Source organism: Balaenoptera musculus, chromosome 16 (genome assembly GCF_009873245.2).
Source record: "Balaenoptera musculus isolate JJ_BM4_2016_0621 chromosome 16, mBalMus1.pri.v3, whole genome shotgun sequence".
Lineage (NCBI taxonomy): Eukaryota > Metazoa > Chordata > Mammalia > Artiodactyla > Balaenopteridae > Balaenoptera > Balaenoptera musculus.
Genome location: NC_045800.1, coordinates 83,575,217 through 83,691,827, shown reverse-complemented (window position 1 = coordinate 83,691,827; position 116,611 = coordinate 83,575,217). Strand labels below are relative to the sequence as shown.

At 46.6% G+C, this 116,611-nt stretch overlaps 2 protein-coding genes and 1 long non-coding RNA gene across 7 annotated transcripts in view; 1 reads left to right on the top strand and 2 right to left on the bottom strand.

Annotated features, from left to right (window-relative positions):
* Positions 1 to 31,637: 31,637 nt before the first annotated feature.
* On the bottom strand, positions 31,638 to 66,750 carry C16H1orf198 (chromosome 16 C1orf198 homolog). Of its 2 annotated transcripts, XM_036828516.1 has the most exons (4): positions 66,390 to 66,750; positions 53,958 to 54,008; positions 38,074 to 38,592; positions 31,638 to 34,504 (listed from the first exon to the last, which is right to left on the bottom strand). In XM_036828516.1, exons 1-4 carry the CDS (start codon positions 66,720 to 66,722, stop codon positions 34,448 to 34,450), a joined length of 960 nt encoding a protein of 319 aa, XP_036684411.1. In that variant the 5' UTR covers positions 66,723 to 66,750; the 3' UTR covers positions 31,638 to 34,447. The 2 variants fall into 2 exon arrangements, with proteins under 2 accessions (XP_036684411.1, XP_036684412.1); XM_036828517.1 differs by lacking the exon at positions 53,958 to 54,008.
* A 226-nt stretch (positions 66,751 to 66,976) lies between these two features.
* LOC118882787 lies at positions 66,977 to 75,833 on the top strand. 4 transcript variants are annotated; one of them, XR_005016861.1, is made up of 5 exons: positions 66,977 to 67,326; positions 67,569 to 67,697; positions 69,310 to 69,401; positions 69,550 to 69,643; positions 75,674 to 75,833. It is a non-coding gene; the product is annotated as an uncharacterized LOC118882787 (long non-coding RNA). The 4 variants fall into 4 exon arrangements; XR_005016859.1 differs by having other exon boundaries at positions 67,569 to 67,802; XR_005016860.1 differs by having other exon boundaries at positions 66,977 to 67,376; positions 67,569 to 67,802.
* Positions 75,834 to 97,002: 21,169 nt separating this feature from the next.
* TTC13 (tetratricopeptide repeat domain 13) overlaps positions 97,003 to 116,611 on the bottom strand; it is a 53,377-nt gene continuing 33,768 nt past the window's right edge. Inside the window, exons 13-23 of the mRNA XM_036828086.1 lie at positions 114,213 to 114,343; positions 113,110 to 113,242; positions 112,410 to 112,502; positions 110,073 to 110,156; positions 109,139 to 109,223; positions 105,133 to 105,242; positions 102,691 to 102,826; positions 101,654 to 101,733; positions 99,634 to 99,712; positions 99,414 to 99,493; positions 97,003 to 97,909 (exon numbers count right to left, since the gene is read on the bottom strand). Coding sequence (XP_036683981.1) covers positions 97,795 to 97,909; positions 99,414 to 99,493; positions 99,634 to 99,712; positions 101,654 to 101,733; positions 102,691 to 102,826; positions 105,133 to 105,242; positions 109,139 to 109,223; positions 110,073 to 110,156; positions 112,410 to 112,502; positions 113,110 to 113,242; positions 114,213 to 114,343 — 1,126 coding nt within the window. The 3' untranslated portion in view covers positions 97,003 to 97,794. The remainder of the gene's footprint in view (positions 97,910 to 99,413; positions 99,494 to 99,633; positions 99,713 to 101,653; positions 101,734 to 102,690; positions 102,827 to 105,132; positions 105,243 to 109,138; positions 109,224 to 110,072; positions 110,157 to 112,409; positions 112,503 to 113,109; positions 113,243 to 114,212; positions 114,344 to 116,611) is intronic.

Here is a 116,611-nt window from a genome sequence, read left to right as displayed (position 1 = left end):
GCACACGGGCTCAGCAGTTGTGGCACACGGACTTAGTTGCTCCGCGGCATGTGGGATCTTCCCAGACCAGAGCTCCAACCCGTGTCCCCTGCATTGGCAGGTGGATTCTTAACCACTGTGCCACCAAGGAAGTCCCCCCAGTGTTTATAAAACCACTTTATGTTGTTCTTATTATATATATTACAAAGAGTTTAAGTGATAAAAATATGAGGAATGAGGTTGAAAAGATCGTCCCAAATATCATCATCCAGATAAAAATTTTTTTTACTTTATTTTATTGTGGTAAAATATATGTAATGTAAAATTTACTATTTTAACCATTTTGAAGTATACAGTTCAGTGGCATTAAGTACACTCCTCAGTGTTGTGCAACCATATCTATCCATTTCCAGAACTGTTTCATAATCTCAACAGAAGTTCTGGACTCACTGAACAATCACTCCCCATTTTCCTCTACTCCCAGCCCCTGGAAACTTCTGTTCTACTTTATGTCTTTGTGAACTTGCCTATTCTAGATACCTCAACCACGTGAAATAATACAATTTTTGTCTGTTTCTGTCTGGCTTATTTTACTTAGCATTATGTTTTCAAGGTTCATTCAAGTTGTAGCATGTGACAGAACTTCATTCCTTTTCATGGCTAATAATATTCCCTTGATTGTATATACTACATTTTGTTTATCCATGTATCTGTTGATAGATATTTGGGTTGTTTCCATCTTTTGGCTATTGTAAATAATGATGCTATGAGCATGGATGTACAAATATCTGATTGAATCTCTGTTTTCAATTCTTTCGCATATATACCTAGGATTAAAATTGTTGGATCTTATGGTAATTCTTTGCTTAATTTTTTGAGGAAGAGCCAAACTGTTTTCCCCTGCAGCTGCACCATTTTACATCCCCACTGGCAATGCCCAAGGGTTCCAATTTCTCCACATCTTCACTAACACTTGCAATTTTCCTTTTTAAAAAAATAATAATCATCATAGTTGATACGAAGTGGTATCTCACTGTAGTTTTGATTTGCATTTCTTTAATGACTAATGATGTTGAGAATCTTTTTTTTTTAATTAATTAATTTATTTATGGCTGTGTTGAGTCTATGTTGCTGCACGCGGTGCGCAGGCTTCTCATTGCGGTGGCTTCTCTTGTTGCAGAGCACGGGCTCTAGGCGCTCGGGCTTCAGAAGTTGTGGTGCAGGGGCTTAGTTGCTCCGTGGCATGTGGGATCTTCCCAGACCAGGGCTCAAACCTGTGTCCCCTGCATTAACAGGCGGATTCTTAACCACTGTGCCGCCAGGGAAGCCCTGTTGAACATCTTTTTTGTTTGTTTGTTTTTTAAGTTAAGTTTCTCTATCATTCTTTTTTTTTTTTTAATTTTATTTATTTATTTATTTATTTTTGGCTGTGTTGGGTCTTCGTTTCTGTGCGAGGGCTTTCTCTAGTTGCGGCAAGCGGGGGCCACTCTTCATCGCGGTGCGCGGGCCTCTCACTATCGTGGCCTCTCTTGTTGCGGAGCACAGGCTCCAGACGCGCAGGCTCAGTAGTTGTGGCTCACAGGCCTAGTTGCTCCGCGGCATGTGGGATCTTCCCAGACCAGGGCTCGAACCCGTGTCCCCTGCATTAGCAGGCAGATTCTCAACCACTGCGCCACCAGGGAAGCCCTGAACATCTTTTAATGTTGCATATCTTCTTTGCAGAACTGTCTGTTCAAATCCTTTGCCCATTTTGAACTGGATTGTTTGGTTTTCGTTGTTGAGTTGGAGGAGCTTTTATTCTGGATGTTAATCCTTCATTAAATATATGATTTGCAAATATATTCTCCCATTCCATGCCTTGTCTTTTCCTTCTCTTGACAGTGTCCTTTGATACACAAAAGTTTTAAATTTTGATAAAGTCTTATTTATCTGTTTTTTCTTTTTTTGCCTAAGCTCTTGGTGTCATAACCAAGGAATAAATGCCAAAATAAGTGTCATGAAGATTGTCCGCTATGTTTTCTTCTAGGAGTTTTGTAGTTTTAGCCATTAAGTTTAGGTCTTTGATCTGTTTTGCATCAATTTTTATGTATAGTACAAGGTAAAGGTCCAACTTCATTCGTCTACATGTGGATATCCAGTTTTCCCAGCACTATTTGTAGAAAAGACTGTTCTTTCTCTCACTGAATGGTCTTAGCATTCTTGTCAAAAATCAATTGACCATATACGTGACGGTTTATTTCTGGACTCTCTATTCTGTACCATTGATATATGTTTGTCCTTATGTCAGTGTCACACTGTTTGATTACTGTAGCTTTGTAGTTCATTTTGAAATCAGGAAGTCTGAGTCCTATAGCTTTGTTCTTCTTTCTCACAATTGTTTTGGCTATTGCCCTTGAGATTCCATATAAATTTTAGGATGGGTTTTTCTATATCTGCAAAAAAATGCCAGTAATAAGATTGTGTTGAATCTCTAGATTGCTTTGGAATTGACACCTTAATTATGCCTTCCAATTAATAAACACAGAATATCTTTCCAATTTTGTCTTCTTTCATTCCTTTCAGCAATGTCATTTTAGTTTTCAGTGTACAAGTTTTTGCCTCTGTTAAATTTATTCCTTTTTATTCTTTTTAATACTATTATAAATGGAATTGTTTTCATTTCTTTTTTGGATTGTTCATTGCTAGTGTATAGAAATGCAACAGAATTTTGTGTGTTGATTTTCATTGTGTCTTGCAATTTTGCTGAATTCTTTTATTAGTTTAACAGGGTTTTGTGGAGTCTTTATTTTCTATGTACAAGATCATGGCATCTGCAAACAGAGATAATTTTACTTTTTCCTTTCCAATTTGCCTTTTATTTCTTTTTCTTGCCTAATTGCTCTGGCTAGAATTTCCAGTACTATGTTGAATAGAGTTAGTGAAAGTAGGTATTTTGTCTTTTTCCTGATCTTAAGGGACAAGTTTGGTCTTTCACTATTGAATATGATGTCAGCTGTGGATTTTTCATATATGGTTTTATCCTATTGAGGACGTTCCCTTCTATTCCTAGTTTGTCGAATGTTTTTATCATGAAATTGAGCTGAATTTTGTCATATGCTTTTGCTGCAACTGAGATTATCACATGGGTTTTTTTCCTTCATTCTTTTTTTTTTTTTTTTTTTGGCCACGTTGCGCAGCTTGTGAGATCTCGGTTCTCCCACCAGGGATTGAACCTGGGCCACAGCAATGAGAGCTCCAAATCCTAACCATTAGACCACCAGGGAACTCCCTCCTTTATTCTATTAATGTGGGGTGTTACATTAATTGGTTTTCATTTGTTGAACCATACTTGCACTCCAGGAGTAAATCCCACTTGGCCATAAAAAATAATTCTTTTAAGATGCTGCTGAATTCAATTTGCTAGTATTTTGTTGAAGATTTTTGCGTCAATAGCCATCTGGGATATTGATTTGTAGTTTTCTTACAGTGTGTTTGTCTGGCTTTTGTATCAGGGTCACACTGGCCTCATAGAATGAGTTAGAAGTGTTTCCTCCCTTCAATTTTTTAGAAGAGTTAGAGAAGGATTAGGACATTCTTTAAATGTTTGGTAGAATTTACCAGTGAAGCCATCTACTTCTGGGCTTTCCATTTGTTGAGATTTTTGATTACTGATTTAATTTCCTTACTAACTAGAGTTCTTTTCAGATTTTCTATTTCTTCATGAGTCAGCTTTGATAGCTAGTGCAGTTCTAGGAATTTGTTCATTTTATACAGGTTATCCAATTTGTTGCCATACAATTATTCATTGTATTCCTCTTATGGTCCTTTTTATTTCTGTGAAATTGATTTTAATGTCTGTGCTTTCATTTCTGATTCTAGTAAGTTGAGTCTTGCAATATTTCTGATGAGGAAGCTATTGTCATCTTTATTTTTGTTCCTTTGTATATAATGTGCCCTTTTTTTCTGGCTTCTTTTAAGATTTTTCTCTTTCTTACTGGTAGCAAGCAATGTAATTATGATTGATGTGCCTTTCTAGCTTCTTTGTGTTTTTTGTGCTTAGTGTCCATTGAGCTTTTTAAGTCTGTGAGTTCATAGCTTTCTCTAAATTTGGAGAGTTTTCAGTCATTTTAAAAAATATTTTTGTTTCCCCATCTGCCTTCTGCGTTGGACACTTCCAGGCCACTTGAAGTCATTCCATAGGTTACATGCTCTATTTTATTTCAGTCTTTTTTTCTCTCTGTGTTTCATTGGGATAATTTCTTTTGCTACATCTTCAAGTTTACTAATTTTTTCTTAAATGCCTACTCTGCTGTTAATCCCATCCTGTGTTTTTTTTGGTTTTTTTGGTTTTTTTAAAATCTAAGCCATTGTGGTTTTCATATCTAGAGGTTCAGTTTGGGTTTTTGTTTTTTTTTATATATATTCCATGTCTCTACTTAACATTTGCAAGTCTTCTTCTAGCTTCTTGAGAATATGGAATCAGTTATAATGACAGTGTTTATGTGTTTGTTTACTAATTCTATTGTCTGTGTCAGTGCTGGTTCAGTTTCAGCTGATTGATTTTCTTTTCCCTCGTTATGGTTTGTGTTTTCTTGTTTCGTCACATGACTGGTAATTTTTGATTGATCACCAAACACTGTGACTTTTACCTTGGTTGCTGGATATTTTTGTATTCCTATAAATATTCTTGAGCTTTGTTCAGGAACACAGTTATTCAAAATAAGTTTGATCCTTCTGAGTCTTGCTTTTAAGCTTTTTTAGGTGGGACAAAAGCAGCATTTAATCTGGGGTTAATTTTCCACACTACTGGGCTCATCCAGAAAAATCCAGGATAACCTGCTTTTTTTTAATTCTAATGTAGGACTGAATAATTAAAGGATTTTATGGATACAACTACTGAATAAGAACTTGCCCACCCAGTAATTGTAAAACAAAATACAGACAATTTCCTTATAGTGGAAATTGTCTTATCTTAATTGTCTTATCTAATACATAGATAAATTTTCCAATAAAACAATATTGGGTTGGCCCAAAAGTTCGTTTGAATTTGTCCATAAGATGGTATGAAAAACCCGAACGAACTTTTTGGCCAACCCAATGCAATCAGGATAACCTGCCTTTTTTAAGGTCTGTAACCTTAATTACATTTACAAAATCCTTTTTTCCAGGTCACATAGTATAACCAGAGTTCTCCGGGATTTGAGCATAAACATCTTTGAGGGGCTGTTATTAGGCATAACACAGTTCCCCTTCTAGCGCCCCCTCCCCCAAACGCATGCCTGTTCCACACAAAAGATACAGGAGCCTATGAGCCTTCCCCTGCTGCTGCACCATCCAAAACACCGCAACGACTGGCAGTGCCAAAAAGGTGCTGCCTTCGTGCAGGTTTCCAGAGTCCAGACCAGCCTGACTTCTGCTCCAGCATCACCCCACTCTTGCTGCTTTACAACTGCCAGCAGCCACTGCACGGTCAAAACCAGAAATAGAAGGGTCTCCCTTCCTTCTGAGTTCTGTTCTTCCCCCAGAGCCTCTCTCCTATTGGCAGCAGTCACCTTGCCCAGCGGCGTGCAGTCTGGAAAGAGTGAGGCTAGCTGTCCTGGCTGCACTTCCCCCGCCTGCCCTCTCGAGGTCTGATCAGTGGAATCAATGCCCAAAGAGCAATAGCCGGGGGTGAACAGAGACCCAGATGTATCCATCAGTGGGCATCGCTAAACTCTGATTGCAGGGGGGGAGGCGCGCGGGTCACGTGGGTCTGAAGAGGGTGCTCTTTGGCTTGGCTCTGCCAGGGCTGGGTAGACAGCAATCTGGCGGCCCTTCTGCTGCTGCTGCTTCTGTGGGAAGGCCCTGCAGCTGGGGTGGCGCTCACAGAAACAGCAAGTGGACAGGAAACAGACAGGAAAGAGTGAGGCCCCCTCTTCCTCCTCACGTCTCGCAGCTTCTGTCTCCCGACTGGCAGAGCCCAACAGGGAGGAGCTGACAAAGCAGAAGTGGGTTTTGCAGGGAACCAGCCTCATGTCACAGAGCAAGCTATGAAGGGTGAGTGTGGAGCTGAAAGTAAGACCTAATGACGGGCCTACTTTGGACATGGGTGATGCTGAAAGTGCATGGAAGATGCACGTGACCCCTCAGTACAGTGACCCTGCAGACACCAGCCTGAACATGTCAGACTCTGAGTCATCCTATAGCCACTCTTCCAGGGAAGAGAGAGGCTGAGGACACAGGGAGGGCAGAATATCCCTCTCTCGCATGCCTCCATGTGGGGAGAGAGCGTGGACATCCCTCACCCCCAGCCACGGCCGCAGCATGAAAGGAGAGGCAGTGCCCTTGCCCCGTGGCACTTGGCCGAGGGGTGGTAACACAAGGACCTCTCCAACCCTGAGAAAGTAAAGCTGCATGAGTATGGGCTGTCTAGAGGTAACTTGAACAAAGCGTGTTTTTAGTGAAAACACAAAAATTGGATTTTACTTTCCCATAGAATAGTACACATGCCTGCAATAGCTAATTTTGATGATGAAATTCTTACTAAGAGAATTTCTTATAATACAGTCATTATAGGAAAAACCAGAGACAATGTAAGTTTTATACCCATACAGGGTACAGAATAAATCTTTCTAAAGAATATATAACTCAAATAGTCAATCATCTTAGACATTTTTTCTAAGTAAAGTTTTCTCTGAATTAATTCTTGCCTTTTTTCCACCAACATCAGAAGGTACTTATAGAACTGTACAGCACAAAGAGTGAGACCTAATGTCAACTATGGGCTTTAGTTAAAAATACTCTGTCAATATTGGTTCATCAGTTGTGTAATAAGGAAGAGCCTTTGTGTTCTATTACAGGTTCATCACTAAAGGGATGTTGCCTATAAGCTTAAATTATACACAATGGCTCATCTCTGGGAACCCTGCCTCCCAGGTAAGGAGCGTTAAGCTAAAATACCTTTGTGTAGCTCACAGGAAACATCCCAACCAGGCCCACCTGTGAATGGCTGCAGGAAGGAAGAAATGAACACATTCTGGCTGGAACCAGGACTTTAACCCCTCCCCTTTTAGTATAAAAAAAGCCTGAATTCTAACTTGGGGAAGATGGTTCTTTGGGACACGAGTCCCCCATCTTCTCGGTCTGCTGGCTTTCTGAATAAAGTCCCTAGTCCTTGTCCCAGCAACTCGTCTATTTATTGACCTGTCGTGCTTCAAGCAGTACGAGCTTGGACACGGTAACAGTTGTAACAAATGTACCACCCTAACGCAAGACGTTGATTATAGGGAAAGGGGGGCAGGAGGGGTACATGGGAGTTCTTGTACCTTCTCCTCAATTTTCCTGTAAGCCTAAAGTTGCTCTAAAAATTAAAGTCTATCTAAAAACTCAGAAGGTGAAAGAACACCTTAATCAGGCAACTCAAGAGAATACTTGCTGCAGGGGGTGGAGGGAGTAGGGGAGTTGGGGGAAGGTGAAAAATATCTTTCCTGGGGAGATTTAGGGCCAGTTTCTGAGGAACGGAGTCAAGGGGATTTGGTTAATTAATAATTTCTCTCATTTTCTAAAATTTATTTATTTGGCTGCATCAGGTCTTAGTTGCGGCACGTGGGATTTTCACTGAGGCATGAGGGATCTTCGTTGTGGCGCTCGGGCTCCTCTCTAGTAGCGGCGTGTGGGTTTTCTCTCTCTAGTTGTGGCGCGAGGGCTCCAGAGCGCGTGGGCTCTGTAGTTTGTAGCACGTGGGCTCTCGCTTTGAGGCACCCGAGCTCAGTAGTTGTGGCGCGCGGGCTTAGTTGCCCTGCGGCGTGTGGGATCTTAGTTCCCTGACCAGGGATCGAACCCACGTCCCCTGCATGGGAAGGCGGATTCTTTACCACTGGACCACCAGGGAAGCCCCTCTCATGTTTATAAAAGTTTACTTGCAACTCTTTTCCTATTGCTTTCAAAATTGAAATCCATTTCCTTAAAAATTGCCACCACTCTTTTCTTATCATGGCATCTTGGTCAGGATTCTCCAAAAAGCTCTTGCTTTGTTTGTGAAGGCAAGCAGGGTCATCACTGGGTAGTTCCTGAGACTAGGGGACCATCGGCCCTCAGACTTCCTTTGCTCGACCTGGCTAGGTATTTGCACTTCAGCAAGAACTTCACTTGATTTGCAAACCTTTAGAAATCAAGACCCAGGCGGAGTAGTTTTTTTCCGTTTGCATTTGTTACGAAAATCTGAGAGAGGCTTTGAGATGCTGATGAGTGGTTTGAATGTGGGAAAAGGTGACAGGGTGTGGGTGGTCAGGGCGTGGGGAGGAGAGGTTGTTCTAGACTCCACCATCAGCGACTGGACGGCGAGAGCCAGAGTGGGCAGCAGGGACAAGGGAAGGCATGTGAATCAAGATGAGAGAGAGCACTTCCCTGGTGGACCAGTGGTTAAGACTCTGCGCTTCCAATGCGGGGGGCGAGGCGGGGGCACGGGTTCGATCTGATAATGGAACGGAATATTTATAAATGGAATATTTTCTGCCACAGCAATAAACAAAGGCTGTCACAGTCATCTACTATTGCAACCCTCCAACGCGAGCCAGTGGGCCGGAGGAAACTCAGGGCTGAAAAGAATACCTGCCACCTAGCAGCCGTCAGACTGCAGCCCCTCCCTGCGGTGGGCCCTGAGGAAACTCAGGATGTGAAAACACAGGATGCTGGCCCCAGAGAGCTGAGGTGCACATCAAAGGAATGATTTCAGGGAACCCAGACTCTTGCATCTGCCCATGCACAGAAAGGCGCCAAATTCCTTAGCTTGAGATATCTGGTTTTCTTTAATCAACAATAATCTTTTGACATTCAGACTACCTGCCCTTTTGTTGCAAAACTTCTATATATCCTGGCTCCCCGCTCACCTCCTCGGAGCAGTTTCTCAGAGCTCTCTGAAAGCTGTCTCCCAGGCTGCAGTCCTCATTTTGGCCCAAATAAAACTTAACTCGCAACTCTCAAGTTGTGCATTTTTTTCAAGTCAACAGATCCCTGGTCGGGCAACTAAGATCCCACATGCTGCGCGGCATGGACGAAAAGTATATTAAACAAACAAACAAACAAACCAATTCTCAATTTTTAAAAAATAAATTTAAAAAAATAAAGTGAAGGAAAAGATACCTATGGGAGTGGGGGGGCAAGGGGAGAAACCTGACAGAGGGCCAAGGACCTGGCAACCAGAGCTGAGCAGGTGTGGGCGAAGGGACGGGAGGATGTGGCTGGAGGCATCTGCACCAGAGGAGTTATACCCTTGCCCACCATCAGCAACGTCAGGTCACAGGAGAAACGGTCCTGCAAACATGAGGCCCTCGACTGACATCAGGGCTGATCACCCACCCTGGGTCAGGGGACCCCAGACATCAGGACACCAGCATTGTCTCTTCAAGATCTTGACACAATCTTTCGAAATGAGGGAGATGAGAACACCCACCCAGGGTCTGAGATGCCCACGTGGCATCAATTTGTGGGGAGAATCAATTTCCCACATCCTGCCCTGTGTGGCTCAGCCAGGCCAGGCCGGGCTGAGGGAGAGGTGCATCACTGAGGCGAGATGGCTCAGGACATGGGGCTCGGGAGGCTGACTTCACCAGAAGAGGCCTTCTGGCCCCTCTTGTCCGGGGAAACCCTGCCTTCCTTCCTCTGGGAGAGCCGGTGCCATCTGGCTGGGGAGGGGGCCCAGCACCAGGTAGAGGATTAACCACGAGGCCCTCCGGTAGAAAATGGAACTCCCCACCTCTCCTGCCAAAAGGCTACTCAAACTGGCAGGCCTGTTTTCAAAGGGTCTAGGAGCTGGGCGGGATAAAGCGAAATGTGCATGGAAAACGAGCTGTCCAGTAGCGTGAATCCCAAGGAGGAGCAGGTCCAGGGGAGCACAGCCGCAGCCGGGGGCTGAGGGCTGGCTTGGCTAGATTTCCAGAAACAGCCTGTGTGAAGCCGGCCAAGGAAAACCTTTTCTCCCCAAAGCCTGGGGAAGCTCACACATCGAAGCATTTTCCCCTGGAGATTCAAGTATTTCTGATCCAGTGTTGAGGCCTGGCCGGGGTCTTCCCCTCAAAAGCGCTGGAGGTGTGGGACCGGGGGTCCGAGGAGTAAAAGGGCAGCTCAGAGATGGTTGTGCACCTCATCCAGTGAGTGAGGCTGAATTCCCCAGACCCCAAACTGCCTCTGTTTATGAATTTCTACCCTGTTCTAAAGAAAACCAGTTTTGTAGAGAAAACTGACAACACTTTTTATGCATCTAGAAACTGGGGCAGCTTAGGGGGCTGTGAAGTACCACAGAAGGCATCTTCTTCCTCCAGCGATGGCCCTGGGGCCCCAGGCGACAGCCGCCCTCCGATGTGGTACAAAAGCCACACTAGATCACATCCAGCAAATAGGATGATGGAGATGGGGCTGGGCCAGCAGTCTGTCCCAGGAGACGCCCCAGAGAGCTTGTGGATGAGGAAAGAAAGGAAATGGTTCTAATAGGAGCATCTGCATCTAATTACTCGGGAAGAACACAGTACTTTGGAGAGCGCATTTTCTTCCTCAGGGCAGGGCAAAATATAAATGCGATCCAACAGCCTGTTCCACCCCAGCTTTCTCTCAGAGTCACAGCCTCTGGGTCAGATTCAGACAATGTCTCTATCACTGTTGGAAACCTGTCGACAGGACTGAGAGGTCTATAATTTAGAAATCGAGAAGGTCTGAGATGGAAAGGACCCCAGAGATCACCCTGAAGAGTGGTACTTTTTTTTCCGGGTCGGAGATCTTTGAGAATCTGAAAAAAGAGTTCCTGGCCGTTTCTCCTGGGAGGTGCACACATCCTTCTAGAGAGTTCTCCCATCCTCCGATGCCTCTCTATGTGCAGTAGGTTAGAGCCCCTGCCCCCTGTTTCCCTGAAGTCGTAGATGGAGAGGGGTGGCCCGGCTGGTTATTTCCAGAGCAGGACTGCAGCCCGGGCAATCTTTTCTTGCTCACACCACTGCCATCCTCCCAGCAGGTCTTCCTCGGAGACTGGAAGCCTCCCTGGCTCTGGGGTGAGCTCAGCCTCATCCACCTCATCAGCCGGCCGCCCGCTATGGGGAAGGAAGGACACCCCCTGGGACCCAGTGCTGGGCTGTATTAAACATCTAGCTGTGTTTCTGCTTTGTGTTTGCTACACAAGATAAATATTGATACAGTGAAAGTGTGAGCAATAATCGAAGCTAGAGAAAATAGATGTCACAACATTTCAGGGTGAGAAAAAGCTTCAGGGAGCTGATTTCAGGTGGCTTTCATGACGGGCTCACTAATAATGATGGTGTTACCTCATAATGATGGAGTCCAAGCTCGCTCTGCTTGCCACACAACAGGCCAGTAAATCGGGAGATGAGGTGTTGAGGCAGGGAATACGAGTTTGTTTGCAAAGCCAGCAGACTGATAAGATGGCAGACTAGTGTCTCTAAAGAACCATCTTATCGGGGTCTGGATACCAGTTTGTTTTATATCACAGAGACGGGGAGGAGACGAGGAAGTAAAGTAAAAAGGCCATACATTTTGCTAATATCCCCTGTAATGGCCAGCCTCGGGGAAGGGGTGTGTTAATTTCTTCTTTCTTGCAGCCGTCCACAGGTGGACAGGGTCCGGATGTTTCCCTGAACAAAGGCACTTTGGTTTAGCATTTAGGCAGAGGGGCAGGGTTCCCCGAAGCAGGCCACTGTGTACAGACAGTACCCTTTTAGTGAACAAAAGCAGCGGAAAGCAAAGGTTAAAGTAAAAGAAACAGATCCAACATGGAGTCCGATTTGGCTCTTCCCTGTAAAATATTCACTGTGGACAGGCCCTGCTGACTGTGCTTTACATTTTTACTTATTTCGTCCTCACAGAACTATTATTTTACCTGTAGTGCAGATGAGGAACCTGGAGAACAGAAAAGTTCAGTAACACGTCCTATGTGGTCTCCTCACAAGAAGGCACTTAGAAACAGTAACTCTCTGCTGTAGGTCATGGGAGCAAATCTGACTGTGGCCCTGGCAGGGGAGATAAAGGAGGACATGAGAGGATTTTGGTGAGTGGTCTGGTTCTAGAAAGCGGGTCATTCATGGAACAGCAGGGTCTCCTAAACGGCAGTGCAGGGACTAGTGTCCCATGGGACTTGGGGTGCTGGCAGTGAGGTTGAGAAGTTGTAGAGCCCTTCGGCTCCCCCCACCCTGCCTCAGCACCGGCTAGGGTGAGCGTACAGGCTGATACAAGGTGAGCGATTCTAGAAGAAATCGCTGTTCTGCCTGCCACAGTGTTCCGGAGCTGCGCCGTCTCCCTCAGTGCATGAGCACAGAAGCAGCCCCCAAGTAGGAGGGGGGCCAGGGCCTGGGGGAGCAGAGCGGGTGTGAAGCCTGGAAGGCAGACAGAGTCCACTGGGGCCAATGCTGGGCACCCGCCAGGCCCACAGCCCAGGCTGCTGGGCTCCTCACCACTTTCCCTGTCTCCCCCACCCCAGCCCCGGCCCCCGCTGGGCACAGAGCCTGGGGCAGGGCTGGACAGGCCGGGGCGGGAGGGTGGGAGCCGGCACATCTCGGGCACTTCGGTGCAGCCCAGAGAAGGCACCTGCCTCCCCTCAGTGGAGGCACCCTTTGGAAGGTGGGAAGATGGCACTGCAGGGGCACCAGTCCCACCTCCAGGAGCTTGCCCAGCCAGGTGGCAGCAGGAGGAAGCAGAGGAAAGGCTCATCGGAGCTGCCTGCAAACGGGAACAAAGTCACAAAATGGCATCATGCCCTCTGAGGGGCTAGGCGTCACCTTGGAGGTGGTGGCCAGGAGAGGGGACAGGAAGACAGCTAGCCGTTTGGAAGGCATTTTAGGCACCAAGAGGGGAGCCTCCGTCTCCTCCTCTCCTTCCTTCACCGCCTCGCTGCGTCGTCACGTGACTGCCACTAGGCTGGCGCCGCCCTGGGAACGTTCACCACCCGCCAGGCGTTACGTTAACCGTGCTTCTCGCCAACCCTCTCAGCAACCCCGTGAGGTCCGTGCAACCTCTTAAAAAAGGTCATGTAACCTCCCAGGGCATGCAGCTGGGAAGGAATCTCAGTCTGCGTGACTCCAAAGTCCATTCTTAGCCCCTCTACCCACCAATGCATCCTGACCTGGGGCTCCCCAAACTGAGACCCGAGGTGGGGTCCAGCAGGGCCCCCCAGTAAGTGAAGGTGAGAGACACCAGTGGGGTCAATCTTGTGCTCCAGAAGAAAGGAAAGCTGGATGTGGAGTGGGCAAATCCTGTACCCAAGTTCGCTGGGGCTCAGGTCTCGGATTCAGGGCCCCCAGGCTGGTGAGTCCCCATGTATCTCCTCCGCCCCACCCTGAGCCCTCAGGGATGCTTTTAAAAGCTGTATTTTAGAGGATGTGGCTGCAGCCTGGGTTGCTCCACCCTGCTGTCCAACAACAATCAAAACCACAGGATGCCCTGACAAGGCATAGGGGAGGGATTCTCCCGGCCCGACACTGGCACTCCCACCAGATGTGGGGCGAGGCTGGGGGCGGCACCAGGCCTGAAGCAGTCTCACCCAAGGAAAGCACCAGTGGTTCTCCAGCACAGACAATGTGTCCAGCCTCATGCATGGACCACGAGTGTCACGGCCACTCATCTGTGCGGCCGCCCTTGGCCAGCAGCTCCACTTCCTCCTGCCACGTTCAGCCTCCTCACCTCACCTCCCTTGCTCTCCATGCCCCTGGACACTGCTTTTGCTCTGCCGTTGTCTGGTTGGGTGCCATTGAACAGAACACTCAATCTCTCTTTTCCTCTATTTCTTCAACTGGAAAATGGAAAGAATGGTCACCATCTTCCTGGGGGAGCAGGGGTGGGGTGAAGGAGTCATTAGAAAGAGTGGTCTGGTAAAGATTCAAAACCCACTCGTTATTTGCAAGAAAAGCTGCTGCACAGAGAATCTCCTTGACCCAGGACACATTTTGTACAATTCTTTGAGGTCAGTTTTGTTTATTTTCCTGACTCCCCATCCCAAAAGGTCGGGGTAAGCCAACAGGCAGAACTGCCCCTTGCAGGGGTCCTCTCCGCTCAAATTAATCTGACAACGCATTGGCCCAGCAGGTTGGGAGGGAGTGTGTAGCCTTGAGGCTCATGGTGGACTCCCTGCAGGAGAGAGGAAAGGGAGCTTGCCCAGCAGGGACAGGTGTCACCCCCCGAGTAGAAAAGCCTTCTCATCCCCTTATGAGGTTGATGACATCTATGCTACAATGTCTGCTCTTGTACACTGTCTGGTCCGAGCTTTCCAAGAACCATGGGGGCCTGCCAGAGATCCCATTTTACAGAGAAGGAAACAGACTTGATTGAAGTCACAGGCATCATAAGCGGGACGAGATCTCAGCCTTCCGTCTACATGATTCATGAGAATCCAGTGCATACCTCAGTCCTACACAGAGCTGCTGCACAAATCAAATGGAAGGGTGCCTGGGAAGGCCCTCTGGAGGGGACGAAGTGCTGCACTATGCTGCCTACTAGGAATATAAAGTGAGCCACCATATCATTTTTTCTAAATTTTGTAACTGGAAGTTTGTACCTTTCGACCACACCCACCCATTTCTGCCCCTCCCCCAACCCTTGCTTCTGGCAACCACCAATCTGTTCTCTGTATCTATGAGTTCTGTTTTGTTTTTAGATTTCACATATAAGTGAAATCATACAGTGCTTGTCTTTCTCTTGTCTGACATTTCAGTAAGCACAATGCCCCCAAGGTTCATCCATGTTGTCACAAAAGGTAGATTTCCTTCTTTTTATGACTTAGTTGTGTTCCATTGTATATATATCCATTCGTCTGTTGATGGACACTTGTATTGCTTCCATATCTTGTCTATTGTAAATAATACTGCAATGAATGTAGGGGTGCATATATCTTTTCAAGTTAGTGTTTTCATTTTCTTCAGATAAATATCCAGAAGTGAAATTGCTGGTCATATGGTAGTTCTATTTTTTTTTTTAAGATTTTCTTTTTGATGTGGACCATTTTTTAAATCTTTTATTGAATCTGTTACAATATTGCTTCTGTTTTATGTTTTGGTTTTTTGGCCACAAGGCATGTGGGATCTTAGCTCCCTGACCGGGGATCAAACCTACACCCCCTGCATTGGAAGGCGAACTCTTAACCCCTGGACAGCCAGGGAAGTCCTTGGTAGTTCTATTCTTAATTTTTGGAGGAACCTCCATACTGTTTTCCATAGTGGCTACACGAATTTACACTCCCACCAACAGTGTACAAGTGTTCCCTTTCCTCCACATCCTCACCAACACTTGTTATTTCTTATCTTTTTGATGAGAGCTAATCTGAGGTGTGAGGTGATATCTCCAGGTGGTTTTGATTTACATTTCCCTGATGATGAGTGATGTTGAGCACCTTTTCACGTGCCTGTTGGTTATTTGTAACTCTTAGGAAATTTTTAAATTTTCTGTTAACTACATCTAAAAGTATAAAAAGAAAGGGATTTTAATATATTTTATTTAACCCTGTATATCTATAATATTATTTCAACATGTAATCAATATAGCAAGATTATCAGTGAAATATTTTACCTTCCTCTTTCATACTAAGTCTTTGAAATCCAGTGTTGTATCTTGCATTTCCAGCACATCTCAATTAGCACTTGCCCCATTTCAAGGGGTCAGTAGCCACATGTGGCCAGGACTGCTCTATAGGACAGCTCAGCATTATCCAATAGCGGTACAAGTAGCTTCTGTAGACCTTTCTAATCTGGGACAGCTATGAGCTTAAATAAGGCCAGCTCGGAGGACTTGCAGGACTCCTTAGGCTCAGAGAAGGTGAGAAACCAAAACAACCCAGCACTGACACTAGCCAGTGGACTCCAACCTTGATTTTTCCACCAGAAAATTTTTCACAACAAAGATCTGATGTAAACCTCACCATAGAAAAGAGATCAAATTAGAGCTCTCCAGATGAAGGGGGCAGACCAGCCACCAAACTTCTCCGAGTTGTCCCCCAAAGCAGGCCCTCAACGTTTTAAGACCTGTACTCAGAAAACTGTAAGATACTGATGAAAGAACTCAAAGATGACACAAACAGATGGAGAGATATATCATGTTCTTGGATTGGAAGAATCAGTAGTATCAAAATGACTATACTACCCAAAGTAATCTACAGATTCAATGCAATCCGTATCAAATTACCAATGGCATTTTTCACAGAACTAGAACAAAAAATTTTACAATTTGTGTGGAAACACAAAAGACCCCAAGTAGCCAAAGCAATCTTGAGAATGAAAAACGGAGCTGGAGGAATCAGAATCCCTGACTTCAAACTATACTACAAAGCTACAGTAATCAAAACAGTATGGTGCTGACACAAAACCAGAAATATAGATCAATGGAACAGGATAGAAAGTCCAGAGATAAACCCATGTATCTATGGTCACCTAATCTATGACAAAGGAGGCAAGAATATACCATGGAGAAAAAACAGTCTCTTCAATAAGTGGTGCTGGGAAAACTGGGCAGGTACATGTAAAAGAATGGAATTAGAACATTCTCTAACACCATAAACAAAAATAAACTCAAAATGGATTAAAGACCTAAGTGTAAGGCCGGATACTATAAAACTCTTACAGGAAAACATAGGGAGAACACTCTTTGACATTAATTGCAGCAAGATGTTTTTTGATCTACCTCCTAGAGTAATGAAAATAAAAACAAAAATGAACAAATGGGACCTAATTAAATTTAAAAGCTGTTGTACAGCAAAGGGAACCATAAACAAAACAAAAATACAACCAACAGAATGGGAGACATATTTGCAAACAAAGAGACCGACCAAGGATTAATCTCCAAAATATAGAAACAGTTCATGCGCCTCAATATCAAAAAAACATAAGCAACCCAATCAAAAAATGGGTGGAAGATCTAAATAGACATTTCTCCAAAGAAGACATACAGATGTCCAAAAGCACATGAAAAAGTGTTCAACATCACTAATTATTAGAGAAATGCAAATCAAAACTACAATGAGGTATCACCTCACACCTGTCAGAATGGTCATCATCAAAAAATCTAGAAACAATAAATGCTGGAGAGGGTGTGGAGAAAAGGGAACCCTCCTAAACTGTTGGTGGGAATGTAAATTGGTACAGCCAGTATGGAGAACAGTATGGAGGTTCCTTAAAAAACTAAAAATAGAGCTACCATATGATCCAGCAATCCCACTCCTGGGCATATATCCAGAGAAAACCATAATTTGAAAAGATACATGCACCACAATGTTCATTGCAGCACTATTTACAATAGCCAGGACATGTAAGCAACTTAAATGTCCATTGACAGATGAATGGATAAAGAAGATGTGGTACATATATACAATGGAATATTACTCAGCCATAAAAAAGAACGAAATAATGCTATTTGCAGCGACATGGATGGACCTAGAGATTGTCATACTGAGTGAAGTAAGTCAGACAAAAGGACAAATATCATATGATATCGCTTATATGTGGAATATAAAAAAAATGATACAAATGAACTTATTTACAAAACAGAAATAGAATCACAAATGTAGAAAACCAACTTATGGTTACCAAGGGGGAAAAGGGGGAAGGGATAAATTGGGAGATTGGGATTGACATATACATGCTACTATACATAAAATAGATTAACTAATAAGAACCTACTATATAGCACAGGGAACTCTGCTCAATACCCTGTAATGGCCTATATGGGAAAAGAATCTAAAAAGAGTGGATATATGTATATGTATAACTGAATCACTTTGCTGTACACCTGAAATGAACACAACATTGTAAGTCAACTATACTCCAATAAATATTAATTTAAAAAAAAAGAATTCAATTATCACAGATTGAAAAATACCAATGGACCCCAGCCCCCTATGCCACCCCAGCGTGGTGGTGACTTAGGGGCAGAACCACATAACTCTCCAACCTCTCCTCCATCAGCTTGAGGGCTTGGGGTGTAGTGTTGACGACCGCCACTGAGGGTCCAGGGCTTTGCAAACCTGCACTTATGGGGCCTCACAACTCTGTAAAAGTGTGATGATTGTGCTCATTTTGCAGAGAGGAAACTGAGGCTTAGAGAGGAAAGTTACCTGTTTCAGGTCACAGAACTCGAAAGTGGAGGTGGGCCCTGACATCGACCTGTCCCATAGATTTCCCACTAGACCGCTGTGTCAGCCCCAGACAGCCCTCACGGTTAGAGCCCAAATGCAGGTCAGGCCATGGCTCCCAATAGGACATTAAGATTTTTGAATCTGAAAAAACACATGCTTCATAGGCTCTGTCATCCAGGCTTTGAAATAAATACATTTGCTCTGTAGTATCTAAAGCATTATACAATTTTAAAGTTTTTTTTTAAATTTATTATTTATTTATTTTTTTAATTTTTGGCTCCGTCGGGTCTTAGTTGCTGCACGTGGGCTCTTCATTGTGGCACAGGGGCTTCTCCCTAGTTGTGGCGTGAGGGTTTTCTCTTCTCTAGTTGTGGCACACAGGCTCCAGGGCGCGTGCGCTCTGTAGTTTGCAGCACACGGGCTCTAGTAGAGGCACACGAGCTCAGTAGTTGTGGCACGTGGGCTTAGTTGCCCCGTGGCATGTGGGCTCTTAGTTCCCCGACCAGAGATCGAACCCCCATCCCCTAGCCTTGTAAGGTGGATCCTTTACCACTGGACCACCAGGGAAGTTCCCTTAAAATATTATTCTAAAATGTCTCATATGGACAGATATAGTTTATGAGGGACATAATTTAAATGCATCTACAGCTTAACACTATGTTATGAAGGAGTGTGGATTCATCTAACATTTACTGAGTGACTATTTTGTGCCAGAAATTTCAAAAATGTTATACCATGCTGATGCTAATTTGGAGAGAAAGGTAATGAAGCTCAGAGAGGGGAAGTAGCAGACAGTGTCTGAAAGCCAGGAAAAGAGATGGTCAGGCCAGCCACTCCTGCTGCTGTACTTTTGTTTTTTTAATATTTATTTATTTATTTATTATTTTGGACGCGCCAGGTCTTAGCTGCGGCATTCGGGATCTTTAGTGGCGGCATGCATGCGGGATCTAGTTCCCCTACCAGGGATCGAACCCAGGGCCCCTGCAATGGGAGCACGGAGTCTTACCCACTGGGCCACCAGGGAAGTCCCCTGCTGTACTTTTTTTTTTTTTCCCCAATAAATTTATTTATTTATTTATTTATTTGGCTGCGTTGGGTCTTCGTTGCTGTGAGCGGGCTTTCTCTAGTTGTGGCGAGCAGGGGCTACTCGTCGTTGCGGTGCTCGGGCTTCTCACTGCGGTGGCTTCTCTTGCTGGGGAGCATGGGCTCTAGGCGCTAAGGCTTCAGTGGTTGTGGCACATGGGCTCAGTAGTTGTGATTCACGGGCTCTAGAGCGTGGGCTCTGTAGTTGTGGTGCATGGGCTTAGCTGCTCCATGTCATGTGGGATCTTCCCAGACCAGGGCTCGAACCTGTGTCCCCTGCATTGGCAGGCAGATTCTTAACCACTGCACCACCAGGAATTCCCCTGCTGTATGTTTTGAAGGTGACTTTTCCTCCTATGCTGGGCTGCTTGTCCATGAGAGGAGATGCTGTTTTCCCCTCCCAGAGATGGCGTTCTTTAGACACATGTCCTCCTCTCCCAGTGACAGGCAACGCCACAGCGTATCTCCGTTGTGGGTGCTCAGAGATTCACCCCAAATGGGAATGGCAGCGCAAGACACCAAGGGCCACTGGAGGACAAGGGAACAACAGCTTTTATTTAAAAAAAAAAATCAAGAACATTATTCATGTAAAACTGGGTGTTAAACTGACCAAACTAATTTTTCACTCTACACCAAATAAGCATATGAAAAGAAGGACCAGTGTGTAGCTCAGGAAAATGGGCTCTTTGTAGCTTCTGTGCTCTAAGGAAAGAAAGGACACAAAGGTTTTGGGAGTCACAGCTCAGTGAATTTGATGTTATACAAGAGGAAGCATAAAGATGTTTCAGAGTAAATAGATTTCCCTTTCAGGACACCACTGCTTTGTTGAGTTTGAAGGATAGTATGACCTCTGCAAAATAATCACGCATGTGCTTGGAACTCAGGTGAATGGGGGCTTGAATACCAGTTTGGTCACTTACTAGCTGAGTCACCTCGGAGAAGTTACTTGGCACCTCAGTTTCATGGTCTGTAAAATGGGATTAATAATAATACTAACTTCACTTGTAGTATGGTAAGGATTAAATGACATAAAAATAAAACACCCAGTATACCAGTTGGCTGGCATATGTTAAGTGTTTAATAAATGATAACTTTTATTATATTTATTCAAACGTACCAGAGAGCTCTTGCTGTCTCGACCACAAATGAGGAGACCACCCCACTGCCACAGGGAAAATAACATCTTGCCCCCCACAGCTGTTCCATCTGAGAAGGGGGCAGGTAAAAAGTAACACAGAAGGTGAAATCCTGCTTCTTTCGTGGTGCCTTCCCCGCCTGCTTGCTCCACACCCCTGCTCTCTGATCCATTACCCTCCCTTAAGTCCTGGCAGTTGGTAAATTGCAGTGACTTTTTCAACTGCAGCTCACTCTAACTCCCCAGCGACACTTCCGGGGGCAGCAGTGACGCCTTTATACTTCTTCGTGTCTCCCCCATGTCCCAGCTCTGGAGCGGTGCACACCCTCTGGACTTACCATCTTGGCATGGAGGACGGACGCTGGGCAACACGGGAGGGGCTCTCTTTAGTTCCCACCCCCAGAGCTCTCACCAGCCTCCAGCAACCCTGGCAGTAGGCTTTATCGTCATCCCAGGGTTCCTCGTTCCCCTACAGCCCAGGGGGCCACCATCAGTCATCTCAGTGATGGAGAGAGAATGAAGGCAAGTGCTCTACAGACGGCCAAGGACCTCCAAAGGTAGGGCAGCTGTGTGCCTATCTATTTATCATCACTAAGTGAAGAACACAGTACAAGTAGTCAGTGGGTGCTACTCCACAAGGCATTATCTGCTGGGCAAGGTTTCTTTGGGTTGATTTTTTTTTAATTTATTTTAATTTTTAAATTGAAATATAGTTGTACAATAGTATATAAGTTACAGGTGTACAATATAGCGATTCATAATTTTGAAAGGTTATACTCCATTTATAGTTATTATAAAATATTGGCTATGTTCCCTGTGTTGTGCAATACATCCTTGTAGTTTATTTTATACACAAGAGTTTGTATCTCTTAATCCCCTACCCCTATACTGCCCCTCCGAATCCCTCTTCCCACTGGTAACCATTAGTTTGTTCTCTATATCTGTGAGTTGTTGCTTTTTTTGTTTTGTTTGCTATATGTATTATATTATATTCACTTTTGCTGCTGACACTTTGATATTAGCTCAATGAGACCTGTGCATTAGACTTCTAACCTACAAAGTGTAAGATAATGAATTTAAAGCACCAAGTTTGTAGTAATTTTTTATAGCATCAATGGAAAACCTATACATATCCTCAGCCAATTCACAAGCCTCACCCCATGCAGATGCCCACTCCAGGGGTGACGATTGGGAATGCGATGAGAGATGGGCATGGTCCCTGAATGGGGTACAAACAAGGAACTGTGTATGTTCTTTATCAACAATAAACTGTGGTTTTCATTGTCATACAGACATTTTTATGCAGCTATGTCCAAATAGCCACTTCAAAATAAGAGTCCCACCATCAAATTGGCTATACAAGAAAGCTGGTTAAAATCAGCTCCTTCGGAATATCTGGCTTAATAAACCAGCCTATTCAACATTCAATTTAACTGAAATATAAGGAGGAAGGGTCTTGATAGGCCACCTCATCCGTCACCATGCCTTCAAGTGGATCCAAACCAGACCAGTTTGGTGCCTGGGGCCCACCCCTGCCTGACACTACCACTTTAACTACCAAGACTTTTCTTTCAGTTTACAAGGTCCATTCAGCTGGGACCAGCTTTTGAGAAGTTACAAAAAATTCAGCTGCCATTATGGGCTCTAGAATCAGCTTCCTTTTTCATGTTCCCTTTTGGTCTCTTGGGGAAAGTACTGGGGGCAGAGTCTGCATAAGGCAAGCCCCGTGGAGGTCTCTAGGGAAGCATGACTGCAAGTGGATGTAAAGAAAATTACCCCCTGTGAGCTAAGTAAAATAACCCATCCCAACGAGCACTGCAGTTCAAGGTGAGTGAGGGGATTGGAAAACATTCAAGGAAGTGTTAAATTGCAAAGTACCTGTAATTGTTTCCTAAATGGTCTCCCGCTAAACAGCTCCAGCCCTACACCAGCCATTCTCCGTATAGTTGCTGGAGTGATCTGTCCTCACTATCCTGCTGAAGGGACAGACCAATTGAGGAGCTGCAAGGACCAGAGTAATAGCCCCTGAGGTTATGAAACTGGGCACGTCTTTCTGTCCCCTGGCCACGTGGATTCAGGGTTGATTGTAGACAGCTGGCCAAAGCTGGATCGCTTTCTTTCTCTCTCCTCTCCTCTCTTCTCTCTCTCTCCCTAGAATTTGCTAACTGGAGCAGAGACACACAAGCTGGAAGGTGCTTGGAGCCCGGTCAGCTTTTGCCACCTCCTAGAGAATGACCACGCAGACCACTGCAGCCTTAACCACAGGCTAAGACTTTTCCGACCCAACCTCCTCTGCTTCCCTCTTTCCTCTGCAGAGGTTGGAGCTGCATTGCAGGCCAGTGGCTCTCCCAGCCTCCTCCACCAACTCCCCGTCATTTTTCCTCACAGCTGTGTCCCCCGATACATCTCTTGCACGTCTCAGACGCCACGATCTCGGCATCTGCTTTTCCGAGGACGGAAACACACATCTCTAGAATGCCCCACATTCTAGATTAGTCGGTTTGCTTTTTTGTGGGCCCATCAATCTTGTTTCTCTACCATCTCGTTTTTCCTGTTAATGGAGGAGAACTGTAGAGGCTTGTCTGCATTCAGATTTAATCTTTTTTTCTTTCTGGCAAGACTACTTCCTAGGTGGTGCTGTGTACCTCCTCTCGTATCCTAGAGAGGAGTCCTCATGGCAGAGGCCCACAGGGATTGCTGGTTCCGCGCTGTGCCCAGGCCAACTTGTTCAGCTCTCCCTATGATACAGTGGTGGGTTCGCCCAGAATCCTTCTAATACACGCAATTACTATTTTCTTCTATATTTTCTTCTAGATATTTTAAACTTTTAATTTTTCTGTTTCTGTTTATGATCCATTTGAAGTTAATTTTTGTATATGGTGTGAGGTAAGGGTCAAAATCATTTCTTTTCCCCAAATGGATATTCTTCCAGAACCATTTGTTGAAAAGTCTATTCTTTCCTCATTGAATTATTTTTTTTTTTTGTTACTTTTGCTGTTTTTTTTTTTTAAAGAAATTCACGTTCTTTTATTTATTTATTTATTTATTTATTTATGACTGTGTTGAGTCTTCGTTTCTGTGCGAGGGCTTTCTCTAGTTGCGGCAAGTGGGGACCACTCTTCATCGTGGTGCGCGGGCCTCTCACCATCGCGGCCTCTCTTGTTGCGGAGCACAGGCTCCAGATGCGCAGGCTCAGTAATTGTGGCTCACGGGCCCAGTCGCTCCGTGGCATGTGGGATCTTCCCAGACCAGGGCTCGAACCCGTGTCCCCTGCATTGGCAGGCAGATTCTCAACCACTGCGCCACCAGGGAAGCCCTCATTGAATTATTTTGGCATATTTGTCAAAAAAATTCAACTCTCTATGTCTGGGGCTGTTTGGGGATTTACCATTCCATAATTGTCCTTATGTCAATACCACACTACCTTGATTACTCTGGCTTTATAATAAGTCTTCAAATCAGGCTAAGTCCTTCAACTTTGTTCTTCTTCTCAAAACTGTTTTGCCTATTTTAGGTCATTTGAATTTGCATATACATTTTAGAATCAACTTGTTGATTTCTACAAAAAAAACTGTTAAGATTTTATTTGGTTGGCATTGAATCTATAGATCAATTTGGAAAGAATTAATATCTTAACAATATTGAGTCTTCCAAAGCATGAACATCATGTATTCTCCATGTATTTAGCTGTTTTTAAATTTCAGCAATGCTTTATAGTTTTTAGAATATACATAGTACAAATATTGTGTTATAATGTCATGGTTTTTGATAATCTTGTAAATGCCATTAAATTTTTTAATTTTCCATATTATTGCTAGTATATAGAAATACAATTGATTTTTTTATATTAACGTTCTGTTCTGTAACATTTCTAAATTTGCATATTATTTCTATGGATTCTTTAGGCATCCACATGTATATCAAATGTGTATAATCATGTCAACTGCAAATAAAGAGAGCTTTCTTTTTTTTTAATTTTATGACATTAATTTCTATCTCTTGCTTTATTAAGCTGTCTAGGTAGGACTGCCAACTCAATGCTGAGTAGAAGTGGTGAGAGAGGAGATCCTTGCTTATTCCTAATCTGAAAGGAAAAGGATTCAGTCTTTTGCCATTAAATATGACATTAGATGTAGAATTTTCAAAGATGCCCCTTATCAGGTTGAGGAAGTCCCTGCTTATTTCAAGCCTGCTGAGAATTTTTATCATGATTGGGTGTTGGATTTTGCCTAATACTTTTCTTGCATCTATTGAGACTATCAACTGGCTTTTCTCCTTAATTCTGCTAATATGGTAAATTACATTAACTGAATTTCAAATGCTAAACAAATTTTGTGTATCAGTCAGTGTTCTCCAGAGGAACAGAACCAATAGGGAACATATATATATGTGAATGACTGATTTTAAGGACTTGGCTCACATGATTGTGGGGCCTGGCGAGTCCAAAATCTGAAGGGCAGACTCAGGCAGGACTTGAACTTCTTCTCTGTGAAACCTCAGTTTTTGCTCTTAAGGCCTTTCAAGTGATTGGATGAGGCCCACAAATATTATCAAGGGAATCTCCTATAAAGTCAACTGATTGTAGATGTTAATCACATCTATAAAATACCTCACAGCATACTTAGTGTTTGATTATATCACTGGGTGGTATCTATAGCCTAGTCAAATTGACTACCATACCTTGAATTCCTGGCATAAACCCCACTTGGTCATGATACATTATTATTTTAAAATACTACCAGATTTGTTTTCCCAATATTATGTTAGATATTTTTGCATCTGTGTTCATGATATGAATATTGATCTACAGGTTTTTGCTTTTTTTTTCTTTATTGTTTTGTAATGTCTTTGTCTGATTTTGATGCCAGGGTAATGTTGACCTCATAACATGAGATGGGTAGAATTCTTCCTTTTTCTATTTTAAAAAGTTTGTGTAAGATTGGTATTATTACGTATTTTAGTAGAACTCACCAGTGAAATCATATGAACCTAGAGTTTTTTGGGAGGAAGATTTCAAATGAAGATAAATTTCTTTGTAGGGAAATTCAGGGTTTGTATTTCTTTTGAATCATTTTTAATAGGTTGTAACTTTCAGTGAAGTGGTCCATTCCATCTAACTTATACTATTTGGAATAAAATTGTTTATAATAATCTTTTATTATCATTTAAACATCTGAAGTATCTGTAGTTATGTCCCTATTTCATTCCTGATATTAGTAATTTGTGTCTCTTTGTGTGTGTGCATGTAAATGATATATCTTTGTTTTTCATTCGCCTAGCTAGCAATTTATCAATTTTATTGATCTTTTCAAAGTTCTAACTTTTAAAAAATCATCTATTTTACTATTTTTGGCCCATTTTCTGTTTAATTGATTTACACTCTTTATTATTTCCTTCCTTCTGCTTAATTTGTTCTTCTAGTTTCTTATGGTGGAAGTTTAGATAATTGGTTTTTCAGACCAATTTTCTTCTTTTCTAATATAAGCATTTAAAGCTGTAAATTTCCCTCTAAACACTGCTTTAGTTGCCTATCACTAATTTTGATATGCTGCACTTTCAGTTCAAAATATTTTCTAATTTTTTTTGTGATTACTTTTTTGACCAATGGGTTATTTTCAAATGTAATATTTAATATTTAAATACATTAGGATCTTCCATGTATCTTCCAGTTGTTAATCTCTGATTTAATTACTTTACAATCAGAGGTCATAGTCTGGAAGGCAGCTGTCCTCAACACTACACCACCAATGCTGGTATGAGAGACCATACTCTGGATGATTTCAATTCTTCTCATTTTACTGGGACTTATTGTATGGCCCAACACATATTGTATCTTGGTGAATTTTTCACGTACACTTGAAAAAATTGTGTATTCTGTGGTTGTTATATATGTGTCTCTGTGTGTATGTGTATATGTTTTAATTTTGCCTTTGGTTCTGAAGGATTTTGTTATTGTTGTATATTAACTTCTAGCTTGATAGTCCTATTTTTCTTTTTAGCAGTTTAAAAGATGTGGTTCCATTTACTTCAAGCTTGCATATTTTGGGATGATAATTCTGTAGTAATTCTTTCTATTCCCCTGTCTGTACTTAATATGTCTCTTTTTCTCTGACTGTTTTGTAGTTTTTCTCTTTATTACTGATTTTCAGCCATTTGCAGCATGGTTTGGGGTGTCTCTGTGTGTATACTTGTCCTACTTGGGATTCATTATATTCTTGTATCTGTGCATCTATAGTTTTTATTGAATTGGGGGAAATTTGGCCATTATTTCTTCAAATATTTTTTTCCATCCCTCCCTCTCTTTCTGCCCTTTGGGATTTTGATTACTGGATCAGTTAATATTTTCCCACATGACACTGAGGCTCTGTTCATTTTTTTCCCTAATCTTTTTGCTTCACTTTGGATAGATTCTAGTGCTACCTTCACATTCACTTATCTCTGCAGTGTGTCATTTAATTTTAATCTACTTTGATGAACTTTTAAGATATTGTTTTATCTCTGTAAGTTCCCTTTCTCTCTTCTTCACATTTTACTTTACATCCCTGAGCATATGGACCATATTTATAATAGCTGTTTTAAAATTCCTATCTGCCAATTCTATCTATTCTGTCATATCTAGGTTGGTCTATTTTCTCCTGTTTAAGTCACATTTCTCTGCTCATTTGTATGTCTAGTAATTTTTGATTGGGTGCTGAACATTGTGATTTTTATGTTTAATGCTGGATTTTGTAGTATTCCTGTAAAGCATGTTGGACATATTCTGGCAGGCAGCAAAGTTATTTGTGAATTGGTTTGATCTTTTCATGTCTTGTTTTAAAACTATTTTAGGGCAGACCTAGAGTACGCTTTGTTTTTAGACTAATTTAACCCCACTTCTAGTGCATGGCCCTTCTACAATCTCTGATGTGAGGCCACATATTCAACATGGTCTGCACCCTTACTGGAGAGAACTTGAATGATTCCTGGCCTTGTGTGAACTCTAAGAATTGCTTATCTTACAGCTGCCTGATAACTGGAGGTTATTCTTTCTTGGAAGTTGTTCTTGCCCAGCACATTAAGAGTTCACCAACACATGTACAGATTTGTTTTGGGCCAAAGACTTAAGGAGTTCCTATGCAGAGTTCCTTTCTGGAACTCTGCCCTTTTAATTCTAGTCCACTTTGCCTCCCCAACTCCAAATTCATTCTCTTCACCTCAGGAAGACTGCCAGTCTCTGTTTGGATTGTCCCCTTCCTGTGCTGCCCTCTAGAAATTGTCTCCAACATACTCAAGGGGAATCCTAGGCACTTATCTGGAGCTCTTTCTCTACACAATTCCCCCCTGCAAATTCCAACTATCTTTTTCATCCTCGAACTCATTCTCCTCAGCTCAGTGAGACTCCTTGCAACACAGCAAAATGCCTCAAGTCAGAAAACCAAGATTATAAGACTTTTACTTCACTTGTTTCCCTTCTCTCGAGATCAGAGTCTTGCATTGACTGTTGTCCAAAGGCTATACAAGTTGCTGTTACATATATTTTCTCCAGTTTTCTAGTTGTTTATAACAAGAGGGTTGAGTCTAGTCCTGATTACTCTATCATTGCCAGAAGCAGAAATCTTGTTTACTTTTAACAATTTCCAACTATGAAATTGTGTGGTCATATGCATAGCCCACCTCCTCTACTAGAATGTAAGCTGCGTGAGGGTAGCAACTCTGTCTGTATTATACACTATGAAATTCCCAGTGCCTAGCGCCAGGCTGCAACCCAGTAAGAACTATGAAGAAAATATATATTATTGCAATCCTGGAGCTAGATGTTGACATGAATCCGTGGAGGGAGGCAAGATGCGGGGATGGAGGGAGAGCAATGGGGCACATGGCACAGAGAGAACGCCCAGGGCCCATGTGGTTGCCAGACTTGCATTTGGACCTCATTTCCAGTCTGGGCTGTCCCTGTGACACATGCTTTCCATGCTTGGACTTGGACACTTTCACAATAAAAGATTGGCAGTAAATGCTTCAAGATGCCAGTATTGTGTTAAAGCAGTAGACTATGTTTTCTACACTTTCTGTAGTGTAGTTAGAACATTTAGAATAATTTTTAAAGATCCTTGCACATACTACTGTGTATAATTTTACTGCAGATTCTTAGCTGGGGTAAACTTCAGGTTGCTGTGGTAAAGGCACTGGCCAACTGATGAAATCATCTTCTCCTCTGCAAAGGGCCCTGCCCAGTCTCACACAGCCTGTGTCATCTCTGTTCCCTAAGGCCCAGGGCATCAGGTGTCACTAATTCCCACCCCCACTCTCCTCCCAATCTGCTTAGTTGCCCCACCAGCTATTAGAGAAGTGCCTGGATTGATTCAGGGTTTAGAGATGTTGGCTGATGTGCAACTGCAGAGTCACACAAATTAAAAGCAAGCAGAGCCAAGCCACAAAAGATCTAACCAGTGCTGGCCAAGGGCCACCTCTGACCTAACACACCAATTAAACAAAAGAGTGTCTCACATCCTGCCTGATGTGAGAGATCAGTAACAGACCTAGATGACAAAAGACGGCAAACTTGTTTGCCAAAAGGCGTCTACTGAAACATGACCACCACCGGTCCACTCCAGAGCTCTCTGTTATATTTCTTCCCTGCTACCCTTATTTCCACCTCTGTTCCTCCCACAGGCAATCATTCCACTGTTAAATGTCTTATTTTGTGTGCATGTTTCTAATTTATGCAAAAGGGATTATTCTGTATCCCATTGTTCTTGCTTTTTCTCAGTAGTTTAGTTGTTCAGATCCACCCACGTTGCCATGTGCACATCCAATATGCTGCTTTTAGTAATGATCCATGGTGTGGGTCCATCACATTTCATCAAACCATCTTCCCAATGATAGCAGCTACCTAGCCTCCAACTCCCAGAAACAGTGCTGCAGTGAGCAGCCCTGTACATAGTCCCTTAAGTACCTGTGTGGGAATTTCCATAAGACATGTCCTGGAGGGGAACTGCAGGGTCCCAGGACATACGAACACTTAGTTTAGCAAAATAGCACCAGATTACTCCTGACACATGGCTGTACAGCTCTATCCCAGGGTTTCTCAGCCTTAGCACTATTGACATTTTGGACCAGATTATCCTTTGTTCTGGGGCTGTCCTGTGCACTGTAGGATGTTTGGGAGGATCTCTGGCCTCCACCCCCTAGAGACGAAACGGCATACTCTCCCTCAGTTGCGGGGACAAAAAAAAAAAGTCTCCCAACACTACCAAAGGTCCCCAAGAGGGGCAAAATCACCCCCAGTTGAAAACCAGTGCTCTATCCCCTTTCTGCAACACTTGGCATTATCCAGCTAATTTTTTCTCTGATTACCAATTATTTTAAGCACCTCCTCATATGCTTGACAGTTTTTAAGGATTTTCTGTAATGTTAATTCTGTTAAGGTTGCTGGTCTCTTTTTGTTGATTTGCAGGAGTGCCCTCTGTATTCTTGACATTTGTCCTTTATTGGAGTTGACATAGCAAGTATCTTCTCCCATCCTTTCCACTAATTAACTCTGTCCACAGTGCACTTCACTCACAGAAATCCTAAATTTTCATCTATGAGAGTCATCAGTATTTTGCTGTATGGTTTGTCCTTTGGAACTTTTATTAAAGAAGTCCTTCCTGGCCCTAGGTCACAAGATATTTCCCTCTATTAGCTTTACACATTTACCTTTTATAATTTGGTCTTGAATCCATATGGAGCCCAACCTTCTATGTGGAATTGTGTAGGAAAACACTTTTGTATCTCCTACAGTGAATCCGCCTTTCCCCTGCCAATTTGTGATGCCACTTTGATTGTAAACTAAGTCTCCTTATATGTGTGGGTTTGTCCCCAAGCTCTGCATTGATCTAATAATCTAGTCCTGAACCAATACCCATAAACGTGTTTTCATAACTGACAGGCAAGGCCCCCCTCATTCTTCAGTGAACTATTATTTTTCCACCTAAAATTTAGTGTAAATTTATCAAATTTACCAAAATATCCAACCGCCATTTTTGTTGAGGTTGCACTAACTTTATGAAATGATTTGAGGAAAATGAACATTTTTATGATATTAAGTTATCCCACCTAGGATTATTCAGCTTTTCTTCTATATCTTCTATTTCCTTTCTTTTATAGTTTTCATTAAAGACGTCTTTGTATACTTGTTGAAGTTGATTCCTGGGTACTTTATACTTTTGACTGCCATTATGGGTTGATTTCTTTTTATTTATGCTTCTAGCTGGTATTGCTGCTCTTGATTTTTGTTATGTTAATCTTACATTCAGAATTGCTCACTTGCTTTCTGCCTGAGCTTGGGTGGGGTTCAGAATCACTGATTCCCTCCTGGGGTGCCCCTCTCTTTGGGATCAAGGCACCCAGAAGGCTGATAAGTTCATTAGAAGATTGCATAGAAGCAGAGGATCAGACCAAAGAAATTTCTAGAAGAGCCCCACGAATACCCCCAACCCAAGACCGAGAGCATTCTCGTCCCCCAGATTCAACATCTTCCCTCCGGGTTGCAAAGTGTTGAATACACCCAGATATATCTTGTGTCTATGCTGATAGGTCCCTCTTGCATAGAAACACATTTTTCCTTTGGTAGCTATGTTGGTACCACATATTGAGCTACCATAAAAGTTGCCAAACCTATGGGCTTGGGAGCTACTTTGTCAAGTAACTCCCAAGGAGTCACTTTCCTCTCATAACATGTGCACACAGTGACCCAGTGCTTGCTGGCCCACAAACTTCATCAAATCACCCTAGCCCGAAGAGGCAGCAAGTACAATCACTTGCTCACCCAGAAATCTGTGCTCCCCAAGGCAGCAAGGCCCCACCGTGCACGATAACTCAGGAGAAGTCTGACAGCCTGAAACCCCATTTTCTTGAGGGGATATTAGTTTTAAAAATTGATATCTAAAACTTCTCATCAATCTACAGCTGGTACCTTACCACCGGCACCTTAATGAACAGAATAGATTGATGGGCCATGCTTAAATTTGCATGTCTTCCAAGAAAAATCAGGTTCAACCACATTGGAGGTGAAAGCATTCGGGGAGATTGCACCTGTTCTTCTGAGTCAGTCACCTGATGCAATCAGCTGGCCCTGGAAAGACATGCCGTGCTTTCCATGTCACCGGAAGGCTGTATGAGAGCTCTCCGGGGTAAAGCCCACCGCTTCTGCTAGGGGCCTGTACACCTCGGCTACTGCTTCCCACCAGCATGCAGGGGGCCCAAGGCAGGACTGTGCAAAGTGGGCTTGCTGAAGGGGTTCAAGCTGGCTTTCACTAGTACGAGTCCTTTTCTCCTCCTCTGTGTTCAACAGCAATCATCCTAGCAGGCTTCCTGACCCCAGCAGAGGTCCCAAATAGACACGTCGAGCAAATTTTAAATGGCTTTATTAAAGGCTGTTAATATAAAATACAACCAAGTTATGAGTAGTCAGTAAGAAGTTTTCATTTTTGAAAACATATATCAAAGAAAGGGAGGCTGCTGTGACACCCACGGGGTGGGTGCGGCTGGGTGCCACACCCTGCTGTTCCCAGAGCGGGTGGCACTCCCAAACCCAGAGGGCAGGGGCGGCGGGGGGCAGGGGAGGGGTCCCAGGTGAAAGAACTGAGACTGGTCTCTAGCCTCCTGGTGGAGATTTTCCAATGACGGTCACCCAAAGCAAGACACTGAATCCTTGTGCTGAACCCCAGGGGCAGACAACAGGGCGGCCAGAGGGAGGGGATGCAAAACCACATCAGGCTTCAACTGAAAAGTGTGCGTTTTAAAAATCATAACTATAAACTTCTGGTTTTAGAAACGTCCTCTTGATACATGGCAAAAAAGGGGGCAAAATGTATAAGAGTTTAATTTTTCCTTTACTTGGACACACTAAACATAGATTCCCAGGAGGACAGTGAAAGGAATCATCTTTGCATAGGCTGCCCAGGGTTAAGAGGAGAATCTGCAGGGTCAGGCAGGATGGAGACCCATGAGCACGTGTCCTCCAGGCCTTCACCTCTCCCTCTCACGCTTCTGTACTTCCGAAAGCAAAGCAAAGCAACACAACTTTAGAACTCCCTCTAGGATTTCCCCAGTTGTGGTTTTACATTTAATCTCAGGAGGCTGTACCTCTATGAAACTTTAAACACTGTTACGGATAACTGAATACCATTGGGTACTGGACCCCACATGGTGTTAAAGAAGGTGGAAGCTCTCAATAGTCCCCGTGCCCCTCAGTTCCCAGGGGATGGCAATTCCCAGAACCTGAAGGGAATACTGGGTCTTATGAGAAAGTGGAAAAGAAATCAGAGTCATCTCCCAAAAGAACAGACAGATCACCTTGGGCTAACGGTCCCAGGATGCAGATCTTTCTTCCCTGCTACACCAACACCAAGGAATGCAAACTCCCTTCTAGACATCTTTTTTTCTTACGGGGACCCTGCTGGCAAGCATGGGTTCTAAGGTCACTGCCCTCAAAGCTGGAAGTGAGGGCAGGTGTCGAGCCCGGCTCCGAGGCTCAGCGGCTGACCTGCAGGGCTGGCACCTGGCCATGTGTTTCCAGCTGGGATTTCGTTTTCCCCTCATCGCCGTGCTAGGAATCTTTTTTCCTCTTGACTGTTTCAACTATACTTAAACAGTACAGAAGGAACATGTATTCACCACAATACTGTCAGTCACCAAAGGAGGAAGGTCAAATGCAAGACCCCAAGGGGCCAAATGAGGTTTAGGGACAGAATGCAATTGGCAGAAACCAAACCAAAAGTTGGCTAGGCCACAGCTTTGGCAGAAACTTTCCTGGAAAAAACAGGTCGCCATGTGCTTTACCTTGGAGCCAGATAAAATATTCTAAAAATCATTCCAGAAGGTCTTATGAAACAGAAAGGCATCTTAAAAAGACACACTTTGATACTGAAACTAGGTGCTCGTTGGCAGGACTCGCAGGGATTAAGGCGTCAGGTGAGGAGAACACAGTGAGAGGCAACGTGGAGACCACGCTCGGGCACGTACTGCAGGCTCGCGCCACCCGGGGCCGCTGGGTAGCGGCTCCCCACCCACCCTATCCCGCCCCGTCCTCCTGGGCAGCCTCGGAGCTGCCCTAACGCCCCTCCCCAGCAGCAGGGACCACAGGTCAAGCGGGCAGCCGAGTCCACCTCCAGGAGATGCTGTTGCCATGACCACGAAGGTCTCCAGGGGGCGCCGCTCGGGCCACGCAGAAACTCGACTCCGCTTCTGCTGGCGGTCAGGGTCGAGGGAGGGTCCACTGTGACGCAGCTTGACCAGTCCTTGGGATGAAGGACAACCAGTGCCCCTGCCAGCTTCACGCTGGAAGGTCCTAACACGACTAATCAGAAGAGGCTGGTCTGCCAGCAACGCCCGCAGGTGCCCAGGACAGGAAACACCCAACAGGTCACACAAGTAGCAAAGAACTTCCAAAGGGAAACTGGTACAAACCCAAGAAAAGTGGTAGCCCTATAACTGCTACATCTAGGTACAAAATAATGTAAAGTTAATACAAAACTTTTAAACATGCAACTCGTTAATAAACAATGATGAATAGTTTGAATAAGTACCACGGCAGCTTAAAGACGACCTCCACCATGTGCCGACAATCTGTTTCCTGGAAATGACGTGAGAATGAAGGGTGGCACATGACGCAGAAGTGTGGCTTCAGCAAGGGAAGCCTGGACAGCTGGGGCGTGGGGTTCTCCCGCCACGTGGGGCAGGTCTCCCCATGGGCACAGCCAGCACCCAGCACCATTATTGCTGAGGATAGCCACCCACTGAAAGGAGCCCCGGGCATTTGTAAAAGGGAGGGGATACAGGAGAGGAGATGGAAATCACTTCATGATTTTTGTGACAGGGTTGAGAAAAATCTTTCTCTGAGGAGGGGGAAAATTGGGTGGAGCTAGAACAGAACTTTTATTGACAAGGTTTACTGAATTCCTAAGAGTTTTTAAAAATTCCAAATGTAAAACTTCTGTTAATCAAATCATTGAAAATAGCACAGGTATCTGGTCTTAGCAAAAAGGGGAAAATCTGGAAAGCTGGACAAGGCAATATTTACCAGTTTCCAAACGGTTAAGAAAAGAGTGTACAGAAACTAGCAAAAGACACAGGGGAACGCTGCCCTTCTTCTTCTCCTTCACCACACCACTTTGGAAAACATTTGGGGATTATTGGTTTGTTCTGTCCAACACATTTTACCAATTGTCCAGAAAATCAAATCCTGTCTTCAAGATGACATTACTTGAGCTGACCTGTAGAAGGGACAAAAACACCAAAATAAGGTATGAGGCTAAGTTAGCATAATCTAAAAACAGCATCTCATTTAAAATGACCCAAATGAAATAGTCTGCTTCCGTCTCAGAGGCTCCCTGACCTCAATTTGCTTCAGTGCTGGGAACCAGGAAATTAAATAAAGCTCAATGCAAGCCACACTTGGCCAGGATCTAACACGTACCCCTCTCCGTCCCCAGGCATGTCTGAGGGCAGCCTGTGGAACCTACCCACAGAGAAAAGGAGAAGAACGTAGCTTTTCTACTTTCGAATGATAGGCGTGTTTAAATTTAGTCACTGTGGAGTGAGAGAACAAGTTACAAGTTTCACATGCGCCTAATATGAAACACACACGCACACTGACAGACGGAACAAAGTACAATAAATTACCAAGTTGAGGGAGAGAAAAATATGGAGAAAGGATGTAAAGTTTATTCTTTTCAGATGATGCGGAGGGTTCTGGAGTGATCTTCCCTAACCCAGGGCCATTCTTCAGGTCACAGACTGCCCACTTACAAGACATGGGGTTGGCTTAAAGGGCCGTCTGCGAGCACACGCCGCTGATTCAGACACATTTGCACAGGCTTCCGCCAGCTGCCTGAGTGAAGAGGCCCGTCTCCCGGGTCTAACACGAGTGCGTGTCTCCCCGGTGGCTGCAGTCTTCCCGAGCGAGGGAGCCTTGACCCTGTGCTCTCCACACACCGGCAAACAGAAGGTGCCGACGCGGAGGCCACGGGGCTGAGCGGCTCCCTCCGAAGCACGTCCCAGGCCCAGTTTTGCCGCCTCTCAGACTGAGCCGGAGCTCGAAAAGCCAAAGGCGCTCAGGCACACGTTCCTTTTTTCTGGTTTCCTACCAGCGTCTTACGTGCAGCAGCACTTCACGCTGTGCTGTGCCTCAGAAATCTGTTCTTTCAAAGGGTTTCAGGTGCTCTGTCCTACGCACCGCCCCCAAGCCCACACACGCGCTTTCCTGCGTCTCTTTACAACGAAGACCCTCACGTAGCTTATACAGATGCTTCCTTCGGAGGAAGACCCCACTGCAGAGTGTCGGAGAGAGAGCACCAGGCAGGAAGATTAGGGAGGAGATGGCGCCAGGCACCAGAGCGGCAAGGGAGGGGCCCAAAGTGCTGGCCTAAGATGGCGAGAGACCCTGAAAGGAGGGACAGGCTGGAAAGTTGATGTGGAGACGATGGAAGGCAGAACCCCTCCCGTCCCAGGGCTCCCCTTCTTCGGGAGGACAACTGACTAGATCTTCTGCCTAGAGAGGCGTGGACATGCCTGGAACCCCAATCCAGGAAACACCCAGAGGACGACCACAGCTCAACAACAAAACCCACAGCCAGGGGCTCCCCTGGTGGCACAGTGGTTAAGAATCCGCCTGCCAGTGCAGGGGACACGGGTTTGATCCCTGGTCCAGGAGGATCCCTCATGCCACAGAGCAACTAAGCCCGTGCACCACAACTGCTGAGCCTGCACTCTAGAGCCCGCGAGCCACAACTACTGAGCCTGCGTGCTGCAACTACTGAAGCCCTCGCGCTCTGCAACGAGAAGCCACCGCAATGAGAAGTCCGCGCACCACAACGAAGGGTAGCCCCTGCTCGCAGCAACTAGAGAAAGCCTGCGGGCAGCAACGAAGACCCAACGCAGCCAAAAAAAACCAAAAACCCACAGCCGATTATAACTGGGCAAGGGATTTGAACAGCTATTTCCCCAAAGAAGATATACAAATGGCCACTGAGCACACGAAAGGATATTCAACCTCACCAATCATTAGAGACATGCAAATCAAAACCACAGTGATAGATAGCATTCACACCCATTAGGATGGCTGTTATCAAAAAAGAAACAAGAAAAAAGGAAATGAGCGTTGGTGATGACGTGGAGAAGTTGGGACCCTGTGCACTTTTGCTGGGATGTAAGACAGTATAGCCTTTGCTGGAAAACAGCACGGCAGCTCCTCAAAAATTAAACATAGTACTACCACAGGATCCAGCAATGCTCCTTCTGGGCATATACCCAAAAGAATTGAAAGCAGGGACTCGAACAGTTGTTTGTACACCCAAGTTCATAGCAGCATTAGTCACAATAGCCAAGAGGCAGAAACAACCCAAGTATCCATCGACAGATGAGTAAAATGTGGTGTACTTATACAATGGAATATTATTCAAAGGTCGTACACACGCTACAGCATGGATGAACACACAGTACAGCATGCATGAACCTTGAGGAGAGTACGCTCAGTGAAATAAGCCAGTCATTAAAGGACAAATACTGTACGAGGTCCCTAGAGAAGTCGAATCCATGGAGACAGAAGGTAGAATGGTGGGGACTTCCCTGGTGGCGCAGTGGTTAAGAATCCGCCTGCCAATGCAGGGGACACGGGTTCAAGCCCTGGTCCGGGAAGATCCCACATGCCGCAGAGCAGCTAAGCCTGTGCGCCACAACTACTGAGCCTGTGCTCTAGAGCCCATGAGCCACAACTACTGAGCCCACGTGCCGCAACTACTGAAGCCCGCGCGCCTAGAGCTCGTGCTCTGCAACAAGAGAAGCCACTGCAATGAGAAGCCCGCACAGCGCAATGAAGAGTAGCCCCCGCTCGCTGCAACTAGAGAAAGCCCGCGTGCAGCAACGAAGACCCAACGCAGCCAAAAATAAATTAAATAAATAAATTTATTTTAAAAAAAACAAAAAAAAACACAGCCTCCCTCTGAAATACACCTACCTATTATATTTATTTATTTTGGTTTTGGGTGAGCCTTAACCAAACATTTTCTCTTCCCTTTGCTGAGTTTTCTCAAGCAACGCAGACCAGCTGGTAAAGACAACAGTTGGTGCTCCACAAAACCGGGAAAACATGCAGAAGCCACCCACGCTGCCTATTCTCTGGTAGGGCCCTTTCTTCACGACACACTGCACCTCAGCCAGTGAACCTCTCACATCTTTCGTTTCCTTTCCCTCCGTTCCCAGAAAGAAGTCCTTTCTTTAGGACTCCTCCCTGGACACCTAACCCTGTTTTGCTTGGAAATGAGAAGCGGCCCATCATTCCTGAAGCAAGTCTCCCATGGTCCCCAAACAAGCACAGCTTCTCTCCTGGCAGAGGCTTGGGGTCCCAGCCACTTCCCCCATGTCCCTCAGGACATCTGCGGGTCCCTCCCTCACCGACACTGCAGCCCAGCCTCCCAGGCCGCCGCGTGGAGCCGGCATCCAAATCCCACCCACACTGCCGCCTTCCCCCTCGAGTCCTGTGCTCACTGCCCCCTGCGTCCCTTCCGTCCCTGCCCTCACACAACTGCGGAAGGGCAGTGGGCATCTGGGACACAGCCACGCGACAGGCAAACAGGTCACGGCACCAGACGGCTTCACAGAACGCGTCCCCTGCCTGTGCGTTGGTCGCCGAGCTGAGTGACAACCCAGCAGACCTGAACCCAGAAGTCCTCCGAGGGATGGCAGAGGAAGGAGAAAATGGGGGCATCTGTGGTCCGCCCACCCACGTGAGGTGGCCCTGGTCACTCGGGAGGAAGGAGCCCCTGGCCAGAAGCAAGGCACCCACCTGTACAGGCACGGGTTCCGAGAACAGGGCACCCTCCGTGTCCCCCACGGGCTCGGAGGTGGCGGCGGCGGCTTCGCTCAGCGGGCTGGTGCAGGCCTGGGCGGGCTGGGGTCTCTCTCGCTCCACGCTGATGCTGGGCAGGACCCACTGCTCCTGGCGGAGGCTGCTGGACTTTTCCACCTTGGCCTCCCTGGCCTTCGGGGCGGGCTCCGGCCGGTAACAGACAGGCAAGACCTTTTCCCCTTTCTCCATAGACTTGATCTGGCTGGGGGTCAGGGACTGGAACTCGGCCTCAGGGCCCTCCCCCCGGGACCGCTCCGCATTGATCTTCCAGAAGGACGCTTCCTCCTCCTTCCGGGCGGCAGGACCCAGAGCATCCAGGCTGGAGGACTTGCTGCCCTGGGACGGTCGGAGGGCCTGCGAGCCCTGAGGAGCTTTGGACGGTGGCCTGGGCTCGGTGGCAGTGCTGCAGCTCGGTTCTTGGATGGATAAGGAGGAGACGCTGAACTCCATCTGACTCTAGCGGGATGCGGGGAGGGAGGGGAAAAAGAGAGCAACACATTCGGTCAACGGGACAGGTGTGCCAGCCCACACGTGCCCCCAGTAGCAACAGCGCGCCTGTCGTCCACTTGCCGGCACTGTTTGTCCTCAGTGGTTGTTTTCAGGACCGCCATCACAGCCCCGAAACACGGCACAGGCTTTGAGAGCTGTCACATCCTGTCACACTGGAGGCTACGAACAGCTCAGACTCCTGAATCTGACTGACGACTAAGGCCTCTGCTTGGTGGGCAGATCACCCACCCGCCTCTTCAGGAGGGATGCCCGCCCCTTCCTGAGGAGGGTGACTGCCCCCCTGGGGGTGACAAGGAAGGGTGCACAGTCAGCATGACAGCACTGCAGTGAGGGTCAAAACCCAGAACCAAGTCCCCACCTCACGGGCCTCTGCCTTCCTGAGCGACGGCAGCCAGCAAGGGTGAAAGAAAAACCAACAGCCAGACCCTGCTTCCCTGGACTAAACCAAGAAAGTCAAGGGCAGGCCTGTGTGCTTCCCTGGACTAAACCAAGAAAGTCAAGGGCAGGCCTGTGTGCGGCTGCAAAGATGTGACCTCCCTCCCACGCCTCCATCCCGCCTTCCGCCCGCACGCCCGCTGCACACTGCATGTTTGTGTGCCCCAAAATCACATGTTGAAGGCCTAACTCCCGAAGTTAGTATTTGGAGGCAGGGCCTTTCGGAGGTTTAGGTGAGGTCATGAGGGTGGAGCCCCCAGGACAGGATTAGTGCCCTGAGAGATGCTCTCTTTCTCCACCATGTAAGGACACAGTGAGAAGGCAGCCGTCTGCAAATCAAGAAGAGGGTTTCCCCAGGCCCAACCCTGCTGGCACCGTGATCTCGGACTCCCGGCCCCAGAACTGTGAGAAGCAGACGTCTGTTACTGGACGCCCCCAGTCTGTGGTATCTGTCACAGCTGCCCGAGCTGACAAGACAGTCTTCCTCTCCCGTGATCTCCTTGGCGCTACCCTGCTGCTCTCAGCTGGTCCTGGCCCCGTTAGGTGGGGAACCCCCGAGGGCAGGGCAGGGTCCACACCCCACATCCAGGTGCCCCTGAAACACTTTCCTTGATCTGATGCTGCTAACCACTGTGACCTCTAAAGGTGGTGGGGCTGAGCTGTCCTGACCGACAGACCACCGAGTGGACACCTGACGCCTCTTTGCAGTGGACCACCCTGGAGGGTGGCGTCCCCAAGCCCTGCAGAGTGAGCAATCTGCCGCCTCAGGCATTTCTCAGATCAAACTGGAACATTCCTCTCTTCCTCTCCACTTCTGCTCCCTCATACACTCCCTTCCTCTTCTTTTTAAAATAAAAGTATGAAAACTACATACTAAAATTTGGGGAATTAGAAAAAAATCATTCATAACCTTTCCCTCTTCCCATAATCTCCATTAGTTTGTGTATTTTCGTGTACTCTTTCTCAGATACGTATTTTACGACGTTGCAGTTCTGTTATGCATATAATTTTGGGTATTGCTTTTTCACTTAACCAGAAGCATCATCAGTGGTGTTATGTGGTCTTTGTAGTCATTAGTTTTAATGGGCACAAGATATTTCATTGAGTGGCTGTCCCACCATCTACTTTCCCATTTTCTTTTTATCAGTTTGCTGCTTTTAATTTCTGTTGTTATAATTAAGGCTGTCAGAACATCTTCATGCATACAGCTCTCCCCCATTTGGAGTTCATTTCTGCAGACAGATTTCCAGAAGTGAAGTACCAAACTACAACAGGTTTAAACCTTTCTTTTATTATGGTTTTGGGTGCATACCAAATTTGTTTGCCAGGGGCTGCCCCGATTTCTAATGCCGCCAGCTATATATCAGAGTAGCAATTGCAGCCACTGCTTCCGTGTTGTCACTGAGTATAATTTAAAACTGTGCTAACATGGTTCTCTATTACTTTAATGCATACGCCTTCACTTCTCTCTGGCTGAGATTTTTCCTAAAAGCCCAGATTCTGATGGCCACAGGTCTCTCCTCAAGATGATGAGGCCACAAGGAACTCCAGCTCCAAACACAAGCACAGGCTGCCTTGAAGCTCAGGGTTATAAGAAATAGAACCCAAGAAAAAACATCAAAGCCCATTCAGAGCCTCAGAGCATAGTGCAGCAACAGGTGTGCAGAGGGCAAAGCGGAGAGACCTGCACAGAGGGTCTGTGCAGACCGGCACTCCCCAGACTGAGATGCTTGTCTGCTCGCCCTCTGGAGCGGATGGGGGCTGGGTGCTGAGGCTCAGACTCGGGGGTCAGACCCTGGGAAGAGGACTGGGCCTTCATCAGAAAACAAGAAAAATCTCAAGTAAACAACCTAACCTATCACCTAAAAGGATTAGAAAAAGAAGAACAAAAACCTAAAGTCAGCAGAAGGAAGGAAATAATAAATATCAGGGAGGAAATAAATAAAACAGAGGTTAAAAAAACAATAGAAAAAATCAACAAAACCAAGAGCTGGTTCTTTGAAAGGGTAAACAAAATTGACAAACCTCTAGCCAGGCTCACCAAGAAGAAAAGAGAGAGAACCCAAATAAAATAAGAAATGAAAAAGGAGAAATCTCAACTGATACTGCAGAAATACAAAAAACCATAAGAGAATACTATGAACAATTACATGCCAACAAATTTGACAACCTAGAAGAAATGGACAACTTTCTGGAAACTTGCAGACCAAATTGAGTCAAGAAGAAATAGATAATTTGAACAGACTGATCACTAGAAGTGAAGTAGAATCTGTAATAAAAAAAAAATTCCTACAATAAAAAAAAAAAAAAAATTCCTACAAACAAAAGTCCAGGACCAGACGGCTTCACAGGTGAATTCTACCAAACATACAAAGAATTCATACTGATTCTTCTCAAACTCTTCCAAAAGACTGAAGAGGAGGGAACACTCCCAAAGACATTCTACTAAGCCACCATCACCCTGATACCAAAACCAGACAAAGACACCACTAAAAAAGAAAATTATAGGCCAATATATGTCATGAATATAGATGCAAAAATTCTCATCAAAATATTAGCAAACCGAATCCAAGAACACATAAAAAAGATCACACACCACAAATGAGTGGGATTCATCCCAGGTTCACAAGGATGGTTCAACATACACAAATCAATCAATGCACACCACATTAAAAAAAGAAAAGTCCAAAACCACATGATCATCTCAATAGATGCAGAAAAAGCATTTGACAAAATTCAACATCCATTCATGATTAAAAACTCTTACCAAAGGGGGAATAGAAGGAACATATCTCAACATAATAAAAGCCATTTATGACAAACCCACAGCCAATACAATACTCAATGGTGAAAAGCTGAAAGCCTTCCCACTAAAATCTGGAACAAGACAAGGATGTCCACTCTCTCCACTTCTCTTTAACATAGTATTGGAAGTCCTAGCCACAGCAATCAGACAAGAAAAAGAAATAAAAGGTATCCAAGTTGGAAGGGAAGAAGTAAAATTGTCACTATATGCAGATGACATGATACTATATAGAGAAAACCCTAAGGACTTCACACAAAAACTACTAGATCTAATAATGCAGCAAAGTAGCAGGATACAAGATTAACATTCAGAAATCAGTTGCATTCCTTTACACTAACAGTGAAATATCAGAAAGGGAATTAAAAAAAAAAAAGAAAACCTTTTAAAATTACACCAAAAAAAAAAAAAAACCTAGGAATAAACCTGACCAAGGAGGTGATTTATACACTGAGAACTATAAAACATTAATAAAGGAAATAAAAGAGGATTCAAAGAAATGGAAATATATCCCATGCTCTTGGATTGGAAGAATGAACATTGCTAAAATGGCAATACTACCCAAAGCAATTTACAGATTTAATGCGACCCTTATCAAGTTACCCATGACATTTTTCACAGAACTAGAACAAATAATCCAAAAATGTATATGGAACCATAAAAGACCCAGAATTGCTAGAGCAATCCTGAGGAAAAAAAAAACAAGGCAGGAGGCATAACTCTCCTAGACTTCAGACAATATTACAAAGCTACAGTAATCAAAACCGTGTGGTATCGGTACAAAAACAGGCATACGAATCAATGGAACAGAACAGAGAGCCCAGAAATAAACCCACACACCTACAGTCAATTAATCTTCAACAAAGGAGGCAAGATTATAAAATGGGAAAAAGACAGTCTCTTCAGCAAGTGGTGTTGGGAAAGTTGGACAGCCGCATGTAAATCAATGACGTTAGAACACACCCTCACACCATACACAAAAATAAACTCAAAATGGCTTAAAGACTTAAACATAAGACAAGACACCATAAAACTCCTAGAAGAGAACACAGGCAAAACATTCTCTGACATAAATCGTACCAATGTTTCCTTAGGTCGGTCTCCCAAGGCAATAGAAATAAAAAAAAAAATAAACAAATAGGACCTAATCAAACTTAAAAGCTTTTGCGCAGCAAAGAAAACCATTAAAAAACCCAAAAAGGCAACCTACAGAATGGGAGAAAATATTTGCAAATGATGCGACTGACAAGGGCTTAATCTCCAAAATATACAAACAACTCATACAACTCAACAACAAAAAACAAATAACCCAATCCAAAAATGGGCAGAAGACCTTAACAGACATTTCTCCAAAGAAGACATATAGGTGGCCAGTAGGCACATGAAAAGATGCTCAACATCACTAATTATTAGAGAAATGCAAATCAGAACTACAATGCAGTACCACCTCACACCAGTCAGAATGGCCATCACTAAAAACAAATGCTGGAGACCATGTGGAGAAAAGGGAACCCTCCTACACTGTTGGTGAGAATGTAAGTTGGTCCAGCCACTACGGAAAACAGTATGGAGGTTCCTCAGAAAACTAAAAATAGAATTACCATATGATCCAGCAATCCCACTCCTGGGAATACACCTGGACAAAACTATAATTCAAAAAGAAACATGCACCCCTATGTTCACAGAAGCACTGTTCACAATAGCCAAAACATGGAAACAACCTAAATGTCCATCGACAGATGAATGGATAAAGATGTGGTACATATAAACAATGGAATACTACTCAGCCATAAAAAAAGAATGAAAAAATGCCATTTGCAGCAACATGGATGCAACTAGAGATTATTATACTAATTGAAGTAAGTCAGAAAGAGAAAGACAAATATCATATGATATCACTTATATGTGGAATCTAAAGTATGGCACAGATGAACCTACCTACAAAACAGAAACAGACTCACAGACATAGAGAACAGACTTGTGGTTGCCAGGCGGGAGGGGGGAGGGAGAGGGATAGACTGGGAGTTTGGGGTTAGCAGATGTAAACTATTACATACAGGATGGATAAACAACAAGGTCCTACTGTATAGCACAGGGAATTATATTGAATATCCTGTGATAAACCATAATGGAAAAGAATATAAAAAAAGAATGTATGTATGTGTATAACTGAGTCACTGCTGTACAGCAGAGAGTGGCACAACATTGTAAATTAACTATACTTCAATAAAAAAAAAATTTTTTTTTAATCTGGACATTAAAAAAAAAAAACCATCAAAGCTCAGGTGCTGGGGCTCAGAACAAATGCAGACTCTGAGCGCATCCAGGGCACCAGGCACAGTTTTCTTTGTTGTTGGGCTTTTCTTCTAAAAAGTTTTTATTCTACAACGGAGAAAATGGAGGTCTGGAGCAAATGAGTGAGTTGTCCTAGGTCACTAGTCCATTAAGAGCAGCTGGGATTTCAATCTGGGGCAAGTGATTCCGAGGCCTGCAGCTGTGCTGGGCATCACACCACATCTAAAAAGCCAGTGGCCGCCAGGGACGATGCCCATGTGTCCATGTGAACACCAGCAATCCCCACATGTGGCAGGATTTCTGTATGTCAGTGACCTAATCTGATTCTTAAAGGGCTCTTTCTGAGTGAATCATTCTCAATACTCTGCATATTTCCAAACTCCACGGTAAAATACAGGGAGAATGTGGGCACAGAGATGATGAGTTCTTTAAATAAGCAAAGTGCTAGAAATAGCTTGGAAGTGGGGACTGAGCCTGAGAGAACAGAGCTGAGATTGATCTGGAAATTGCAGGGTAAAGAAAGCACTTAAAACTGAGCGGTTCGTCAAACACTAGGCTCTTTTAGGATCAGCCATGTCTCCAGTGGGGAGAGAAGCTCCTGGAAAGCTGGGCTGAACATGAGTGTAGGCACAGGGCAGCACCGGGCCAAGCCAAGGACGCTGGGGAGAGAAGTCAGCCGCAGTGGTTCCAGGACTGCTTCAGGCCCTCGACCAGGGCACCGAGCAGCACTTAGCTGGAGTGACAACCTGCAACAGAACCACGGAGGCTTTCGGGGCTCCTTGGGCCACCGGAGCCCTCGTGAGAGCCCCTCGGGGAGGGTGACGTCTTGGTAGAAGAGAGGGCCAGGCTGACGGGGGTGGCTACTTGGTTTGGGGCGCTCTGGGGTGGAAATGGGGAAAACAAGAACTTACAGAAGAAAAAAACGTTCTCATGTATCAGCTTCTAAGCCTTTTTGCCCAGGCATTTGTTGCTTTCCATTCTGCAAATAAAATATGACTACAACCCCCTTTTAAGAAACGGTCCTCCTTGATCAGCTGCACTGGTGAGGGTCTTTCTTTCCCACTCCTCGCCCCTAAGGGCAAAGGTTTGTGGTTTGTCTTTAAGACACATGCCTGTTGGGAAGGGGCGGACAAAGAAAGAAGAAGAGGGGCAAAGGGTCCTTTTTCCTGACCAGAGTTCATGTTACTTGGCTCCAAGACCCCAGAACGCCAGCGAAACTGGGCCAGGACATGGTGAAGAGGGGCCCCTGGTCATTTTCAAAGACACGCTGTTTGTCCAGGTCACACAGAAGTGGCTCCTGCACTGCAGCTCCCTCTGTGCTTTAGGAGAGGTTTCATTGCTCTTTGCTCGGTGACTCCACCCTCCCCGGGCCGCCCCCTTCCCTCCCAGACCAGGGCTCAGCCCGGTGCCTCTGGTCCCTCCCGTGCTTTCTCCCGGGAGGTCCCCTAGGCCCCAGGTCCCCTTTAGAGGGACCTCCTGCTCACCGGCCCAAAGCCACAGCTACCTTCTTCCCTGAACCTGCTCCTCTCAGTAAAGGGCAAACCCACCAACGACCCAACCTGAACCTGGACTCTTTTCTTCTCTAGTAAAAACGGAGTATTCTTACTCCCTGGGCTGTTGTTTTAGAACCAGGCCCGGCACATAGTAAGTGCTCAGTAAAAGCAGGCTACTGGGCTCTGCTCCTGTTCTGCTTGGTCAGAGGCATCTAAGCTCCCCAGGGGGTCAGCAGTATTCCCACTGGATCCCCTCCGGGCGCTGGTCCCTCCCCGCCTTCCTCTGGTCACCAGGGGCGTGGTGCCCGTGGCTGGGACACGCGGGCCGTGTCTGCATCCGGAAGCAAGCGCGACTCTGAAGCCCCATCCCGGCCCAGTGTCTGGCGTGGAATCTGAGCTGAGACACTCCCCACAGGGATCTAGTGCAGCCACCGTGTTGTCCCTGGACCCCCCAGAGCCTGTGCTTGTGACCGGGTCTCTGACCTCACCTTCCCCCGCGGCCCTGAGGCTATGCAAGGGGACCCTCGGACCCCGGAGCAGATCAGCGTGCAGGAGGGGACAGCCCTGCCTCGCGACCTGACAGGCCAGAGGGGGGGACTGCGTCTGGAGCCTGTGATGAACGCCAGAAAGTCAGGAAGTTCCCATGCAGTCTTCTGATTTCTGGAAAAAGTCAGTTTTTCCAGGTGTGGACAAAGCGCTCTCGGGAGCCCCGTCCCCTGCGCCGAGCTGGGCCCAGCAACAGGATGACGTTCCACGTGAAGAGCAGCCCCCGGCTCGGACAGCAAGTCGGAGGGGGATTCAAGCCCGCGGTCTTACACGAGATGGCTGAGATGGAAGAGCGCGGGCTACTCAGGAAGCCCCCTCCCCTCCTGCCAGTGACGCTGACGGCGCTACCCTCTGCGTCCCAGGCGCCCCGGTTGGAGCCCCAGGGCTGTGCACTGAGCCAGGCCTGGGCGTCAGTCTCCCCATGTGGGGAACTGGGTCTTCGCCGGCCACGTCCGTTCTAAATACAGAAAGACCACAACTGGGCCCAGTGTCTATTTTTACGTCCCACTCACTGGAGAGGAATGTGTAATACTTCAGTAAAGGAGGGTGCAGGCGGCCAAAACTAACTGTTTGGCTTGGCGGCCTCTGGCAGACCTAAATTGTTGAAATGAAGGCTGCAGAAACATTGTCAGAAAACATAATAGCTTACTGGAGCAAATCCTAATAAATTCACAAACCATTTAACTTTTATCCTCCTCCACCTCCCCCGCCAAAGGAGGAAAAGGAAGAAGAAGAGGGGAAGATACGAACAATTTTTAGAATCTCAAAATCAGTAGGATGACAATCTGGTGGGGAAGAGACAGCACGGCCTAGACACTGAGACTGGGGGTGTCAGAGCCGCCAGGCCAGCGGGGCACGGGGGACAGGGTCTGGGGACCACCTGCCCCTAACCCCGAGGCCCCAGGGGCTAGAGAACACTCCTGTATTTTCACCAGGGAGCCGGGCGGACAATGGACATTGCCCAGCTGTTGGGCCCCATGGCAACGAGCCTGGGGACAACCCAACAGACACGCAACAGACAGTGGGTGTGAGGGAGCCTGCGGTTATAAGGCCAAGGGAAGGACAGGAACCTCTGCCCTCCAGGTGCTTGTCGTCTCACAGGGACAAGACGCACCGACAAAGAACACCACCAGTGACATTAATGTGTGGCCGTCTAGCACAGAGCTTCTCAGAGGGGACACAGAAGGGGGACAGTTGCAGACACTGCGGCAAGGGGTGAAGCGCACGGCCCTGGGCTGGGACATCTAGCTCACACCCCTCACTCTGGGCCTCCGTTTCCTCATCTGTCAAAGGGCGCGTTGCAGGGATTAGCCGGAGAAATGCCAAGGTGCTCAGCACAGATCAGGGGCCCGTGGGAGCTGCCCAGCTGTCACAAGAGCTGGGAGAACCACCGGAACGGAATCTGCTGCGGGTCTGGGGGGCAGGTGGGACCTGCACGGGTGGCTGGGGGCCGGGGGCTGGGCAAGGCGCCGAGGCAGGCGAGATCGGTGCCACGGGGCAGGGCTGCAGGGCTGGAGAAGAGACCGGCGGGAAGGACCCTTGGGGCCAGAGCAGCGGGCTGGGCCCTGGGCCGAGGAGCTGACAGGTCACTGCACCTACAAAAGCCAGGACAGGTCCAGAGCAGGGGGCCACAGGCCTGCTCTGGATCTCAGGAAGGTGAGTTACAGACAGCATGGGGGAGGGGGAGGGGGAGGGAGACTTCACTGCTGGGCAGAGACGGGGTCTCCGTGAGGGCCCCAAGCAGGAGTGACGCTGTGATGGGAGCCAGGCGTGGCTCCACGGCCCTGCGCTTCGCAGAAACTTTTGGCTGGCAGTGAGGAGGGACAGCCAGCCAGAGCCGTAACGGGGAACCCAGGGAACCCTCCATGTACGGACATCCTGACGGAACACGCTTCTGTCCCGCCTGGGCAAGAGATGCCTGTTAGCCACAGACAGACCCAAGCTCCAACCTCTCTTCATCGATTCAACCCGCCTGCCCGTGACCGCCGCCCCTGAGCCCCGGCACCCCGGCCCACGGCGGGGGCAGCGACACTGACCTCCTGGGTGAAAGCATTTGACGTGCCTGCAGATGCCTGGCGTGGACCTCAGCCCGTGGAGATGCGCTTGCTCCCAGGCGCTTACTTCTCCTCCTGAGGAGGGGCTGAGGGGCCTCCCTACTCCAGGAGTGGTCTGTGGTCCCTCGGAGATCAAGGAGCTGATCCCCACCCAGCTTACTTACGATCCCCAAATAGGCAGCCGAAATTCGGGTGAAGGACTCGGGTAGACAGGAAGGGAAAACCCAGACAGCCTGGGGGGAGGCAAGCACGGCGGGCGTGGCGTCCCCAGAGTCCAGCCACCCGTCGCTAGGGCCTGACCTGCCCCTGCAGGAGTCTCCCGTAAACCCCCAGCCCAGAGGGGCGGCAGGGCGAAGAGTCCTCTCCTCCCGACTCCCCTCTCTGGAGCGTTCCAAGTGCTGAGTGTTTTCCTCGTGGAACCTCAGGAGCAGGAGAGAGGAATCCGCCGTGGGGCCCTGCAGGCGCCCGTGCCCCCAGCACACCTGCCAAGCGGACGGACGAGGGGAAAGGTGACGACCAAGGGCACTTCGCCCGGCCGGGACAGGCACTTCTGCCCAGAGCCTCTCTTCCGTGGGGAAGGGGTCAGAGCAACAGAGGCATCGGGCCTGGCATGGCCTCGGCAGGAGGCGACCCAGGAGGGGAGGGCAGGCTGGAAGACCGAGCAGGGTCCGAGGAAATGGGCAGTGCGTGCCCGGCACCGAGGCCTCTCCTGGTCAGAGCTGCCTTTCAGGGACAGACGGCACCAGCTCGCCCACCCTCGGCAGGTCTCTGCAGGGGTCCGTGGCCACGGGCTGGCCCGAAGGAAGGAGCCCAGACAGAGGTGCAAAAATTGGGAAGAAATCCCACATCCCTGAGATTCTCGGCTCTGTGCCCGACAACCATCACCTTGGGTCAGGCTGACCCTGGCCTCAGCTGAGCGACTGGTGACTGAGAAGTCAGAGCTGAGGAAGAGCTGGGCACTTAGTTGGCTATCATTAAATGTCTGCAGAAGTGGGGACCTCCCCGGTGGTCCAGTGGCTAAGACTCCGCGCTTCCAGTGCAGGGGGTGTGGGTTCGATCCCTGGTCAGGGAACTAAGATCCCACATGCCGTGCAGCACGGCCCAAAAAAAGGAAAAAAAAAAAAAAGTCTGCTGAAGTGAACGGCTGCAGAAGGCATGAGACCGCATCTACCAACGCGTACGTAAATACGTGTCATGTGAATGAAGGAGAATGATCCTGTGGCTAAAGCGGTCCTCCTGCGTGAGCTCCGCCCCCAGGCGCGGTCATCCCCACGCTGGGCTCTTCGCCGAGAGCGAGTGTTTACTCACCTCTGAGCCTTAAGCATAATGTCTGACCCAGAGTGGAAGGCTAATCAATGTCCGCCGGATTTTTGAAAAAAATCAGTGAATGATGTCATAGAGACAGGAAGTAGAAGGGTGGTTGCCAGGGGTTGGGGGAGGGGGAAAGGGGGGTTTTGGCTTAAAAGGAACAGAGTTTCAGTTTGGGAAGATGATAAAGTTCTGGAGATGGATGGTGCTGACGGCTGCACAACAGTGTGAATGCACTTAAGGCCGCCGAACTGCACACTTACAAATGGCTAAGATGGTACATTTTATGGGATGTGTATTTTACCACAATTTAAAACTCAAAAAAAACCCATCAGTGGATGATAGACAATCAAATGAAATGACCCGCTGTCGGGGCTGTCAGAGCGTGGAGTCTTTGATTCGAAATGGCACAAATTCTCCGCAACTGTCCATCAGGAGCTGCGATCCATGTCCTCACACCCCAAATCCGGGCTGGACTGTGCCTCGATTTGACCAGCAGAACAGAGCAGAGGGGATACTTCGGTTCCCAAGCCTCAGCCTCGGAAGACCCTGTCGGCTTCCACTCTCACCCGAGGGAACTCTTCCACCAACACGTAGCTCGCTGGACACATGTGGCCCCAACCGGACACGGAAGAGAGGGTACCCCAGAGCAACCAGCTCCCATCGGCCATCAGATGACTCGTGAGCGGTCCCGGGCGAGGCCCACAGAAGAACAGGCTGGGCCCTGCCCAGACCACTGGCCCCCAGAAGCAGGAGCAAAGAAATGGTTGCTTCAAGCCGCGAAGGAGTGAGGTGCCTGCCATGCATCAAAGACGTCAAATGACAAAGAGCCTCCAGCCTTGCAGCTGGAGGTCAGGGCCACCCTGCCCTGGCTAACCCACCTCCTGCATGCAGCTCTCCAAAGAAGTTCTCATCCGTCTTTCAGTCCTGAGGAAGAGCATGACAATGAAGAGAGGTGGGCACTCGCGCTTCAGCTGGGGAGAGGCGAGGGGTGGAACTCCGACTCTTGATGACAGAGCAGGCGTAAGGCCCTTTGCTCTCTGGAACGCTCTCTATTTTGCCTCTACAAAGTTCTGACTTTAAATCACGTAAGTGTGATTTTGAGAGCGCAAATTGAAAGGTGAGGACACAGCCCACCTGTTCATGAAATAGGCTGCTTCTCTCATTGAAAGGGAACGTGAAATGAATTGGGAAATCAGGTTTGACATAAATACACTACCATGTGTAAAACAGATAGCTAGTGGGAACCTGCTGTATAGCACGGGAGGCTCAGCTCGGTGCTCTGTGATGACCTAGATGGGTGGGATGGGGGGGTGGGAGGGAGGTCCAAGAGGGAGGGGATACAGGTATACATATAGCGGGTTCACTTCATTGTACAGCAGAAACTAACACAACATTGTAATGTAACTATACTCCAACGGAAAAAAAAATGAAACTGAGAACTCTTGAGCCACAAAGACTATACCTTTTACTAAAAAAAAAAAAAACAAAAAAAAAAACCCAAGTTAATTAAAATGAGCAACACATATTGACTTAACTTTATCAAGCCTTCTCAATTTCTGCAGGTTCCTAAGGGACCTGGATGGTATCTGTGGACAATTAACTCCAGCACGAGCGTGACCCGTGCTGGACTGCGTCAGCACACCTTGTTCTAGAGACCTTTTCCCGGCACCTGTTCCCACACTGAGCCTCTTTCTCAGCAGCCGCCCCAGGCGCCGCCCCATCCTTGCCCCAGAATGTCATCTGCATCAAGGTAATAACAGATGAAACATCCCATCCCACAGACGGCTGACTCAGGAACATTTAACAAGGTAAGTTCTTACGAGAGTAGATATCCTCGTGGGGGGCACGATGGACTTAGGGCTCGGGGCATTTTAACTAATTCGACTTCTCTGTCTTCATCACTGAGACATCATCGAACACAGGGCCCAGTCCAGTAACATCTGTGCTGCCTTCTGGGCCACTGTCCGCGAGGCTGTCCACTCCCCCCTGCAGACTACCCATCTGCCTAGGATTACAGTAAGGCCCCTACATACGAACGAGTTGTATGTAGGTACCCAACTAACACAGTGGGTTATCTAGGACTGTACTGTAACAGGTTTAAAATAGCTTTCGCACAAATAACATAAAAAACAAACAAAAAATAAAGAAAACATTTTTAATCTTACAGTACAGTCCGTTGAAAAGCACAGTAGTGCAGTACAACAGCTGTCACACAGGGGCTGGCATCAAAGAGTTACTGACTGGAGTGGGGGGAGAGGAGGTGGGAGATGGTAGAGCTGAAGGATCGTTACCAATAGGAGACGGAGGGCAAGCTGCAATTTCACTCACGCCTGACGTTGATGGAACGCACGTTCGCATCTTTGAAAGTTTGCAACTTGAAGGTTCGTATGTAGGGGACTTAACTGTAGTGCTTCTCAGTTACCCATCTGGGGAACCCATGTAAAAGGAATATTGATGGCCCTGGCTGATCGTCGATGTGGTGAGGTACTTTCTACCCACCTCCAACTCCCTTTGCCCTGTCACTGGACGAGGCATTTACGGGTGGGTCTCGGAGCTCGGAAGCTGCAATCCCAGGCTTCTCCTCACTCTCCCTGGCTGCCTCCCAGCTACCCTCACTGCTTCAGCCACCCCTTAACCAGTGCCCCGATCCTGAAGGAGACTCCAATTCCAGGCACAACGTCGTCGCTCACCCTGCCCTCTGCGCAGACCTAGGTTATTAATCTGCCACGGAAATAAAAAAAAAAAAAATCACGCACGCAGGATGCAGGTATTTGCATCTTTATTTTTAGGATGTTTAGGACCTGACGTTCTGGATCCCTGAAGGCAGGGGTCTGTGCTTGCGGGATGAGCGTGGTCATCTGCGTTAATCCCACATATTGGCAAAAGCCACCTCTCAACTCTCACGTAAGAGTCACCTCAACTTTCACAGGCTTCCTCATCCTAGGGCAGCTCGCGTCACTTGGGGCAATCAATCAGCGAACCAACCGTGCCGCCTGTGGGCAACACCACCGGCTGTCCTGACCCATCTGAGCCCTCGTCAAATCCCTCATTTTAAGACACAGACCCCCACGTGAGGGCCTCGCAGGTGGCTTGCAGACCCCCCCCACTGCCGCATCCCGCTCTGACCCACCCTCCCTACAGCCCCCTGGACCCCGCTTCTACCGGGATGAGCAACTGTAGGCACAAGTGAAAAACCAAGAAACAAGCCCCTTCAAGTGTCAAGGCTTGAAAGCCCTGATCCAACCTCAAGCCTAAGCCCTATTGCAGGTACACAGCCGTCCTGGTCACCCCCATTAGGGAAAGGACCCTCCAACACACAGCAGAGAATGTTGTAGAATTCAGAGAATCCTGGTCTTCTTCCTTCTTTTCCTTGGGTTTGAGACACCTGCCTTTTGGTCATTTTGCGCTACTTACTAATGCACCTGTACTGGGACAACTAGGGAGAATGGGGAAATGGATAAACCCAGCTAAGCTTGATACTCTTTTTTTTTTTTTTTTTTTAAGAAATTCACGTTCTTTTATTTATTTATTTATTTATTTATGACTGTGTTGAGTCTTCGTTTCTGTGCGAGGGCTTTCTCTAGTTGCGGCAAGTGGGGGCCACTCTTCATCGCGGTGCGCGGGCCTCTCACCATCGCAGCCTCTCTTGTTGTGGAGCACAGGCTCCAGACGCGCAGGCTCAGTAATTGTGGCTCATGGGCCCAGTTGCTCCGTGGCATGTGGGATCTTCCCAGACCAGGGCTCGAACCCGTGTCCCCTGCATTGGCAGGCAGATTCTCAACCACTGCGCCACCAGGGAAGCCCAAGCTTGATACTCTTAAGCAACTTTGGCAACAGTAACACTAACAGCAATAAACGAATGACTGGGGACCAGCATCAGGGATCCAGGCTGGGTTGCACATCTGTATCCACTGGCTCGTCCAGCTTCAAAGGGTACAAAGGGCACTCTTCCCCTCCTCCCTTCCTCCCTCAGGACTCTGCCTTTGAGGTGACTCTTGCAGGCAGTTCTGATGCGTCTGCAGCCTTGTCTCCGCATCCACCCACCTTCCTGTCTCGGCTGCCCTTCTGATTTCACTTTAATAAAAGCAGCTCTTAACCACCCCGCCCCACTGCTTTCCCAGGACAGGGGAGCCCCGGGCAGAGGGCACCCCGCCCGCCCGCCGACCGTGCCCAGCGCGCCGACCGCCACGCTTCCATCCATCACCAAGCCCAACGCAGCGCAGGCCCCGCCCCTCCGCCTCTCCTCTCCCACCGGCAGGGGGCGCATCACCCGCAGCCCGCGGCCTTCGGAGCCCACCAAGGGCCGAACGGAAAATACCTAAGGACGCCACGCTTTTTAAGAAGACAAACAAATCTAAATTTAACCCAACTTACCCTCGTTTCCCAGGAGAAAGGGGCAGAGTGTTCATCTTGCCAAGTTATGTCCTGAAATAAAAATTCAAGAATAAATCTGAAATCCAGACCCAAAGGGACCCCGCGCAGACAACCACCCGAGGCCATGGGGGAACCAAACTTCAGCAAGAAGAATCCCAAGTCCTGGCTCAAAACCAGCCTGAAGTTGTCGCGCTCTGCAGAGAATGTGCTGACCTTCTGGGTCTGGCTCCCCCCTCACTTTGCTGGCCGTGGCTGCCAGGCACGCCCGTCCCCTGCCAAACAGACATTGGATGAATGCCTGGGAGCCCCAGGACGGACTCGATGACAGGGAGGCTGGGGAGAAAGGAAACAGGGCTTCCGGGCTCAGGTCTCAGCCCTGCCAGCGACTAGCCACGCGGCCAGGGGAAGATGACTTAGCCTTTCGAGCCTCGGTTTTCTCATCTGCAAAAGGAGAACTGCGCTTCCCCTGCGGGGCTGTTGTGAGGATAAAATGAGGTAACAGAGGAAAAGAAGGTCGGGTGATCATCTGCCAGTCAACACCCGTACTGTCTGAGCATCCTTCCCCCATCCCCCTAAGTGCCTGCCAGAGATCTGAAAGGCAGCGATCAGCCTATCAATGAAGAAAACGCCAACTGAATGCAACTGCCTAATTACAGTGAAAACTCTGAAATCCCTCTGACCCTCACAGGCAGAACAGGAGAGAAGGAGCCCTTCAAAACAGTCACTGAGAATCTGACCTTGGATCCACTGACCTGAACAAAGGTTTGTAAGATCGCCTTTCCTAGGCCACCCCTCCAACCCGCCAGCTGTATTCCTATACTAGCAAACGTCTCATGTGTGCCCAGCTTCTGCTGGGGAATCATATTTTCTGAACCAAAAACTGGGACATCCTGGGCGATACAGACTGAAAATGGGATAAAATATTTTGAATTGAGACTGTCCTCGCATAAAGCACCCCAGGTACATGATGTCTTCGCGCCCAGAGGCACTCCCTAGCCCCAGAGCTAGGTTACCTGGCTCCCCTCCCCTTCCTCCAGGAGGGGGACCAGTTCTGCAGAGGGTCCACTTCCTTCAGTACCGACTCCATCCCCAGCCTTGGCCTCTAAGCTATGTCTCCTATCACTCCTGGCTGTCAGGCAAAACTTTAAAAATGAGAGGGAACGTGGGCCACTACGCTCCCATTGGGAATCTCAGTTAAGTCCAAGTGTACTCCTCAACTTACAAACTGTGTCCCTCCAAAAGTAGAAAGGTGAGTTAACAAGTCTCGGCTGAGGGGGCTCCTGCATCCAGGTCTCTGTGTGTGTGGTCAGGGCGTGGGAGAAGAGCGCAGTTGAGCTCAATGACCTGAAAGTCCTTAAAATTCTGTGATCTCAGGACCCTCTAAGTTCCTCTCAGAAGCAATAAAACAAGAAGGACTTTGTTTTCACATGGGAAAAATAAAGGAGGCTGATGGAATGTATGTTCCCTTTGTTCTAGATTTGGACCTGTGGAAAAAGGGCAAAGGGAAACCAACTGGTAAATGTGCTCCCTCTATGGGGAGGCGGGGTGGGGGGGTGGACAGCCCAGTGGCCACCTCAGGGGACAGAGGAGGCATGTGGAGATTCAATGGGCAGGCAGAGGCAGAGAAGGGAGCAGGGCCACTGGCCAAAAGCAGGACACGCCGGAGCTGGACACCCCTTCTCATGTGATACGATCGATCCTCTGAATATTAATTATGCAGCTTGAGTCCCTTTGAAATCTGCAAAGAACACAGTAGGAAGGTTTTTGGCTTTGGAAGATGAATGAGTGCAAGACTCTGAGGAACAAAGATGTAGCCTGGAGCTTGGTGAGCCAGCAGGCTCCAGTGGCTGCAGCCCAGATCGGCTGAAATTCCAAGGGGGCCGCAGACAGAGGGGGGTGCACTGTGATTTCTCCCCAGCTTGGTGTCAAGTCAATAATCTTTTGTTTGCTCCAGCAAGAAACGGAGTCAAGGGGCAAATTCCTTACATTTCTGCAGTTCTGAGCTCATAAAAAAAATAATCGTAAAGCACTTAACAAAAATAAACATGCCAAACAAACATGTGATTGAAGCTCTGATGTCAGCCACTGGCTGCACACGCCAGCCACAAAGAGCGTTGGGGACAAGCACAGGCTTTCCAGGCAGTTGGATGCAAAACGGCATCAGGATTGCAAAGTTCTAGACATGGATAGTGGTGATGGCTGTACAACACTGTGCTTGTACTAACCGTACACCTAAAAATGGTTAGCACGGTCAATTTTATGTTATGAATATGGTACCACAATAAAAAAATCTGAAAAGGCTATATGTATGATATGATTCCAACTCTATGACATTCCGGAAAAGGTAAAACTATGGAGACAATAAAGAGATCAGTGGGTACCAGGGTTGAACAGAAGAAGGGCTGACTAGGCAGAGCACAGAGGATTTTCAGGACGGTGAAATACTCCGTACCATACTGTCACGATGGATGCTTTTCTCAAAACCCATAGAATGGACCACAGCAAGGGTCAACCCCAGTGGAAACTATGGACGTTGGGCAACAATGCTGTGTAGGTTCATCCACTGTAACAAATCTTCCACTCTGGTGGGCGTGTTGGTAGTAGCAGAGGGTACACACGTGTGACAGTAGGCGGTAGGTCAGAAATCTGTACTTTCTACTCACTTTTGCTGGGAACCTAAGACTGCTCCAAAAATTAAAATCTATTCTTCAAAAAAGTGTCCCCTCCCCCCCCCCAAAAAAAAACCTGACACAGGTAACAAATGCTAAAAACATCATTTCCTAATTACTTTAGTCCCTCTTGCTATTATCTGTGCTCTTGAGGTTACTTACATCTGTTGCCCCTGCAAGATGGAAAGTGCATCTATAACACCACACAGCGGGGTCACTGCACCTCCCCGACCGGCTCTGATGCAGTGAGCTACCTGGGGGCTTGGACAGTCCCTGGGGGAGCATCTCCATGGCAACCAGCAGGCGCTCCACATCAGGGCTGCCCCCCTCACTGCCCTGGAGCCAGATGTTAAACATTTCCCAACACCACAGCTGCACCAATATCAAACACACTGAAATTCACTATATTCTACACTAAATGTAATTGTTACTCTTAAATTTTTTAAGGATTTTGGTAATTTTGCTTTGGAAATTATTTGGTGACAAGTAACTCATCTGTAATTGGTTGATTCCTCTGTAAAAGTCAGGACTGCTCCAAAATTATTCTAAAATGAAAAATTCTGGGCTTAGAATTCATTTCAAACGTGAAATGTTATAAATATTAGCCTTTCCTCTTCATGAAGTTGGAGACTAACGGGCCATTTATTCTTTCATAACTTTCTTTCCAATTTTGGGGCTGGTGAATTTCATCGCGTCCCAAGCGTGTGAGGTGCACAGCACCTGTAAGTGGCACTGCCCACAGCGGGTGTCCCTTAGTGCGGCCACAGGTCAGCCTGAGCAAGTGGAGCCAGGAGCACGGGCGTCACAGAGCAGCTCTGAGCTCCCCCTACACAGAGCCAGGCCACCAGCAGCCCGCAGACGGGAGCGGCACCTTTCCTGCAACTGTCAAAAGAACTGCTTCTGAGACCCCTGCAGCGCTCTGAAAGTCTCGCTTCCACTCTGGGCCTCTCTGAGGGACAGACTGGGGATCATTCTGCAACCTGAACAAACTGTACCTTCCTGCAGATGCCCTCTCTCTGGCACACCTGTCCCAGGTAGCCAGAGGGGATGACCACCTCCTGGGTCCTTACTGGTCTTGGGTCCACGCCGGCACCATTCACAGGCACCAGACTCAAGACTCTCTGAAGAGCACCCCTAGCCTAGAGGTTCTAGGTCTGGCTGTAAATCAGAATCATTTAGGGGCTTCCCGGGTGGCGCAGTGGTTAAGAATCCGCCTGCCAATGCAGGGGACACGGGTTCGAGCCCTGGTCCGGGAAGATCCCACATGCCACGGAGCAACTAAGCCTGTGCACCACAACTACTGAGCCTGCGCTCTAGAGCCCGCGAGCCACAACTACTGAGCCCATGTGCCACAACTACTGAGCCTGCGAGCCACAACTACTGAGTCCGTGTGCCACAACTACTGAAGCCCATGCACCTAGAGCCTGTGCTCCGCAACAAGAGAAGCCACCACAATGAGAAGCCCGCGCACCGCAACAAAGAGTAGCCCCCGGTCGCCACAACTAGAGAAAGCCCGTGCGCAGCAACGAAGACCCAACACAGCCAAAGATAAATTAATTAATTAAAAAAAAAGATTCCACCAAATGAATTAACAAGTTCATCTAGAAGGACAAGAACTCCCACATTAAAAAAAAAAAAAAAAAAAAGAATCATCTAGAGTGCTGTTTTAATAGGCAGAATCTGTGGGTCCCACCTGACAGCTTTAGAAAACCAACAACTGCCTAGGTAATCCTAATGCAGCCGTTCCCCTTGGGCAGCTTACCTACTTCAGTCCTCCACAGGACACCTGACTGCCTCATCACACTGGGGACACTTGGCCACACAGGCTGCACTTGCTGACATCCCAGGCTCAGGGACCCACCTCTGTCTTCCCAGGCCACTCCACCTGCCAAGGTGGCCTCAATAAATACTGCTAGGTGACTCTCATCATCCCCAAATAAGGACTTCTACTAAACCAACCTGGGTTCAGGCTGCTCTCACGAGGAGCCCAAGGCTTTCTGGGCTGGCTCTCACCCACCCAACTGTGGAGCAGGCAGAATTACGTTCTGCGCATCAGTATAATCAACCAAGGCACACAAACAGTCTCCTAATACACAGCAAGGGCCCAGCAAATCACATTTAAAGGCCGCTTTCATTTCATTCTTCCCAGAGTTCAAAGATTACGTAAAACTACTGCAACAGCATTTCTAATCATGCCCTTAGTATGTAACCATAAACAATAAACACTCTTAGGTGGTAGTCAGAATATGGCGCACTGTTTGTTAAATTTCTCCTGCCACCTAGAGGGCTGAGTCTCTAAAAGCTAGAATCCCAACCGTTAAGCTCCCCAGAAATAGATCTGATTTTTCTTGAGTGATTCAGCAACAGTGCTCACTGGAACCATACATTGTCACTGGTTTCCGGAAGTCCATAAATGAGGGGAGTTTCTGGTTGATAGACAGCGGCATCCTGGCTTAAAAGTAAGAAATGTACTGGGCATATACCCAGAGAAATCCATAATTCAAAAAGACACATGCACCCCAAGGTTCACTGCAGCACTATTTACAATAGCCGGGTCATGGAAGCAACCTAAATGTCCATCGACAGACGAATGGATAAAGAAGTTGTGGTACACATATACAATGGAATATTACTCAGCCATAAAAAGGAACGAAATTGGGTCATTTGTAGAGACGTGGATGGACCTAGAGACTGTCATACAGAGTGAAGTTAAGTCAGAAAGAGAAAAACAAATATATATTAACGCATATATGAGGAATCTAGAAAAATGGTACAGATGAACCGGTTTGCAAGGCAGAAACAGAGACACAGATGTAGAGAACAAACGTATGGACACGAAGCAGGAAAAGCAGGGGGGGCGGGGGCGGGTAGGGGGGAGGATGAACTGGTAGATCCGGATTGACATGTATACACTAATTTGTATAAAACAGATAACTAATAAGAACCTGCTGTGTAAAAAATAAAATAAAATAAAATTCAAAAAAAAAAAGTAAGAAATGTAAACTCTGAAATACTCTAAGCTAGAGAAATGAAGCTCGGATGGCAGGGCCTGCGGGAGCAGGACAGACGACGCTGCCCCATGTTGCTGACTGTCTCATCCCTCAGTGAGGTCGGCTGGCCGGGGCCTCCTGGCACATCCTGCCCGCAGCACCTTCTTCCTGCTGATCTGGTTAGTGTGGGTCTGTACGTCAAATTCACAGGAGCATATTAAAAACAGAAGGGAGGCAATCATGCTCCTTGGTATTTCGTCAAATGAGTTGAAAACTTAGGTCCACACAAAAACCTACACACGGATGCTTACAGCAGCTTCAGTCATAAATGCCAAAACTTAGAAGCAACCAAGATGTCCTTCGGTAGGTGAACGGCTATGAATGGCTAAGTGAACTGTGGTCCATCCAGGCAGTGGAATACTATTCAGCACTAGGAAGAATGAGCTGTCAAGCCATGAAAAGACACTGAGGAACCTTCAATGCATATTACTAAGTGACAGAAGCCAATCTGAAAAGGCTCCAGGATTCAACTATATGACATCTGGAAAAGGCAAAACTGTGGAGACAGTAAAAAGTTAAGTCGTTGCTAGGGGCTGGAGGGGAGAGAGGGATGAACGGGAGGCATGCGGAGGATTTTTAGGACAGTGAAAATACTCTGTACAGTACTGTAATGATGGAATTGTGTCCTCATACATTTGTCCAAACCACTGAATGTCCAACATCAAGAGTGAAGTGTAAACTCCGGGCTCTGGGTGACCATGATGTGTCAGTGTCGGTTCACTGGTCGTTCACAAATGCACGGCTCTGGTGCGGGTGTTGATCCCGGGGGAGGTTGTGCACGGGGTGCAGGGGTGTATGGGAACTCTCTGTACTTCCTGCTCAGTTTTTGGGAATCTAAAGCTGCTCTAAAAAATAAAGCCTACTTAAAAAAAGGGAGGAGTGAAGAAGAAGAATATGCTCTTTTTTTTTTTTACCAACTGGTTATTCTTAGGGACTATTGTTTATATGTTTATGGAATCGATGTTTTCCCCTTTGACTTGCAGTATATTTAATTCTGCTGAGATCAGAGGGTTGCCAGCACCGGAAGTACAAAAGGGCAGTTCCAACAACAGAAAAGCAGTTATGATTTAACTCCTGGGCAGGTTCTACCATGAATACAAATACAGAAACTCAGGCCTCCTCAGACCTCAGCAGAAACATGCCAAGGTAGTGATGGGAGGATGGGTGGGGGACAGGTCTAAGGAAATGAAGAGGAGAACGAGCCAGAAGTTTAACAGACAGGTCTGGCCTTGATTTCTTTTTCTGAGAAATGGGTACTTTTTCTGGTACTAAGGAAATCTCTCATTTTAGAGTGTAAAAGTAACTCCCATCAATTATAAGATGACTCCAGACCTGCCAACAGGCTTCCCAGCTCTGGCCCCTCCCTCCCTGCAAGACAAGGAGCGAGTCGTTTCTTTGCAAAACCTGTTCCCTGGTAGCCACTGGGCCACACACCCACAGGCGCCAGGGGTAGCCTGTGTTGCTGCCTCAGCTCCAAGGCCACCTGTTCAATACACTTCCCCCAACCCGAGGAGCCCCAGCTATGCAGAGTCCCAGGCCAGGTGCTGCTCTGGGCAGAGGACCATCTCACCATCTCAACTGGATGGTTGAGGATGGCCGTGTTCTCAACTGCTACCTGGAGCCAGGCACAGACGCCAGGCGCAGGGACACGAAAAGCCAGGTCCACCCTGTCATCTTTTCTAAAAAATGCATGCATCTGCCAGACAGAAGGTGGGAATCATAATTACACATTCCGCCTTCCTTAGAAAACAAGTCCAAACGCTGAGAAAGGAACTCTCAAATTTCTCATTTTTTGTGCCAAAGGCTGAAAAATAAAAGCCAAGCTGCTGAAGTGAACGGGGAAGAGGTGACCTCACATGTCACAGGTCCTGCATCAGGAAGCCACATATCCAACCAAACTCAAATCTAACGAAGACTGAATAAGTGAGGAAAGTTCTGGAAGGACACTACCAATTTCTGCTTCATAATGCTGCTTCTTTCTGCATTGCTTGAAACTTTTAACAGTAACACACAGGGTCGTTATTTTAGAAATTGTATACCCATTTAATTAGTTTATTTTCAAACACAAACAGCTGGCCAGCCTGGACCCTAAGGAGGGGGGGCAAGGTGGCCCTTGGCAGGCAGCCCTAAGGGCATGGACGGGATGACAGCGGCTCAGCGAGGTCTGCTGGACTGGGGGATGCCATACTGACCCCCCAGCCTCCTGAGCGCTTCAGGGCAAGGTGCCTCGTCAGCCAGCTGGGAGCAGAAGCCGGGCGGGCGATGGGCATGGGAAAAGCCACGGGGCCTTCAGAGGCCTGCAGAGGGTATCCGGGGATCAGGGAGGCCAAGACCCAGCCCCAGAAAAGGAGGTGAAGGCCAGCTGGAGTAAAAGTGCCGCCAGCAAGCCTGCAGGTTCCTGCAGGAGGGGGAGGGATGCAGGTGCTAGAGAACACCTCCTTCTGCGAGCAGCGGGTCATGCTAAGCTGCTGAACAGGGGACAGAGATGCCTGGCCCCAGGGCTTAAAGCCTGTGTTCTACAGCACGCGACATCCAGATCAGGGTCCCTGGGGCCGGCATAGGGAAACACGCTTCCTGCCCAGCCCCACCTACTTTACAGAGAAGTGAAACAGGCAAGCAGGTCCCTGAGAAGCCAATACCCCGGCTGCCCAAACTTCTGAGTTCACTTGCTTATGGTCTGTTGGGAGCCAAGAACGTGGCATAGAGCTCAGAACCCTGTGTCTCTCACTAACGTGCTCAGATCAGTGGAAGAGTCCGGGAGTAGGAGCAAGGGGCAGAGAGCGACGCATGCCTGAAAAGTCAGGGTTTTCGTTTTTCGGGGTTTTTTGTTTCTCCGTTTTTGGGGGTTTTTTTTGCTATTTGATAACAGAAGGCGGCAGAAGCAGACTGGGGTGATGGCTGAATCCCTCTAAAATGAAAACTTTTCATCTCCCAAAGCAAGCCATTCCCAAAACTTTTACTGCTGGAAGAAGAACGCCGTAATTGAGAAGCCCAGGGAAAGTAGAGACCGCTCAGAGCATCTATTCGCAAACATGCTTCAGTGTTCAGACCAAGTACCTGACCCAAAGGTCAAGCCTCAACGTCCATGTCTGTTCCAAGCAAGGCCTGTGAACCCGAGAGAAGTCCGGTGAGCTGCTCCCTGGTGGAGGGAGAACCGCGCCCTAAGAGGGCAGCCCGGCTACGGCAGGGCCAGAACCGGGTATGGGGACGCCAGCGGCTCCTCTTCTGTTGCGGAGAGACTAACTGTTCCACCCGCAGCAGCTCTAGATTCTCTGCACAGGAGGGGCCTGGGGAGATGACCGGGGGGCAGGAGGGGCCGGCAGCCTTGCACTGAAGCTGTACTGAGATCATATGTTCACGTGGAGGGATTTCGAAAAAAGCTGGTGAAGATCAGGGGAAGACCAAGCGTCCCTAAAGCATGAATGGCTCTAGTGTCTAATACACTGGGCTTTGGGAAAGAGGCACTCAATTGACTGCCAAGGTGCTAAGAACCAAGAAACCGACAGGACCCTCCACGGCTTCAACGCGCAAAGGCAGCCAGCCTCCCTCTCCTCGGCAGGTGCGTCCTCCAAGCAAGGGTGGATCTGGGCCTGGACGCTGGTCTCCTCACTTTACAGAGAGCGAGGGTAAAAACGAACATGCGGATGGCACGCTGCCACATCTGTCCTACACAGAGCGGCCCCAGATGGGCAACTTGGACGCGTGAGCGGAGCCCTGAGCCCAAGCAAGCTTCCACTCGTTTGTTCCCTCAACGCGTAACAGTGATTGGATGGCAGTCCCATTTGAAGGCCATATGGGCATGATCTGACGTCAAATGCTGCTGCGTGGGACACAGAACTGTTACTGGCGATGAGGGAGAGAGTACTCAAAGAAACAGGCGACGTCCTGGTCCTTCGGGGTGGCCGAAAGGGGGGCCCAGTCTGAGGCGGGTGTGACTGCTGATCAGGAAACAGGGCACATCACGGCCACACTGTGGACAGAGCAAGCCCAGCTTTCAGTATGTGCCCCGAGGCCCATCCCTAGAGCTCAGCAGGGCAGAGCTCCTTCTCACGTGGGACTCTATGTGGCCAGCTCCAGGCTTTGCAACGGGAGGAATTTATTGATTTCATGACAGTGATTTTCAAAAGCGGACACGGAGAGACAACAGCTAACAACCTTCATATTCTCACCAGCAGCAACCATGTTTTAATCCCACAGGCCTTTCCTAGACACTGTCTCTATTATCATCCCGTTAATGTTCTTCCCATTGTAGGAGCTCAGAGAGGTTAGGGGTTCACCACAGTCAAAAGGTTAGTAGATGGAAGCCAAAACAAACCCAAGACTCACAACCAAGCCCAGGCGCTTTCTATTACAGCCTTAGCAAAGGCCCTCAGAACCCAGTATCCCAGGTGGTCTTTCCCAAGTATCTACGGGGCCCACCCTGCTTATCATCCAAGGTCAGATGCTGGCTAAAGCAGGAGGTGCATCCTCTGTTGCCAGATTGGCCGTGGAGGCCCCAGGGACTACATCTGAGGACAGATCAAACAGGAAGGGACAGGGTGCCTGACTCAGTCTGGTTCAGGGCCCTTCTGGACAAACCTGGGGCCACCTATTCAGGCCACTCTGTCCAGCAGCCTATACCGAGGGGTCACCCGCCACATCCGCCACATTCCCTTATCATCGCCCCTTGTGCGCAGGAGCCAACCCTCCTCCAAGTACAACCCTCCTCTTGGGCACGAGACCACCAACTCCACTTTGGTGCCAACCTCTTGCCAAGTCCAGGTAACACATTTTAAACTCCCTAGTGGGATGAAATCACACAGCCACTGCAGGAGGGCAGGGGGAGACAAAAAAAAAAAAAAAAAAGCTCTGGGCAAGGTTCCTCTGTACCTGTCCTCAAACTCACTGTCTCTCCGCCATCCATGCTGAAAGGTTGGTCAGAGGCATTCCAGGACGTACTCGCAACCCGTTTTGCAAAGCTGAGTTCAATTCTGAAAATCAGGGCTCCTGGGCTCCTGGAAGGACGTGCAGGTCCCACAGCAAAAAGTTCTGTTGGCCGTTAAATCGCTTTGCGTTTACAAATTCGCAAACAGCTCAGTCCGGCACCCAGTTAAGGAATCGGAGCACAAAATTCACTTGGCCACATCTTTCCTTATCAGCCACACCGGACCCTTACATGGCACGGGCTTTTGGATGGTGAACGGGCATGTGGATATTCTTAGCCGGACAGCAAGCTAAGGGAGAATGACAGGGACCCTGCAACATCTGTAAGTACCTGCAGGTTTATTTCTTCTCACGGTTTATTTATTCGTGACTTTTCCAAAGAGGGGCTGCCTGTTTTCCATCACCCAAATCTGAGCCCCAACCCTGCGAATGTCTTTAGAGAGATGCATATTTTCACACTAAAAATGCTTCAGCTCTGGGCTTACATCTTAAACCTATATTCTCATCTCTTCCGTTACCACACCCTCGTTTTTTCCTGGCGAAGCCTTCAGAGTTTCAATTCCATGGAAGACTCTTCTTTTAATTCTGTCAGTATAAGGCAATGTTGGAAGCATAGTTCTGCCCTCTCACACTTCCCCCACGTGAAAGCGGGCTTATAACCACAAACATTTTGTATTAATAAACGTCTCAGCACACCCACGCCTGAAAATCAGATTAAAACTTCATCCTCAACTAGAATTCCTTCCACAGTCTACGACTTCCTTGGAAAACCTCTCCAAGCCCAGCCCCTCCTGCCTGCAGCCTCAAAGCTCTCAGGGCTGCGGATTTCCCTGTATACTGCTGGCTCCTTTGGACTTTGACCCTCCCCACAAAAGTTGAGCCTGAAAGGCCAAAGAGCCGCAGATTTGGCACCAAACAGGTTCTAGTTAAACACATTTCCAGGAAAAGGCCGACTTTCGGAGAAGCACAGGACACTCAGGCCTTTGTGACTTAGTATGGGTCACCCCTGAGTTTTTTCTAGTTTCAGTGTTTCTTGCTCCACGATGTCCGGCCCTCTAGAAGTCCCAGCAGAGGGTCTAGGTCAGAGGCCCAGGCATGCCCTTATATGTACCAAAGGCTTGCGACAGCTCATTTGAACGGATCCCTCGTTTTTCACTGGAAAAAGGAGGCCACCATACTCATTCCCAAAACTAAGCAGCACATCGGGCTCACTCGGAAACATCTTAGGGCTTTGGGTTTTGCCTCCTAATCTTGGAAGGCACCTCTTCCTTCTTGTTGCCTTGCTGGACAATTTCACTCTCCGCACACAACTCATCACAAATATTAATATTATTATGTATAAAAGGCTGACTGCCTTCCCTGGCAGGCCTGGGGTGGGTATTATTATTCCCGGGGGGAACTGAGGCTCTAAAAGGTTAGGTCACCCACGGCCAGAGAGCTAAATGGCAGAATGGACCAGAACCCAGGCCTGCCTGGCTTAAAATCCTTTGCTGTTGGCACTTTGGTCTGACAAGTCTCGGGTCCCCTGCGGCCCGGCGGGGCAGCTCCAGATGGTGGGTCTGGAATGACCTCCTTCTTTCTCTCGGCGGTCCTCCACGAACTCCCCCGGGGAGCCCCCCAGCCCCAGACCTCCGGCTCCGGGACGCCCCAGCCCACCCACCCCGGTTCCTGCGCCTTCTCCTCTCCAGCCCCTGCCCGCGCGCCTGGCGGGGGCGGCTGCTAGCTGGCAGGGGTCCGCCCGGCCCGGGGCGCCTCGGGGGGCGGGGGAGCCCGGCCCGCTCCGCACCTACCTCGTCCCCGAAGCGCACCACCTTCTGGCCCGTGGGCCCGCGCAGGCCGGGGAAGCGCGCCAGCTCCTCGGGGTCCCCGGGGTCGTGGGGCGCCGGGGCGCTCGGCGCCACCAGGCACCGGTCGATGATCTCGTCCTGCTGCGCGGGCGGCAGCCGCGCCCACTCGGGCCCGTACTTCTCCCGGATCTTCTCCTTGTCCAGCATGATCTTCCTGGCCATGGGGCTCAGCGACGAGAAGTAGGTGAAGCGCTTCCGCTCCCTGTCGTCCAGAGGCCGGTTCCCACTCATGACGGCCGAGCGCGAGGCCGCGATCGCCGCCGCCATGGACGCCATGCCCGGCCTGCCCGACACTCCCCGCCCGCGCCCCGCCCCGCCCCGCGAACGGCGCCCTTCCGCGGCCCGGAGCCCGGCGCCCAAGGCCCCAGCGACCCCGCCTCCCGCCCAGTCCCTGAAGCCGCGCCCCCCGCGCCCGCCCAACGCCGGGGACCCCGCCCCCCGCGCCACCGCCCCCGAGGGTCCCGCCCCCTGTGCCCCGCTGCTTCCGGGAACCTTGCGCTCCTCGCCCCTCTCCCCCCGGGAGCCCCGCCCTCCGCGCAGCGCCCTGAGCCACCGTCTCGCGCCTCCTGGCGTCCTCCCGATCCCCTCTCTCAGGGCTTCCCGCGGGCCCCCCGCTTTTCGGGGCTCCCCTCGGCCAGCGCCGGAGGTGGCTGGCGCGTCCCCAGGTCCGCGCCTGGCGGCCTGACGGGACTGCTGGGGGTGACCGCCATAGCGCCACGTGGTCACTTGTTTGACAAAGGAAACTTTTTTCTCCCTCCGAAGTGCTGCATTTCTGGACCGAGCCACCGGCCGCCTTATGCCTATTGTATCCCTTTCCCTGCCGAGCCATCTTTTTCGCTTTCTTTGAGCTGTCCCAAACCTGGGCCAGGGTCCTGGCGCGGTGAGCTGATGGAAGGGGGCTGGGGGTTCGGGGCAGCGAGGGCGCCGAAGGTACGAGCTGGGGAGACTGCACTGGTGTCGGGAGTGGCGAAGGAAAACCAGTGTCCGTGCCTCCTAAAGAGAGGAGTGAAATGAAGTGCCGGGTAGCTCACAGGGCCTTTCCCTAAAAGGCAGCGCGGAACTGCCGGCAGGCATCTGGGGCCGGCGGGCTGGTGCACCTGGCACTTCGTTTTGCTTTTGCAGGTGAAGACGTTTTCCCCGAGCCGGCCGCGGGACCTTTGCTTTCTTTTGGAATCTCAGAAATCACGTGAACTCTAGGCGGCTTGATGTTTGCAAACCCACTGAAGAGCGGCAGAAAGTTTTCATAGGCAGGTCAGCCGGGCCATTTTGACGTGTGTCCCAGAGCACAACGATTAAAATTATACAGAGCCCTCATCTGCTTTACTTTCTGGCTGATTTGACTGTAACAGGTCTCAGGTGAGAATTAAATGGCCACATTTAAAACAAAAAACTGCATTTCAGCTGTTACTTAGGGTCATTGCCTCTGAAGTAACACTTGGATAATTCTGAAACTTATATAGTGTTATAAACCAGTGTTACCTCAAATAATAACAATAAAGCACTTGGATAATTCTGAACACAGTCATAGAAATAACTTGCAGGGTTCTGTTTTAAATGTGAGATGGCCTTATCTTCTGGCCCAGAATTCCTTAGAAAATATTTTTAGAATGCCATGAATGTGACAAGCTGTGCAATAAAACATATTGCTTTCAACAGTGTTATCAGCATACCATACTGAAAAGCAGTGGGAAAAGCCACCAAATAATAGCCTGGATTGCACAGTATTTGAAGGTCTGTTTATGAGGCCAGGAGGTTGAGTTTTTTGGTACTATTCTGTCTCTAGATAAGTCTATTTTATATAGGCTCAATACACCAACCAGAATCCTACTTTCTCACCTCGAAGACTTGTTTAATAAGGTGGGTGATGTTTAAAGATGTATTCTTGAAATTTAATTAACATCTTCAAGGTTGCTTTGCAAGTCACATAGAAAGGGTTCTGTGCTGTTAGAAACTTGGTTACATGTGGTTTTCACAGCAATTGCAAAAATAAATGTTGATTGCAGAAAAGCACAACCCAATGAAGTGTTTCAGATCAAATATAATTTATTAAAAAAATATATATATATAATTTATTACTAGAGAAGCCATAATATAAATATAGTATGAAATAAATCAGGGACATCAGCCAAAGTGTGTAAACTCCATGATCTCGGTGATAAGGGGTAACTAAAAGAAAATTTCTTCCAGATTAAAAGAAGACACTCAGGGGAATTAAATGGCTCTGACAGATGACTTTGCTGAAATTAGGAGATAAATGGGCAGATAGATAGATATTCACTCCAGAGAAGAAATAAAGATACCCAACTCCAAATATGTAGTAAGGTAAAATAGTGGGATGATTCTTGTGCTAAGCATCTTCTTAGGCAAGAGTTTGGATAGAGACAGGCTGCCTTGTCCTTTGTGGATTTGGTTTAGCCAGTGGGCTCTTCACAAAATGAAGAGACAAGCATGTGGTCACTGACCCTCTGAAATGCTTTAAAACCTTGCACTGTTCCAAAGAGCATTCCTTTATTCATCAACATTTTATTGAGGCATTTGGTGTTTGTTCCTAGAAGGCTTTTCTTAGAAACTAGGGAGACATAGCAAAGAGTGCTTTCACTAAGGTTTAAACTGTCTCGGTGTCTTGAACTGTGGAGCTCTTTCTTGGCCAGTGGCATTTCAGCTATTTTTCTCAGAAGAGTTCTTGAGTCCCCACCAGAATGTAAACTCCACAATAGGGAGATCCTTATTTGTCTTGTTTACTCTTGGGAACAAGCATGTGCCTGACTCTGAGTTAAGGGTTCAGTGACTATTTGCTGAATGAATTATGAATGAAGAAATGAATGAATGTTGCACAGTTTACATGATTATCCCCTCTTTACAGATAGAGATACTGAGCCATCAAAGGAAAAAACTTCACCTGAGATCATCCCCCGTCGCCCCTCATGTGATGGAACGGAGAGTCACAAAACAGAGGTTCCTTTGCCTTTTGTTAAATCTCTAACATTAGATTAATGTGTCTAAGGTTAATTACTGGATTATTAATAATAAACTGGGTTTATGGCTACAGTTTATTAAAGCTTCCAAATTACTCATTAGTAAAACACAGCACTAATTTTTTCAGTATCATAACTGAATACCTGAGATGATCACCAGCATTTCCATTATACGTCTGACATCTCAGCTAACAGTTGCCGGCCTGGGACTCCTCTCCCCAGGTCAGTACCTTTCTTAAAAAACCTATTGACATTTGGTAGTGTATATATGTCCATGCCACTCTCTCACTTTGTCACAGCTTACCCTTCCCCCTCCCCATATCCTCAAGTCCATTCTCTAGTAGGTCTGTGTCTTTATTCCCATCTTACCACTAGGTTCTTCATGACCTTTTTTTTTTTTCCTTAGATTCCATATATATGTGTTAGCATACGGTATTTGTTTTTCTCTTTCTGACTTATTTCACTCTGTATGACAGACTCTAGGTCCATCCACCTCACTACAAATAACTCAGTTTCGTTTCTTTTTATGGCTGAGTAATGTTCCATTGTATATATGTGCCACATCTTCTTTATCCATTCATCCGATGATGGACACTTAGGTTGCTTCCATGTCCTGGCTATTGTAAATAGAGATGCAATGAACATTTTGGTACATGACTCTTTTTGAATTATGGTTTTCTCAGGGTAAATGCCCTACCAAACGTAAAATAGATAGCTAGTGGGAAGCAGCTGCATAGCACAGAGAGATCAGCTCGGTGCTCTGTGGTCACCTAGAGGGGTGGGATAGGGAGGGTGGGAGGGAGGGAGACGCAAGAGGGAAGAGATATGGGAACATATGTATATGTATAACTGATTCACTTTGTTATAAAGCAGAAACTAACACACCATTGTAAAGCAATTATACTCTAATAAAGATGTTAAAAAAAAAAAAACCTGTTGACAGAGACGCAAAGAGCAAGGCCATCCCCCAGGGTTGGAGGCTGCCAAGATTCAGTGGCTTTGGGGAAAAGCCCAGAGGCAATGAAGTCGGGTGCACCTGAAGTGGGGTGCCGCGGTCAGGCACCTGGCCACCACAGAGGTGCTCAAAACCTGTTAAAGCCTCAATCCCTTCATTTTTGATACAGGGACAACTATACCAGCCTTCAAGGGTAGCATGTCAAATGAGAGGGGTGGGTGACACGTGCGAAAAGCCCTCCCTCAGCCAGTTAGTACCGATGTCTGTTGAATGAATTTGTTGTCCCAAACAAATCATTTGTGAGCCCACTCCCCCCACGAAGACCCTGCCAGCTCATGGAAAACCACAGGGCACGCATTCTAGCCCTGCTTCTAAGAACAGAGTGACCAGCTGTGACATTTTGCAAGCCGGTTATTGAAGCTCATGGTGAAATTCCAGGCACTGTGGCAAACAGATGACAGTTTTGGGAAGGGAATCTGTTGGTGACATAGCAGGCAGTCGGCTGGCAGATAAAGCCAGCCTTCCTTACTGACGCTTTCAGCTTGGATGCAGGCAGGCTCCCTGAGGACGATGATTCATTCCTGCATCTGGTGCTGGTTATTCCAGATGCTGCCCTGAAAGGCGACTGTTCTCTGTTCTTCACTCCCACACCCAGAAAGAACAGGAGATGGAAGAGGGTCGGCCTGGTGCATTTAGAAGACCGACTTCCCTGTAGGATTGTCGGGCAGTGTTCTTGACCAAGACAAAAAAGAGATGCAGCAAGAAAGAAAAGACAAGGAGATGATTGTACAAATCTACTACGGGCAGGAAATGTGCTTTGAATATTTTGAAGGGTTGGGTTATTTTTGCAATTGTATAGGGAGAGTTTTCACTGACACAGCCATGGTCTGTCACCACGTCCGGGCAGGTGTGAGGCACTCCCTGTGCCTAGAGGAACAGAATCACCTTCTCTGGGTAAGGCCGCATGATCCACGTGAGGCTCAGAACTGGGTCCTTCCCTGTCAACACCATACTTCACATACCGGCTTAACTGCTCTGTGAAAAATGCTGAAAGACCTCTTGAAAACCACAAGAAGACCCTACCTGTCCAAAATTTTCCATTTAGAAAAGCCTCTGCGATTTTTAGTCCTCCGTAAGAATATAAATAAGTCCAGAAACAATTGTTCACTTTTTCCCCTTCACCTGAAATTCCCACCCCGCTGTCGCCAGCTATAGAAATTCCATCCTTAAGACCTAGCTCAAATGAAGTCCTCAAGATCACCCACACCGAAAAGAAGGTAGGTAGGCACAAAAGAGATAGTTTGTCTCCTTTATAATTTGATCTCAGGTAGACCTTTTTATTTTAATATTTATTTATTTATTTTTGGCTACGTCAGCTCTTAGTTGTGACGCGAGGGCTTCTCTCTAGTTGCGGCGTGCGGGCTCCAGAGCACACGGGCTCAGTAGTTGCGGCACGCGGACTTAGTTGCCCCTTAGTATGTGGGATCTTAGTTCCCCAACCAGAGATCAAACCCACATCCCGCGCATTGGAAGGTGGATTCTTAACCACTGGACCACCAGGGAAGTCCCCCTCAGATAGAATTTTGTGTCCTGGGAAGAACAATGCCAACATTTTTGGTATTGTACGTGTGTGTTATGGACTGTAGGTCAAATTCACATGTTGAAGCCCTAATTCCCGATGGAATGGTATTTGGAGGTGGGGTCTTTGGGGGCTGATTAGGTCCTGAGGGTGGAGCCCTCCTGATGGGATAGTACCCTGATAAGAAGACACAAGAGAGCTTGCCTCTCTCACTGTTCCCCACCGTGTGAAGACACCATGAGGCCATCTGCAAACCAGGAAGCAGGCAGACACCGGATCTGCTGGCGCCTAGATCTTGGACTTCCCAGTTTCCAGAACTATGAGAAATAAATATTTGTTGTTTATATCCTTATAGCAGCCTGAACTCAGACAATGTGGAAATGGCTTCAAATTCGTATAAAATCTTTGGCTTACTGAGAGTGTATAGATGTAGTTAGAGAGAGGATGAAGGAGATAAAAAATGGCTGATGGAGAGGAGAGATGAAAGTATGTGGCAATGGGGACTTCCCTGGCAGTTCGTGGGTAGGACTCCACACTCCCAGTGCAGGGGGCCCGGGTTTGATCCCTGGTCGGGGAACTAGATCTCGCATGCATGCCGCAACTAAGAGTCTGCATGCTGCAACTAAGAAGTCCACGTGCCGCAACTAAGACCCGGTGCAGCCAAAATAAATAAATAAATAAATATATATATACATTTGTTTTTTAACTATGTGGCAATGACTTATTGATTGAGAAGTAAAGAGAATTCCTCTCTCTCTGTTCCTCTAAACAATCTGCTCTCAACTTCTACACACTCCCAGATGTGGAATGTGTTTTTCTTTATTCTGTTCTTCTCTTCATGTCAGCTGCCCTGACATTTGTCAGATGGGCTCCTTCTTGGCTTGTGGATGTCACCATGTTGAGATCTGTAGATGGTTGTCCAAGCTCCCTGGGGGAGTTCAGTAGAACCCCCTGGAGCTCTCTGCTCCGCGGGAGACACTAGCAGCTTGCTCCTTACCTCTGTCATCGTTAGAGCTCAGGCACTTGGTTAAAACTTTATGAAGTTAAAAAGACTGACTTTCGGGGACCATAGTATTTTCACTCTGTGGTCCCTGTTTGGATTTGATCTATGTCCTTGAATCTTTTTAACTTGAAATATTATCAAAATACCAAGATGCTATGGAGAATGAAAATGACTATGGAAAAATGAAAACGGTTGTCTGTTAAGTTTCTGTGATTGTATTTTATTTTTTAATTTTTGTGAAGATGTTGTTTGATACATTTGATACATTAAAATTGTCAAGTACTGTGAGTCACTCACATTTCCAAACAGAGAGTGAGATGCTACTGAACACTGAAAATATGAAATATATGTGCTGTTGTCAGTGAACCTGACCCCGTCTAACCTGCAAGACAGGAAGTAAAGGAGAGCAGCTCCCGCCTTTGAGTAAATGACAGTCACTGGCCAGTGCCCAAGGGGAGCCCTTAATAAATACTTGTCAGATGGATGAGAGGTGAGTGGAGGAGGGAATCTCGCCAACAACTTGGCCCCCATCATGTTGTGATACAGCTCACAGCTTCATCCTAGAGGTCGACTCAGAAAACAAGTTGTGTCACATTCGTAATGGTCTACGAAGTATCTCTTCGTCCTTTTCCCAATGTCCCCACCATACTCCAGGTCCCATCATCCATCCTGGCGTGGCCGGCCTTCCCAACTCCAAGCCACTCCCTCCAAGTTGCCTCTGCCAGCCTCCTCCTTCACAACGCCTCCAGTTGGGTGTCTCCCATTTTTTTTTATTGTAATATAGTTGCTTTACACTGTTATGTTAGTTTCTTCTGTACAGCGAAGTGAATCAGCTGTACGGATACATACATCCCCTCCTCCTTATACCTCCCTCCCACCCCCCCATCCCACCCATCTGGGTCATCACAGAGCACCGAGCTGAGCTCCCTGTGCTATATAGCAGCTTCCCACTAGCTATCTGTTTTACACATGGTAATGTATATAAGTCAAACCTAATCTCCCGATTCATCCCACCCACCCCTTCCCCCCAACCCTGTGTCCATACGTCCCTTCTCTACATCTGCGTCTCTATTCCTGCCCTGTAAATCTATACCATTTTTCTAGATTCCACATATATGCGTTAATTTACGGTATTTGTTTTTCTCTTTCTGACTTAGTTCACTCTGTATGACAGACTCTAGGTCCATCCACGTCTCTACAAATGACCCAATTTCATTCTTTTTGCTACCACTTTAGACCCAAACTCTCTCTGGCAATCACCTTCAACCTCGTTCCTAGCTCCGTGCCCAGCCGTCTATTTGGTTAGGAAGTCTTTCTTCCTCATGATCACCTGCCCAAATTCTACCTATTCTTGAAAGTTGGGTTTAAATGCCATCTCACTGACCCTGACTGCATCCCCTCTCGCTGTAGTGTGGTTAGACCGTGGCATCGATGCCCACCAGCACACCGTGAGTATTGACCTGAGTGACTCTGAGGAGCCCATCGTGGTTACACAGGTGGCTGCGTGCCCACCTACGGGCCAGCCATCCGCTGGCAGCTCCCCTGCCCGCCTCCACACAGCCGCCCCCAGCCCCGCCCCTCTCCCTGCTGGTCCAGCACCTATAGGCTGTCACCCTTCAGTGACCTCCCTCGGTCCCTAGAAGAACTCTTAGGCTACAACCCCAGAAATATGGAGAGTTCTGATTAAACTGTTTTGAAAACATCGTACAACAGAGGCCAGAGAGAGGTCAAGAAAACCACATTGCGGAAATATTAGTTATGTTTTTATATCAATAACCAAGAGCTAGATGGAACCAACTATTGCACAAGCTCTGCGTTCTCCTCTAAACCAGAGTCAGAAACACAAAAGCCAAGCTTGCTGTGTATCATATATTTGGGGGCAAAGTCAAGGAATTTTTTGAAGCTTAGCTCATCTGTTTAATAGAAACTTTCATCTAAGAAGCTCTGTGTGCTGTAAGCACGTTAGCACCTAGGTCCTGATAACACCCCTATTGAGAAAAAGACAAACAAAAGAAAACACACCAAGCTCATAAATATACAGAACAGATTGGTGGCTGCCAGAGGCGGGGGTGAGGGGAAGGCAAAGTGGGTGAGGAGGGTCAAAAGGTACAAACTTCCAGTTATAAGATAAAGAAGTCCTGGGCATGCCATGTACAGCCCAGTGACTCTACTTAATAATACTGCATTGCATATTTGAAAGTTGCTAAGAGATTAAATCTTAAAAGTCCCCATCACAAGAAAAAAGTTTTTATAACTATATAATGGTGACAGATGGTAACTAGCCTTATTATGGTGATCATTTTGCAATGTACAGAGATATTGAATCATTATATTGTACACCTGGAACTAATATGTCAATTATACCTTCATAAAAAAATGTTTAGTAAAAAATTTTAAACAGAGGGAAGTTACATTGCCTTCCCTCAATGGTGGGGAAACTAGTAAAGACAGCGAAAAGTGATTTATTTGTGCTCAGGGAACACAGTGGCGGAGACGGTGTCTCACGCTGGTGTGCCTCACGGCCTGTTCCTTGATGTTCATTTGTTCATTCATCCACTGTGCGCCAGACACAGGGCTGGCCACGGGAAGCAAGCATGAGCAAGAACCTGCCCTCAGCCAGCTTATCATCTAATAGGTGTGGACAAAGTAACCAGGGTGGGTCTAAGGGAGCAGTCTCCACTGAGTCCTCACCATGCCTGGCATTCCTCCTCACAGCACCTCGTGAAGGAAAGATTTACCGGCCAGGACACGGAAGCCCAGAGGCTGCCCACCGGCACGTGCAGAGCAGGAACCCGACACGCTGCTGTTTCCCCGGTGCCCATTCACCCTGCAGCCAACGTCCCCCCACTCACAGGACCCGCCTCCCATGGGCAGCCCAGCCCTAGCCTGGGCCACGGTGCCTGCTTTTTCTCAAGCGTCCTTTGGATGCCACTTGAGTCTCTCCTTGCTTGTTCATCCAGGAGAACAGGCAAATGGTCCCGGAGACATGAAGACAGACTTCATGGCCTTGGAGGAGACCACAGGACGGTCTCCAAACTCCCACCCAAAGAATAAGCCAGCTTCGCAGGGTTACGCAGCACCAGGGGGCTCTTCAACATCCCCTGCAGGTCCACTAGTCTCCACCCTGGCCCCCTCGCACCGGGAGTCCACTCCATCAGTCTCCTCCCCCGGCCCCGCCAGCCTGCCACCTCCATCACGGTGCTGTCGGCCACTCTCATCCTTATAGCCTGAGCTCCATACGTGAAGTGTTTGCCTCCTGACATTCAAAGCTAAGCTTCTGAAACTCAAAAAAACAAAAACCCTTCTTTCTCCTGCATACACATGGAGCCTGGTACATTCCTGCTTTTTCTGTGTTGAGAAAGACGATTGGCCCTTCATTCTGCTGGGTGCTTTTGCATCTTCTCCTCCATGGGGGCCAATGTTCCCCAGCCAGAAGACTGTGTCTCCCCCGGTGGAGGAGGTCATGGGCTGAGAAGAGAAAGCATGTCTTCATAGAGGCAGGGTGTGGGATGTGGAACAAGGCAGCCCGCAGCCCGGTACTGTCACCACTGTTGGTGCAGTGTGACGTGGACAAATTTCCACATGTATAAAGTACTTCAAAGAGCGCCTGGCACAGATTAAGCTCTCAAAGCTATTAGGATCTCAGAATTAAATTCCACCACCAGAGCAGAGTGGGATATGGCTGGATGGCACGCGTTCATGAGGAACGTTGTGTGGAGAGACCTCCACTCTGGAGGACGAGAGAGGAAGTTCTGGGAGCTGCCAGACTTCAGAGAAGATACGAATGGGCTGCGAAGGGTAGAGGAAGGAGCAGGAAGAGATTGGGATCACGGGGCGAAAGAGTGGGAGGGAAGGGAGGGTGATTGTGGGAGAGTGGAAACCAGGCCAAGGAGGAGGGCTGCCATGGTGGGGAGGGAGTGGGGAGCAGAGCCTCAGTGCCTGGAGGAGCTAGATTTGGGGAGGAAACATGGAATGCAGAAGCCTCAGCGGTCCAAGGGGGACCCCGGCTTGCCCCGGAAAAGCCACTACTGCCAGGATTCCCATGGTCTCAGAACCATAGGCAAGGGAGATGGCACCCAGATGGGTTTTTAGATAGTGCGGCCTCTTACCACGGAGCCTCTCCTGTCTTCACCCAGACCTGGAACGTCCTTACTTAGCCCAGGAGGCTGAGAAACGAGGAAGCCCTCTGTGGCTTAGCTGGCAGCACCTCTGAAGGCCAGGGAGCTGGGCCCAGGGAGACAGATGAGAGCGATGGCCGTGGCAGCCTGATGTGGAGAGGGGTGTGGGGTGCACAGGGTTATTCTAGGACGGCTGGGTGTTTGCACCTTGCGAGGGACCAAAGCTGTCCCTCCATCTCCAGGGATAAAGATTCTTTGTTGGCCAAACTTTAGTCAGACTCCTGAACCTTCTCCTAGGCCCATCTGTGGACCTCTTTGTAAGATCCAGTTTCAGCAAGAACATTGCTAAGTCAGTTTAAGCAGAACCCCACCCTCCATATCTGATAGGGTTCCTCACCACTCCCTCCCCACATCCCCCAGAGGACCTTTGGCCATAATAACAATTTTCCATGGATGCATAATTGTCCATCCACTGGTCCCCACTCTGGTCCTTGGCTATCAACTCCCACTTGCCCATGTTGTATTCAGAATTGAGCCCTGTTCTATACTGAGGCGTCTTTTGCCCTATTGCAATAGTCCCAAATAAAATCTGTTTTTATCCCTTTAACTGGTGTCCAGCTCTGGTTTTTCTTTGACACTGGCTGGGTTGTCACCCTCTGCCCAAGATCCTTCTCTGCTTCCCCCAAAGCACTGGGGCTGCTGTGCTGTCACCGTGGTCCCTTCATCACTCAGATGTGTGTGGGACATTTCCTAGCTGTTTCGTCTCTTAAAAGTAGACTGAATTCCTCTCTATTTCCTTATTTATTTCAGTCTTTTTTCTCACCACTTTCAGACTCTTGTCACCTTCCCCTGCCCTCTGGCCCTATAAGACAAGCCCCTCCGAACACACCTGGCTGTTGTACTCTGTCCCCTAATTGCCAAGCCTCAGGGTCCCCCTGCTGAACGAGACAGCCAGGCCTGGTGGCTCTGGGACCTGGTGGGAAACTCTCTTCTCTCAGGCTCCCACTGCTGTGCTGCCATCCTGGATTTGTTTCTGCTTTTCTCACCATTCCTTCTCTGTTTTCCTATTCTTCTCCAAGGCCCAAGCCCTGGCCTTCTGTTCTCTCATCATCTTCCCTGCCTGAGGATTACCTATAGCACTGATTGCCTCTCCTCCAAATGCGTTCCTTAGGATTCCAAGGAATAGTGAGTGAATACTGCCCCTCAGCAGCTGGAAGTCTGCATTTCCACCCCGCTTCCAGGGCTGAGGCTGAGGACCTGCGGACCACACTTTGAGTAGCAAAGGTCTAAAAAGCAAAATGCCATGCAGAAATCTAAATTCCCTACCTAATGACGTAACGAGCATTAGGGTTTCCTTGCAGCATAAGAGGATCTAGAAGAGGGGGGATGGAGGAGCCGGGGAGGTATGCGGAAGAGATGGTGAGAATGGCCACAGAGCATCCCAACCATGATTTGAAGACGTTTGTGCTGTGCGGTCGAGTGGCAAAGCCCCCGCTGTTTCTCCTCCCTCTGACTCAGGAGAATGTGCTGAATACACAGGCAGCCACCCTGACATTCACGGGCCAGAGCAAGAGGGCAGGCAGAGGGTCATATGCCCTGTGTCTCAACAGCTAAAAGTTATAAATCAGAGTAACAAACTATTTAAAAAGTATATGCCATAGCCTCCTAACTTGAAAACTGTACCTTCGTAAAGACCTGGAAGACCGTGTTTGAATTTAGAAGTTTTAGAATCCTTGGAGTTCCACATGAATCGGTGGCACAGAGTGGCACCCAGGTACCTTCTTTGCCCTCCCAGCTCTGGATGGCACTGCTAAGGGCCTTGAGTGCAGGCATGTGGACACCTTGACCCATCCATTTGAGCTACGTCAGCAAAATACTATCATATCTGTGCTTAATTCCTTCCTATTGAATTATCGGTGCTTAGCAAAAAAAAAAAAAAAGAGAAAAAACAATTAATGGAGGGGGCATTGTGGGTGATGTTCCGTGCCACCCTTTCCATAGCATGCGCCTGGAGTGTGTACGAGAGGGGAAGATGCAAATCTGCTGTGTCCTCTGTTAGTCTTGAAGGGTAGCAGAACCTGCCACCCTAAAACATGCTATTTTGTTCTAAGGATTATTTTGAGCTGAAGGCAATTGGGAGAAGAAGATACCAGAAAAGCTCCCTGCCCTCCCCCTATTTGCCTAAAAGCAGGGTGTAAATCTGCAAAGCTGTCCCTCCTTACCTCCCTACCAGAAAAGACAAAGGCTAATTCCCCTAGACAACTTTAGACCCTTATCCAGGGAGAAAGCTTGGACTCAGACCTGCATAACAAGCCTCACTCATGTTTACGGTGCTTTTCCAGGTAACGTCCCAAAACTCTTCTACCCCACACCTTTCTTTCTTTTGTCTTTAGCTCGAGATGGTGTTTAAGCTGGAGTTCTAAGCCACCTTGGAGAGTTTCTCATTTTTCCCTGGGTTTCTCCCAGGTATACCTGAGGTACACATGTTAATAAACTTCTGTGTGCTTTTCTCTTGTTAATCTGCCTTTTGTTGCAGAGGTCTTAGCCAAGAACTCAGAATGGTAGAGGGAAAATTCTTTTCCCTCTTCCACAGTTTCAATTCTTTCTTGCTTGTCTTTCATAGAAGAAGTGTTTAAAAATACATTTCCCCACCAAAATGGCTTCTAAATGCAAAAAAACTACCTTATGTAGTGCTGGGCATAAGAAAGTGCAATTTATCCCCATGCTGGAAGAAAAAAATATTGTGTTTTAATGTTGTTGTTGGACTTCTGGAGAGATGGTTTGCCGGACTTCAATATGGCATTCAAGGGTAATTTGGACTCTGCTCAATATTTACCTTATACATGGTTCTCTATAATCAGAACAGTGTTTTAGAAATTATAGCAGAATAAGATGACCCAGGAGAGCAACTGGCAACTTGGGAGACCAGTTCAGGGGCTGTTGTTCCTATAACAGAATGGAGGTCTCAAGTAGGACCGGGAGGCATAGATGTCAGAAATCAGTCAGACTTGGTAAAGCCCATCTTTCCTTATTTTTAAAAAATATTTATTTATGTGTGTATTTATTTGTTTTGGCTGCACTGTGTCTTAGTTGCAGCACACGGGATCTTCGTTGTGGCATGCGGACTTCTTAGTTGCAGCGTGTGGACTCTTAGTTGTGGTGTGTGGACTTCTTAGTTGCGGCATGCATGTGGGATCTAGTTCCCCGACCAGGGATGGAACCCGGACCCCCTGCATTGGGAGCGCAGAGTCTTACCCACTGGACCGCCAGGGAAGTCCCAAGCCCATCTTTCTGAACAAATCTAATCAAGTCATTGCCATGCTTTAACATCTCCCTCAGAGAATGAAGTCCACAGTTCTTAGTACAAGTGCAAGATCTCCACCTTTGGCTCCACACTACCTTTCCAGCCCCATCTACAAAGCCATCTCAAGGTGCCGGGCACTTTCACATCTCTGATTATTTTCTCCCGATTTTGCCGCTTCCCAGGTTTTCCCACAGCACTTTGTTCTTCCACAGTCATCATCGTTTTGTATTATTTGTCTTCCCTCTGAATCAAGCCCGAGATCAAGCAATCCGGGCGAGGGAAACAAGAAAAGACACCCAACAAGAAAGCAGTTGGAAAATAGCAAAAGCCAGGGTAACGCTAGGGCCCTGGACAGACTAAGACAAGGGTATCAAATCAGAGGCTAAGATAGAAACGAGAGACCATCTGCAGGTGATGCCGGAGCACAGAGCACGGTCCAGACCTGGTAAGTCTGGGCGGAGTGACAGCATCTGATTTACACTGATGGCAGCTGGTAGGAAGTGCTTCTCGGAACCCTCCCTGATCTCCCAGGAGCTCTGCACTCGTGGTGTTGGGGAACAAAATGAGGCCAGACACACTTGTCTCTCCTGAGATTTAATAACACACTTTTCTAACTCATTTTGACGCCTCTCCCAACTTTTCCAGATTGGATCACATCACCAAGACTCCTGGTAAAACCTCTTTCAAAACCTCCTATAGGATGCTCCCCTCAGTGGTTTTATTGTCTTTTTGAAGCTTTAAATGCTGGTTAAGTAACGCGAGAAGTGTCCACCTAGATTGATCACACCATAGCTGCTTAAACAACTGAGAAATTGTTTCTCGCTCCTCAATTCTCTCACTTCACTGTAAAGAAAGAAAAACCAATGGTTTATATAGAACAATGTGATTGTCATTTTCCCACTGAATATGTTCCTCTCTCTGACTTGTTCACCTTTTCCTACTACTGTCCTATTGTCCTCTACTATTCCTAATAGTAGAGTTATTGTTATTCCTAATTTGCATGCAGTATTTAAATTATACATTAAAAAAAGACACGGCTTTTTAAGATGTTTAAAAACCTGATTTCTAAAACAATGTGACTTCAGGCCAGGAACTTTTTCAAACTCTTGACTTTAAAAGAAGCATTTAAATAGAACATCGCAAGTTTTTTTTAAAAAAAACTTTTTGGCCACACCCCACGGCATGTAGGATCTTAATTCCCCTGACCAGGGATTGAACCCCCTGCAAGGGAAGCACAGAGGATCTTTACTGGATATAGTTCTTGCTAGGAATCAAGTCCACTGTTTAACATTAAGTGCCACCAAAGGGAAAGAAGTAAGCTTATCTGTTTGCAAGGTATCAACAGAGCCTTAACTTGCATTTACAGGGATGTATGCTATAATCATAGTAGGCGTGCGTGCGTACAGGACCCAGAGTACAAGTGGAATTTTCCTTGTGAGAGGCTGAGGCTGGAGTAATTTTCCTGACTAATGTGAAACAGAGAACTGTTCCTATAAACTGCAGTAATCGAAGCCCATTTGCAAGGAGGCAGAAGACTTGGGGGCCTGTTGCTGTCATCTAAGCTCCTTTTAGCAACTAAAGGTTAACTCCTCGTTTCCTGGGGAGGGGTCTCTCCAGAGGAGGACTGAAGCCCAGTAAAGGTGAGGCAGTGTTGGGTGGCCATGTCCACGGTATGGCCCACAGATGTCATTACCCTGGTGTCCATGAGTCCTCATATTCAAACCTTCCATGACTCGCTCTTTTATTAACTTGCCACCTCTTGCTTCTTGTGATTTCTTTCTTTTTGCTTTGTTGCAGCGCGCGGGCTTAGTTGCCCCGTGGCATGTGGGATCTTAGTTCCCCGACCAGGGATCGAACCCACGTCCCCTGCATTGGCAGGCGGATTCTTAACCACTGCGCCACCAGGGAAGTCTCGCTTCTCGTGACTTCTAGCCGTCTGTTGGTTTAGTAGCGGGAAACTCTGACTTCACACCAAAGCATAGTAGAGAAAGGTGAGGGAAAGAGCCTCATGTGCCTCGTGAGGGTCTGGCTGGACCACACAGCTCAGCCTGCTTTCCTCAGTTGCTTTTAAAAAGGAGGAATTCCCCTGCAGCCCTTAGGCCCTCGGGTATCCGCCGACTGACACCTGGCAAGAACCACGCCCACTGCGTTTTACAAACAGGGAACCTCTCTATTGCCCAAAGTTAGCAAGTTGGGGGATGCCTTTTCCCCAGCCCTCAAAACTAGCTTATTTATAATGTCCCAACACCAAACTAATGAAAGTAGAGTGAAACCTGAAGCGTCTGTCGGGCGAGGACGGAATCACGTGTCTGCGCAGAGAGAAGAGCCGCCCTTTGCTCCACAGAGGCCTCGCTGGGCCTCATCCCCAAGCCCTTTTCAATTTTGCATTGCAGATGTCAGTGTCCCAGGCCACCTCTCACTCCTCTGTCGTAGCCGTTCCCTCACTTAGCCGCCATTACTGATTTTCTCCAGAGACACCTGCTGAAGATGGTAAAGACATAGGCTCTGGGTCACGTGGCCAAGGCTCAAATCCCAGCTCCACCATCTACTGGCTGTGTGATCTTAAATGACTTTCTTTTTCTCCTCTTCCATTTTTACATAGGTGCTATCTTATTTCCGCTTCTACGTGTCTCGCAGGAGGACTAAATGAGACAAGTGAGTGCTTAGCATGGTGCCTGGCAAATAGTAAATGCTCAGCAACTCTCAGCTGTGACTATTATGATTGCTTGTCTCTTTCCGTAACTCAACTATGAGTGGGCAGCGATTATGTCTTTTTTGTTTCTGTTCTCCAGCGCTTACTTAGCTCAGTGCCTAGCACTTATGATGCGTCCTCAGTAAACATCTATTGGTTGGATGGATGGGATGAATGAAAGAATGTATGAACTGGAGACAGACAGTTCAGTGTAAGCAGTGTCCTGTGTCCCATCTTGCTCTTTTTTCTTGTATTGGAAAGACACGTGTAACGCTGAGAACCAGTATAGGGAGAGGTTTCATAGCACACGCTCCTTCGCATCCCTGTGAGGTGGACATCGTGTCCCTTGTCTACTGTGTCATGGTCTGAGAACTATCTTTTCACCATAGTCACCAACTTTTTTCCCCAGACAAAAACTACCTACCTACACTTACGACCAAGAAGGTAGACTAGGTAAGAGCGATGGGTTTAGCTATCTCAACAAAAGCATGGTTCTACAGAATCTGTTTTCTCATGATGCAAATTGCTGCAGATATAGCCACAAGCAAAAAGAAATAGCAGAGGGGCTTCCCTGGTGGCGCAGTGGTTAAGAATCCGCCTACCAATGCAGGGAACATGGGTTCAAGCCCTGGTCCGGGAGGATCCCACATGCCATGGACAAACAAAGCCCATGTGCCACAACTACTGAGCCTGAGCTCTAGAGCCCGCGAACCACAACTACTGAGCCCGTGTGCCAGAATTACTGAAGCCCGCGCGCCTAGAGCCGGTGTTCTGCAAAAAGACAAGTCACCGCAATAAGCCTGTGCACTGCAATGAAGAGTAGCCCCCGCTCGCTACAACTACAGAAAGCCTGAATGCAGCAACGAAGACCCAAAGCAGCCAAAAATAAATAAAATAAAATTAATTAATTAAAAAAAAGAGAAATAGCAGAGAAACATATATGTGTAATAAAATATAAAGAGATACATGGACCATATGATCTCACAACTCAGGGTCACAGTTACCTCTTAGGGACGACAAGGGCTGCTGATGAGACTGGGGGGAGAGTACATGGAGGGCTTCAACTGTTTTCTTCAGCCAGGTGGTGAGTGCCTAGGTGTTTGTGTATCATTTTTTATACTCCTTGTATTTATTGTTTAATAAGTTGAACGCAATAGCCAAAGATCATGAAGACGTTCAAAAAGGAAATACAAATGGCCAATAAACACAAGAAAAGCTGTTAAAGTTGGGGGCTGGAGAGGGAGAGAGAGATTGAGAGAGAGACAGAGAGAGAGGGAGTGAAGGAAGGAGAGAGGGGAGTGGGGAGAGAGATCAAGAAAGAAAGCCTAGCTGGACAGAGCAGAGAAGGCTCTACCAAGAGGAGGAAAGAAGCAGCTGTGTAACGAGAGGGTAAAGGAGGACAGGCAGTGAGTCACACTCACACACTCTGCCTCCTACTCTTTTTTAAAAAATATTTATTTATTTATTTGGCTGTGTCGGGTCTTAGTTGCAGCACACAGACTCAGTAGTTGCGGGGCGTGGGCTCAGTAGTTGCGGCACGCCGGCTTAGTTGAACCGCGGCATGTGCAATCTTAGTTCCCCGACCAGGGATCGAACCCGTGTCCCCTGCATTGGAAGGCGGATTCTTAACCACTGGACCACCAGGGAAGTCCCATCCAACTCTTGACATTAGGACAGAGTGAGGGATTTGAAAGGCTTTCCTGAGAGTGAGTCTGAGGAGACAGAAAGAACCCAAAGTTTAGACTATGAAATTATTTATGGCCCTTATGCCCAACACAGGGTGGTTTAAGGACAGTGAGAGCCAGAACTGTACTGGTCTACAAAGCGGTACAAACTACAACAGTGGTTGGTTTCTCCCACATCTGCCACGAAGGATTCAAAATGCAGAGGCCTTGGGTAGAGGTTTTATCGGTAGAAAAGTCTTTGTGGTTACACCAAATGCATATAAAAAGGAGAAACTATTTTAAAGTAGCTCTGACTTTTCTGAAAGAATCTTCTCAAATTAGCTAATTAAGAGATCATTTGATTTAAGAATTTGTAGTGGGATGACTATACAACAAACAAAAGTTTTAGGGCCAGAAGAAACACTGTGGATTGTTTAGGTTCACACTTTCCTTTGCCATATAAATTAAGGCTGGAAGGATTAAGTGATTTGCTTGGTGGTAGGCGGCAGGGCTGGTTCTGGAACCCAGGTCTCCGGACTGGATGCTGTGCACAGCTCATGTGGCCGCCTTGGTTCTAGAGCAGCCTCGGGGGGATTCCCGACTGTGAAGTCTCACAGGGACGTGAGGACATTCTGGTGTCCTCACACGTGGCACAGCACATGCCGGTCTGCTCCTCTAGCTGCAGGCACTGAGACACCTAGTGCAGGACTGACCTTGGATGAGGTGGCCCAGATTCACTGTCAGAAAGGCATCCGGATGGGACTCTCCTTTCAGCAGTCATCTGTGTGATGATGAACTTCTCAGCTTTGGATTATGCAGCTGATAAAAAGAAGAGGCACAAGCTAATATGCCAGAGTCAGCAATTTTGAGGTTCATGTCACCTGGTCCATCCTTTATGGGGTTATGTTTCATCCTTTCTGGGTCTTTCCCCATTTCCTCAGCAGAGTTTCTTCCCTGCTCTGTTCACACCAGATTTCGTAGGCTGTATTATACCGACCTAATTTGTGTTCTCTCTCCTAGTAGGGCCATGGGCTCCTTCGGGACAGGGTTTCTTACTCAACTCCAACTCCATTATGTAGGACACTGCTTGGCCTCTAGTAGTTCCTGGGACCAAATGATGGCCAAATGTGTCTGGGAGGAAGGCTCCACATGGACCAATCAGGAATATAAATTAACATTCATGCTCACCGAACAAAAGACCACTTATAATCAGAGGCACGCTGAGCGTATGAACGCTCATCTAAACCAGAATATCTTTGACTGAAAAGGGGCACTATTAATAATTACAGTGGGACAACAGGCATAAATCAAGACTGTTCTGAGCAAACTGGGCTGTATGGCCACCCATCTTGTAACTTAGGTTTGGGAAGTTTCTCCTCTGGAAATCATGCTCAGTTAGAAAAGATACATTATTCTAAATACAGGTAAATGTATGACTTGAAACCGCTAAGAAGAAAGGTCTGCTGAACAAAATAAAACAACTATATTCTGTCAAAGCATATTGGACAAGGTGGGGATTGTCAGCCCAGCAATGCCCATCCCCTTTTCGTCGTCACTACAAGATCATCACAGGACTCTACCCTATGGCCACAGTTGATGGTTCTTCTGCCATCAATGGTCACCTGACCTCAGCTGGCCCATCAGAGTCCTTTCCCTGAGACCATCCTGGAACTAGGACTGAGACTGATGGCCTGTCTTTGGGTCCTGGACCAAAGCCTAGTGCTTGTGGTAGCCCTGAGCCTACCACGTGGGGACCGAGGGTCTGCAGACAGCAGCAGGAGCAGAGACGGGACCGCCGCCTTCCAGCCCAGCCCTAACATTCTGAGGGCCTGAAGCAAGACTAGAGACAGAAGCCCACATTTCATATGCCTGAATATTTGGAGGTTGTAAACCAATTGTCAAATAGAATACGTTATGTCCTCCTATCTTGGTACATTTCATAATAACAACAGAAAAGGAAAAATACGTGTAAGGTTACAGGTTTTATATGTTCCAAGGTTGGCAAAATACCAAAGACACCTGAGGTTTTTTTTCAGTTATAATTTTTTTTTTAATTTTATTTATTTCTGGCTGCGTTGGGTCTTCGTTGATGTGCATGGGCTTTCCCTAGTTGCGGCGAGCGGGGGCTGCTCTTTGTTGCAGTGCACACGCTTCTCATTGCAGTGGCCTCTCTTGTTGCAGATCACGGGCTCTAGGCACGCGGGCTTCAGTAGCTGTGGCGCATGGGCTTAGTTGCTCCGTGGCATGTGGGATCTTCCCAGACCAGGGATTGAACCCGTGTCCTGTGCATTGGCAGGCAGATTCTTAACCACTGTACCACCAGGGAAGTCCCAGACAATTGAGTTTAATCATTATTACACATGCGTGGGTGTTCAAAAAATTTTAGGAGATTTTAGGAGATTTTTAGGAGAAATGTAGCAGTGTGTAATCTCAATACTTTCTGGTTTCATCCTGTGCCACCAGAGTATTGGGAAGCTTGGGACTGCTCAGGCTGAATCAGTCTGTGTTTCACCAGGTGGGCTGGGACTGGGCTACCACGCAAGTGCATCACCAATATTAAAGTATAGTTTAGTTGATCCAAAGGTGGAGAGGAAGGAGATATAGAAAAGGAGAGAAGAGGGGTTAAGAACATGGGCATAGGTGAAGACTATTTTAATGAAAGTGTTCTTGATACTGAATGCATTGCAGAAGTCAAGACTTTATTAGTCAATAAAGGCACTTAAGATGCGAATGTTCATAGACCAAAGAGTTTTTAAATCACAAACAGATATATAATACCAATTATATAATGATAGAATTTTTTTTAAAAATTGGAGGCATAAAGTCTTGAATAAGCTTGAGATATTATACAGTTTTTCTCATTGGATTAATCCTAATAAGAAATTGCTTATTGAGAGGACCTGAAATGAAAGAATTCACAAATTAAGTATAGCCACTAGGAGATGGGAGTGGGATCAAGAGGAATTCAGGGATCACTGACACTGGAGGATGTGGCTGTTGACTTCACCTGGGAGGAGTGGGAGCTCCTGACCCCTGCTCAGAAGGACCTTTACCGAGACATGATGCTGGAGAATCACCTGTGTCAGTGGGGTATCAAGTTAGCAAACTTGGAACAAAGAGAACCACCACAGACCTTAGAAGATTAAGTTCATAGTCACCCCCATCCAGAAATTGAGAAAGTGGATGATCATGTGCAGCCGCACCGGCAAAACCAAAATATGCTGAAGAGGATGGAACAGTGTTATGAACAGAATGCATTTGGGAATATTATTTGTCAGAGCAAAAGTTGTTTTCCTTTAAGGCCAAATCATGCTGTAGTTGATTTACACAGGAAAACTTTGAAATCATATTCAGATGTAATCAACCAGAGTAGAAGCTGTGATTAAAAAGGAGCCTGCTGAGTTTAATGGAGATGGGAGATCCTTTCTCCATGCTAATCATGAGCAAACTTATACTGAAATTAAACATCAGCAAATACACAAAATAGAGAATGCCCACGAATGTACCGAATGTGGGAAAGCCTTCCTCAAGAAGTCTTGGCTCAACGAACATAAGAGAATTCGTACAGGAAAGAAACCCCATGGATGCAGTGTGTGCGGGAAAACTTTCTCCAACAAGTTCAAGCTCATTGAACATCAGCGAACTCACAAAGCAGAGAAACCCTATGTGTGCAGTGAGTGTGGAAAAGCCTTCCTCAGGAAATTTCAGCTTACTGAACATCAGAAGACTCATATGGGAAATAAACCCCATGTATGCAGTATATGTGGGAAAGCATTCTACAGAAAGTTCAAGCTAACTGAACACTGGAGAACTTGTACAGAAGTGAACCCCTATGACTGTACTGAATGTGGCAAAGCCTTCTGCAGGAAGGCAGAGCTCATTATACATCAGAGAAACAAAAGAGGAGAAAAACCCCATGTATGCAATGAGTGTGGGAAAGGTTTCTCCAGAAAATCACAGCTCATTTTGCATCAGAAAGTTCATACAGGAGAGAAATCTCATATATGTAGTGAATGTGGAAAAAGTTTCACACAGAAGGGCAGTCTTATTATACACTAACAAACTCACACTGGATAGAAACACTATGGATGCACTGAATGTGGTAAAGCCTTCAGCCAGAAGGCATGCCTCATAGCGCATCAGCGATTTCATACAGGAAAGACTCCCTGTATACATGTATTGACTGTGGAAAATCTTGTTCACAGAAATCAGGACTCATTAAACATCAGAGAATTCACACAGGAGAGAACCCCTATGGATACAGTGACTGTGGGAAAGCCTTCACTACAAAGACAATGCTCATTGTCCATCAAAGAACTCACACGGGAGAGAGGCTCTATGGATGCAACGAGTGTGGGAAAGCTTTCTCCCACATGCCATGCCTGATTAAACACAAGGGGACACGCACAAGAGAGAAAGAAGTAGATTCAGTGAAGGTGGAATATCCTTCCATAAAGGGTCACAGCTTATTAGATACTAGTGAACTCCTGCAGGGGAAAAGCCCTGTTAACATGGTAACTGTGCAGATGCCTTCTGCGACCCCTCACTCATCATTATACATCAGTGGGCTCCTCACAGATAGGAATGTAGTCCTTATGGAACACTCAGATGCCAGAGGTGCACCCTCAGGACATAACAGAAAGTTTGTGCAGGAGAGAAACCTTATGAATGCGCTGAATGTGGTTATGCCTGCAGTGGCCAATTACATCTTATTTTATGGCACAAAAAACACATAGGGAAAACCTGGTACATTCTATGTGGAAAAGCCTTGAGCAGTAATGTATAGCTGATTATATGGTTATGTATAACCAGAAAGCCTATGAATGCAGAGGTTAGGAAAGCTGTGTTTTCGAAGATAGACCTTATCATCAGTGATCACCATAGGTCATCAGTGAGCTTATACTGGGTAAAAATATAAGAGTGGGAATTCCTTTCCTTCAATACGTGTCATTACATGCTGGAGAGAAACTGCTGGAAGGTAGTGAATGGGGCAGGGTTTGCAGTGGTACCTTCTGCCTCATCCATTAGCTGATGAAATCATATACAAATAAAACATTGTGAACACACTAAAAAAAGAAAGAAAGAAAGAAAGGAAGTCAATTATTGCTGACACAAAACTAAAAGGGCAGGTAATGTATTGAATGACAACTAGATTTTGTAATGAAGTGAAAAAAAGAAAACAGGTATAAGAAAGCATGGACCCATACTGATTAAGATTGTCCTTGATGGAGATTAAAAGATCAAATGGTAAAGCTTTATTAAACAAACATAGTCACAGCTAGGGAAGAGTTAGGTTAGGGGTTTTTGGTTGACTTAGGTCAGTAGTGTGATTAACTGCCTCACAGAATTACTGCAGTCTTTGTTATATTTATATAAAATTTATGACATATATTTACCATGCATATATATATATATATATATATATATGTATATATATATAAATTCCTGGGCTTCAGGTAATGTTCTGTTTCTTCATCTAGATGCTGGTTATAAAGGTATGTTGGGTTTGTGACAATTCATCAATGTGAACACATATGTGCATTTCTCATATTATGTTGTACTTCAACAAAAAGATTTTTTAAAAGAAAAAGATAGCTCCTTTACACACTGTGCTGGCCAGACCATAGCTGGACTGTTACTTTTATAAATGTTTCATTTTAAGAAGTAAGAAGAGGAGGTAAAAGTTTAAAGAGGAAGGGAGAAGAGCAATGTAAGGGGCTATTTAGCCTGAAGAGGAGAAGGCCCATGGGTTGGGAGGGGTGGTGGTCAGAGGCTTTGTGCAGTAGAATCAGCGATGGTACCCTTTATAGCCCTGTCGGCCCTCCCTGTGTAACTTGGGAAACTCACCTCTTCGTGTCCCAGTTTCTTCTGTTACAAATTGCAAGACCTCAACCAGATAATCTGAGAACCCTTTACATTCTAAACTGCTGGACGCATTGAAAGGCATGTACCTTAAAAACGTGAAGTGTGTATTTCAAATTTTTTTTTTTTTTTTTTTTTTTGGCTGTGTTGCGTCTTCGTTGCTGCACGCGGGCTTTCCCTAGTTGCAGCAAGCGGGGGCTACTCTGTGTTGTGGTGCTTGCACTTCTCATTCCGGTGGCTTCTCTTGTTGCAGAGCACGGGCTCTAAGCATACGGGCTTCAGTAGTTGTGGCGCACGGGCTCAGTAGTTGTGGCGCACGGGCTTAGTTGCTCTGCAGCATATGGGATCTTCCCGGACCAGAGATTGAACCTGTGTCCCCTGCACTGGCAGGCGGATTCTTAACCACTGCGCCACCAGGGAAGCCTTGAAGTGTGTATTTTAATAGTTTGTTGGTTCCCCCCTTGTACTATTCTTCTGTATTGCATGTATTTTTATGCATTATTTTAAACCTTTGTGAAATGGGATGGATAGTTAACATACACATATTTACCTGAAGCAGAAGATGCTATGTTCACTTCAGGAGTGACTTTTACACAACAATGGTAATTTAGGACTTAATTTGCATGTAAAAATTGTTCTAGACCTACTAAGCTTACTAACTGAAAGATTCATTGATTCAGAATCTATTTTTGGTCAGAGATGTATTATTTTAAATTCTGATCCTAATAAGTGACAATTGTTCGTCTTAGTTGAGATTACAAGCCTTGACAAATTTGTTCATTCTTAGGCAATCTCTAGAGTTGCATTAAATTACAAGCCAATCCATATGGTCCCCCAGTGGATGACCGCTGGGAGATCCTCTAAAAACATGGTGGCATTTCTACCTGGTATATGGCGGGAAGCAGTCAGTGTACTTTACAGCTTTTTTCCTTCCTGCCTCCCTCCCTCCGTCCCTTCCTTCCTTCCTTCTTTCCTTCCTTCCTTCCTTTGTCCGCCCAGGTCAAATCCCAGGGGAGATTCATCCCTGGGCCTGCTGTGCTCAAGGCAGTTTTATTTTTCAATGAAACATGGTACTTTTCACATTTTATTTCCTTTTAATACTTTTTTTAAAATTGAAGTATAGTTGATTTACAATGTTTCAGGTGTACAGCAAAGTGATTCAGCTACACACACACACATGTCCTTTTTCAGATTCTTTTCGATTATAGGCTATTACAAGATATTGAATATAGTTACCTGTGCTATACAGTAGGTCCTTGTTGTTTATCTATTTTATATATAGTAGTGTGTATCTGTTAATCCCAAATTCCTAATTTGTCCCTCCCTCCACTTTCCCCTGTGGTAACCATAAATTTGTTTTCTATGTCTGTGATTCTGTTTTTGTTTTGTAAATAAGTTCATTTGTGTCATATTTTAGATTCCATATATGTGATCCTGTATTTGTCTTTCTCTAAGTATTTTACTTAGTGTGATCATCTCTAGGTCCATCTGTGGTGCTGCAAATGGCATTATTTCATTCTTTTTTTATGGCTGAGTAATATTCCATTGTATACATGTGCCACACCTTCTTTACCCATTCATCTGTTGATGGACATTTAGGTTGCTTCCATGTCTTGGCTATTGTAACTAGTGCTGCTATGAACATAGGGGTGCATGCATCTTTTTGAATTAGAGTTTCTGTCTTTTCCAGATATACGCCCAGGAGTGGGATTGATGTATCATATTGTAACTCTATTTTTCTTTATCTGATTGACTTAGTAAGTGGACATATATTTAGGGGTTAAGGCCGATGGTACCGGAGCCCATCCCCACTGCCCCGCCCCACCAAGTAAGTGCTTGCTTACTCAGTGGCAAGCACTCGGGCAAAATTCAAGAGCTGTGACGGGCAAGTCACTCCCCCATCTGAGCCATCGAAGTAGAGATAACACAGGTGCTTACTTAGAAATATGCCAGCCATAGTAAGTGCTCAAGATGTGTTAGCTCCAAAGGGCCCTCCCCCGGGGAAGATGGCAGCCAGCCCCATGGAGAAGTCCCCAGCCCAGCACAGGCCCCAAGAGCAGAGGAGCGACAGCCGATGGGGGAGCCTCCAGCGTGGGTGGACGGTTCAGCCCCGCCCTGCTCACGCAGCACGGTGTCCAGTGGCTGCCGAGGGGAAGGGGAGGTGAAGAGGCCACGCATGCACCTGTGGGCCAGCGATGGCCGGACACAGTGGCCGCACAGACGCAGCCGCTGCCAGTGAGCAGGGCGTGCACGACACACCCAGTGGGGCCCCTTGGCACTGAGCACAGCGGGCAGCTGAGCCGCCCCACTCCGGGTCAGACCGTCCTGTCCTGTTTGACGGGGAGCTTCAAAAAGGCAGCTTTTTTTCAAATATTTATTTATTTTGGCTGTGCTGGGTCTTAGTTGTGGCACACGGGATCTTTAGTTGCGGCATGCAGGATCTTTGGTTGCGGCATGCAGACTTGTTAGTCGCAGCATGTGTGTGGGATCTAGTTCCCCGACCAGGGATCGAACCCGGGCCCTCTGCATTGGGAGCTCAGAGTCTTACCCACTGGCCCACCAGGGAAGTCCCCCAATAAGGCAGCTTGAAACTGGAAATGTCCAAATCACCGTGATTCGGTGATTGGGTTACATTTTTCAGTACTGGTAGAAACTGGAGCTTGTGAACTGAGTTGTATTCAATTATAGAGAAATATCAGTTTCATATATGTTTGCATACCCAACTTTTGTGGACTACCAGCTACAATACTGGTAAAGTTGAGGCTTGCAAATTGTAGCACTAAAGTGATTTTATATTCGTGGGAACGTAGCTTGAAGAACAGAAGGACGACCATAATTCTAATCGCAGCTACATTATTCAAGAAGATACTTGGTTCTATGGGGTTTCATAAAGGGGAGGGGAAAAAAAAACTCCCAAGGCAGCGAGGCAGGTTTTCATATCCTAGCTTGATGCTTCTCACATGTGGTTCCTGGACCACCTGTGTGTGAATCTCCTCAGGGAGGACGCAGACCCCAGGCCTACCCCCAGATCCCCGAGTCAGTAATCAGTGGAGATTTTTCAAGCTGCTGGTGGTGATTTCCTTTCCCTCTCCTCCCATTCATCTCCCTGCGCTGCAACTGAACTCTGTGATTTTTACCCCAAGCCCCTCAAAACCTGTACTCTTGCTTAAAACCACAGGGACTCCCACTCTAGTTATCGTCTGATGCACAAGCGTGGAGGGGCAGCCTGTTTTCAGGGTAGCAGCACCGTCCAGCACAACTTTCTGTGATGATGGAAACGTTCCCGCCTCTGTCCCATCCAGTATGGCAGCCAGCAGTCACCGGCGGCTCCTGGGCACTCAGAATGGGGCAGGTGTGACTGAGGAACAAGTGTGTACTTTCATCTTATTTAACCGCTTTAAATTTAAATAGCTTGGGCGTGACAGTGATGATGGCTGGACAAGAGCGTATCTGGGACACTTTGGAGTCAACTGGATGGCCCAGGGCAGGCTCGGGGAGGCCCCTGGGGCTCTGGCCGAAGCTGCTGGGTGGGAGGGGGTCACTTAGGGCATAGGGAAGAGTGGGGGAAGGAAGTGACGTTGGGGTGAGGAGTCACAGGCTCCAAGACAGACATCTTGAGAATGTTCGTGAACATATAGCCAACTTCTGCTGGTCTGGGACACACAGGTTTCTTCAGGTGACTTTGCTGATCTCTGTTCTGATTCGTATAAATCTTGCCTGAAAGGCAAGCACTGGAGAGCTGGAGCTTAGTTTCCTGTCCCTCACACTTTCCTCAACAGAAATAATGTTCCACGCAAAATTCCTAGTTTGCTAACAAGTCTTACCTACAGGATCTTTTAGTCTTTTGAAAGTCTGAACATGTTGTTCATGGGAGCCTTTTTACACATAGAGCTGAGATACTTGGAAAAGTCTGTAACAACATGTTCATAATACAGTTAATTACCACCGGGGGACACCATTTGGGATTATTCCCATGACAAAGCTTCTTCTAGTCTAATCCAGAACTCTCTAGGCTGTGCTATCCCGTATAATAGCCACTAGCTCCACATGGCTATATAAATTCTTTAAAATAAAGTAAACGCTCAGTTCCCTGGCCACGCTCACCCCACTTCAAGCGCTCAGCAGTCACATGTGGCTGGCGACTGCCACACTGAACCAGGCAAATTACAGAACATCTGCATCACGGCAGACAGTCCCACTGGACGGTGCTGAGTTAACTGTGAGGCCCCCGGGGAAGGAGAAGCCTCAGAGAGCTGATGGAAAGAAAAGAGAGCGGCTGGAGCGTGTAGGTGAGGGCAAGAGCAGAGAGAGGCCACGTCGGGCGTGGGCTGGGCCGCTACTGTAGAAGACTGGGTTTTATCTCCGGGCGCTGAGATGCTTTGTGAGGATTAATCAGAGCAGCAGCAGGAAGACATGTCGAGACTGCAGAAAGGGGTCAGGAGAGATTACAGGCACGGGGGAGGCAGCAATGGAGCTGAGGGAGAGTGGAGCGATAGGGGGTGGTATTTTGTAGGAGGGAGAGAAGCGCTGGCTTGTTAACGGACTGCGTCCTGGGTGACATTTCCGGACCAATGCACAGCCCCCTCTAACACGCACTTCAAATCATCTAGGGGGTAAAGGGGTCCTAAGACAGACAACTAGTAGGCAAACGAGTTACGCAAAGAATTTCTAATGGTAATAGCTGTAGCATAAGAGAACCAAAATGCAGGTACACAATCAGACCAACCTGCAAAACACTGGGAACCCAGCCTCTCACACTCAGATCTGACCTGGGGCAGAAAAGCCTCTCAAACCTGGCATTTCCAGTTTTCATCACAGAGCTGGGGGTAGGCTCAGGGTATCACAGGCCGAGCAGGAGAGCCCTAATTTCTGTGCCACGAAATCGGAAGGATCAGGGTATCTGATGAGCTAAAAACCAAACACAGACAGAAGGCACAGAGCAGCCTTGTTTCTTCAGAATGATCAAAAGTTTTCTATATGAAATTTTAAGGATAAAGGTGAACCTGATTCTGATTTTAAAGACTTACGTTTTAAAAAAGCGTTAAACAGAGGACAGCTTGTATAATGCAATTCTGATTTTTAGGTGAAATTGTTCAATGTAGCAGAAGATGTGACGAGAGAACTTTAAACATTATGATATAAAAATGCATTCCAAATCTTCATGACCTTCTCGAGACAAGAACCCTCAAAGATGGGAACGGGAGCCCAGTACCCTCTCGGCCACCAAACAGACCTGCTCTGTTCAGACCACAGTCAGGTTGGCTCAAGTATTTTGGGACTTGGAGCAGAAGATGAAAGGTTTTCCCAGAACATCTTGGGATCACAGAATTTGGCATTTCAGTATGTCTAATGACATGATAGTTATAATACTCACATGAGGAGAAACTGGGCTATTTAAATAAAAGCTGAAACGTAGTCATTTGGAGTTGGTAAACTAAGTTCCAAGGAAAAATTATATACTAATTCTGGGGTTTCAACACACTGTCGTATATTTCAGAAAAGTCAGCTAATTTATTTGGACCATTTCCCCAACTGAAAAATGGGTGTCTCACAATTTAAAATCTTGAAGAGTTGGTGATAAAGTGAAGAAAAGTCCTTGATAAAGTTGAAAGATTTTGCTTTTGAGATAATAAGCAAAAAGAGGGAAAAGTTTAAAAACTTACTCATTTCTCCTTTGTTTAACCTCTGCAATCCCTATCTCACTTTGCAGTGCTGTAGGCTATATCTGGATGCAGCTCCTTTGTGGCTTCAGAAGTCTTTAGGTAGCCCAGTTTGGTCAAACAGCATGAAGTTGAGAGTGCAGAGAAATGTAACAGATAGATGGAGATTTTGCACGGAACAGTGTTAAGTACTCTGAATCTTGAGAAGAACCTGCGAATGAATCCTTGGTGCCTCGAGACCGTGGTGAGGCAGGCTAGGCCCTGGGGGGTCAGAGAGGCCTGGCTGGATCCTAGCACCTTGGCTTTTAATAGCTGGGGGACCCGGGAGAGTCATCAACCTGCCAGAGCCTCAACTCCCTCATCTGTAATGTGAAAATGAAGACCCAGGGGAAAGCTGGCCTGTGGGTGTGAAATCTCTTTCTAAAGTGAGGTGTACCTGACAATTTCTATCACCATCCAGATGAGAGGAGAACACGAGCCAATCTTGGTGGTTGTTCTGAAGCACATGTCAGGCCCCAGAACAGCATCTGTCCAAAGGGCAAGTCCTATCTGACCAAATGGCCACGTTCTGCTGAGACCACAGACAACTCTGCCAGGGCCCAGCGTTAAGTCCCTGCCAACGAGCATGGACGCCTGCAGACACTGCTGTGTCCCTCTCGTGCAAGCCTGCGAGACAAAAGCTAAATAACGGAAAGAAGCAGTGACTAGTTTAACTCTTTAACAAAAATCAAAGAAAACTGAAAATGATTTGGAAATGGCAACAGTTTAATTGAACCCATTTACGGTCAACTACCCTGTCTGAAAAAGGAAATCAGTAATTTTCTGACTGTTCTTATAACCTGAAAGTGAAACTGGTGCACACAATGAAAACGTACATAATCCAGTGTCAAAAACTGGTGATTTACAGAAATCACCCCCATTTATTTTTTCCAGCAAAGAGGAGAAAAACAAACATGTTTCCATAATCCAGTGTTTGAATCACTGGCAAAAACTGTCTGCCTCATTCAACGTTCCTGGCCACGCGCTCCGGGAGCACTCTGATGGCCACAAATCTCCCGTGGCTCAAACACCACGGAGAGCCCACGCATGAGGATTATGTGAGTTGAAAACAAGATGCCTTCTCACAATGTGCCTAAAAAGAAGGTCTTTGAAGAATATCCAGATCTTTAAAGGAATGAAATCACTCCTGTTTTGTTGTTGGTTTTGTTCCTTTTAATGATTGATTTTTGGTTTTTGGAATAAACTTTCTTCACTGGGAGGAAGGAGTTGTATGACTTTGTAAGTGGAAACCAAGAGGCTGCTGGCTGATACGTATGCCTCCCCTCCCACAGAGCTTTTCTGTCACCCCAAAACCCTCTTCCATGATTTTTGTTATGGTTCGGAAAGGTAAGGAAAATGATTTCAAGTATTCAATCCCTATCAAAAATTGGTATCAAAAGTAATAAAGGACCTAATTTCTTTATAATTCCATGTTTTAAAAAATAACTTAAGAAGCAAGAGGTCCGGCCCTTTACTTGTATAAATACCACAGCGTAACTAGAGTTTCTTAAGACAACGTGGGGAGGAGTCCGTGTTGAGCACCTCGATCATTGATCTTAACGTTGGGAACGTCTCAGACACGGACGGAAGAGTCTTATAAGAAGGTGAGATACTGAAAAAGAAAAACGCAAAGCGAGGGTGTGAAAATCAACACAACTGTACGAAAAAGGCAAAGCTTACGGTCTATTAATTCCTATTACGATATCACTTTCCAATACTCCCTACGCACGACATCAGACAATGTTACAAAGCAGGGGGCGCTGTGAACAGAGCAGGTCCTGCTGCAGCGATGATCTGGGGTACGGGCAGGCTCCCACCATGAGCTGCTGGGAAATTCAGCCAGTCTTTGGAAAGAAAAATCAATCCCTGATTTGCACAGTGAGTGTTACGCACGCACGTCCCTTTGGGGCGCATGCTGGACGTGGAACCGGAAGACACAGGTTTCGGGTCTAGCCTTGATCCTTATCAGCGTTAGGGGTTCCTCTCAGCCCCGCTTCCCATATCTGCAGCAAGAGGGAGAGGGTTCCTAACTCCCAGAGTTAGCAGGAGCGTGGGATGGGTGTCAAGGTACGCTGTGAAACGGCAGCTGCACAACATAGGGTAGTGTTGCTATCTTTTCCTTAAAGAGTTGTTGAAAGCTCAACACTGTAAAATGATGTAGGAAACAGAGGCGAGGGACCAGTCAGTCGCTATGGTCATGTTACTAAAACATGTGTAAACTAGTAAACGTGAAACAAGAATATACTGCAACAAGGTGTAGCTGTTAGGAGTTTCCATTACAGAGCTCATGGAATCCTTGCAAACTGGACAAAAGTGTCCTACAGACACAAATTTCTGTTTTAAACAGAGCACAAATTATCCAGCAACTTTTAGAGAGGTTGCTGTGTTCAGTAGGTAATGAAAGGCAGAACTGGAGGTGGTTATGATATAAAAAACATGGAGAAGGAGCAGGAATAAATAAGGTTAGACAGTGAGATTTGCTTATTCTTAACTAACTATGAAAGCATCTGTGAGTTTAATTTCATCGCAAATTTAAACGTTCCCCGTGGTGCTTCTGAAAACAAGGTCCAGGAAAGAGCAGAGTCTGCTAGGCTCTCCCACCGTAATCGTCAGGGGTAATTTCTGGCTAGCATTTCCTGACTCACGTGTATTCTGCACCTAAATAACAATAAAGTACCACCTTCCCAAAACCCAGAGTGCAGGAAAAATGCAGCTGAAAGGCAGGCACTACCACCCAGACTCAGTGTGAATCGGGTGCAGCTCAATGTTCAAAGTCACTCCCGAATACTGACCCTGAGAGTCTGGGACAAAGGGCGGATTAGGCAAGAGATGTGGATATCTGACTATATAAATAAGACATTTGTAACCCTTTCTTCACAAACCGGTTTCCTTACTTTATTCATTATTCACGTTTATCCATATACTCACCTGTTAAGGGGTCTTACGCAACAGCAAAAACATTTTAACCTTGAAAAGTGGATTAAATTCATTGTATAATCATAACTCATACAAATGAGCACAATTCCAGTTTCAGGGCGCTCCAAAAGTAACGGGGAGCCCCTTCTTTCCCTTTTCAGTTGTAACATTCTTTTGTTTGACCCCTATCAAGCAGTTACCTTTTCAAGTTCATCCAGCTTTTAGCTATTTTGCTAAAGGCCTCTGAACCAGGGGCGGTCATAGCTTCAAAGTCAACCAACTGAAAAAGAAAGAAATTTAAGAATGTGATCAAACACGAGGGGAAGCTCCCTTTGGGATCCGTTGCATTCGTGTGTCTCAACACAAAACTCCGCAGATTGGGATTTAAATGTTTCCCTTCCAGCTCCAGCTCCGACATACCTTCCCTTTGGGAATTTTTCCTGCTACTTCTTTTCCACTCGCCATCAGGGCTCCCACGATCACTGAGTAAGCGATCACACTGTTTAGGTAAAGAACAATTGCAAGTCAGTCCCAGGCCACGGACAGTTACCACGTTAGAGCTCCCACGGATTTTCCATCCTAAGAGATGACATTTTATTTCTCTTAAGAATTCTCTGGACATTAAACATAAGAATATTTTCATTTGCTTTAAAAATATTTACTAATTTACTAATAAAACTATTTACTGATTTACTAATTTAAGGGTAAACGTGTAAGAATAATATTTTCCTGAGAACAGAAAGTTTCTTTTAATTAGTTTTTTCCTCACTTGGCTTTTCTCTTCTTGTGAAAGAGTGAATTAGAAAATGTGCCTGCTTATATTTTTAACACCTTCATGAGGCTTGGCTTTAAAACGCAATATATACGATATGCTTTGTAAATGCAAACATATTAATATTAGTGTTTAAACATTAAACACTTTGGCCCCCAAGAAGAAACAAGCAGAACGCGTTTTCAGAACGCACTAACAGACGGGTCCGAAGCCTGCTGCGTTACGGGCACTTCCCGGCACGTCCGGACTCACTCTAGATCCTGACGTCTCTGTGGCACCAGCTCTGTGCCCTGTGCCAGGCAGCCCAGGACGAAGACAACTAAGACAGACGTCTTGCCCCGGCGAGCGGACACCAGAGAGAGCGAACCCGTCCCGGGGTCGCCTGCCAGGGAAGCCCTCCCTGAGGTCGCGGCCACGTGCGCTGCATCTTCGAGGGCCACGGGCGGGGCCCCCGAGGCAGAGGAGGGGGAAGCGGGCCGGCAGCGGGAACAGGAAGGTGTGGGCAGGGGTGGGGAGGCGGGGACCGGCGCTGCGCATCACGCCGCCACGTTGGCACCTGCCAACGGGTATGAAGACGCGTGGAGTGCAGAGAGGGCCGGAGAAAAGCCTGGATACGGGGAGACCAGCTAGAAAGGTCAGTGCAAGAGATGGAGCAGGTCTGAGCTGCGAGGGGTGGCGGGGGATGGGAGGGCAGGGCTAGGGGGCAGGGTCAGCAAGACTGAGGGACTGAGCAGGTGCAGGGGCCTGCGAGGGCGGAGGATGGAAGGCGGCACATGGAGGCCGCCTGCTCGTCACCCATCGTGGGCACATCTAACGACGACTGTGCTGAAGGCACGAGATTTATGTTCCCATTTGGTTTCAGTGCCGTCGTTACCGTTAGGTAAGTTCCGTGTAAGGGCACGCACCCGTCTACACCGTAGAGTGATCACCACAAGCCTAGTTTCCATCCATCACCACACGGGGGACCCCCTTCGCCCGTTTCGCCCACCCGCCCCCAACGCTTTTGTCATATTATAACAAAACTTACTGCCACATTTTGGAGAGTTTTACTTTCTAAAGTAGTACTTAAAGATCAAGACATTTAAGTGTATTACTTTAGCCAAAGCATCTTAAAGTCAAACATGTGCTAACGATGGCATACGCCATTCGCATGATTTACTGTACACGGTACCAGATAAAAGGGAAGAAAAAGAAAGCTCTACAGACACATCCCTGTTTGAATGACACCTGAAAGATGCCTGATGAATTCAGTAAGTAGCAAGAATTCATTCATAATAACAAAAATACTTTGCAATGGTTGGTGACCCAGAAGTATTAAACGTTAGCGCTAAAGGTCAATTAATGGCCAAAACTTGAGGGCGAGGGGAGAAGAGGGCAGGGTACAGCCTGGGCAAATATCAGGAGTTAAAGCACAGGGCGCACACGTGTGCACACAATGAGACTTCGAGCTCCAGCCTATAAACGCCAAGCACCTTCTTTTAGAACTACATTCCAGGACTCTTGGTGATGCAGTAGATCAAGAACATCATATTTGGGTGGACTTTGAAAAAAACCAAGGGGTCTTCCTGCCATTGCTGGGGTACCTGTACCCAGAGCCACACAGGAGATGTAAGCAAAAGGAGTGCATTCTTCACTCCAAAAACTGTCAGATTAGAGGATATCACTCACCTGGATCCACGAGAGAGCGGCATTAAGTTATAAAAGTAATAAACTAAGGATAAGATTAAGTTGCCAACAGCATCAGTCTCCTAGGAAAAAAAGACATGTGCTTAGGAACTTAGATAACAAATTACAAACTCATTTCTTATTAGGTGACAAGACACATCAGAAGCATTTACATTAGGAAGAGGATTATTTCATTCTTCTACAAGAACCTACTTTTCACATCCTTGAATATTTTATACTCTTTCCAATGATTTCTGTTCTCTCGAGAGGGTATACATTCAGTTCGGTTTAGAGCAGTATGTCCCCAGCTGCCTTTAAAACTGCAACCTTTTCTGATAAACCTAGACATCTGTTTCAGTCTATAATGTTACTTGAAATGTCAACATATACATTGAGATTAAAATAAAACAAAGCCCTTATTAATACTGAATACACTTTCTCAGACTACAGGCCTCTCTACTCCAGGATTCTGATTAGTGCCCTACCCCCGCCCATTGAGACTGAGGTGATCAGTATACTTAATTTATGTGTATAAACTGATTAAAATCCTGAGAAACAAAGTAACTTCCCAAGGGCCACGGGCATCCATTCCAGAATGTGGGTGGAGTGGCCCCCACACTCTCCGCACAGTGACAGCTACAGCGACGGAGGTGACATTGCAGCTCCTGCTCCCAAGGAGCCCCCCCCCTTGAGTCGGGGAAGCAACGGAGGGAAGAGGTCACAGGCCAGGAGAGCGTCACTAAATGCAGCGTAGGTCATGTCCATCATGGACCAACCTGTTCTCTTAGATCTTGACAAAGCCCAAATTTCTGATACTATGACACAGTCGCTACATACATTTATCATTCCCCCTCCCCAGTTTCTGTAGTTACTAAATACGGGAATTGTCTCTATAAGAATATTAAAAGAAATATTTACCGGTCAATTGAAGCTGATTTCAAGCATAAACTGTGTAATCCCAAGGAAAGGGTAAAGGCTTGAAGAAGTTTACAAAAGAATCAGAAGAAGCATGGATAAAATGAAGATAAACAAAAACCTACCCCAAATTCTGATGAGAGAATCAGTACTTTTCCTTTTGCTGTTAGATCTTTATAAAGTGCATCTATTTCGGCGTGATATAATTGTGTTCTTTCTTCTGTGGTCTGAGTTTCCACGGAAAATAGTATATTGCCTACCCTAGAAATACAAGAAGGTGTGTCGAAGGCACGTATTATACGGTTCAAAGAGCTAAGCACGGAAGGGTGGGGAGGGCAGCGTGGCGATGGGGGCACAGGACGTGAGGAAGACCGTCTCTGCCTCTCTGAGCAGACAGATGGGGCGTGTCTCACAGCAGGCAGCTTTTCCACAACATACGGTTTTGCTCAGTCTAACTGCAGGCACTGCTTACATGAGCTTAAGCTAACACAGGAGGAGGAAACTACACAGAGTAGAATGTATTTCAATGCCCAGGAAACATTTTATCAGACAGCCACCCTATTACAATAGAAGAGCAGGGGCCGGGGCTGTGCCCTGAAAGCGAGTTCAGGGCCTCCACTGTTTCCTTTTCTTTAAGCTTCTGCCGCATGTGTAGCTCCGTGTGAGGCTCTGTGGAGGATATAAATTCTATGCAACAGGTATTTACTGGATAACGCCGGTACCCAAACGCTGAAAATACTCCTCAGACCCTCTAAAGGACAACACAGCAGAGCTGCTGCCTTGATGGAGGGACGGAGGGGGAAACGAGGCCACAGATTATGATGAGACCATGCGTAGAGCCGTAAAGGTTCATCAGAGGTTCCAAGGAGAAAGAGCTGATCTATTCTGGAAGACATGGAAGAAAACGGGAAATGCTTGTGGAGGAAGGGGCCTGAACCTGGGTCTTGAAGAGGAGGATGGCGATGCCAGAGGCCCAGAGCCAGGAGGTGGGAGGTGACCTCGGGGAACAAGCAGTCCGGCTGAATTAGCAGGCCAGGCGCTGGCAGGAAAGTGCTTCAGGGAAGGCAGGAAGCGTTGTTTGAGGCCATTATTACAAAAGGCCTGAATGTGCGGCATGGGGGCCGATTTTGGTGTCAACGGGCAACAGCAGGGTACGGACTGGGGAGGGCGTTCTGGAGCCAGGGGAGCGCCCCGTGGACCCGGCCTTAGGACCTGAGGAAGCACTGGTCAGCCACAGGAGACCGGAGGTGGAGGCATGGGTCCTGAGTCTAGGCAGGGGTCAGAGGCCCCGAGCAAGACTGACAACAAATGGGGCGAGACAGACATCTGAGCAAAGACGCTGTGTTTCAGGGAAGGACTTATGGACTCTTACTCGGCAGTTCCACTTCTGCCTGGGAATTTAAAATCATGGGTGGGTGAAGAGGTAGGAGAAAAAATTTCACATCGATAGAAAACCCTGGAATTCCTTCTGGGGGGAGAATGACCTTTATTGGGAAAGTGCTTTGATAAGTGGCTTGGGTTAGAGATGGAGACCTCAGCGACGTGGAAGAGTCATAGAACCTGGAAGTTGCTAAACGGGTGTTTCCTCGTGAAGGCCCGTGTTAAGTTCGGACAAGGAAGCCAGAGCCCAGGAGGGGCTGAGAGGACGTGGCTCCCACCGCTGAGCTGCCGGAGTCCCTGATGCAGAAGCGGTGGAGCCTCGCAGGGAAGCAACTGAGAAGCGCGTGTTTCGGGGACGGCAGTGAACGGAGAGGGTCAAGGTCATTCCACCCAGAACTCAAGGGATACAGAGCTCCTAGGTGAAGTTTGGATTTCAGATGTAAATAAAATGATCATTACTAAAAACGGTCACTGCGGCGCTACTACTGATAAGGTGAAAAAACGGGAAACACCCTAAATGATCAATGACAAAAAAATTAGTAGGAGCAACTCTACAATATCCCTAAAATGGAATACTATGCAATTTTTAAAAATGCTTCTAAGAATAGGATATGGGGAAATGTCATAGTAAGGGTAGAAAAGAAACAGGTTATAAAACAGTATGGACAGTATAATCTCAGTTTTTAAAGGAAATAATGATTTAAAACTTTTAATCTTTGCTTATCTGTATCCTAAAATTTCAATAAGACTTGAAATAAGAGCACTTATACTCTCATACTACATTAAAACCTATATTTAAAAATCCAATAATAGCCTTCAACCTGCCAATCTCTCATCTTTTTTCCATTTAATTAGTAAAAGTCTTCCCCACAACAAACTTCAAGAACCCCGAAGAATGCTTTCCACAAACCACATCAGACATTATACTTAATATCTAGAAAGTTGCTAGATTTAGCACAGTCAGAAAATCTATCTGCTGGTGTAATAATCTAAATGTCACGTTAAAAAAAAAAAAAAAAAAAAGCTGGTTCTCGTTACACACTGGACCTTGATCATCTCCGTTTCAGGAGACAGCCAAAGCCCAGGAGGTCCGATCTCCCGCGGCGGCACCAAGCGTCTGCATGCCTTCTGACACCAGCGCCCGTCCAGCCCCCGTCTGCACACCCACACGTGGGAAGCACACGTACTTGTCTCCTGTAATAGTGATCGTGAAGCCATCATATTCCTTCCCTTGGTCTTTGAGGCTGGGAACTTTTGTGTTCACAGTGAACCCATCCTTCGTTTTAGTATTAAACTGCTTTCGGGGAAAAAGAAAATTCACGTTACTGGTGAGATTCACTGTAAATTCCCAACTGCCACTCTGCAGCGCCGACTCCGACTTTCATGTTTTTAAGAAGGGTCACGGCGTGCCAGACACCGTGTATTCTCTGTCCTGGCCCCGACCCAGACTCTCAGCCCGAGTCACGCTCCCCGTGGCCCCTGCCAGAGGCCAGCAGAGAACCCCAGAGCAAAAGGCACACAGCCTCCCTGCGACGGCAAGGCCCCTGCTCACTGCTAAGAGCTCCCTTTGGGTCTTTTCTCTCGTTCATCTTAAGTGGCAGCCACTTTGATACTTTGCAGAATAGTTGCACTCAACATCCTATAATTCAAAAGGGCACCTTGTGTTTATGTTAATGCTTCTTCAAAGTAGACTCTCATCTGACTGAAAAGTACTCAGAATTTTGTCAACTGAGGATTTTATACACACACATGCACACACCCCAGCTCTGCAGACCACAGACTGACAAAGCAGAGTATTCTAAAGGAATCACACAGAGATCAGAGTGGCCCTTAAGGGTGATGAGTATGAACACGGCTTTCTGTTGAAAACACTTTTGACAAAGTGAAATGCCAATAAATTGCTCCAGAAGAATCCTCCCCAGTTCGGTTATTTAGAGTAGCCAACATTTTCTTAGGATTGACAGACTTGAATAAGAGAATCAATGGTAAAATTAAAAGAGGTCGTGCTTCGCATAAGATATCGGAGGGAAAGTTTGTCCAAAAGCAGCGACAGCCAGCAGGCGTTCACCAAGGTCCAGAGAAGGACATAGTTGAATGGACGTCAGCAGGAGAGCTGGCAGCAGGGGCCGAGACGGGAGGTGTCCTGTATGAGGACAAGGACTTGTAGAGGCAGAAGCATTGGCACACTTAGTATGTGCCCGTGCTCTCTAACGCTCACAGCATGCCCGTAAGACAGGACACGACCTCCATCTTACAGGTGAGGAAACCAAGTCGGTGAGATGAAGTGAGGTGAGGTCTGGCCCGAGCTGGCACGAGCGAGTGGCAGAGTGGAAACGGACCCAGGCCCTCTCGATATCCAGTCCCCTCATTTACTAACCAGCTGCCCTGAGGGGAGCTGAGGTACATCTGAACTTGGCTTTTCAGCAAAAGTACGTGTGCTGAAAAAGTACACGTACTTTTCAGCAAAAGTACGTATATCTATCTCAGTGGAGGCTGTCACGGCATCATATTCACCAAGCACTTCAAACACAAAGGCGTATTTTTATATACTTCTACGTGTGCCTTTAGAAAGGCCAGCGTACCCACAGCCTGGCTGGAGGTGCGGTGAGCAAAACCACAGTGGGACGGCCACTCCCAGATGTGGCCAGACAGGCAGTGACTTTGCACTGGGAGCCAGGCACTGGGCGGGCGATGCCCGGCCCCTTAGCTCCTCTCCAGGCAACTGCAGCCTTTTGTCCACTGCGCTTTTCTTTTTAGACAGAGATATACATATATTAAAATATCCCTAAGCTGATTTTGTATTCTGCCTAATATAGTAAATTTAAATGCCTAAAATACCCACAGGACAGCTAAAGACTAAAACCTGAGTCAGGCTCTCGTTTTCTTTCTGTCTGGTGCATCCAGCGGCCCTCGGGGCGGCCCTTCTGCCCCTTGGGGGGCGTTTGGGGAATTTATGGGAGAATGTGGTGGCTGCGGGGATGAGATGCAGGGGACGGTCACACAGGCGCGACCCCCACTGGACTTTCATGTAGGTGAAGAACCTGTTTATAACGTAATGATTATCTAGGCCTGGAACCAGGCTCCGTTTTACACTCACACGCTAAATATTTGTTATAGTTTTAATACACACTGACTTTCCTAGGAATGCAAACAGCATATAAATTGAGGAAAGAGGATACTATACTTTGTGTGGAACTTTATTAAGTGTGGTTTACCATGACAGAAAACCGTATTGCCGACATCGTAGCTCATGATACTTGAGTCACCAAATGACACATGGATACAGGGCTGCATCTGTCGCTGTTAAGTTCACCAAGATTTTACACATATGTGCAAGCAACTGGCTATTTCTTTGTGGCTTCTCATGAAGACATGCCTGAATGTTGACATACTGAAATACATGGTTTTCTACTATAAACAACTTACCTTTTAGAAGTCCCTTACGGCACTGTGGTGACTTTTTTTTTTTTTTTTTTAATAAATTTATTTTATTTATTTTTGGCTGTGTTGGGTCTTCGTTTCTGTGCGAGGGCTTTCTCCAGTTGTGGCGAGCGGGGGCCACTCCTCATCGCGGTGCGCGGGCCTCTCACCATCGCGGCCTCTCCCGTTGCGGAGCACAGGCTCCAGACGCGCAGGCTCAGCAGTTGTGGGCTTAGTTGCTCCGCGGCATGTGGAATCTTCCCAGACCAGGGCTCAAACCCGTGTCCCCCGCATTGGCAGGCAGACTCTCAACCACTGCGCCAGCAGGGAAGCCCTGTGGTGACTTTTGAAAGAATTTTTTGAGTAGGTGGGATACATTCTTTATGAATTTCATTCTAGTGCAGTAAAGGGGTCATCTGAACATGTTTACTGAGTGAAGACGGGTCTGAGAAGACTGAGAACCACTGCCTCAGTTCATGAGACCTTAAACAACCAGGTCGGCCGGAATCACGGCTCTCCAGCACACAAGAGCCTGGGATGAGACTGGGAGAGCCTGTCAAACCTGGCGAGCAGACTGGACCCTGGGTGCAGAGTCAGCTCATGGCTTTGTCCATGACGGGATGTTTCCTGGTTATTCTTTAGAAATGGATAAGCTTTGGTCAGTCATAGAAATTTCTTAATGTCTATTTGATGTAAATCAATCTTATCTACTATAGCTACAAGGAGAACATTGATTCAAGTTTTATGTTATAGTTCAAACCATTAACTGAAAAAAACCAAATCTACCTGCTGTTGGCCCATTTTTGGGTAGTTATGTTCCTAGGTGGAGAAAAGGTGCATAAAATTATAACTTCTTAGTGGATTATACTTTTAAATAATATAATTTCTGTCCCCTGACATGCCCTTTATCTTGAATTCCAATGTTTCTGATACTGATACTGCCACACCTGCTTTTCTTCAGTAGCATTTGCCTGCCTACCTTTCCGCCTTCAACTTTTTGAATGTCATCTTGTTGTAGGTGTTTCCTGTGAACAGGACATAGCTGGGCTTTAAAATACCGATCTGAGATGCTCGTTCTTTCAGTGAGGGATCGATTATTAACGTCATGTTGAGACACAGCATCCATTACAGACATTTCCTCCTTACCTTTTTTCCCCTTTCTGTAAGCTTTTAGTTGAACTGACTTTGTTTTCCTTATTCCATTTTCCTACCTTCTAGGGTCTGCTTTGTTTTATTTCTGTTATTATGCAGAATGTGTTTTTATCAGTGTCTTCAAGTAGCACACTTTATAACACTTAAAATACTTATCAACAAACATGCATTTAATAATTACGAGTTCTTTTTTTAAAAAGTACTGGGCTTCCCTGGTGGCGCAGTGGTTAAGAATCTGCCTGCCAATGCAGAGAACACAGGTTCGAGTACTGGACAGGGAAGAGCCCCCCATGCCACGGAGCAACAGGGCCCGTGCGCCACAACTACTGAGCCTGTGCTCCAGAGCCTGCAAGCCACAACTACTGAGCCCACGTGCCACAACCACTGAAGCCCATGAGCCTAGAGCCCGTGCTCTGCAACAAGAGAAGCCACCACAATGAGAAGCCTGCGCACCGCAACGAAGGGTAGCCCCCGCTCGCCGCAACTAGAGAAAGCCCACGCGCAGCAACGAAGACCTGACGCAGCCAAAAATAAATATAAAAATAAAATAAATAAATTTTTTTAAAAAGTACTAATTGTTTCCCCTAAAAACACCTACTGCGATTTTGATGATAAATTTACCTTCATAATTGGAAGGAGGTCTTCCACTTTGTGGACCTTTTCCAGAGCTTCTCTAACTTCCAACAATCCTTTAGGATTATTAGCTCTTAAAAAGGGAAAGACAGAGAGATGGCAACTAAAATTAATACAAAAATTAAAAATTAATTACGCTCTTACCTTTAATTTAAATAAATCATCCTTAATTACTAGTGGCTCAATATTCAAAACGGTGGACCACAACCAAAGTTTTGAAATAATGGGATGGTTTAATCTAATGAGTATTGGGTTACAGATGAGAATTAAGGAAACAAGACAGCAGTCTGTCTAGAATGTGAACTGGGGAAAACCTGAAAGGATGGGCAGCCAATGTCTGTGTGGACATGCATGGGTCTGGGCTTGGTCAGAAAACCTTGATTCTCCTATTCCAACTCTGAAATTAGAAGTAAATGTTTTTTCTTCCTAAAGTTGCTCAAATGGAAGTATCCTACTAGGCTCTTATACCAATTTTATATTTACTTGGTGACAACTAACATTCAGAATTCCTTTTTCCCCAGTGTTCTGTCCACTGTCCTATCTATACTGTACTGCCTCTCAGTTGAGGGAGAATGAGTATTAAGGCGGAAATCCCTCATTTAATCCCTAATTAAGAAATTCAAAGAAACATCCTGCTTTCTTTGAAATAAAAGAAAGGCTAGACGCTTTCAAAGAGGCTAGAAAAGTCACAGCATTGTGTGTAAGATAAAAATACTCAGTTAAGGTCCATGGATTTTGTGAAGCTCTTAAAAAGAAGGTTGATAAATGATTATGAAAGGCATTATGATTCCAAACACTCCATAAAAATATGATATATTTTGTTTAGTCTGTCAATAGGCTTGGTTTTCAAGTTTCATAAATGTAACTAATGCAAAATACATAAACTTTATCCATTACTATGAAAAGAAAATTGAAAGATTACCCATGATAAACTAGAATTCTATCTTTAATAAAATGAAGAATTTTCTCAAAATATTCCAGGTATCTCATGTTGATCACCTGACCCCTGTAAGAAAAAACAATTCAGAATGTTTTTACAAAGAAATATGTTCCACACAATATCTAATTTCAAAGTTAATTCAAAAGGACAATAAGAGAGCTGGGAAATTCGCTTGTTTGCAGCCAAAGAACGGGAGAAACAAACACCTGTCTAAGCGAGACTGATGGTCAGCGACTGAGCTTATTCTGGTGGGAAAGGCACCAGACTCAGCCCTGGAGATGCCAAAACAGGAAGAAAAGTCCTCAGGTGCTTAAACGGGGCTCAGACTTGTATGCCCCTTTCCCCTCATGGGTCCTTTCCCTTTTTCGGCAATGTGCTCCCTCCTAACCCTCGGCGCTCCTGATAGCATTAGCTGTTAATACTCCTTCTTGCTGTCTAGCTTACTAGCTGTCTCCATCTCTTCTACCACTCTAAATAGTATTTTCCTCCCGTTTCTATCCCCACCCCCATTTGTAAAACTCTCCCAGAACCTCATGTACAGCCAACACGCCGATGCACCCATCCAACTGATGTACACGTCCGGCAACACACACAGCCGACTGCTTCCCGGACACCGCTCCTTGGACTTCCCACAGGCGTGTCAAACCTCAAGTTCAGGAGCTCACTCCAGCTCACCAACGTGTTCACCTACGTTCTGCCCTGGGGCTTCCTGGCCTACTGGGGCAACCACGTGCCCACCCGGCAATGGGACAGCCTACCCGCAGCTGCACGCTGGCCCTCACTTCTAACCCACCTCCAGCGTTCCGACCCTGCCTTCTCAGTATCCACTCTTCCCCTCCAGCTCACTTCCACAAAGCCTTCCAGACCTCGGTACCAGTGCACCGGAATGTTCCACAACTTTCTAACCAGTCCCACGCCTCCAAGGGAAGTCACTGCCCTCTCATCTATTCTGCCACCTGTGGCCTACGTGATCACCCAAATGTGTCAATCTGTTCAGCTCACATCTCTGCTTATGATCTCTGAATGACTCTCTTTTCAGGACAAAAAGTGCCTTAGCATGGATATGTTAGCCATATTTTGGGGAAAAAAAGCTATTTATGTTTCGGCCTCTGCCTGTCTTTCCAGCCTCGACTGCTGACAGTCCCTCAATCATAAACTAATCACCAGTCATAATGCATTAGTGGTACCTCCCTGACCATGCCTGACTCACAGGTGGGTCCATGCCTCATCCACCTCTCTCTGCTTTCCATCTTTCCAAACAGCATCCCCTGAAGGCTGGACTGGGACCCCCGGCATCCTGTACACGTGACCACCACCACTCTTAACACACTACATGGTAGGCTCACAGCTTAGTGAGGTCCATCTTCCTCACTAAGCTACAAGCCTTCTGCAGTGAGAGGCTGTACTTCACGGCTAAATCACCATCACGCCACACAGCACATGGAGAGGGGCCTTTAGTTAAAGCTAGTTGAGTCTACCTGTGAATGTCACAAATTATTCCGTAAGAAACAGGAATATACAAGTCATAAGGGGAAAGGAAATTTATTGTCTAGGAATTAAAAAAATAAATGTCTTAAGAACATTTCCATTAAACTTACATGTCAAAGTTGTATACTATAATATTTTCTTGATTCAGGGTTCTGGAATTAGAAGCATTTTAGATGTGACACAACTACCATAGGTGTAAAATTTACCTAAAATTAAATTCAGTGGGTCTGATACTGAAGCTGACACTCTTTGATATTTGCTCATCATACATCTAGAGGGTGGGTAAGCGCATGAAGGCTCGGGTAACGAGGTGAGCACTTCACCCACGCCCCTAACTTGCCAGAGCCTCTGGACAAAACAAAAGCTCTCCAGTTAACCTGGCTCATCCTCCCAGGAAGGCAGCTCAGCACCCAGACAGCGTTTTTCATCCAACCGCCTCGGGTGCAGCAGGGTTGGAAGGGGGAGTCTTCCCCTCACCACAGGAATTCTTTAAGCCACACGATATTATCGGGATCTTATGGTAACGTAATATTCTCCATCTAATTACTTTCTATGATGTTTTAGGACCCTTTAAAGACTGACATCTAGGCAAAAATCGGGCACTCTACCCTTCACTTGAGCTCTGCAGCAAAGAGCCTGGAGAAGGGGCACAGCATTTCTTTCTGCAACCAGGCTAGCTCAAAGGAATGCGGGAAGGACCTTGCAGGTGCAGAGCTGATTTGTGTCAAAAAGTCACCGACGGGGGACCACTGGGTTGCTCGTGGTCTCCATGAACTGACGATTTAAAATAAACTCCTAGGAGAACAGGAAGGATAAACGGAATGTTCATACCTGATTAAATTGACGTGGTTGTTAAAACCTCTGCTAAGACTTCGTGCTGGCATTTGATCCAACCACAACACTGGCTGGTCTGGGTCAGCAATCCTGTAAAATAGAGCTTATTTAAAAATGAAGACCTTATAAAACCTAGAAATGTTCAAAAGCATTCAAAAAAGAACAAGTAGAGGTCTTTGGAAAAGTGGGGAGAAAACAACTGCTCAGTACATTACGTCTAAAAGTATGAAACACAAACCTGCAAATTCCAAAAAGATGTTCTAACTGGACCAAGGAAGAAGTCAGTACAGGTTTACTAGTAGAGCAGGATTTTTCTCATGAAAATGAGTATCAGCGGTGCCCCCCTCTAAACTGTAGCTGGTTGGCCAGGCCCACACTTCAAGCATAAGAAGACTGGGTACCACAGGTAATGAATGATATGCTCTTCCAGAGAGACCGCTTTTTTCTACAACACTTCACTTAAAAATGTGCTCGGAAGCACAGCCACAATCAATTCCTATTTCATAAATATTCATCAAGTGTATTTCAAAGAATAATGATGTCAGGAATTTCTGACAAATTTCAGAGAGGAAAACATAACTTACAAGGCCCATTATTAGTAAATAAAATGGGATTCAAAACCTGTGAACTAGAGGAGACTTAACATTTTCTGACAATGATAAGACGTCTAGCTTATTTTCACTGAAACGTCAGTTACCGTCTCCACTTCACTGCGATGTCAAACATGTCTCTCCACTGCATCAGCCGCGTTTTCCCATTCATTCGAACCTTTGAACTGGTCCACGTACGCTGTACAGCTTGCATGACTTCTAAGGCTGCCAAACCCATGGCTAAAAGAAGGAAATGTGGGGAAAACAGAGTTTGTAGGTAACCTTTAGAGGGAATGATCTTCGTCGACAACTCGGCAAAAGAATCATGGACTCTAAAAAAAAAAAAAAATTGGTTCTGATGCACCTAGGGGCCGGACAGGAATAAAGACGCAAACATAGAGAATGGACTTGAGGACACGGGGAGAGGGAAGGGTAAGCTGGGACAAAGTGAGAGAGTAGCACTGACATATATACACTACCAAATGTAAAATAGATAGCTAGTGGGAAGCAGCCGCATAGCACAGGGATATCAGCTCAGTGCTTTGTGACCACCTAGAGGGGTGGGATAGGGAGGGTGGCAGGGAGACGCAAGAGGGAGGGGACATGGGGATATACGTATGCATATAGCTGATTCACTTTGTTATACAGCAGAAACTAACACAGCATTGTAAAGCAATTATACTCCAATAGAGATGTTAAAAAAAATGACAAAAAATTTTAAAGGCAAAAAAAATGAATAAAAATAAAAATAAATATGAAAATAAACCGGGGGAAAAAAAAAAGAATCACAAGTATTGGTAATTTAACAGGACCAGAGATGCATTACATGATGGCCTGACTAAAACTCAACTCTATCAGAGGAAATTGGAGACAACCTCACACTTGTCTCCTCCCAATCCTGAAAGAACTGAGGTTCCAATCCCTCCTCACCCTACAGTAAGGAGACAGCTCTGGTGGATGAGCTGCCTGATTTACAGCAATGACTGAAGACCTACCTTCTACGTCTACACCAAAGCAACGGCATAAGAGCCAAAGCTGGAAGCAGTCTTCTCTCAGAATTCAGTATGAATGAATCTTTACATTTCTGTTCTGATCACATGGAGATTTTCAGTAAGCACAACAAATGATTCTTTTCAAAAGTACAACACGGTTTACCAATCCTCTGCTCCTTTGTCATAAACACTTCCATTTTCAGATAGTTTTAAAATACCTCTGTGTATTCTCTTGTTTGGCAGGAAACCAGGTGTTTCATATTGCATCAGAGATCCCAAACGATCAGCTACACAAATCAGCTCTTGGACCTCGGGCTTATAACTGTCAAAATTCTGATGTAACACATCTCTGGAAGAAACATTACGTACATAATGAAGACTTTTACCACAGATACCTGGTTATCCAATTTCACCTGAAAAGCAGTTGCTTCCTCCCCTGGAAAAATAATCAAGGAATTTCTGACCACATAATCTTTACTTCAGTGGTCTGTACCCAACCAGACACAAATTCAAAGAAGGACTCTTCATGACAGTGTGGGCACAGTCGCTGTCATGTGCTTGTTAGTAACGCTGATAAGTAGTTTGCAATTCAGAAGACACGTCTGAGCCTTATTTGTTCTGTAAACTTCTCCGGAACACAGGGACTGCCTCTTTTGACAACCAACCAAACCCGACCCTATGCCCATCCCCTGCTCCGGCCCCAGGTTATATGATGCCAAGTGTACTTGGGATGGTGTATGTGACTGCAATTGTTTACCCTCCAACCTGCTAGAAGTCTTCATAACAAAGACTGCAATTCTAAGTTACAGGCTGTGTCAGCGTCCCCAAGGGTTCAGTAATTCACTAGGAGGACTCCCAGGCTCTGGGTACAGTTGTACTCGTGGCTCTGAGGACACAGCACAATCGGCAGAGGGAAAAGGCACGTGGGGCGAGGTCCAGAGGGATCCAGGCGCACTTCCAGGACCCTGGGGAGACACGTGGCACTAATTCCCCAAGTGAAACGCTCACTGGACACGCCGTGCCCAGGGATTGTACTGGGGGCTGACCACGTGAGCACCCCTGCCTGGCAGGTACCCGAGGCCCCCAGAGGAGGGCAGGTGTTCAGCATGAACCGCACTGTTCATACACACGGCGCAGGGGCTGGGAGCCATTCCTAGCTCTGGGCACTTGGGGGTAGGGGGAGATCCCGAAATCCCCGTTCCCAGACGCCAGCCCAGGGCCAGCCTGGTGAGCAGACCTCTCCAAGGACAGCCCTTCAGGCCCCCCTCTTTTCTGCACATAAGTATTTCTCTAAAAAGGGGTGCTAGAGAACATACACACCTCTTTGAGCAATCTGTTTTGTTTTCATTATCTTGATTATTGAAACTTACAAAAGCATACAACCTCATTACCCAACGAAAGAACTAGAACAATTATGTAGCTCTACCTACTTGTATGCCACTTTCCTGTCCTATCCTCCTGCCTCCCAGGAAGAGGTGACTTTTCTTGAATTTTGTGTCCACAATTCCCTGACGTTCTTCTTTCAAAAAATAGGTTACATATGTAAATCCCTAAACAATATATTCTATAGTTTTGCTTATGAGCTTTATGGGAAAAATGATGTGACACTGCAGTGTACCAACTTGCTGTTTTTACTCAACTTTATATTTCAAAATTAGTCCACACTGTTGCTTGGGTCATTTGTTTATACTGCTGTATAATACCCCACTATGTGACAGTATCACATTTATCCATTTTTCTGTTCATGAACATTTGGGATGATTTCGTTTTCAGTTGTGAACAAATAAACTGCTATCAACAGGTCTCCAAGCAGACATGTGCACAAGGACATGGTTCTCTCCTGAATCTACACAGGAGCAGAACTTAAAGACTGTAGGACGTGCAAATATTCGATTTTACACAATAATGACAAACTGCTGGCAGAAGTGCATGGAGCAATTTATACCCCATTATATGAAATTTCCCCTTATCCTCCTTCTGGTCAATACTACTATTATCAGACTTTGTATTGCTAATATTTGTTTACCTGGTGGGTGAAGCATCTCATGTGGTCTTACATATTTATGAACTGAAGCATCTTTTCCTATGTTTGCCATTCATGTTTTCCCCTTGGTGAAATTACCTGTTCATGTCTTTTGCACTTTTCTAATTAGCTGTCTGCCTTTTATTTGTAGAAACTGTTGGTGTTGAAAGGTTTACAGTCAGTCCAATAATTGACCCTAAGTAGGTGATATGACTTTCCTATTTTTAAGATTTTTCTCTTTACCTTAGGTGTTCTCCAGTTACTTATGATGTGTCTGAATGGATTTCTTTTCATTTATCCTGCTTTTTTTAAAAAAAAAAGCTATGAATGTATGTGTGTCCTTCGCTCTGGAAAATTCTTAGCCATTATTTCTTCAAATATTGCCTCTCCTCCATTTTCTCCTTCTGGAGTTTCAATTAGACACGTGTTAGCCCTTCTTACATTTTACGTACCTTCTCTCTTTCAAGTTTTCTAACTCCTTGACTCTCTGTGCTCTATCTTCCAATTCTGCAATTTTCTCTCAGCTGTTATCTAATCTGCTTTTTAGCCTGTATACGGAATTCTTCATTTCAATGGTTATATTTTCTATTCCTA

Excerpts from the sequence above, each read along its gene's own strand:
- C16H1orf198 (XM_036828516.1), bottom strand. The coding sequence starts at position 66,722 with ATGGCGTCCATGGCGGCGGCGATCGCGGCCTCGCGCTCGGCCGTCATG. Across the intron at positions 54,009-66,389 it reads TGGTGCGCTTCGGGGACGAG|GACATAACTTGGCAAGATGA; the intron begins GTAGGTGCGGAG and ends TTTTTATTTCAG. Across the intron at positions 38,593-53,957 it reads CTTTCTCCTGGGAAACGAGG|AGTCAGATGGAGTTCAGCGT; the intron begins GTAAGTTGGGTT and ends GCATCCCGCTAG.